This window comes from Bufo bufo, chromosome 1 (assembly GCF_905171765.1).
Source record: "Bufo bufo chromosome 1, aBufBuf1.1, whole genome shotgun sequence".
NCBI classification, from domain to species: domain Eukaryota; kingdom Metazoa; phylum Chordata; class Amphibia; order Anura; family Bufonidae; genus Bufo; species Bufo bufo.
In genome coordinates, this window is record NC_053389.1 from 615148396 (window position 1) to 615270291 (window position 121896).

Genomic DNA, 121896 nt, shown 5'->3' on the forward strand with positions numbered 1-121896 from the left:
GCTCCCGTTGCCGATGGGTCGGTTGTCGCTCCTGGGCCCGCTCCTACTGCCGCTCCGGTTGTTGCGCCAGAGTCTACCCCGACACCTGTTGTTGCACCTGCGGTGTTTCGGGGTATGACCGGTTCTGCCCCTCTTCCACAGCGCTTTGGGGGAGAGCCAACTCAGTGCCGAGGTTTCCTTAACCAGGTGGGCATTTATTTTGAGTTGCTGCCACATGCCTTTCCTACTGAGAGATCAAAGGTGGGCTTCTTGATCTCGCTGCTCTCGGACAAGGCCTTGGCCTGGGCCAGCCCCTTATGGGAGAACAACAATCCGGTGGTTGCCGAGTTTTCCGGTTTTGTTGCTTCTCTTCGGAAGGTATTCGATGTGCCGGCTCGTGCTGCCTCTGCTGCGAAGCTCCTTATGTCCATCAGACAGGGTTCACGATCCGTAGCTGAATACGCCATTGAGTTTCGTACCCTGGCAGCAGAGGTGGGCTGGAATAATGAGGCTCTGGTCGCTGCTTTCTCTCATGGTCTCTCGGATGCCTTGAAGGATGAGGTTGCAGCTAAGGACCTACCAGTGGAGCTCGAGTCTCTTATTTCTTTCCTGATTTTGATTGACACCAGACTCAGGGAGAGACCTTCCTTTAAGGAGAGCCTGCGGAGGTTTTCTAACAGATTGGCGCCTACGTTTGCTGTCCCACCCGTGCCTCCCTCTCCTCCCACGCCTCCTGGGGATGACTTGTCTGGGGGTGAACCCATGCAGCTGGGGTTTGCTCGCCTGTCCGAGGGGGAGAGGGTACTCCGGAGACGCGAGGGCCGATGCATGTACTGTGGTCTCGGTGGGCATTTTCGGTTGGCATGTCCGAACCGTCCGGGAAACGCTCGCACCTGAGATCCTGTCGGGGGCAGATCTTGGGTGGAGTCTCCTCGTCCCCGGTTTCCCGTGTTGACAAACCACTGATCACTGTTGTCCTCTCCTGGGTCGGGGGCTCGGTGACGACCCAGGCGTTGGTGGACTCTGGTGCTGGTGGTTTGTTCATTGATAAGGTGTTCGCTGCCGCCAATTCCATTCCTCTGCAGGCTCGAGGTTCCCCACTGGCTCTTGAGGCGATAGACGGCAGACCCCTTCTGCCGCCACACGTGACTCATGAGACCCTTCCAGTGGGGATAGCCATTGGTGCCGTTCACAGAGAGTCGGTCTGCCTCCAGGTTATTTCGTCTCCACACTACTCGGTGGTCTTGGGGTACCCCTGGCTCCGGAAGCATAATCCGACTTTCGATTGGAGATCGGCCGAGATCCTCTCGTGGTCACCGCAGTGTGGGGCTAGTTGCATCCATGGGTCTGTCAAGTTGCTGTGTACTTCCTCGGACTCTCTGTTGCCTCCTGAATACGAGGAGTACCGGGATGTATTCAATAAGGTGCGCGCGGTTGCCCTACCTCCGCACCGCCCATACGATTGTACAATAGAGTTACAATCTGGTGCCGTTCCTCCTCGTGGCAAGGTCTATCCACTGTCGGTAGCGGAGAATGAGGCCATGGAGGAGTACGTGAGGGAGGCGCTTTCACGCGGACACATTCGCAAATCCTCGTCCCCGGCAGGGGCTGGATTTTTCTTTGTGAAAAAGAAGGGCGGTGAGTTGAGGCCTTGCATCGATTACAGGGGTCTCAATCACATCACGATCAAGAACGCTTACCCGATACCCTTGATTTCCGAGCTGTTCGATCACCTTAAAGGGGCCACGGTCTTTACCAAACTCGACCTGAGGGCGGCATATAACCTGGTAAGGATCAAGGCGGGCGATGAGTGGAAGACCGCGTTTAACACCAGGACCGGTCATTATGAATCCTTGGTTATGCCCTTTGGGTTGTGCAATGCGCCCGCAGTCTTTCAGGAATTCATCAACGATGTTTTCCGTGACCTGTTGCAGCAGTGTGTGGTGGTCTATTTGGATGACATCTTGGTATATTCTGAATCCATGGAGGCCCACATTCTGGATGTCAGACGAGTGTTGCAACGGTTACGAGAGAACAAGCTGTTCGGTAAGCTTGAGAAATGCGAATTTCACCGATCCCAGGTAACCTTCTTAGGTTACATCATTTCCGCTGAGGGGTTCTCCATGGATCCTGAGAAGGTTTCGGCTGTCTTACAGTGGCCCCAGCCCAGTGGTCTTCGTTCCCTGCAGCGCTTTTTGGGCTTCGCCAATTATTATCGGAAGTTCATCAGGGACTTTTCCATGCTAGCCAAGCCTCTCACGGATCTGACCAGGAAGGGCAGTAATTCCTAGGTCTGGCCGCTCGAGGCCATCCGAGCTTTTGAGGCTCTAAAGTCCGCCTTTGTGTCGGCTCCGATTCTGTCGCATCCCAACCCTGGGTTGCCCTTTGTCCTCGAGGTGGACGCGTCTGAGACGGGAGTAGGCGCCCTTCTGTCTCAGCGTAGAACACCAGAGGGTCCTCTGCTTCCTTGTGGGTTTTACTCCCGGAAACTGTCTTCCGCGGAGTGCAACTATCAGATTGGTGACAGGGAGTTATTGGCCATCGTGCAGGCCCTTAAAGAATGGAGGCACTTGCTCGAGGGTTCGGTGGTTCCGGTCCTCATCCTGACGGACCACAAGAATCTGACCTACCTTTCTGAGGCCAAGAGATTGACACCACGTCAGGCCAGATGGGCCCTGTTCTTGTCACGTTTTAATTACGTGGTCTCCTACCTACCCGGTTCCAAGAACATCAGGGCGGATGCCTTATCACGGCAGTACTCCGAGCTGTCCAGGGAGGAGTCGATTCCGACTTCGGTCATACCTCCGAATCAGATCTTGGCCGCCATTCGCACCAGCCTGACCTCTCCCCTGGGTGAGCAGATTTTGGCGGCTCAATCTGGTGCTCCCTCTGGGAGACCCAACGGCAGATGTTTTGTGCCTGAGGAGTTGCGCACTCGGTTGTTGCGAACCTACCATAACTCCAAGACCGCGGGGCATCCTGGAAAGAATCAGCTGTCCTGGGCTGTTTCACGTCTGTTCTGGTGGCCTTCCCTACGTTCCGACATCGCCGCATATGTAGCGGCATGCTCCGTTTGTGCCCAGAGTAAGTCCCCTCGGCACCTTCCGTTGGGCCTTCTGCAACCCATAGCCACCGGGGAGCGCCCATGGTCACACCTGGGGATGGATTTCATTGTGGACCTCCCTGCATCCCGAGGCCATACGGTCATTCTCATGATTGTGGATCGGTTTTCCAAAATGTGCCACTGTGTTCCTCTCAAGAAGTTACCCTCTGCACAAGAGTTGGCCACGATTTTTGCCAGGGAGGTCTTCCGGTTGCACGGTTTGCCCAAGGAGATATTGTCGGATCGGGGGAGTCAGTTTGTGTCCAGGTTCTGGCGCGCCTTTTGCTCCCAGTTGGGGATTCATCTCTCCTTCTCCTCGGCCTACCACCCTCAGTCCAATGGGGCCGCAGAACGATCCAATCAGGCCTTGGAGCAATTCCTTCGTTGCTATGTCTCCGATCACCAAGACAATTGGGTTGACCTCCTGCCTTGGGCTGAGTTTGCCAGGAACACGGCGGTGAACTCTTCCTCTGGGACGTCTCCCTTCATGGCCAATTATGGGTTCCAACCTGCCGTGTTACCGGAGGTATTCTCTCCCCAGGATATTCTGGCTGTGGAGGATCACCTTTCCGTCCTACGTGCTTCTTGGGTACTCATCCAGAAGTCCCTTGAGGTCTCTGCGCAGCGCCAGAGACTCCAGGCTGATCGCAGACGAGCGCCTGCTCCTTCCTACCAGGTCGGAGACAGTGTATGGTTGTCCACCCGCAACCTCAACCTTCGAGTGCCCACTCCCAAGCTGGCGCCTCGCTTTGTTGGTCCCTTCCGAGTGCTTCGCAGGGTAAACCCGGTAGCCTATGCCCTTGCGCTTCCTCCTGGCATGCGGATCTCCAACGTGTTTCATGTCTCCCTGTTGAAGCCACTGGTGTGTAATCGTTTCACTTCCTCGGTTCCTCGGCCTCGTCCGGTCCAAGTGGGTAATCGTGAGGAGTATGAGGTGAGCAATATCCTGGACTCACGCCTGGTCCGCGGTCGGGTGCAGTTTTTGGTCCATTGGCGTGGTTATGGTCCAGAGGAGCGTTCCTGGGTTCCCTCCGCAGATGTCCATGCTCCTGCCTTGCTCCGAGCCTTCCACGCACGCTTCCCTCAGAAACCGTTCTTTACTCCGCGGAGGAGGGGCCCTTGAGGGGGAGGTACTGTCATGGTCTTACCTTCTTGCTGTTCTCCTTCGTTTGACATGTGCTGGCGGCCATCTTGGTTTCTGGGTTTCTTGTAGCCTCCCACCCTGCGGCTCCTCCTTCCCACTGGGAGGAGCTGGATGCCTAGCTCATATATATAGGAGGTCTGTGGCTTCAGTTCCTTGCTTGGTCCTCCTGTGTTCACATGCTTCTAGTCTGCTGCTGCTTCTGGTTCCTGATCCTGGTTTCGTCCGACTACCCTGCTGGTTCCTGATCCTGGCTTCGTCTGACTACCCTGCTGGTTCCTGATCCTGGCTTCGTCTGACTACCCTTCTGGTTCCTGACCTCTGGCTTCGCTAAGACTCTGCTTCGGTTTCGCCATCCGTTTGGACTTTTGCTTTACAGCTTTATTTTCAATAAAGCCTTCTTATTTTCACTTATCTCTTGTTGTACGTCTGGTTCATGGTTCCGTGACAGTTATTCAGAGCAAATTCAGCCAACGGAAGGAATTTGACCCATAATTGCTGGTCATCAGCAACATACAACCTCAGGAATTGTTCCACAGACTGATTAAGGCGTTCAGTCTGCCCATTACTCTCAGGATGGTAGGCGGAAGAAAAAGACAACGAAATTTTACATCTTTGACAGAAGGCCCTCCAGAATTTGGACACAAACTGCACACCCCTGTTCGAAACAATATTTTCCGGGATACCATGCAATCGAACAATTTCTTTCACAAAAATAGACGCCAGGGTTTTGGCATTCGGGAGTTTAGACAGGGGAATGAAATGGACCATCTTGCTAAACCTATCCACCACTACCCACACTACAGTCTTACCCTCCGCCAGCGGTAAGTCAGTTATAAAGTCCATCGAGATATGGGACCAGGGTCTACTGGGAATGGGTAGGGGTCGTAGGTTACCAGCAGGGCGAGTCCTAGGTGTCTTGGACCTGGCACAAACCTCACAGGCTGACACATAGGACTTGACATCCCTAGTTAGAGTGGGCCACCAATAAGATCTAGAAACCAGATCTTTAGTGCCCTCAACACCCAGATGTCCACAAAAGGCAGAATCGTGACACTCACCCAACAGCTGGAGACGAAATTGTACGGGAACAAACAACTTATCTGTTGGGGTGGATACCGGTGCCAGATGTTGTTCCGACCTAATGCGAGCCGAGATATCCTGGGTAAGAGCTGCTAAGAAGATTTTTGCTGGTAGGATGGATTCAGGTGGTACCTCAGTAGGTTGAAAAGCCTGGAAGCTCCGAGATAATGCGTCCGCCTTCACATTTTTACTTCCTGGCCTGAACGTGATGGAAAAATCAAAACAAGTAAAAAACAGAGCCCATCTGGCTTGACGGGGATTCAACCTCTTAGCAGACTCGAGAAACATAAGGTTTTTATGGTCAGTGACAACAGTTACACAATGCCTTGCCCCCTCCAGAAAATGCCTCCACTCCTCAAATGCCCATTTAATGGCCAGCAGCTCCCTATTCCCTATGTCGTAGTTTCTCTCCGTGGGAGAGAATTTCCTGGAGAAGAAGGCACATGGTCTCAGATTAGTGAGGCTGGCAGGACCTTGTGAAAGGACTGCTCCTGAGCCGTCCTCGGACGCATCCACCTCCACAATAAAAGGTCTCTCCTGATCAGGCTGGATCAGAATGGGAGCGCTACTGAATGCCTTTTTTAATTTTTCAAATGAAGAAATGGCCTCAGTAGACCAATTCTCCAAATCCGCCCCTTTCTTAGTAAGGTCGGTCAACGGTTTAGCAATTACGGAAAAATTCATAATAAATTTACGATAGTAATTGGCAAAACCTAAGAACCGTTGTAAGGCCTTTAAGGATGAAGGTCTTACCCATTCCTTAATTGCTAGTACCTTACCAGGATCCATCTTGAAGGCGTGAGGAGTCAGAACATGCCCTAGAAACAGAATCTCCTGCACACCATAGACACATTTCTCTTGTTTAGCGGATAGCTGATTCTCCCTCAACACCTCTAATACTTGTCTAACATGAGACACATGGGGTTATGTAGTCGGAGCCAAGGCAACCCTAGTACCACCTCAGCAGGTAGGTTCTCCAGGACTAGAAGCGAACATCTCTCTGAGTGGCACACACCCACGGTTAGAGAAATCTCCGAGGTACATAAGCTCACCGTACCACCAATAAGAGGAGTAGCATCAATAGCCATGACATGGATAGGAGTTGGTAAGGCAAACATAGGAATACCCAATCTAACAGCATACTCAGAGTCAATAAAGCTAGCCGCTGAGCCAGAATCAATAAAGGCCTTACCCGGCCATTTATCTACTCCCAGAGAAATCGTAATGGGTACCGAAAGCTTACATTTAGAAAATTCAGGGTGTACCTGGTCTTTAGGTTGCCTTGCCTTAGGAGACTTGACAGAGAAGACCTTCTTAGGACACTGGTTGATCCAATGGTCAGAATCTCCACAGTAAAAGCATTCTCCACGTCTGCGGCGAAGATTCCCTCGGGTCATGCCAACCTGCATGGGTTCCTCGGTGGAGACCTCAGCATTGTCTCTGGGATAGGCCTCTGGCTGGACCACCATCTGGGAAGAGAACTGTTGTTCCTGTCGTCTCTCTCTAACCCGTCGGTCAAGTCGGTCAACAAGGGTCATCATCTCCTCTAAGGTCTCTGGAAGTTGATAACTGACCAGAAGATCCTTTAATTTATCAGACAGACCTGACCTGAACTGACTCTTCAGGGCTGGTTCGTTCCATCCTGAGGGGACACACCACCTTCTGAATTGGGTGCAATAATCCTCCGCTGGTAAATTGCCCTGAACCAGTGCCTTTAGAGCCGTCTCGGCTACTAGAGCCCTGTCTGGTTCATCATAGAGGGTACCTAGGGCCTAAAAGAACCCCTCCACAGAATATAAACAACTGGCGCCAGCAGGTAAAGAGAACGCCCAGTCCTGGGGATCACCCTGTAATCGGGAAATGATAATGCCCACGCGTTGACTCTCGGGGCCAGAGGACACGGGGCGCAAACGGAAGTAAAGTTTGCAACTCTCCTTAAAAGAGAGAAACTTCTTCCGGTCTCCAGTAAAGGTTTCTGGGAGCTTAATCTGGGGCTCAAAATGTGGACTGGAGGCCTGAGGAGTGGAAGAGCCTTGCCCTAACTCAAAAGAGCTGAGTTTTTCCCCTAACTCCTGCACCATCTGCGTCAGATTAGAGACATAGTCAGTCAGGGTCACCAGAGGATTCATAATACAGTGGTTATTGGGCCTGTTAATCTGTAACGGTCGCGTACACACACACACACAGGGGGGAGGGAAGTGACCACTGCGCTCCACCCTTACCCCTGGCCCTGCCTACTTGCCTCGCGAGTCCTATGACAGGGGACAACTGGACGGCAATCCCTAACTTGGAGTAAGTGCAGGGATGACAGACAGACAAACAACAGGACGTGAACGGACCGAGTCAATACCAGGAAAGCTGCAAAGTACAAATGGAGCAAGCAGAGAATTGTCAGGAGAAGCCGGGGTCATAAATACCAGGAGAGCAGAGAAGTACAAGAGGAGTCCTAAGAGAGTAGTCAGGTGGGAGCCGAGGTCACAATACCAGGACGGATGCGCAGTACAGGAGGATCAGGCAAAAGGATGGTCAAGGAACAGGATCAGGTAAGTATTCAGCAGTCCAACAAATAGCCAGGAACCTAGAAATTAACAGGCAACCTGTAGCCAGCAGGCTGCCTGTATTTATAGTGGGGAGTGAGGGTCATGTGACGTGGCCAGCGTCACATGACCGACAGACCAACCAGTCGAGCACCGAGTGATCAGCTCGGCGCTCAAGGCAGACTTAGGAGCAACGAGCCACCCAGCTAGTAAAGCTGCCCTGGGAATGAGGTCAAACACAGAACCTCATTCCAAAAGCTAAGCAACAGTTCTGCGGGCAATGGAGGACCGAGTGCACCTTCGGAACCCCGTGACAGCCAGTAGTTATGGTTATGGTCAGTGCTCCTACATCAGAGTAATAGGAGAAGAAAAGATACACTGTGCCCTGGTTATGGGGAAGGCCAGAGTTGCACCTACCAGTATTCAGACAATACCAAGACTTGAACTGACAGAAGCTGTAGATTTAGCATCAGTAAGAAATTTTCAGAGAGAATAATTCGAATTGAAAATAGATATATATTTTTGGACAGACTCACAAGTTGTCCTAGAATACATAAACAATGAAGCTCGAAGATTCCATATCTTTGTCGCCAACAGAGTTGAGAAAATTCGGGAAATAACAAATCCTGGACATTGGCATCACATTGACACAAAGCATAACCCAGCAGATCATGCTTCAAGAGGCCTGAATATAACAGAATTGAAAAATTCTAATTGGTTCACAGATCCAGATTTCCTTTGGGAAAAGGAAATCACGCCCAGTAAAGGTTACACAGAATTGTCTATGGGTGATCCAAAAGTAAAAGTTGTACAAACATTGAGCACTGCTGCCAAGTGTCAAGATGACATACTTGAAAGACTATCCACATGTTCAAAATGGAAGCTCATAAATGTAGTAGCTCGAATTCAACGTTTGGCAAAGGGAATCATAAAGAAGGAATTGTTAAATGTAGAAGAAAGAATGAAAGCTGAAGAAACAGTCATAAGACTCATTCAACAGAGATTCTACAGTGAAGAGTTTAAGAGACTTAGTCAAGAACCTAAAAGGCTTCCAAACAACCACCCACTGTATAAGCTTAAAGGGGTTGTCCGGGTTCAAAGCTGAACCCGGACATTCCCCTATTTTCACCCAGGCAGCCCCCCTGACTTGAGCGTCGGAGCAGTTCATGCTCCAATGCTCTCCTTTGCCCTGTGCTAAATCCTGCAGGGCAAAGGCATTTTTATAAACATAGAAACATGGCTAGGGCAGCGCTAAAACCCGCCCATCAGATTCGGTGATTTCATCGAACACACTGCCAGGCGGAAGCCTCCGCCCGGCAATGTGTTATGAAAAACAAAAGAGCCCGTGCCCTGCGCGATCTAGCGCAGGGCAAGGGAGCGCATCAGAGCATGAGATGCTCCGATGCTAGCCTCAGGGGGGCTGCCTGGGTGAAAATAATGGTATGTCCGGGTTCCGCTCTGAACCCGGACAACCCCTTTAATCTTGTTCTGCAGGATGGTATACTGAAGGTGGGAGGGAGACTGGAAAAAGCATTGTTACCTAGCAGAGTGAAGCATCCAGCAATTCTACCCAAAAGTTTTACCTTCACAAGATTGATTATTGATCACTACCACAACAAATCCTTGCATCAAGGAAGAAGCTTTACCCAAAGCTGTTTGAGAGAAGATGGTTATTGGATAGTGAAAGGAAGCAAAGTTATAGCAAAGTATATAAGTAAATGTGTAGTCTGCAGAAAGGCACATAGACCTACCGAAGAACAAAGAATGGCAGATTTACATGTCTGAGCTCCAGAGCAATTCACCTGGAAATGTTAGAGGATATGTCAACTGACGCATTCATCAACGCTTTGAGATGTTTCATAGCAAATAGAGGTACTGTCAGAGAGCTTAGAGCTGACCAAGGATCTAATTTTGTCGGAGCAAAGAATGAATTAAAGAAAGCTCTAAAAGAGATCGATAAAGAAAAAGTAACTGAGTATATGTTAGAGAAACAGTGTGATTTTCATATGAATGCTCCATATGCAAGCCATACAGAAGGAGTTTGGGAAAGACAAATCAGAACTGTAAGAAATGTGTTAAGTTCAGTGTTGAAAAAGAACGCCGGAAGAATAGATGATGCTTCACTTAGGACCCTGTTCTATGAAGTAATGTCTATTGTTAATAGTCGTCCACTTATAGTTGATAACATCAACAACCCAACAAGTTTGGACCCTTTAACTCCCAACCATCTACTTCACCTTAAGTCTGACTACATACATCCACCACCTGGCAAGTTTACCAAAGAGGATCTATATGCCAGATGGCAAAGAGTTCAATATCTAACAGAACAGTTTTGGAATAGATGTAGGAAAGAGTACTTAGCCAATCTTATGTTAAGAAGTAAATGGCAAACACCCAGAAGAAATGTCCAAGTTGGTGACATAGTGTTAGTGAAAGAAGAAGATTTACCTAGAAGTCAATGGAAAGTGGCCAAAGTTCTAGAAGTTCAAAAAGATGAAGACAAACTAGTAAGAAGAGTGTTGTTACAAACAGGAGACTCAAAACTTTACAAAAAAGGGAAACGTCTCACTACTCCACTCAAGTTGGAACGTCCTATACAGAAGTTAGTTGTTCTACTTGAGAGTGATAAAAGAAACTTGGAAGTTGAGAACCTGATGGAAAATTCCTCAAATTCATGTTCAAGTTCTACCACTAAGAACATAGAATTATAGGTAATTTTGGTGGGTGTGTAGCTGGCCAGCTAAGACCTGTCCTAGGTCGCTAATATAGCTTGTGTGTTTATACATCTAGACCTGCCAATAACCTTAATACAGTTACTATGTTTGTGTGTTAAAGACAGTTATTTACAGTGAGTTCATGTTTGGATGTCATATAACTGTTATATATTATGTTCACAGAAGCAGAAAAGATCATATGCCTTTAAGATTCATTATATAATGTAAGGTAAGCTCAATGACACAGCAGAAATAACCGAAAGCATAGAGTTAAACTGTTGTTGCTGGGCAGGAGTCTTGACGAATCACAGCCAGCCTCACACACAGCCTGTGTGGGAAATTCCCCTGGCAGGATGCGCTAGGATCATTATACCAGAGGAGAGGAGCTGAATAGAAGTAGAGAGGCCAAAATAGGTATTTAAAACAGTTATATAATGTTCCTACTGTTAATACAGTGATTAGAACTGTATACTGAACTAGTTATATATGTGTTTACTTACAGTTCCACCAATTGTAAACTACAAATACCATACAAACAATTGCAATTATTCAAATTCCATATTACAATCCAAATTGCATACAACCATACCAGATCATGCTCAACCAATCTGCAAATAGTTACTGCTAACTGTATACTGCAAATTGCGATCAAATTCAGCAAGTAGAACTATTAGTTAGACCTCAGATATACCTCTCAGAGAGACCATAAAGTGCTTAAATAACTTAAAGTGAGAGTACAGATATTCAAGAGAGAAATATATCCACCATTTTATGTTGAATGACAAGATTGAACAGTTGAACCAACATCTTATGCATACCGCCATTTTGTGGTATATTTTCAACACGTGTTTTGTACATGGACTATCTCCTGCAGAGGCGGCAGTGTTATATATGAAGAAAAGTTGAAGTTAATAAAGAAGTTATTTCAAGCATTTGGTGTGCTCTTTAAACCTACCGTTTCCATAGAACGGCGCTAGAGGAATTACAGAGTAATAGACAGTCTGGTTTGACTAAAAGGTCAGAGATATCAAAATTCTTCTAATGCCACAGCGCAAAAGGCACTTCATAGTGCTGCGCCTGCCTAACTCAGCATTGAGACCAACATCGATCCGGGTCAAGTATCTAAAACCTTTTGCTGTGAAACAGCCTCATATCATCGGGCTTTCTCCACCGAACTTGACAGTTCTTTTAATTTCCCCTTTCCCTTGTTTCTTCCAGAACCATTTGCACCCATCAGAGCCCAGTCAATTTACTTTTATCTCAAGGCTCCAAATCACCAGATTCCAATCTTCTACTGTCCACTGGTGCACTTTTTTGAAAACTTAAGCTGACGCTTCTTATGACTATATTGAAGTCAAGGCTTCTTTACCTCTTTTCGGGCCACCATTCCAGACTTGTGTAATGCATGTCGCACGGTGCTTGCATAGACATCTGTGATCTCACTTTTACAAAGCATATGAGCCACCTCCACCCCTGTGTTTGTCATGACAGAACTGATAGACATTGTGACATTGTGATGAGCCAACTTGTTGGCTTTGGGATGGATGGACGGACTTTATTTCATCTTCTTCCAACTATTATAGCACTCACATGAGAGATACTGCTATCGATGAGCTGGATAATGCTGTTTCTCTTTTCTTGGGAAATCTTCTTCATGACTGCTTCTGGATATGAACCAGTAACTTTTCACTTGGGAATTATCCTAATAACACATGGAGTTATTAGGGAATGTGAGAACAGGTTGTTATTTGTAATACACAAGTAGAAAAAGATTGTTCCACCACCAGAAGCAAAAAAGTAAGAATACAGTTACATGACAACAATATGCATAACTAATCATATACTAAATAGCTGCAAGTCCAATTTATGTATGAGATAGCCATGGTGAGATATGGAGTCTGAAAGTCAAAAGTTCGAAACATTGTTACCCTTTTGCTTGTCAGTGTACTATTGCTTCAGCAGAGTCCAGGCTGCCATGGTAATGATCAGAGCCCAGCAATTTCACTGGAGGGGCTTCATTAGAAAGGCAGAGGGAGCCCCATCCCTCTAACTTGCCTCACAGGTGCCACAATTGGTGTTGATGGTGGCACCTGATGGGTGTGTTCGGCGGGATCTCAATTACCCATCATTGTGGTCGGGTGCAATCAGCACCCGCCATGTATGGAGCCAATGCAACATCCGGACATGCGGCTAGGGTCCTTTCAAGATGTGATAAATGTAATTTTTTCGTGACTCCAGTTGCATTTCAGCAACGAGGGACTAAGTCCCTCTATGTAGAAGGTGATGGTGGAACCCAGGTGTAGAAATGCCAGAGTGGTATGAGGGTGGCCTAAGATGTCCCCTTTGGTGCGGCTGTGCACTTGTCACGGTGCTCCTACCTGTATATCCGGGAACCCCCAGGCATTGCTGGATGAAGCAGAGCAAATAGGGTGAATAGGTGGTGTAGAGAATGATTAAAGAAATTGAGTCCAGACTTTGTACGAAGTTCAACTGCAGATTTACTTTGAATAAACGTTTCCTCAAACGGTTTACAGACTTGGTCTTGGTTTCTAGCAAGCTTTAGCATGAAAATGGCAGGCCAACCCTCTCGGCCCTGCTATGCTGACAGGATTAAATAGGAACTTTTCCTTTTTGCTGCAACTTCTCTCTTTGTTTGACTCTATGGCAAGGCACAGGGCAACTTCTTCCTGGCTAATGAGACTTCTAGAAGTGGTCTCTCTGCTCCAGCAGAACTCAAGGTGTTCTGGCTGATGTGGGCAACACATGTCCAGGAGGGACGCAGCACTGAACACCTGATTCCTTAGCAGGGGGTCAGCTAGAACAACCAACTTGAACTAATTGGACCCCACCCTTCCTGCAGGACATGGGACTTGCCCACTCCTCCACAGGGGGGGGAGGGGTTAGAATGGACTTGAAGGTTCCATTCTATTCTACATACTGCTCTGCCATATTCGCTGCCACCTGCTGGGGAACCAGGCACATTACATTTGAACATAAACAGATGCATAACAGGAAATGCACAATATATGGGACCTATAAATGTATAAAATGACATTGAGATTGCATACCCAGATAGAGGCATGGCGTAGGTGCGGTAATGCCACTCGGGTCATTACACCAACTCACTGCAGCAGCCCGCTCCATAAAAGCCCTCAATAATTGTGACATACCAGTACGTGACTTTGGTTGAAGGGGTTAAAGAGCTTTGTATCAACATCCTGTAAAAAAAATTATTTAGGAAGGTAGCTGTAATTCTTAAATTTATTTAAAGTTTATTGCTCCTATTTTCCGTTCTGGGCTGTGGTCACATTATCATGTCCATGCAGCTCTTTCTCATTTCCTGTGATGTCATGTCCACGGGCTTGTCACAGCAGCAACAGTGGCAGTGATAGGGGAGTGTCCATGTAACCAGCTGGTGGGACAGTGGCAGTGATAAGGGAGTGTTCATGTAACCAGCTGGTGGGACAGGGGCAGTGATAGGGAAATGTCTATGTAATTTGCTGGGCATTGTTAGGCGGTGCAGGAGCTGTGGCAGAGAAAGGAGAAGTGCATCATGGGTTTGGTCGGGTATGGCAACCGGAAGTGCTACATACAGGATGTCAACCAGGTTGATTTGTTTACATGGGAAATGGGCCAGGAGAGTCCAAACTGAAAAAAATGCATGGGAAGATGTACATGAGGTAAGCAACTACATGAGCATATCTGGTAAACTATAGTAATCCCAAAAATACCCTTTACTACTAGGCTCAGGCAGATAAATGAAGGTTATTGAGTACATGGATAATATTAGTGCTACTGCTAATCCCACAAAACTCTAATAATAATATTTTGTGTCTCAAAAAAATCGCATCTTCACATAAAGAAGAGAACCAAATATTAAATAGAGGTCAATCAGCTTGTTTTTTTTTATAACTGTCCTTGTACACAAGAAGGAATGTATGTAGGAGATTAAATGTTCAAGGTGAATCTTCTGAGATAACGCTTCTTTGAGATCCATTTTGGCATCATGGACACTACTGCTGTGTAAATGTGGTTTAAGTGTAAATTACATAGTAACAATAAATAAGATGGGGAAGACTTAAGTTTATTTTTCATTTTTTACTTTTTGCACTAATATCAGTATCACATAAGCACACATTGTTAGTGATATTAACTGTGCATGCAAAACAGGAACTTCACACAGAGCTGGCTGCTCAACTGAGAAACCTGTGGCTTTGAGGCTTTAAAGAGACCCTTCAGACTTCCCCTTACTACGGTTTATTCCCCACAGTATATATATGACAATTACCTGATAATAACCTTTTTTTCTCTAGCAGGTTTAGTAATCCGTACTTTATAATCATTCTGTCTATTCTGTAAAGGAAACCAGCTCTCCATGCACTGATGTCTTGGGGAGCCTCTGATGGGCTTGTGTTTATACACAGTAGCCAATCTGAGGAGGAAGAGCTGCCTTAACCAATGATAAGACAGGAGGAGTGCCTCAGACTACCTCAGCGTCCTGTAGTTAGGGGCGTAACTACCATAGTGGCAGACCATGCGACTGCTATGGGGCCCAGGGCAAGAGGGGGTCCAGTCTTAGTTGGGATCATCTCCTCTTCTACTGGAGGTGAAAACTTGGTCTGGACTCTACCCTCTAAAGGAACAACTTTTAGCAAATGAGGCAGTGGGAAAAAATGGCTTAAGGGTCATTGAAAAGGGTTTAGGCAGAAACCCTTCTGTCCTGTGTGGGGGGCCTGGTTTGATCCTTGCTATGGGGCCCTTACTTCTCTATGTACGCCACTGCCTGTAGCCAAACTGTAGTCATAGATCACAGCATTGCCGTAATGGACCTAAGCTAAAAAGCTGTCAATCAGCAATATCTGAAAAAAAAAAAAATCAGATATTCATCCCCTTTGTAAACTGGGGACCACCTACACATTAGATGGTTAGTGAGTTTGGCTGACATTCATCTAATGTGTATGGGCACCTTTAGGATACGTCTATATGTGGAGTGTATGTTGTAGACTGTCTGCGGATGAATTGTGAGCAGAAAATGCACAGTTTTCACAGTAGCAGCAAAGTAGATAAGATTTTAGCAAATCTCATCCCCATGCCATGGAAAATTTCCACAACAAAAGCCGTGAGTAACTCAGAAATTTTTAATTCACAACATGTCAATTTCTGTCTTACCTTATTTTTATATGCTGCAGTATGTAGACACCTACACATTATACCTACTGGAGCTTTGGCATTTAAAACAGCCTCCACTCTTCTGCAATGGCTTTTTAGAAGATTTTGGAGTGTGTCTGTGAGAATTGTTGACAATTCACCCAGAAGAACATTTGCGAGAGGGTCTGGCTTGCAATCTCCATTCTAGTTCTTCTCAAAGGTGTTGGATGGGGTTGAGGTCAGGGCTCTGTGAGGGCCGGTCAAATTCTTCCATACCACATTTATCCAACAATGCCTTTATGGACCATTCTTTGTGCATTGGGGCACAGACATGCTGGAACAGAAAAGTGCCTTCCCCAAACTGTTGCTACAAAGTTGGAAGCATATCATTGTCCAGAATTTCTTGGTATGCTGAAGCATTAAGATTTCCCTCCACTGGAACTAAGGAACCTAGGCCAGAGATGGGCGAATTGAGGCTCTACAGCTGTTGTAAAACTACGAATCCCATCATGCCCTGCTGTAGGCTGATAGCTGTAGGCAGACTGGGCATACTGGGAGTTGTAGTTTTACAACAGCTGGAGAGCCACAGTTTGCCCATCCCTAACGTAGGCCAACCCCTGAAAAAAAAAAACTCCATTATGTCTTCTTCACCAAAGTATACAGTTGGCACAATGATACCTGCAGGTAATGTTCTGCCGGCATTCACCAAACCCAGACTCATCCACCACACTGACAGATAGAGAAGTGTGATTCATCACTCCAGAGAACAGGTTCTCACTGCTCCAGAGTCCATTGGTGACATGCTTTACATCACACCATCTGATGCTTGGCATTGTGCTTGGTGACATAAGACTTATATGCAGCTGTTTGGCCATGAAGCATAGTTTGGAACTTGGCAGTTATTGAGTCAGCAGAGCGCTGGTGAGTTTTATGTACCATGCACCTCAGCACTCTGTGACCCCACTCTGTAACTTTACATGGTCTGTGGTTTCTAAACACTCCCACTTTTCAACAATACCACTCACAGCTGATGGTGGCATACCAAGGGAAGAAATTTCATGAACTGATTTGTTACCCTGGTGGCATCCTATTACGGGGCCACACTGTAATTCAGTGAGCGCTTCAGAATGACCCATTCTGTCACAAATATTTGTAAGGGCAGACTGCATGATGATAGGCTGGATTTTATACACCTGTGGCAATGGGACTGAATGAAACACGTGAATTTAATTCAATGTGTGTCCCAATACTTTTATCCATATAGTGTATGTGATTCACATGAGTATGTGGAGTAACTGCAGTTGCCATGACATTCATAAAGCTGGGAGAATGTAAAGTGTGGGGAAAAACTGAACTTGTAATGTGAATAAGAGCATTGTCAATAAAGCTAAATATAGTTGCTGTATAGTTCCATCTGGATTATGAATGATTTTTCCATTGCTAGGTCTCATGAATAATTCAAGTTCCTTTTTATATAGTCTGATAGTTCAGTAACATTTAAAAATGTCCAGCTTTTCAATAAATAGAAATTTTATTAAAGGGTAAATGTAAGGGTAAGAACAGAGGGTCTGCATGTCACACACGGCAAAAACCCCAACCACATGCTGTAGCAAAAACCTGCACAATTTTGGAGGTACAACATAGGTATTACTTTCTAATGGCCCCTTTACACTGGCCAAGCATTGGCCTGATAATATCTAATAAGCGTTCGTAGGAATGTTCGTTCGTGATTATCTGGTGATGTAAAGTTGTCACCGATCACCCAATAAACGAGTGAAATGTACATTTATCGGGTAATAGGATCATTAGTGCAGACACCTAAATCGTATTTGCTGGCAGCAGATCATGCCGTCTAAACAGCCTCTGATGCCAGTATATGGGAATGAGCGATGGCATTAGCAATCTCTCCTCCCCTTACTGTGGAGGGGATTGCTGCATGTAAATACAGCGGTCTCCTTCACTGACGAGCAAGTGATTGTCAGGAATGAGCGATTCCTTGCTGACAATCATCTGCTATATCTGTCAGTGTAAAGGGGCCTAAGCCACGAGCCACCACATGTGGGCAGGGTTAGTGTGTGGCATCTGGACCATCTACATACATACACAGCTGATTAGTGTACTGTAAATCTTAATTAATGTCAGTGTAACTAAAAATGGTCTTTTTTTTTTTCCAGAAATAGCTCCACTTTTATTTGAGTGGTGCCCGGTATAGTATCTCCTGTTTAAGAAAGGGTCTGGGCTGTGCTATCAGACAAAAGTGGCGTTAATTCTGGAAACAAACAGGCCTTTCTTCTTATCATTGGCATGCCTTTAAGGCAGAAAGTCAGTCTTAGAAGTATCACATGAGTAACAGACGTAGAGCAGTTGCTGGTACCAAACTGTTCCCATTCACACATTTCATTCTTTTTCTTCTGAAGTCGGCTTTTTGTTGCTTTGTTTTAATTGATGTTGTAGATGTAGTCAAGGACACAGCTTGGATTATTGCTGATAGCATGTTTCTTCTGCTATAAGCACAACATACCGATATGTGAACAATCAGTAAAATGAGACAATCATAATTAACAGGAAAAAGCTAGAGCTTGCCTAGAAAGGGCCTGTGTGCATTGAAATATTGATTTGATTTCATTGACAGTTCAGTTTTAGCTTGTCCAAAGAATACAATATGAGCATCAAGCTGAAAGTGAATCCTAAACTTTGTGAATAGATGAATCAGTGCATCCTAATGGCTGACCAAATCAGCAAAACTTGGTTCAGGTAAAAGAAGTTGCGCAGCACCATCTAAAATTATGTACATGGCCATAGGCTGCTTACCAGCAGCTTGGTGTACTACACATGTACAGGAATTGGTACTTTAACCTGTCTTTGAACCAGTAAATATGGTGATTTATGATTCCCAGAGAGACTATAGGTTTGTCTGAACAAGGCAAAACCTTTTCACAATGATTGCTCCAGATCCGTCTTCTGAAATTCTTACAAATGAATAGTTATGGACAATGGAAGTTGTGGTTATCTCTACATTTCATACAATGCAGCATTACATGGTTCGTGTTACAATAAATTGTCCATGAGGGTTAGGAAATGATAACTAGAAATTAGGGATGAGCGAATTTCATATTTTGAAATTCGTTTTCGGCTCGTGTTGTGGTATTTACTGAATTGCATTATGGATTCCGTTACCACGGACCATAACGCAATTCCATGACGGAATGAATAACGGAATGCCTCTAAAGGCATAATAAAAGTCTATGGCCTACATAACGTATCCGTCCTGTTTCCATTATGCAGGTAACAGAATCCATAACGCAATTCAGTAAATACCACGAGCCGAAAACGGATTTCAAAATATGAAATTCACTTATCCCTACTAGAAATGAATGATAAAAGTAAACACAAAAAACATTGGCCCAGATTTACTATTGACTGTGCTGCTGGATTTTGTATTACATATTGGCACAATTTGGCACAAAAAGGTGCATCTAGTATTTTTCAGCCCCCGAGTGTCCTTGTCCACACAGTCTACACACCCAAGATACATAACTCAGTGCCACCCGTACAAATGTACCAATAAAAACACTGTCCCACCCAGCAGTCAAAGGGATAACACAGCAGAGCGCTCATGCTGCAAAGGCCCCCTTATGCGGCTTGATGGAGCAGACGATTGTCGGTAAGGAAGCGTTACTTCCTGACAATCGCCTGCTCATCAGTAGAAGTGACAGCTGCTATTACATGCAGCGATCTCCTCCACAGTATGTGGAGGAGAGATCGCTAATGTTATCACCCGTCCCCATACAGAACCATTGTTTGTGGTCAGCAGAGGCTGTTTAGACAGCATGATCTGCTGCTCACAAACGATAATTTAGGCGACCACGCCAACTCTCACTTGTTCATCGGGTAAACCGCAGCATCTTTAAACAGGCCAATTATGGTTAACAAGTGTTTGTACGAATGCCCATTAGCTATAATCTGCCCAAATATCGTGCTGTGTAAAGGGGCCTTAATGAAGGGTATCTTTTTAGCGTACAAGGGCAAACGTGTTTTAAAGTTTTCTACAAAGATAAAGCTTTTATTAGGACTGTAGAGGCATCACTAGTGGTAGCCTACCAGGTCTCCATCCAAAGTCCCAATGTTCCAAGGCAGTAGTTCAAACAACAACATTGTTACACCACAGTATTATACCACAGCCTCAGATCTGTAAGCTAAATATGGATGCCGCCTACAATATGCCTGGCTGATGTCAGTCTCCTTGGATTCTGATTCTTCCTGTACATATAGGAAGAAAATAATATAATTACAGTAGTCATGCATGAATCAGGTTTCTACATTACTAAAAATGTTGCAATCTTAACCACTGTTTGTGGATATAACCTTTGCTCTTCTCAGTTGTGGTCTCCTATTTTTTTCAGTTGAATTTCTGAGCTGGTGGCAATCTTGGCGTCAATTCTAAAGGGTAAGTTCATGCTACGGTCAGGCATTAGGTTCGGCTGGCCTCTTGATTGTGTATTTATACCTCAGCTATATGCCTATACAGTTACAACTGTACTACTGTACTGTGTGATAAACACACTGTTTTACTAAAAACTTTTTGGAATTTCCTGGATTTTTGCATTGATTACTAATAAAACGTGGTTACAAACAAATAAACCCTAAATTAACTAATTTCATACAAAGAGCGATACCATTCACGTCTGTTCTTGAGCAGACCGAATAAAAATCCACAGTGCATCAACAATGCAGGCCGACTAAACAGTGCAGTCCTCATTGAATTAATGGAGGCCTGTAAGACTGTGCGGTACTAGCCTGGAGGGCTCAGACGACCGCCCATGCTCAGATGACACCCTTATGCACAGATGACCGCCCATGCTCAGATGACACCCCATGCACAGATGACACCCTCATGTTCAGATGACCGCCCTATGCTCAGATGACAGCCCATGCTCAGATGACCGCCTTATGCTCAGATGACCGCCCATGCTCAGATGATACCCCATGCACAGATGACACCCTTATACACAGATGACATCCTTATACACAGATGACCACCCATGCTCAGATGACCACCCATGCATAGATGACACCCTTATGCACAGATGACCACCCATGCTCAGATGACCGCCTTATGCTCAGATGACCGCCTTATGCTCAGATGACCGCCTTATTATCAGATGACCGCCCCATGCTCAGATGACCGCCTTATTATCAGATGACGCCCCATGCTCAGATGACCGCCTTATTATCAGATGACGCCCCATGCTCAGATGACACCCCATGCTCAGATGACACCCCATGCTCAGATGACACCCCATGCTCAGATGACCGCCCTATGCTCAGATGACACCCCATGCTCAGATGACACCCCATGCTCAGATGACCGCCCTATGCTTAGATGACCGCCTTATTATCAGATGATGCCCCATGCTCAGATGACACCCCATGCTCAGATGACACCCCATGCTCAGATGACACCCCATGCTCAGGTGACCGCCCCATGCTCAGATGACCGCCTTATTATCAGATGACTGCCCCATGCTCAGATGATGCCCCATGCTCAGATGACACCCCATGCTCAGATGGCGCCCCATGCTCAGATACTCAGAGGTGATTTGACATAGGGGAGATGTGAGCATGGGGTGTCTGATTTTTAGTGTCTTATGTGAGCACTGGGAGGCTTATTTTGTGGGTCTGATGAGGATTTGGGGGTCTTATCTGAGCTCATAAAAATAAAACTGTGTAGGAGGCTTATCTTACCTCTGCTGCCGCTGCTCTGAAGACTGTGGCGACCTCTCCACAGTGACCTGACATGCACAGCGTCAGGTCAGAGCGCGGGCCTGCATGTATTAAGGGGGGGTGCACTGCGACACCAATGACAACCTTTAATACAGATACAGGAGGCAGGTGTCGGCAGAATCACATTGCCGACACCTGGCCTCTATGCTGCGTTCCCCAGCACTTAACCCCTAAGGTGCGGGCTATATAATTCTGAAGCCAGAACCCGCCTCCTGTATTTGAATAAATGAGTGAGTTAACTTCATTGGTGGCAGTGGAAACAGCCCCTCCCCTCCTCTTCCCCTCTGCATTCTCATTGATGGCAGCGGCAGCAGCACAGGGGGAGGAGGGGACTGCTTTCTTCTTCCTTCTCCCCTGTGCTGCTAATATTTTGAAACCTGTAACATCCCTGGCTAGCCGCATATGTAGAGGAGACCGCGCTACTTTGAGAGCCGCAAGTGAAGGTCCGAGGAGCCGCATGCGGCTCGCGAGCCGCGGGTTGGCCACCCCTGCTCTAGTGAATAAGCCCCTTTTTATCATTTCTGCTAAACACACTGCTTTCTGATGGCGTACTGTAGATCTCACTTGCAGACACACTCTAGTGAATAAGCCCCTTTTTATAATGTCTGCTAAACACACTGCTTTCTGATGGCGTACTGTAGATCTCACTTGCAGACACACTCTAGTGAATAAGCCCCTTTTTATAATGTCTGCTAAACACACTGCTTTCTGATGGCGTACTGTAGATCTCACTAATATCAAATCTTTCTGTCTTTTAAAAACTTTTGGGTACTTAAAAAAGCGATTTTCCAGCCCTGCACTATCTGTCCCTTCCTGAAGACGCCTGTCTCTGATACTGCTGAATTTAACCCCTGGTAAAAATTTTAAAAAAATGGTGCTGCACTGCTGTCAAACACACACTGAAGTCCTTAAGAGGACTGTTTGGTTTTTCAATAGTTTTTTTGGAGTTAAATCTGTGAATTTCCAGCAAAACGCTATCTGTCCCTCCCTACTGTCTGCTCTTCCTGATGCTGAATGATCTGAGCGCGGGACATCGGCTCCTATATAAACTGGTTTCACGTGTTCTGGCCAGCCAATCAGTGTAAGGCTAATAGCTAAAATGGCTATGGATTTACACTGAAGGGAATTACTTACCTGAACGTTGATTGGCTGCTTAGGAGGTGCCAAACATGCGAGGAGGATACTCGAGCAATGTGACGAGCACACATAGTATTCGGCTGAGTACCGCCACATGCCGAGCATAGTGATGCTCGAGCCGAACCGGTACTTGGCCGAGCATGCTCACTCCTCACTAGTTAGAAGATCTGAGAGGCTTGGGGCACGTGGGGTTAACTGACAGTCTCTTGATTCTCAGTGTTGATGTTTGGTAATGAGCACACCTCTTGTCAGGTGCTGCTTGTGTTCATTACGGCATCCCCTATTTAGTTTGGTCTCACACCTCATACCATGCGGTTGATATTTCCTGCTGGTGTTGGTTGAGCTGGGGTGTTGTTCCTTTGGATCTCCTGCTCCTCTATTCTACTTAAGCTAAGTGCATTTTTTTCGGCATTTTGTTGTTCGCTTGTGTCTGTTGTATTCTAGGCCTCATGGAGACGCTGGTTCCTTCATCGGGGAAGGAACCAGTAGTCTCTTTTCCTGTCACCACTCCTAGGGTCTCCAGGGCCTAGGTTCCGGTATATGAGTTTTTCCCGCCTTCAGGGTCTACTCATATTAGCAGCAGGCAGGAAGAGGTCTAGGGATTTATAGGAGGTCACCATCCCTCTCCCTTAGCTTTGAGGCCTAGAATCCTGTCTATTTTCTTCTGTGTGTTATCTTGTGTTTTCCCCTCCCCATTACTCGTGACAAGGGATGAGCCATGGATGTTTGGATTTGCCGGGTTTGGCCGAACTTCGGGTCAAAGTTCGGGTTCAGGACCCGAACTTGACCCGAACTCGAACCCGAACCCCATTAAAGTCAATGGGGACCTGAACTTTAGTGCACTAAAATGTCTGTAAAATAGTCATAGTAAGGGCTACAGGGCTGCAAAAGGAAGCAAAATGTGGGTAAGAGCAGGACAATTGCCCTGCAAACAAATGGGGATAGGGAAATTACTTAAAATTACATAGAATATTAAAAAAAAAACGACGGTGGAGGAGGAGGAGGAGGTAGCCAACACTGTTTTTGTTGTTATTTTTTTCCCCTTTATTTATTAATTTTTTTATAAATTTGGGAAGACCCCAAAACATTGGGAAATAAGAAAAGAGAATGCAAAGAGAAAATGCGCTGGAGTCTAACAATGGCTGGGTGTGGCCGATATAGTTGTTTATTCAGCACAAGGTAAAGACAATTCCTGTGGGATCCACGCCTGGTTCTGTCACAACAGGTGGGTAAGCAGGGAAACAACCAAACACAGGGAAACAGAACAAATGACTAGGCCCAAAAGCTAGGGAGAAAAGGGTCACCTCCTAGCGATCCCTAAAAGCTTTCTCTAGACTGCTGTGCCCATTTGCATACCCTTAGGGTGGATATGCACATGAACTCGTGCCTAAATCTGAACACCCTGGGCAATCCCTAAGCAGCAGGGAAAAGGGAAGAGGCAACCTTCTTCTTCCAAACATGAAGAATCAAGTGTCTCCCTAGAGGCCTAGATAACACACACAAAGGGAAAGGAAGGAGAGGACTTATCTTAAACAGACTATCACCACAAATCCAGAGCTCCTAGAAAAGAACTATAACCCGCACAGGCCACTGGGGGAAGGAGGGATAAATAGCCTCACTAATGATGAAACCCAGTACACCTGAGGGAAGGTTGATCCAGCTCAAATCCAAATCAAAACAAACCAAGAAGTCAGACATGTGCAGCCAGTCTGACTGATCTCCGCACATTCACAGGGCAAGGCGTGACAGGTTCATTCGTGACAGCAGCTGGCTGTGGACAGGCAGCTGCGCTTGTCTCTATGATCACCCCCCACTGCCGTGCGAAACACATGTTCGGACAATACACTGGCCACAGGGCAGGCCAGCACGTCCATGACGTAAAGGGCAAGCTCAGGCCATGTGCCCAATTTGGAGACCCAGAAGTTGAAGGGGGCAGACCCATCAGTCAGTACATGTAGGCGTGTGCACACGTACTGTTCCACCATGTTGCTGAAATGCTGCCTCCTGCTAAGACATTCCGTATCAGCTGGAGGTGCTGGTTGTTGTGGTGTGCTGACAAAATTTTTCCACATTTCGGCCATGCTAACCCTTCCTTCTGAGGTGCTGGCGGTGGCCCAGCTGCGTTGGCGACTTCGCCTTGTGCTTCCACTGAGCCCCCACTGTCAGGTGGGAATGTCATCAGCAGTGCGTCTACCAGCATGCGCTTGTACTCACGCATCTTCCGATCATGGTCCAGTGACGGAATTAAGGATGGCACGTTGTCCTTGTAGCGGGGATCCAGCAGGGTGGCCACCCAGCAATCAGCACTGGTTAGAATGTGGGCAAATTAGCGGTCATTGCGCAGGCACTGCAGCATGTAGTCGCTCACGTATGCCAGGCTGCCCAGAGGCAACGACAAGCTGTCCTCTGTATCCCCCTCTGTATGCTCCAGTGATGCCTATGAGCTGCTTTGGGTGCCATACTGCTGTGAACATGGTTCCTCCTCATCATCCTCCTCATTCTACAGAACTGTGTCCTCGCTGGACAGTTGTATTGTCACGAGGGTGTCAAGAACCACGCCTGACTCCGTTATACCCGGGGTCAGGAAGTCGCAGCGGTTGGCTGCGCGCTCTATGTAAGATAGGGCTGTTTCCTTATGGTAGCTTTCTGGGTTTGCTTTGCAACCCTTTTTGGCTCACTCAGGGATCCGTAGCTCCTTCTCCTCAGCTGTTCCTTGTCCAGCACTCCCAACCTCCTTATATTCCCCTCTCACACTTCTCTGGTTGCCAGATATAGAGCTTCCTGCCTGGACATCTATTCTGACCCTCTGGAGCTGTGTTGCTGCGTTCTCTGGTTGTTGGTCCAGAACGCTACCCTCCGGATCCCTGTTGGACCTTTGTGGTCTGCTGTGGTCGCCCAACTGGGTGTATGTGTTTGTCTGTATTGTCTGTCCTCTCCCTGGTGTTTCCCTCTTAGTGTCAGTGGTGCGGACTAGCGATCTCACCGGCCCGTTCACTATCTAGGGCTCATTTTAGGGAAAGCCAGGGTTTAGGCACGTGATCGCCGCACGGGTGAGGAACCCGTCTAGGGACGTCAGGGCAGTCAGGTGCCAGCTGCAAGGTGAGTCAGGGGTCACCACCTTTCCCTCTCCCTTAGGCAGGGCTTTCCCTTTTCCCTCCCTGTGCGTGACGCCGGTCATTACATTATATCTGGCCCTTATTTTGTGTAGGTAAAAAAAAAAATAATATTTTTTTTTTTACCTACTTAGAATCCAGTATGGATCAAATTGCTGCTCTGTCCAAACAATTTCATGGCCTGTCTTTGGAGGTGGCAGGATTGAAGGCGTCGGTCCTCCAGCAACAGCAGCAATTACAACTGACCGCAAGCCCAGCGGTTGCTACTGGTAACCAGGTTGTTGCGGAACCCAAGGTCCCTCTCCCTGACAGATTTTCTGGGGGAAGGGACAAGTTTTTGACATTCCGTGAGGCCTGTAAATTATATTTTAAACTGCGCCCTTACTCCTCTGGTAATGAAGAACAGTGGGTGGGGGTTGTTATTTCCCTGCTGCAGGGGGACCCGCAGTCCTGGGCGTTCTCTTTACCTACTGATTCCCAGGCTCTTCGGTCAGTGGATGAGTTTTTCGGGGCCTTGGGTCTCATATATGACGACCCTGACCGAGTCGCACTGGCTGAATCAAGATTACGGAGACTCCTACAAGGAGAGCGGCCGGTAGAGGAGTATTGCTCTGACTTCCGTAGGTGGGCTACGGATACCCAATGGAACGACCCGGCTCTCAGGAGTCAGTTCTGCTCTGGGTTATCCGAAAGGGTTAAGGATGCGCTTGTATTATATGAGACCCCCTTTTCCCTTGATGCGGTTATGTCCCTTTCTATCCGAATAGATAGACGCCTTAGGAACAGGTTAAAAAAAAACGGAGCAATTGGTAACCCCTCCCAAGCAGCAGTTAGTCTGTACGGACTTAGACGAGCCTATGCAGCTAGGAGGAACTACTCGTCAGGTCCGTCCTCCTGAGGCTCGCCAGGCAATTTTAGATTGGGATCTTCCTGAGAACCTCAAAGCACTGCAACGGTTTTTGGGCTTCACAAATTTCTATAGGAAATTCATTAAAAATTATTCACTTATTGTAAAACCCCTTACTGACATGACTAGGAAGGGGACTGATTTTTCTAAATGGTCTGACGCTGCTAAAGGTGCTTTTTCCTCTCTAAAAGAGAGGTTTACCTCGGCACCTGTACTAGTCCAACCTGATGTCTCTCAGCCTTTTATTGTTGAAGTCGATGCGTCAGAGGTGGGAGTGGGGGCGGTGCTGTCTCAGGGTCCGTCTCCTGGCAAATGGCGTCCTTGTGCTTTCTTTTCTAAAAAACTATCTGCAGCAGAAAAGAACTACGATATTGGCAATAGGGAACTAATAGCTATTAAACTAGCGTTTGAAGAATGGCGTCACTTTTTAGAGGGGGCAGTCCACCCCGTCACTGTGATTACGGACCACAAAAATCTTCTGTACCTCGAATCAGCTAAGCGTCTCACCCCTAGACAAGCTAGGTGGTCGCTATTTTTTACCAGGTTTAACTTTGTGATTACCTATCGTCCTGGGGCAAAGAATACCAAGGCTGATGCACTATCTCGTTGTTTCCCTGGAGGGGGTAATGTGAGTGATCCGGTGCCCATTCTTCAAAGAGGAGTGGTTGTTTCTGCGGTACACTCTGTTCTGGAGGGGAAGGTGTTAGAGGCCCAGGGGGACGCCCCGGTCTCTTGCCCCTCAGAGAAATTGTTTGTACCGTTGAACCTGCGTTTCGAATTATTAAAGGAACATCATAATTCAGCACTTGCTGGGCACCCGGGTAGTAAAGCAACCTTGGAGCTATTGTCTCGTCGTTTTTGGTGGCCAAGGTTGCGTCAGGATGTATTGTCTTCTTGTTCTACCTGTGCGCGCGCAAAAGTTTCACATACACGTCCTGCAGGGTCTCTATTACCACTCGTCATTCCCAATAGACCATGGACACATCTGTCAATGGATTTTATCACTGACTTACCTTTGTCTGCGGGTAAAACAGTTATTTTGGTAGTAGTGGACAGGTTTAGCAAAATGATACACTTCATTGCGTTACCCGCACTACCTAATGCTAAGACTCTTGCTCAGGTATTCGTCAGTGAAATCGTGAAGCTTCACGGGGTCCCCTCCGATGTTATTTCGGATTGGGGTACCCAGTTTATTTCTAAATTTTGGAAAGCTTTTTGTTCCCGTTTGGGGGTACACTTGTCCTTTTCCTCAGCTTTCCATCCTCAGTCGAATGGACAGACTGAGCGTACCAACCAAAACCTGGAGACATATCTAAGATGTTTTGTGTCTGAAAACCAAGAGTTGTGGTCATCATATTTACCGTTAGCTGAGTTTGCCATAAATAATCGTCGTCAGGAATCCACTGGCAAGTCACCATTTCTTGGTGCATATGGTTTTCATCCCCAATTCTGTACTTTCAAAGAGGGGGGGTCTTCTGGGGTTCCCGAAGAGGAACGGTTTTCGTCATCTCTTTCATCGGTATGGCAGAAGGTGCAAGCTAACTTGAAAAATATGGGAGGTAAATACAAATGCATGGCTGATAAGAGACGGTCGCCAGGTCCGGACCTAGGAGTGAATGACTATGTGTGGTTGTCTACTAGGAATATTAAATTGAAGGTTCCCTCTTGGAAACTGGGTCCTAGGTTTATTGGTCCTTTTCGCCTGGAGTTACCTCAGACTTTTAAAATCCATAATGTCTTTCATAAGTCGTTACTCAAAAAAGATGTTCCACCTCTAGAACCGTCACCGCTGCCACCCCCTCCTGTTGTTGTGGATGGTAATCTAGAATTTCAGATATCCAAAATTGTTAATTCTCGTCGGGTCCGCCGCTCTCTTCAATATTTGGTGCATTGGAGAGGTTACGGTCCCGAGGAAAGAATGTGGATTCCTGCGTCTGAGGTAAACGCCGACAGGCTAGTTCGGGTTTTTCATGCCTCTCATCCTGAGAGACCTGGTCCTGAGTGTCCGGAGGCCGCTCGTAGAGAGGGGGGTACTGTCACGAGGGTGTCAAGAACCACGCCTGACTCCGTTATACCCGGGGTCAGGAAGTCGCAGCGGTTGGCTGCGCGCTCTATGTAAGATAGGGCTGTTTCCTTATGGTAGCTTTCTGGGTTTGCTTTGCAACCCTTTTTGGCTCACTCAGGGATCCGTAGCTCCTTCTCCTCAGCTGTTCCTTATCCAGCACTCCCAACCTCCTTATATTCCCCTCTCACACTTCTCTGGTTGCCAGATATAGAGCTTCCTGCCTGGACATCTATTCTGACCCTCTGGAGCTGTGTTGCTGCGTTCTCTGGTTGTTGGTCCAGAACGCTACCCTCCGGATCCCTGTTGGACCTTTGTGGTCTGCTGTGGTCGCCCAACTGGGTGTATGTGTTTGTCTGTATTGTCTGTCCTCTCCCTGGTGTTTCCCTCTTAGTGTCAGTGGTGCGGACTAGCGATCCCACTGGCCCGTTCACTATCTAGGGCTCATTTTAGGGAAAGCCAGGGTTTAGGCACGTGATCGCCGCATGGGTGAGGAACCCGTCTAGGGACGTCAGGGCAGTCAGGTGCCAGCCGCAAGGTGAGTCAGGGGTCACCACCTTTCCCTCTCCCTTGGGCAGGGCTTTCCCTTTTCCCTCCCTGTGCGTGACGCCGGTCATTACATGTATACCTGACCTATGTTGGTGCAGGAACCCACTCTCTGACCCACTTGTGAATGACTGGCCTGATAACCGTGGAAATGATCCCTCTTCCTCCTCCTCTTCCTCCTCCTCTTCCTCCTGTGCCACATCCTCTTCCATCACCGCCCAAAGCGTTTTTCAAGGAGACATAGAAGTGGGATAGTAACGCGGAGGATGGCATCATCGGCACTGGCCATGTTGGTGGAGTACTCGAAACAGCGCAACACGGCACACAAGTCCCGCATGGAGGCCTACTCGTTGGTGGTGAAGTGGTGCTATTCTGCAGAGCGACTCACCCGTGCGTGCTGCAGCTGAAACTCCACTATCGCCTGCTGCTGCTCGCACAGTCTCTCCAGGATGTGCAAGGTGGAGTTCTACCTTGTGGGTACGTCACATATGAGGCGGTGAGCGGGAAGGCCAAAGTTACGCTGCAGCGCAGACAGGCGAGCAGCAGCAGGGTGAGAACACCAAAAGTGCGCAGAGACGGCCCACACTTTCTGCAGCAGCTCTGATATATCGGGGTAATTTTTCAGGAACCTCTGCACCATCAAATTCAGCACATGCGCCAAGTAATGTGCGTCAACCGGCTAGGCCCAGAGCTGCTACGAGATTTCGCCCATTATCGCACACCACCAGGTAATTTCCCTGTCACATATGCAGTGCAGGTGTACCTCACTCTGCAAGGTAATTCCGATACTTTCTTTCCTTCCTCAGTATCCCTTGGTATTGAGGATTTATCTTTCTTTGGACGTTCTTCATGTAGTGGTGTAGGATGGCGTCCTTTGCTAATGCTGCATGTGGCCTTTTTCTTACACTCTTTAGTAACATGGCCTTTTCTTAGAAAACCGAAACACAGTTGATTCTCAAGTACAAACCTTTTCTTTTCACCTGGGGACTTCTCCTTCAATTGTTGGCACTTGTGTATGGAGTGGTTCTCTCCACAGAACATATAGTTGAAGGTAGTCTGAAGATTTGTCGGTTCTGTCTCTCTACTGATCCCAGTAGTGACTTTGAACTTGCTCTCGTAGGTATCTGGACCTTTAGCTGCTGTGTTAGTTGCAAAGCTAGTTACTCTTGCACGTCTTATCTCTTTTGCAGGCCTTTCTTCTAAGGATTTTAAGAAGTAACATGATGTTACTGGATTACATGCTATCCGTGCTTCTTTATTGATGAACTCAGAGAACTCTTTAAAACTTGGGAAGTTCTTGCCTAGTACTTCTAGACCTTGAACATGTAGGATGGCATTGCTGCATGCTGCATGAGTCTGAAGTGTTCTTTAGGACCTATTTTAGGGCAGTTATTCAATTTCTCTCTAAAAGCTCTTTGTACTAAGAAAGGGTGACCATATTTAGCATTTAATTTTTCCCAAGCTTGCTTGTAGGCTTCTTCGTCTTTTCTATAGAAGTTACCTTCAAGAACTTTCTTTGCTTCCCCACCAACATATCTCTGAAGGTAGAATATCTTGTCGACTGGACTGAAGCAATGAAGCTCAATGATCATTTCAAAACTTGCCTTCCACTCTATGAACTTCAGTACGTCTCACAAAAATACAGTAGGTTCCGGAACGGGAAGTCTCGTTAGGACTGTTCTTTGTGGTCTTGCTGGGACAATGGTTGTAAAATTCTTCTGAGCATTGCCGTGGCATCTAGGAATAGAATCATCCAGTTCTATTTTGTCACTTATTTCGGAATTAGGTCCCTTTCTTCTTCTTTTCCGGTAGAGATAGAGGGTAAATCCACACACCTTTTTCCTAACACTGGACTAGGCCTCTCTTTGTTTTTCTGAGCAGAGATGGAAGGATAATAACTTATTTCCTCACTAAGTGCTGGAGATTTCTTTCCATTCTCCTGGGAGTATGTAGGAAAGTAGTCTTGAACTAGGAGGCGGAATTCAAAGTGGAGTAGGAGGTTGAGATGGCAGTGGATGTGGCGGTATAGGTGGAAGCGACGGTGGAGGAGGAGGAAGTAGCCAACACTGTTTTTGTTGTTATTTTTTTTTTCCTTTATTTATTAATTTTTTTTATAAATTTGGGAAGACCCCAAAACATTGGGAAATGAGAAAAGAGAATGCAAAGAGAAAATGTGCTGGAGTCTAACAATGGCTGGGTGCGGCTGATATAGTTGTTTATTCAGCACAAAGTAAAGACAATTCCTGTGGGATCCATGCCTGGTTCTGTCACAACAGATGGGTAAGCAGGGAAACAACCAAACATAGGGAAAACCAACAGAACAAATGACTAGGCCCAAAAGCTAGGGAGAAAAGGGTCACCTCCTAGCAATCCCTAAAAGCTTTCCCTAGACTGCTGTGTGTAACGGTCACGTACACACACACACACAGGGGGGAGGATAGTGACCACTGCGCTCCACCCTCAACCCTGGCCCTGCCTACTTGCCTCACGAGTCCTGATGACAGGGGACAACTGGACAGCAGTCCCTAACTTAGGATACGTGCGGGAAGGACAGACAAGACAAATAAAGGATAGTGAACGGACCAGGTCAAAACCAAGAGAACAACGCAGTACAGAGGGATAAGCAAAGAATGGTCAGGAGAAGCCAGGGTCATAAATACCAGGAGAGTCGAGAAGTACCAAAGGAGTCCGCAAAGAATAGTCAGGTGGAAGCCGAGGTCAAAATACCAGGAGGGATGCGCAGTACAGGAGGAGCGGGCAAAGGATCGTCAGGGAACAGGATCAGGTAAGTAAACAGGTATCCAACAAACGCCAGGAACCTAAATTAACAGGCAACCTGTGGCCAGCAGGCTGCCTGTATTTATAGTGGGGAGTGAGGGTCATGTGACGTGGCCAGCGTCACATGACCAACAGACCGACCAGTCGAGCACCGAGTTATTAGCTCGGCGCTCAAGGCAGACCTAGGAGTAGGGAGCCTCCCAGCTAGCAAAGCCGCCCTGGGAACGAGGTCAAACACAGATACTCGCTTCCGAAGGTAAGCAGCAGGTCTGCGGCTGATGGGAGACCGAGTGCGCCTTTGGCACCCTGTTACAGTACCCCCCCCTTTTACGAGGGGCCACCGGACCCAAGACTTCAGGCGATAGCCTTTCAGGGTGTTCTAAATGAAATTTTCGAACAAGTCTAGAAGCATGAACCTCCCTGGCAGGTACCCAAGATCTCTCTTCAGGTCCATACCCCTTCCAGTGAATCAGGTACTGCAAGTGCAATGAGCAGGATACTGGGTCAGTGGGGATGCTATGCAGTGGGTCAATTTATATGTGTATAAGTTTGTGACGCCAGTTGCAGCTTGCGCAGGTACTGTAGCAGGGCCCTTTAAGATGGTATAGGCTCACGTACCAGGTGAGGAATGCCAGAGGGGGGTATTGTCTCTGTATAGCAGATATGGTAGTGTCAACGGTGTCTCCTACCTGTGGTACAGCTGGACTCCTGTATCACGGCTCACATGCAACAAAATGAGTGTGGTTATTAGGAGTAACTGAGGAATGATGGGATTCCACACAGATAATAGGGTCCAACTTGTCTTTACTTGGTGGTATGATATGCAGCTTTGATCCATACAAGTTACAGCTTTAGTCTAGGGTCCCAGCAGGTTTTGGCAATATGTGGCAGGAATTTATATGTATTCTGCATCTGATCATACGCCTATTAGAATCTGGTAGGTATCTATCTTCTGCTCTGTCTTTAGTCTGCTTAGTTTGGGCCTGACTAGCTGAAGAGGTATTTAGCTTCTCTTTGTCTTAGGATCTTTACTTACAGGACTGCTTGCAGGGTATGATGGTTTCTTCCTGGAGATCTGATAGTTCTGTGAAGAGCTGCTTTCTTGGTCTACCAGCTGAGGTAAGGGACTCAGGCTGGGAAGGTTGACCTTGGGCCTCAGCCGAGGCTTGGATCCTAGGTTGGGGTCCCTGTTTCTGGGAGCTCCTACTAACACAGCCTACCCCAGCAGGGGGTGGCTCACACTCACTAGAACTTTCTTTCCTCCCCCTGAAGTAGGATGTGGGAACATTCCACTCCTCCTCAGAAAGGGGGGAGCTAGCCTGGAATAGTCTATTCCAGTCTAGGTCTATTAACTAACCATGGTCTGCTTACATATTGCTGCCACCTGCTGGTGTACGTGGAATTTACAGCAAATACATATTAAACAGTCATAGAAATACATATGTTGGTAATGCACAGTTATATTACACTAGCTGACAATACATTCACACTTAACATTATTGTAGCAGGGTGACAAGAGTTTAGTGACATACTCTGGGATGTTACACAAGGAATTACGCACCTTCCTGACATCCACTATTTTAGACACCACATACTCGACAGCATCATTAACAAGAACTGGCAGAGGTGAGGCTTTCGATGGTACTACTGGTTCAAAATATTTTTTAAGTAGAGATTTATGGAACACATTATGAATGTGGAATGACTCGGGCAGCTCCAACCTAAATGATACCGGGTTAATCACCTCCGTGATCTTATATGGTCCAATAAAACGAGGAGCAAACTTTTTAGAATCTACCTTAAGAGAGAGATTCTTGGAGGACAACCATACCTTATCCCCAACCTGAAAATTCACCCCCCTTGAACGTCTCCGATCGGCCTTGAGTTTCTGAGAACTTTGAGCCTTTTCTAAGTTCGATTGAACCCGGGCCCAAACTGTACACAGTTCAGAGGAGAGCCTATCCGCCTCAGGGTTAGAGGAGGAGACGGATGACCCAGAATGAAAACGGGGATGGAAACCATGGTTACAAAAGAAAGGTGAAACCCCAGCAGAAGAATTTACACGGTTATTCAAAGCAAATTCAGCCAATGGAAGAAATTTAACCCATAATTGCTGGTCATCAGCAACATACAACCTCAAGAATTGTTCCACAGACTGATTAAGGCGTTCAGTCTGCCCATTACTCTCAGGGTGGTAGGCAGAGGAAAAAGACAATGAAATTTGACATTTTTGACAGAAGGCCCTCCAGAATTTGGACACAAACTGCACACCCCTGTCAGAAACAATATTTTCCGGGATACCATGCAATCGAACAATTTCTTTCACAAAAATAGACGCCAGGGTTTTGGCATTCGGGAGTTTAGACAGGGAATGAAATGGACCATCTTGCTAAACCTATCGACCACTACCCAAACCACAGTCTTATCCTCCGCCGGCGGTAGGTCAGTTATAAAGTCCATCGAGATATGGGACCAGGGTCTACTGGGAATGGGTAGGGGTCGTAGGTTACCAGCAGGGCGAGTCCTAGGTGTCTTGGACCTGGCACAAACCTCACAGGCTGACATGTAGGACTTGACATCCCTAGTTAGAGTGGGCCACCAATAAGATCTAGAAACCAGATCCTTAGTGCCCTCAACACCCGGATGTCCACAAAAGGTAGAATCGTAACACTCACCCAACAGCTGGAGACAAAATTGTACGGGAACAAACAACTTATCTGTTGGGGTGGATACCGGTGCCAGATGTTGTTCAGACCTAATGCGAGCCGAGATATCCTGGGTTAGAGCTGCTATGAAGATTTTTACTGGCAGGATGGATTCAGGTGGTACCTCAGTAGGTTGAAAAGCATGGAAGCTCAGAGATAATGCCTTCACATTTTTACTTCCCGGCCTGAACGTAATGGAAAAATCAAAAAGAGTAAAAAAAAACAGAGCCCATCTGGCTTGACAGGGATTCAACCTCTTAGCAGACTCGAGAAACATGGTCAGTGACAACAGTTACACAATGCCTTGCCCCCTCCAGAAAATGCCTTCACTCCTCAAATGCCCATTTAATGGCCAGCAGCTCCCTATTCCCTATGTCGTAGTTTCTCTCAGTGGGAGAAAATTTCCTGGAGAAGAAGGCACACTGTCTCAGGTTAGTGAGGCTAGCAGGACCTTGTGAAAGGACTGCTCCTGTGCCGTCCTCGGACGCATCCACCTCCACAATAAAAGGTCTCTCCTGATCAGGCTGGATCAGAATGGGAGCGCTACTGAATGCCTTTTTTAATTTTTCAAATGAAGAAATGGCCTCAGTAGACCAATTCTCCAAATCCGCCCCTTTCTTAGTAAGGTCGGTCAACGATTTAGCAATTACAGAAAAATTCATAATAAATTTACGATAGTAATTGGCAAAACCTAAGAACCGTTGCAAGGCCTCTAAGGGTGAAGGTCTTACCCATTCCTTAATTGCTAGTACCTTACCAGGATCCATCTTGAAGGCGTGAGGAGTCAGAACATGCCCTAGAAACAGAATCTCCTGTACACCAAAGACACATTTCTCTTGCTTAGCGGATAGCTGATTCTCCCTCAACACTTCTAATACTTGTTTAACATGAGACACATGGGATTCGAAGTCAGGAGAGAATATCAAAATGTCGTCAAGATAGACAATAACAAATTTACCTAAGAACTCCCTAAGAATGTCATTCATAAAGTTTTGGAACACAGCTGGGGCATTGCTGAGTCCAAAAGGCATCACCTGATATTCAAAGTGTCCTGCCGGAGTATTGAACGCCGTCTTCCATTCATCTCCCTCCTTGATTCGGATTAGATTGTATGCCCCTTTCAGGTCAATCTTGGAAAACCAGGTTGCCCCCAGAACCTGGTTAAATAAATCCGGAATCAATGGGAGGGAGTATCTATTCTGGACAGTGATTTTATTTAATCTCCGGTAATCGATACATGGCCTAAGACCACCATCTTTTTTCTTAGCAAAGAAAAACCCCGCCCCCATAGGAGAGACAGAAGGTCTAATATGCCCTTTACCAAGGCTCTCCTTAATATAATCTTCTATGGCCTTGCATTCGGGCTTAGAAAGATTATAAATTCGCCCCTTAGGAAACTTGGCCCCCTCTACTAGCTCTATAGTACAATCATAAGGTCTATGGGGGGGTAGAAACTCCGAAGTTGGTGATGAGAATACATTAGAATATTCCCTAACAACAGTGGGTAAAGTATCAGACTTTACTGAGACCCTAGCCTGTACCACGGACAAGCACGAGTCACACTTGGGCCCTCATCTCACCAACTCACCCTTGGACCAATCTATAGTGGGGTTATATAGTCGGAGCCAAAGCAACCCTAGTACCACCTCAACCGGTAGGTTCTCCAGGACTAAAAGGGAACATCTCTCTGAGTGGCACACACCCACGGTTAGAGAAATCTCTGAGGTACATAAGCTCACCGTACCACCAATAAGAGGAGTAGCATCAATAGCCATGACATGGATAGGACTGGTAAAGCAAACATTGGAATACCCAATCTTACAGCGTACTCAGAGTCAATAAAGCTGGCCGCTGAGCCAGAATCAATAAAGGCCTTACCCGGCCATTTATCTACCCACAGAGAAATCGTAATGGATACCAAAAGCTTACATTTAGAAAAATCAGGGTGTACTTGGTCTTTAGGTTGCCTTGCCTTAGGAGACTTGACAGAGAGGACCTTCTTAGGACACTGGTTGATCCAATGGTCAGGATCTCCACAGTAAAAGCATTCTCCACGTCTGCGGCGAAGATTCCCTCGGGTCATGCCAACCTGCATGGGTTCCTCGATGGAGACTTCAGCATTGTCTCTGGGACAGGCCTCTGGCTGGACCACCATATGGGAAGAGAACTGTCGTTCCTGTCGTCTCTATCTAACCCGTCGGACAACAAGGGTCATCATCTCCTCTAAGGTCTCTGGAAGTTGATAACTGACCAGAAGATCCTTTAAATTATCAGACAGACCTGACCTGAACTGACTCTTCAGGGCTGGTTCGTTCCATCCTGAGGGGACACATCACCTTCTGAATTGGGTGCAATAATCCTTTGCAGGTACAGTAGATTGCCCTGAACCAGTTCCTTTAGAGCCATCTCGGCTACCAGAGCCCTGTCTGGTTCAAGATAGAGGGTACCCAAGGCCTGAAAGAACCCCTCCACAGAAGTTAAACAACTGGCACCAGCAGGTAAAGAGAACGCCCAGTCCTGGGGATCACCCCTCTAGTCGAGAAATGATAATGCCCACGCGTTGACTCTCGGGGCCAGAGGACACGGGGCACAAACGGAAGTAAAGTCTGCAACTCTCCTTAAAAGAGAGAAACTTCTTCCGGTCTCCAGAAAAGGGTTCTGGGAGCTAATCTGGGGCTCAAAATGCGGACTGGAGGCCTGAGGAGTGGAAGAACCTTGCCCTAACTCAAAAGAACTGAGTTTTTCCCGTAGCTCCTGCACCATCTGCGTCAGATTAGAGAAATAGTCAGTCAGGGTCACCAGAGGATTCATTATACAGTGGTTATTGGGCCTGTTAATCTGTAACGGTCACGTACACACACACAGGGGGGAGGATAGTGACCACTGCGCTCCACCCTCACCCCTGGCCCTGCCTACTTGCCTCACGAGTCCTGATGACAGGGGACAACTGGACGGCAGTCCCTAACTTAGGATACGTGTGGGAAGGACAGACAAGACAAATAACGGATAGTGAACGGACCGGGTCAAAACCAAGAGAATAATGCAGTACAGAGGGATAAGCAAAGAATGGTCAGGAGAAGCCGGGGTCATAAATACCAGGAGAGTCGAGAAGTACCAAAGGAGTACGCAAAGAATAGTCAGGTGGAAGCCGAGGTCAAAATACCAGGAGGGATGCGCAGTACAGGAGGAGCAGGCAAAGGATCGTCAGGGAACAGGATCGGGTAAGTATACAGGTATTCAACAAACGCCAGGAACCTAAATTAACAGGCAACCTGTGGCCAGCAGGCTGCCTGTATTTATAGTGGGAAGTGAGGGTCATGTGACGTGGCCAGCGTCACATGACTGACAGACCGACCAGTCGAGCACCGAGTGATCAGCTCGGCGCTCAAGGCAGACCTAGGAGCAGGGAGCCTCCCAGCTAGCAAAGCCGCCCTGGGAATGAGGTCAAACACAGATTTTCGCTCCCAAAGCTAAGCAGCAGGTCTGCGGCTGATGGGAGACCAAGTGCGCCTTTGGCACCCTGTTACACTGTGACCATGTGCATACCCTTAGGGTGGATATGCACATGCCCTCGTGCCTAAATCTGAACACCCTGGGCGTACTGGCTAGGGGATGGCCACACTGCTTTTGTACCCTGCTCCCTCTTTTGCTGTGCGGCTGTGACCACCACCTCTTTGTCCGAACTGCACACGTCACTTGCATGACCTTGATTCCATGTGGGGTCTAGGACATCATTATCCTCCACATCATCTTCCACCCACTCTTAACCCCTATCCTCCTTGCCGGTCTGCACACTGCAGAAAGCCGCAGCAGTTGGCATCTGTGTTTCGTCATCATCAGAGATGTGCTGCGGTGGTCCTCCCTTGTCCACAACCTGAAACATAAGTGGTTGGGCATAAGTGCACTCAATCTCTTCTACTTCTGGGGCAGGGCTAGGTGGATGGCCCATGGAAACCCTGCCAGTAGAGTCATCAAAAAGCATAAGAGACTGCTGCATGACTTGGGGCTCAGACTGCTTGCCTGATTTGCAAGGGGTTGAGGTGAAAGACAGATGACCATGGGCTGCAGGTGCCAACTCTGCGCTTTCAGCAGGGGTCCGGGTGGGAGACAATGTGAAGGAACTGGAGGCACTGTCAGCCACCCAATCTACTACCGCCTCTGTAACGGAACGCCTAGCACCCCGACCGGGTACCTCCGTTGATAGTTGCTCCTAGTGCTTTCCGAGGACTCCAAGCACTCCACTTGACACCGTACGCACTGCAGACCCCACGAACCGCCGAAGCTTGGTTGAGGTCTCACAGTCTCCTACCCACCCTGGACCTACGACAAGGCTCCAGGCTCCAGTGGGTGAACCTCTCCTAAATCCAGAGACAGGAACCAGGAACAAGCTCTTACAAGAGCTAGTAGTTATAGCCAGGGGAGTATAGCAAATCTCCCAGCGTATAGCAATCCCCCGTGTCGATCAGTTACCCAAACATCAGCCTCAACATGATAAAGGGTAAAACAGGAACTGACTTTATTTTAACACACAAGCATTTTATACACATCTTCCAACAAAGTTACCACCCCAGGGTTTTGTAAAAACAGCCAATAACCATGTACAATACGCTCAGACACTCCCACACAAAATCCTCCCCCCTGTCCGTGATAGAATTACCTCACACTGGGTTGATGCAATCATCACAGGCAGACGAATACACAATATCCTCTGCCCTGGAGACACCCGAGGAGCAATTCAATTATCTCTCAGGACAAAGGGGAATGGCCAATACACACGTGGGGACAATGGAACAGACATCACTTACTCAAACATACAATGTCCCACCCTTTACAATACACATAGACATTTAACACATTCCCAGACAGCTCAAGTCTGAGTGCATATTATTAGGTGAATGGCACTCAGACAACATGAATACAATAAAATGAGCTAACTGGGTACCCTCACATAACATACAATACTATTACACAGACAGATGGTTCTGTCACACATCTCAAAACCCCACATGTCCCCATATGGCTTGGATCTGAGCGCTCAGATGCCACAAACACAGTCAAATCGCCATGGGGTTTAAGTTTTGCATGGGCTGATGAGAGGGCCCATAATCCTGGGGCAAGAGGCTGGTAGCCAGGCCCCTCCAAAACCCAGTGGCGAGGTTGGTTTTGCCACATATCTCCCCCTCCCAGAGAAGACTAACCAGATACCTGACCTCACGGTCAATACCTGAGTTAGTCTGGCAGTCCACCCACAACCCAATACTGGACCTGTTGAATTTTGGGGTCTGGCTCTGTTCTAAATGTCCCCAGCAGTTGAGGGGGCATCTGCTACTCCTTGCTTCCTTGTTGCTCTCTAGCTTGGAGCTGTAGGTACTTGGTGGGCAGAGGCCGACTGCGCTCTGCCCCGATGCCAGCTCTTCTGCTGGGGTAGCCTGTGGAAAGTCAGCCTCTGGAGAAGAGGATAGAGGAGGGCAGAGGCCAACTGCGCTCTGCCCAGATGTCAGCTCTTCTGCTGGGGTACCCTGTGGGATGTCTGGCTCTGGAGAAAAGGATAGGGGAGGGCAGAGGCCAACTGCGCTCTGCCCAGATGCCAGCTCTTCCGCTGGAGTAGCCTGTGGGATGTCCGGCTGTGGAGAAGAGGATAGGGGAGGGCAGAGGCTGACTGCTCTCTGCCCAGATGCCAGCTCTTCTACTGGGATGTGGTCAGGGAATCCTATCCCCAGGAGCTTGTTGTAGATCGGCTGTGGAGAGGAGGAATCGCTTACCTCCTCCTCCTGGCCTTCCTGCAGGGTTGGTGGGGGATCTGAACCGGCCGTCCAGCATCCCGGTAGGCCTGGTGCAGAGACCGCGGTCCCATCTGCACCATCGGAGTTAGGGGTGCTGTCCCCCTGTGGTTGGGGAGAGAGATCGGTTGTCTCTTCTCTCTTTACAACACACTGCCGCTGGGGAATGGAGACGATGCTCTCCTCTCCCTGCAAAACATACTGCCGCTGGGGAGCAGGACCAACTGTCCCTACTCCCTGAAACTCCGGCTGCCGTTGGGGATCTGGGCCGACTGCCCAGCATCCCTGTAGTACTCCAAAACCCAGTGGCGAGGTTGGTTTCGCCACAGCCTCTATTTGTTCTGGGCTCACCATTCGTACACCGGTATTCGGGTCTACAAAATAACACTGAACGTTCTGTTGCCTGAGGAAGATGTTTCATTTGGGCGTGTAGCTGGCACAGATCGACCACGTCCTCTCCCTGCAACAGGAGCTCCACCAACACCAGAAGCACAATGACCAGAGCCACGTCCCTTATTTGATGCTCTCCTCATTCTTTGAGGTCACCCACCGAACTAACAGACGAATTAACTATATTAATTTCCCTGTCACGTATGCAGTGCAGGTGTACCTCACACAAAAAATGGGTATATGTCCCTTACCGATGTTACAGATGGATTAACTATATTAATTTCCCTGTCACGGATCCAGTGCAGGTGTACCTCACACAAAAAATGGGTATATGTCCCCCACCGAACTAACAGACGGATTAACTATATTAATTTCCCTGTCAAGGATGCATTGCAGGTGTACCTCACACAAACAATTGGTATATTTCACCCACCGAACTAACAGACAGATTAACTATATTAATTTCCCTGTCACATATGCAGTGCAGGTGTACATCACACAAAAAATCAGGTATATGTCACCCACAGATCTAACAGATGGATTACCTAAATTAATTTCCCTGTCACGGATGCAGTGCAGGTGTACCTCACACAAAAAATGGGCATATGTCACCCACAGATTTAACAGATGGATTAACTATATTAATTTCCCTGTCACAGATGCAGTGCAGGTGTACCTCACACAAAAAATCGATATATGTCCCCCACTGAACTAACAGACAGATTAACTATATTAATTTTCCTGTCATGAATTCAGTGCAGGTGTACCGCACACAAAAAATCGGTATATGTCCTCCACTGAACTAACATACAGATTAACTATATTAATTTCCCTGTTACATATGCAGTGCAGGTGTACCTCACACCAAAACTGTGAATATGTCACCCACTGAACTAACAGACAGATTAACTATATTAATTTCCCTATCATGTATGCAGTGCAGGTGTACCGCACACAAAAAATCGGTATATGTCCCCCACTGAACTAACAGACGGATTAACTATATTAATTTCCCTGTCAAGGATGCAGTGCAGGTGTACCTCACACAAATAATTGGTATATGTCACCCACCGAATTAACAGACGGATTACTCTATTTGTTTCCCTGTCACGGATGCAGTGCAGGTGTACCTCACACAATCAATTGCTATATGTCACCCACCGAACTAACAGACAGATTAACTATATTAATTTCCCTGTCATGGATGCAGTGCAGGTGTACCGCACACAAACATATGGTATATGTCACCCTCCGATGTAACATACAAATTAACTATATTAATTTCCCTATCATGTATGCAGTGCAGGTGTACCTCACACAAAAAATTGGTATATGTCCCCTACTGAACTAACAGACGGATTAACTATATTAATTTCCCTGTCACGGATGCAGAGCAGGTGTACCGCACACAAACAATTGATATATGTCACCCACAGATGTAACAGACAAATTCACTATATTAATTTCCCTATCACATATGCCGTACAGGTGTACCTCACACAAAAAATGGGTATATGTCCCCAACCGAACTAACAGACGGATTAACTATATTAATTTCCCTGTCAAGGATGCAGTGCAAGTGTACCTCACACAAATAATTGGTATATGTCACCCACCGAATTAACAGACGAATTAACTATATTAGTTTCCCTATCACATATGCCGTGCAGGTGTACCTCACACAAAAAATGGGTATGTGTCCCCAACCGAACTAACAGACGGATTAACTATATTAATTTCCCTGTCATGGATGCAGTGCAGGTGTACCTCACACAAAAAATGGGTATATGTCACACACCGCTGTAACAGACGAATTAACTATATTAGTTTCCCCATCACGTTTGCAGTGCAGGTGTACCTCACACAAAAATTGGGTATATGTCACGCACCGAACTAACAGACGGATTAACTATATTAATTTCCCTGTGTCTCAGGGCGTCGGCCTCGCGCTCCTTCCCTTCGATGCCGCCGGCGCCCTGCGATAACTTAGGGCATGTGCTGCGTCCTCGTCTCCAGGGCAACTGGGGCGGGGAGGACCCGGCCGTGCACGCTCCCCTAGCGCAGTCAGTGTCCTCCACTCCCGAAGTTTCAACGAAAAGTCTGAGCACCAAACTGGGCACTCGCCGCTCAGCAGGATGCAGGGGGATGAGTCATGTGATGCTGGCCATGTCACATGACTCCCTCTCTCCCCTATTTAACAGGCATCCTGCTGGCCACAGGTTGCCTGAGATTAAGGTCCTATACCCAGTGAATACTCCGTTGCATTTCTCTTTGTATTTGAACTTTGGCTTGTTACCGGACTTTGTATTTGCTTGCTCCTTTTGTACCTTTGTATCTCCTGGTTTTTGAATTCTGCTTGACTTTGACTTTCCTCGCTTGCTCCCTGTGTCCTATTTGCTTCTCCTGGTTTTGACTTTTGGTTAGTACATTGACACCGCTCCTGCTTGTTCCCAGGTACCGCTGTGATATCCTGGTATTGACCTTGCTTGTTTGATCTCCCTGTTATTGTCTGTTTGTCTGTCCCTCCGCACTTACGCAGGTTAGGGATCGCCGCCCAGTTGCTCCGTTACCTATGACGGGTAGTGCAAGTAGCCAGGGACAGAGGAGTGGGTGGAGTCAGGGATGAACGCATCCCTACCCCCTCGTGATACCCTGTCACGGATGCAGTGCAGGTGTACCTCACACAAAAAATGGGTATATGTCACCCACCGAACTAACAGACAGATTAACTATTATATTTTTGTGTCAGGGGTACAAAAATGGTGCATTGCATCCACAAAAAAATTGCTATAGGTCACCCACAGAAGAATTAACAGCCAGATTAATTATTACATTTCTGTGTCAGGGGTGCAAAGCTGGTGTATTGCACCCACAAAAAAAAATCGCTATAGGTTACTCACAGAATAAATAGCCAGATGAGATTCCTAACACTTTCCCTCACTTCAGCTGCCTGCTTTCTGTCCCTGCAATACAGAGCTGATGGGCAGTGCTACACGTGAGCCATATTTTATAGAGGCTGGTCACATGATGCACCAGCCAATCACAGCCATGCCATTATAAGGCATAGCTGTGATGGCTTCTAAGTGCCCACAGCTTAAAAGCTTGTTGATTGGCTGCCCTGCAGCCTTTCAACTAGCTTTATTAAATGCCCGAACACCGAACTCAAACCTGAACTTTTCCGGAAAAGTTCGGATCCGGGTATCCGAACTTGCAAAGTTCGGTACAGACCCATACTTTGCAGTTCAAGTACACTCAACACTAGTTACCATGAAGCGAGTGTAGCTGGCCAGCTAAGACCTGTCCTAGGTTGCTAATATAGCTTATATGTTTATACAGCTAGACCTGCCAATAACCTTAATACAGTTCCTATGTTTGTGTGTTAAAGACAAAAGCAGAGTTATTTACAGTGACTTCATGTTTGGATGTCATAAAACTGTTATATATTGTGTTCACAGAAGCAGACAAGATAATATGCCTTTAAGATTCATTATATAATGTAAGGTAAGCTCAATGACACAGCAGAAACAACAGAAAGCATAGAGTTAAACTGTTGTTGCTGGGCAGGAGTGTTTACCAATCCTAACTAGCCTCACATAGCCCAGGGGTTTTGATCAATTACAGCCAGCCTCACACACAGCAGGTTGCATACAACCATACCAGATCATACTCAACCAATATGCAAATAGTTACTGCTAACTGCATACTGCAAATTGCAACCAAATTCAGCAAGTGAACTATTAGTTAGACCTCAGATATACCTCTCAGAGAGATCATAAAGTGCTTAAATAACTTAAAGTCAGAGTACAGATACTCAAGAGAGAGATATATCCACCATTTTATCTTGAATGACAAGATTGAACAGTTGAACCAACATCTTATGCATACCGCCATTTTGTGATACTTTATTCAACACGTGTTTTGTACATGGACTATCTGCTGCGGAGGCAGCAGTGTTATATGAAGAAAAGTTTAGGTTAATAAAGAAGTTATTTCAAGCATTTGGTGTGCTCTTTAAACCTACTGTTTCCATAGAATGGCGCTAGAGGAATTACAGAGTAATAGACAGTCTGGTTAGACTAAAAGTCAGAGATATCAAAATTCTTCTAATGCCACAGCGTAAAAGACTTCATAGTGCTGTGCCTGCCACAGCGAGAGGAAATTCGGCTTCAGTGCAAATCAAATTTTTCCTGAAATTCGGATCGAATTCCACTTCATCAACTTCGATACGCTCATCTCTAGCCATAGACATTAAAGATAATAAAAGGAAAGGGCTTTTACTGTTAGACTATGCTGCTGCGGAGGCGGCAGTGTTATATGAAGAAAAGTTGAAGTTAATAAAGAAGTTATTTCAAGCAATTGGTGTGTGCTCTTTAAACCTACTGTTTCCATAGAACGGCGCTAGAGGAATTACAGAGTAATAGACAGTCTGGTTAGTCAAAAAGTCAGAGATATTAAAAAATTCTACGCTAAGGTGATTGCGACCCGCTTGACGAATGTTCTCCCAACGTTAATTGACGCTGATCAAGTTGGATTTGTCAAGGACCGGCAGACGGTAGATGGTACACGCAGATTCTTGAATATTATGTCAGTGGTGGCTGAAGGTCGAGCGCCTTCTCTGCTCCTATCATTGGACGCTGAGAAGGCGTTCGACCGGATCCACTGGGGCTATCTTGAGGCAGTGTTGGGCAAATTTGGTTTTCCCCCAAGGCTTCTGTCTTCAATTTTAGTGTTATACTCTAAACCCTCGGCCAGAGTACAGTATATTCCTCAGGAGCCCTCTCCACACCTTTTATGATCACTAATGGCACTAGGCAGGGGTGTCCCCTTTCTCCCCTCCTATTTGCTCTGCTGATGGAACCTCTAGCTCATCGACTCAGGCTGTCCCCAAATGTTAAGGGTATCACTATTGGCAAAACAGAGCATAAAATAGTTCTTTTTGCGGACGACGTCATTATTTCAGTTATAGACCCCTTATCCTCCTTAGTAGCTGTTTCAGATATCATCGATCAATTTAGGCGGGTGAGCTACTATAAAATTAACTCTCACAAATCGCTTATGTTAGGAATGTGGCTCTCGTCAGATACTAAAGGTGCCATTTCAGCTGAGTTCCCGTTCAAATGGGCCGAAGGTAGTATTCCTTACTTAGGTATCACCCTCAAGTTCCCCCTTAGTAACCTCCAGTCAGTTAACTCTAATGCTATCATCACTCAAATTAAAAATGACATTTTGGCTTATTCGCAATACCCTCTCTCTTGGGTGGGCCGAATTGCAGCAACCAAAATGTTCCTTTTGCCTAAGATTCTGTACTTATTTAGGAACCTGCCTGTCATTGTGCCACGCAGATATATTGCCTCGCTTCAAGCCCTTATATTGCAATTTATATGGAAAAAGAAGAGGGCAAGAGTGGCGGCAGATATCCTATACAGGCCTGTTAAGCTGGGGGGGCTGGGATGTCCGTGCCTTTTTACCTATTACCAAGCTACTGTGCTCGACCAACTCAAAAGCTGGTGGATTAATGACACCGTGAAAAAATGGGTACATATGGAATCTAGCTTAACTCGTGCACCCTCATTGCAGCATTTACTTTGGCAAGGAATACTCTCCAAAACACCTCCTCGATCTCCATCGGTCACTATCCAGGCTGGAATGTCTTTGTGGACCAAATGACCCCTTATACCGAAAATTCTTCCATTCAGGATTATAGATGCTCCGTTGTCAGCTTTCAGTGCTTGCTTGCCGGATTGTGGTCCAACATATTGTCACTTGTGGATGCTGTAATTGGGGTGGCACTCCCATTCTCCCCGGAAATAGCTTTGCTCTCCTTGGGGCTGGAATGTTTAAGTATAGCAGACCTAACTGTTGCTTTTCATATACTAACGGTAACGAGAGTTGCAATAGCTAAGAGGTGGAAGAGCAGGGAACTCCCAGCCATACTAGAAATTATTGCTAAAGTCCACTATAATTATGGCATGGAACTACTGATTGCGAAAAAACTATGCCGGTTGTCTTGTGTCAGCATCAGGAGGCAAAAATGGGCATCTTACATATCCAGAAACTATCTTTCTTTACCGGATCTGCAATTGTAGGAGTTAGATATTTCATTTCTACTAATTGATGTTAAATGTGGTGCAGTTTTAATTACTGTTTGTTGGCCGTCTCTTCACGGCCTTGTTTCTTCTTATATAAATGTAAATTCCTCATCCAATGTCTTCTATTTTATGAGTCTGTACTGTGATGCGCAAATTATATTGTATTTCATTGTACTGTGACACTATGGAAGATGTTGTATGCTCTGATTTTCTAATAAAAAATTTGTGAGTAAAAGTCAGAGATATTAAAATTCTTCTAATGCCACAGCGCAATAGGCACTTCACATTGCTGCGCCTGCCACAGTGGAACTATTACCCTCAGAGGGCGAAGTGATAGTGCTCCTCAACTTGCACAGTAAAGAGCGCATTAGAGCAACGGAGCGCCAGCATATACTGCTGCGCAGCAACTGTTCCCTGAGTGAGCAAGCAAAGATACCTCAGTGGAGCTACCATAGAGGCCATAGAATGTGTGCATTAGTCAAACTGCAGCCGACTCTTAAAGTGGCAGAACAGCAAAGGCAAAATAGTCAGAGAAAGAGCACCAACCCTCCTGTGATCCCTAGAGAGAGAAAGAGACGCTTGGTGGGAGGCCAAAGTCCAGAGCTAGAGTGTACGCACTGCTATCTACGGAGAGACCATGTACTGCAGCCAGCTAGTTTCTCACCACTAGGCCCAAAGCCTGCAATCAGCATATCCAAACCAGCGCATCGCAAGCATCGCAAGTCTGCACAGAGCATCACAAGTCTGCACAGAGCATCGCAAGTCTGCACAGAGCATCTCATCATATCAAGAAAAGACACATCTCCTTTAAGACTGACATTTGTTCCTGCTCTTCAGAATAAGGTCAGAGCTTTCATTTTATTACTTATCATTGCATACAGGCTTTGGCATAAAGAGACATTTTTATTGTTCAGAAATAAGAAACTTTAAAGTAAAAACAAAGGACAGTTTGTAGTATATGGACTCTAAAGTATTTAAAGTGAAAGTCATTTATTGCCTGCATTTATCGCTGTTGCATTTAAAGTGAAAGTCATTTATTTCTGCATTTGTCAATATTGCATTTAAAGTGAAAGGCATTTTATTATTATTTTTGATTGTTATAGCATTTAAAGTAAAATGTCTGAGCCTAGTATTACCATGCCACTGTTAGAGGATACAAAGATAGATAGGGTAGAAGTTGAAGAGCAAGGAAACCTATCTGAGGTAGAAGAGACTGATGCAGCATTAGTCTTGCCTCAAACAAATATAGCCCAAACAGATGAATTAAGACGTTCATCACGTGCCAGAAAACTGACCCCAAAGATGCTGGAAGATTTGGAGCAAGAAGCAGCATTAAAAGAAAAAAAGTTTGCCAGAATGTATGATAAGTGGAAATTATACATTAAAGACATTTGTAAAAAGCTAAAGCAAAAAATTATAAAAGGGAACTTGAGTGACATGGTAGAGACGGTAGAAGAATCTGAAACAGAGCTTATGGCAGCATATGTCAACCTGCGGTCGTTTAAGACACATTCCCAGGATATTGTAAGGCACATGGACACATGTTCTGCGGTCACTAAAGATTTGGTAAAGCTCATGAGAGAACTTTCATCTGCAGCTAATTATGATGAAGTTAAAGTAAAAAGTAGAATGAATGAGCATTTTATGAGAGACTATGCTAAGGGGAACCACAATCTCAAGTGTGACTTCCTTAGCTAGCAGAAGTGCCATCCATATATCAGAGTCCTCAAATACTTCAGCCAAAAGAAAGGAATTAGCCGAACAACTTGCTGTCAAGAGAGCAGAAATTGAAATTGAAGCTGCCATCGAGGCACAGCGCTGTCAAATGAAAGCACAGCGCCATCAAATGGAAGCTGAATTGAAAAGTCTGGAAAGGCAAAAAGAAGTTAAGATTATAGAAGCCAGACTCAGAGTACACATAGAGGATATGAATCAGAGTAGTCATAGCTTCAAATCTATACTAAGTGAAGAAGCAGACTCCTACTTTCCTACATACTCCCAGGAGAATGGAAGGAAATCTCCAGCACTTAGTGAGGAAATAAGTTCCATCTCTGCTCAGAAAAACAAAGAGAGGCCTAGTCCAGTGTTAGGAAAAAGGTGTGTGGATTTACCCTCTATCTCTACGGGAAAAGAAGAAGAAAGGGACCTAATTCCAAAATAAGTGAGAAAATAGAACTGGATGATTCTATTCCTAGATGCCACGTCAATGCTCAGAAGAATGTTACAACCATTGTCCCAGCAAGACCACAAAGAACAGTCCTAACGAGACTTCCCGCTCCGGAACCTACTGTATTTTTGTGAGACGTACTGAAGTTCATAGAGTGGAAGGCAAGTTTTGAAATGATCATTGAGCTTCATTGCTTCAGTCCAGTCGACAAGATATTCTACCTTGAGAGATATGTTGGTGGGGAAGCAAAGAAAGTTCTTGAAGGTAACTTCTATAGAAAAGACGAAGAAGCCTACAAGCAAGCTTGGGAAAAATTAAATGCTCAATATGGTCACCCTTTCTTAGTACAAAGAGCTTTTAGAGAGAAATTGAATAACTGCCCTAAAATAGGTCCTAAAGAACACTTCAGACTCCAAAAGTATGGTGACTTCCTGCAAGCATGCAGCAATGCCATCCCACATGTTCAAGGTCTAGAAGTACTGAACGACTATCTAGAAAACCACAGGATGCTAGCCAAGCTACCTGAAGAAGTGGCTTCTAGATGAAATCGCCATGTGACTGAATAGTTAGATCTAGGCAAGAGCTTCCCAAGTTTTAAAGAGTTCTCTGAGTTCATCAATAAAGAAGCACGGATAGCATGTAATCCAGTAACATCATGTTACGTCTTAAAATCCTTAGAAGAAAGGCCTGAAAAATAGATAAGACGTGCAAGAGCAACTAGCTTTGCAACCAACACAGCAGCTAAAGGTCCAGATACCTACGAGAGCAAGTTCAAAGTCACTACTGGGATCAGTAGAGAGACAGAACCGACAAATCTTCAGACTACCTTCAAGTGTATGTTCTGTGGAGAGAACCACTCCATACACAAGTGAAGGAGAAGTCCCCAGATGAAAAGAAAAGGTTTGTACTTGAGAATCAACTGTGTTTTGGTTTTCTAAGAAAAGGCCATGTTCCTAAAGAGTGTAAGAAAAAGGCCACATGCAGCATTAGCAAAGGACGCCATCCTACACCACTACATGAAGAACGTCCAAAGAAAGATAAATCCTCAATACCTAGGGATACTGAGGAAGGAAAGAAAGTATCGGAATTACCTTGCAGAGTGAGGGAAGGAGAAAGCAACGGCACATGAATGGTTGTACCAATTTTTATTTCAAATCCTAAAAGGAGGAACAAGAAGGTATATGCATATGCGCTACTGGATGCCCAGAGTGACGTCACCTTCATTGATCAAGAAATCTGCAAGAAATTACAAGTGGCTACAGAACCAGTGAAGTTCAAACTCACCATGATGACGGGAAGAGACACATTAGTGAACAGTCAAAGGGTCAAAGGACTGAGAGTTAGAGGACTTCATTCAAAGTTCACATTAGATCTACCGCCAGCTTATACAAAAGACGATATAACTCTAGAACGAGATCGCATACCTACCTGTGAAACAGCATATAAATGGGAGTACCTATCTGTCATATCTCATGAAATGTCCCCACTGAAGGAGTTTGGTGTTGGACTGTTGATAGGCTACGATTGTCCCGAAGCCTTGGTACCATGAAAGGTAATCACAGGAGGAAAGGGTGAACTCTACGCTGTTCAAACTTATCTAGGATGGGGTGTTGTTGGAGGAAAACAGCAGATCGCAAACTCAAGACAGGTGACAGGATTGTGTCATCGAATATCTGTCCAAGAGTTACCAACTGTAAGTCCAGCAAAAGTAATGAAGATCCTTGAATCTGACTTTGCAGATATAAGTTCTAAAGAAAAGAGTGTATCCCAAGAAGACATAAAGTTCATACACACTCTAGAAGAAAGTATTCAGCAGAATCAACAAGGTCATCTTGAAATGCCCTTACCCTTTAGAGAGCAACCTCGTCTACCAAATAACAGAAATCTTGCCCTAGCAAGATTGAAATGATTGAAGAAAAGGATGGAAAGAGATCCCAAACTCAAGAATGATTATTTGAAATTCATGGAAGGCACCCTTGAAGAAGGACATGCAGAGAAAGTTAATAATCAGCCTAAAGAAAGAGAAGTGTAGTACATACCACTCAAAGAAACCAGATAAGATTAGAGTAGTATTTGATTGCTCAGCAAAGTACAATGGTGTTGCACTGAATGATCATCTACTAAAAGGACCAGATCTTACAAACACTCTGCCTGGAGTACTCTGTAGATTCAGAAATTATCCCATAGCAGTCATGTGTGACGTTGAAAAGATGTTCCACCAGTTTCATGTGAAGAATGAAGATAGAGACTTCCTGAGGTTCCTATGGTGGGAGGACGGAGATACAGATTCAGAGCCAGCAGAATATAGAATGAAAGTACACTTGTTTGGAGCAGCATCGTCTCCAGGTTGCGCCAATTATGGTATGAAGTACATGGCCAATCAGAATGAAAAGGAATGCCCAACAGCAGCAAATTTTCTGAAGAAAAACTTTTATGTAGATGATGGTCTCATAAGTCTAGAGTCCACAAAATCTGCAATCAAACTAGTGAAAGAAAGCCAAGAGTTATGCGCAAGAGAAAACATGCGCCTTCATAAATTCATCTCAAACAACAGAGAGGTACTGGAATCCATCAGTGACTCTGAACGTGCAGCAACAATGAAGAATGTAGATCTCAATTATGATCATCTTCCAGTTCAGAACGTACTTGGATTGGGATGGAATGTAGAGAATGACAAGTTCTTCTTTGAAGTATCTATTGAAGATAAAGTTGCAACTAGACGTACCATTCTTTCCGCAGTGGCTTCTATATATGATTCATTAGGATTCTTGGCCCCAGTGATCCTCAAAGCAAGAGAAATACTGCAAGAATTATGCAGGCAGAAGTTAGGATGGGATAAACCCATACCTGAAAATTTGAGGCCAAGGTGGGAGAGTTGGATAAGAGACTTGCAAAACTTGAGAGAAGTTCGGATACCCAGATATTTTGTACCTCATGATTTCGGAAAGTACAAGAAAATAGAACTTCATCATTTATCAGATACTAGTAGTTATGGTTATGGTCAGTGCTCCTACATCAGAGTAATAGGAGAAGAAAAGATACACTGTGCCCTGGTTATGGGGAAGGCCAGAGTTGCACCTACCTGTATTCAGACAATACCAAGACTTGAACTGACAGCAGCCGTAGTTTCAGCATCAGTAATCAAGCTTCTGAGTGAAGAATTCGAATTTAAAATAGATGAAGAATATTTTTGGACAGACTCACAAGTTGTCCTAGGATACATAAAGAACGAAACTCGAAGATTCCATATCTTTGTGGCCAACAGAGTTGAGAAAATTCAGGAAATAACAAATCTAGAACATTGGCATCACATAGACACAAAGCATAACCCAGCAAATCATGCTTCAAGAGGCCTGAATGTAACAGAATTAAAAAATTTAAATTGGTTCACAGGCCCAGAGTTCCTTTGGGAAAAGGAAATCACGGCCAGTAAAGGTTACACAGAATTGTACAAACATTGTGCACTGCTGCCAAGTGTCAAGATGACATACTTGAAAGACTAGCCAGATGTTCAAAATGGAATATGGTCATAAATGTAGTAGCTCGAATTCAACGTTTGGCAAAGAGAATCAGAAAGAAGGAATTGTTGAATGCAGAAGAAAGAATGAAAGCTTAAGAAACAGCCATAAGACTCATTCAAAAGAGATTCTACAGTGAAGAGTTGATGAGACTTAGTCAAGAACCTAAAAGGCTTCTAAACAACTACCCAATGTACAAGCTTAATCTTGTTCTGCAGGATGGTATATTGAAGGTGGAAGGGAGACTGGAAAATGCATCGTTACCTAGCAGAGTGAAGCATCCAGAAATTCTACCCAAAAATTCTACCTTCATAGGATTGATTGTTCATCACTACCACAACAAATCCTTGCATCAAGGAAGAAGCTTTACCCACAGCTGTTTGAGAGAAGGTGGTTACTGGATAGTGAAAGGAAGCAAAGTTATAGCAAAGTATATAAGTAAATGTGTAGTCTGCAGAAAGGCATGTAGACCTACTGAAGAACAAAGAATGGCAGATTTACCGGCAGATCGTGTAAAACCATTACCACCATTTCTTTATATCGGAATGGATTGTTTTGGCCCATTCATTACCAAACAGAACCGCAAGGAGTACAAGAGATATGGACTAATATTTACATGTCTGAGCTCCAGAGCAATTCACCTGGAAATGTTAGAGGATATGTCAACTGACGCATTCATCAATGCCTTGAGATGTTTCATAGCCATTAGAGGTACTGTCAGAGAGCTTAGATCTGACCAAGGATCTAATTTTGTCGGAGCAAAGAGTGAATTGAGCAAAGCTCGAAAAAAGATTGATAAAGAAAAAGTAACTGAATATTTGTTAGAGAAACAGTGTGATTTTCCCATGAATGCTCTACATGCAAGCCATACAGAGGAGTTTGGGAAAGACAAATCAGAACTGTAAGAAATGTGTTAAGTTCAGGGTTGAAAAAGAACGACGGAAGAATAGATTATGCTTCACTTAGGACCCTGTTCTACGAAGTAATGTCTATTGTTAACAGTCGTCCACTTACAGTTGATAACATCAACGATCCAATAAGTTTGGACCCTTTTACTCCCAACCATCTACTTCACCTTAAGTCTGATTACATACAGCCACCACCTGGCAAGTTCACCAAAGAGGATTTATATGCTAAAACGAGATGGCGAAGAGTTCAATATCTAGCAGAACAGTTTTGGAATAGATGGAGGAAAGAGTACTTAGCCAATCTTATGATAAGAAGTAAACGGCAAACACCCAGAAGAATGTCCAAGTTGGTAACATAGTGTTAGTGAAATAAGAAGATTTACCTAGAAGTCAATGGAAAGTGGCCAAAATTCTAGAAGTTCAAAAGGATGAAGACAAACTAGTAAGAAGAGTGTTGTTACAAATAGGAGACTCAAAACTTGACAAAAAAGGAAAACATCTCACTACTCCACTCAAGTTGGAACGTCCTATACATCAGTTAGTTGTTCTACTTGAGAGTGATAAAAGACACTTGAAAGTTGAGAACATGATGGAAAATTCCTCAAATTCATGTTTAAGTCCTACTACTGAGAACATAGAATTATAGGTAATTTTGGTGGGAGTGTAGCTGGCCATCTAAGACCTGTCCTAGGTTGATATATGTTTATACAGCTAGACCTGCCAATAACCTTCATACAGTTCCTTTTCTTTACAATTTTCTTTTTATTAAAGTTTAAACAATAAACCGGTACATATATATTGAATATACCAGAACACATTGTGGTAACAAGGTTATACAGATCAGAATACAATGTGAGAACATATAAGATATATGTAATTAACAGTTCGAGAGATAAACTAGTGGTTCCCTAGGGATTTGGAGACCATAAGCCTGTGTTTATTCTATTGTTTAACCTTAATACAGTTCCTATGTTTGTGTGTTAAAGATAAAAGCAGAGTTATTTACAGTGACTTCATGTTTGGAGGTCATAAAACTGTTATATATTGTGTTCACAGAAGCAGACAAGATAATATGCCTTTAAGATTCATTATATAATGTTAGGTAAGCTCAATGACACAGCAGAAACAACAGAAAGCATAGAGTTAAACTGTTGTTGCTGGGAGTGTTTACCAATCCTAGCTAGCCTCACATAGCCCAGGAGTTTTGACCAATTACAGCCAGCCTCACACACAGCTTGTGTGGGAAATTCCCCAAGCAGTAGCTGCTGGAATTATTATTCACCAGAGAGAGAAGCTGAGCAAACATTCACTCCACTAAGAGCTGTGTTTTATGGAAGCAGAGAGGCCAAAAGAGGTATTTAAAACAGTTATATAATGTTCATATTTGTTAATATAGTGATTAGAACTGTATACTGAACCAGTTATATGTGTGTTTACTTACAGTTCCAATAAATTCTAAATATCATACAATTGCAAACTACAAAGTTCACAATCCAAATTAAAATTCCATATTGCAATCCAAATTGCATACAACCATACCAGATCATACTCAACCAATCTGCAAATAGTTACTGCTAACTGCATACTGCAAATTGTGACCAAATTCAGTAAGTAAACTATTAGTTAGACCTCAGATATACCTCTCAGCGAGATCATAAAGTGCTTAAATAACTTAAAGTGAGAGGTCAGATACTCAAGAGAGAGATATATCCACCATTTTATCTTGAATGACAAGATTGAACAGTTGAACCAACATCTTATGCATACCGCCATTTTGTGATACTTTATTCAACACGTGTTTTGTACATGGACTATCTGCTGCGGAGGCGGCAGTGTTATATGAAGAAAAGTTTAGGTTAATAAAGAAGTTATTTCAAGCATTTGGTGTGCTCTTTAAACCTACTGTTTCCATAGAACGGCGCTAGAGGAATTACAGAGTAATAGACAGTCTGGTTAGACTAAAAGTCAGAGATATCAAAATTCTTCTAATGCCACAGCGAGAGGAAATTCGGCTTCAGTGCAAATCAAATTTTTCCTGAAATTCGGACCGAATTCCACTTCATCAACTTCGATACGCTCATCTCTAGCCATAGACATTAAAGATGATAAAAGGAAAGGGCTTTTACTGTTAGACTATGCTGGCTCAGAAGTATATAACATACACTCACCTAAAGAATTATTAGGAACACCATACTAATACGGTGTTGGACCCCCTTTTGCCTTCAGAACTGCCTTAATTCTACGTGGCATTGATTCAACAAGGTGCTGATAGCATTCTTTAGAAATGTTGGCCCATATTGATAGGATAGCATCTTGCAGTTGATGAAGATTTGAGGGATGCACATCCAGGGCACAAAGCTCCCGTTCCACCACATCCCAAAGATGCTCTATTGGGTTGAGATCTGGTGACTGTGGGGGCCATTTTAGTACAGTGAACTCATTGTCATGGTCATGAAACCAATTTGAAATGATTTGAGCTTTGTTACATGGTGCATTATCCTGCTGGAAGTAGCCATCAGAGAATGGATACATGTTCTCATTCTGTTTACGCCAAATTCGGACTCTACCATTTGAATGTCTCAACAGAAATCGAGACTCATCAGACCAGGCAACATTTTTCCAGTCTTCAACAGTCCAATTTTGGTGAGCTCGTGCAAATTGTAGCCTCTTTTTTTCCTATTTGTAGTGGAGATGAGTGGTACCCGGTGGGGTCTTCTGCTGTTGTAGCCCATCCGCCTCAAGGTTGTGCGTGTTGTGGCTTCACAAATGCTTTGCTGCATACCTCGGTTGTAACGAGTGGTTATTTCAGTCAACGTTGCTCTTCTATCAGCTTGAATCAGTCGGCCCATTCTCCTCTGACCTCTAGCATCCACAAAGCATTTTTGCCCACAGGACTGCCGCATACTGGATGTTTTTCCCTTTTCACACCATTCTTTGTAAACCCTAGAAATGGTTGTGCGTGAAAATCCCAGTAACTGAGCAGATTGTGAAATACTCAGACCGGCCCGTCTGGCACCAACAACCATGCCACGGTCAAAATTGCTTAAATCACCTTTCTTTCCCATTCTGACACTCAGTTTGGAGTTCAGGAGATTGTCTTGACCAGGACCACACCCCTAAATGCATTGAAGCAACTGCCATGTGATTGGTTGACTAGATAATTGCATTAATGAGAAATAGAACAGGTGTTCCTAATAATTCTTTAGGTGAGTGTATATAGCACACTGCCTCGGGATAAGACAAGGGTTCGTTTGAAGGAGAAAATGAAAAATATATAGTATAATGCCGCCTGATTATACCAGACAATACATTCCCAAATCTTATGTGTGTGTACACATTTATAAGGTGGGGGCACTCACTTGGGTGAGGGGCTATAGACTAGACAGGATTAATCAAGCATTGGTAATGAATAACAGATGTTGGCCAAGAAGAACACGAAGCAAGCATGCATTATCCATGCATGGAGATGTCCAATGGGGTTGTAGAGAGAGTTTAACCTATCCAATGAGAATAAGACAAGTATGTAAAGTTTAGGATGGTTATGTGTAAAAGATGAGTGTGGGCCTCTCCACCTTTGAGCGTTTTCATTTGTGCGATTGAAGCTGTTAATGCTCCCGGCTAGCCGCAATAAACCTTATTCTTCCTGAAGAATGCGTTTTCTGAGTTGTTTTCCACAACATTTCTTGGTGACCCTAACGTGACCCAACAGTTTCATGAAGACAATCCAAATGCCATATTAGAGCATAAAGACATCCGACATTTTGGTAGATCTGGATTTTCTGTAATGCCCATTTACTTGAGTGACTGTCATGTGCTGCTGCATTTTCCCTGACATTTCTCCACTAATTGAGTGACACTTTTCTACATGGATGAAGGATTTAATAGAATTGCGCTCAACTACTGTACATGCTGCTTAGCAGCATTATCAGGAAACGTGCTGTTGCTAGAAAAAAGAAGACACTTATACAACTCCGCCCGAGGATAGACAAAGCCCTTTTCCCCAACCTTATGCAAAACCATATAAGGAATATGTAAAAAATAAAATAATGACATGTACTAGTGACAGTTCTCTTGTGTGTAATTTGTAATAGCTTTGCATATTACTCTACAGAGGAAAAAAGTTGTGAAATGCCTTCCAACTGACTTAAAAAAACAATCAGCTAGTTCAGGGATGTCAAACTTTTGGCCCTCTAGCTGTTGCAAAACTACAACTTTCATCAGATAGCCTACAGCTATCAAGGCATGCTGGGAGTTGTAGTTTTGCAACAACTGGAGGGACACAAGTTTGACATCCCTGAGCTAGTTCATCAGACAGCTCACTGGGCTGCTGTGGACTGTGACAAAAGTGTATGTATAATCCCTGCTACATATATACAGTCAGTACAAGGGGAAAACAAGTCATCACTGGGATTCACTGCCCTAAAGGGGGTTTCCAGTTTGCCTCAAGATCCTTTAAAATAATAATTTATGAAAGTGGCTGTAACTTTTTAATGTATTTCTTTTACCTTTATTGCTCCTATCTTCCATTCTGGGCTGTGGTCACATGACCATATCCATGTCCATGCAGGTCTTTCTTATTTCCTGTGATGTTATGTCCATGGGTGAGACAGTGATAGGGGAGTGTCTATGTAACCTGCTGGGTGGGAGGGGCTATAAACTCTCTGGGTGTTTTTAGGAGCGGTGCTGGAGCTGTGGCAAAGAAAGGAGATAAGTGCATCATGGGTTTGGTTGCATACACAGCAGGACATGCTACATACAGGATGACAACAAACTAGAGTGAAGTGATTGTATGATGAAAACGGGTTAGGAGAGTCCAAATTGAAAAACAAAAACTGGGAAAGATGTACATGTGGTAAGCAGCTGGAAAAGCCCTTTAACAAAGCTGTAATTCTCTGACATGCTGATGTTCTCTATATGGTAGAATTTAATCCTGGAGAACCTCTTTAAATATTCCAGGGTGGCCAGCCATAGGCTGAGGAAGATCAAGGAGCCGGAGACGGTGTGCACACCCTATGGGCAGTGAGAGGCATTTTGCCAGCAAGAAGCAGGCCTTAACCTGTGTGGAGAAAGAACAGCATTACTCCGGGCCTGGGAAGCTGGCACAGAGAGAGAGGGTCGCTGGGGAAGCTGGACCACCAGAACAGTGGAGCCGGTGAGCAACATGGTCATGCTCACTGGGAGGAATGAAGTGGTGGTGGGTATAGACAGCGTCCATAACACTAAGCGTCTTCCCCAGTGAAGGAAACTCTAGCTATGGCTCTGACGTCTGTTTGTTACTGCTTAGAAACCATGAAGAATTGACCTCTCAAAGCTTCCACTAAAAGAATGTTACTGACCTGGCTTAAAAACTTGTTGATGTACAATTATAACAAAAAAGGAAAGGGGAACAATAGATGTTTTGTGCTATCCCAGGGTGAACAGATCATGTGTCATGGTGCTGACAGTGATCACATCAACGTTTTTAGAGCATATATTGTTCAGCAGTTCCCTTTTCCTTCCTTTACTAAAACTATATAGTTATAATATTTTACAGAAAAAACTATTTGGATGCTAAAACAGCTGCCTATACCATATTCAGATGTAAATATATACATTTTGACTGATCACATACACTGACGAGCAAAAGAGTAACAATGTTTAGAACATACCTCACCTTCCACTACAGCTTCAAATGTGAGACTACCATCATTTTATGGACAATCATCTTGGTTATCTCATACATAAATTGTACTTCCAACTATTAAAGGGAACCTGTCATCAACTTTATGCTGACCTCACTGTGGGCAGCATAAAATTGTGACAGAAATGCTGATTTCAGCGGTGTGTCACTCATGAGCTAAAAGTAAGTGGTTGCTGAGAAGATATATATATATATATATATATATATATATGATCAGCGGGGGTCCCACACCCAGCACCTCTACTGTTTATATATATATATATTTTTTTTTTTGACCTGCTCACTGAGAAGGCCGCACATGCTCAGTTTCATACTTCAACTGCCTCCTGAGCTGTGATAGGGAGAGAGCTGAGACACGCCCCCTTAGCTGTGATAGGGAGAGCTGAGACACACCCCCTTAGCTGTGATAGGGAGAGCTGAGAGCTGAGCTGCAGCAGAAAAGACACTCCCCTTGAGCTGCTAGCTTAATATAAATCTAACAGAATGAATGGGGAAATTTCTGCATCCAGGTGAGGTACAGGGCTGGTTCTAGCTTTGTTAAAAAAAGGGATTGTCATGTACTATATAATATCTGATTTTTAATTTTTACAGTAGTTATGAGATAACCCCTTTATCTTCTTAGTTATAAATGAGAAATAAATCAACAATGTAGAGCACAGTGCACACATGTACTTTAAAGAAAATTGATTATTTATTAAAAACTGTAGACAGAAAATAAAGAAATCCAGCTTCTAAAAAATGTGTCACTTTATTCCAACGTTAAAATCTCCACATATAGGAAAAAACTTACAGGTTCTACGCGTTTCGTACCAAAAAAAAAATGAATGGTCCTTACTCATGACAACTATACACTGGAATGCCAGTCCATATAAAGCAATGTCCCCCCAACCAAAAAACAGGAGGAGGTCACATGGTCTACATGGGCTGGAGGCAATTAAGAAGAAATTAACTGCAGCCACCACCACATACTTAACTCTATATGTGCAAACACAAAAAAAAATAAAAAATATATATATTAAACATCCAATGATAAACTAAACAGAGTGGAAGGATTAGTACTGCACGATCAGGTCATATTTTCTATTTAAGCCTGAGGGGGAACACGTTCTTAGTTCATGCATCCAATAAGTCTCACGACTAAGCAGTTTTTTCTTATAATCACCCCCCCTACTGGGCATGATGACTCTCTCTATTCCTTGGGCTATTAAGCTCAATACATTTCCTTGATGAACAACTGCAAAATGCAATGTAGCTGCCGACACATTCCATGTTTTATAATGCAGTATGTCAGATATATGTCTGCGGATTCTTGTCTTAATGGAATTAATAGTGCAACCCACATATTGTAATCTGCAGGTAGTACAAGTGATCAAGTACACAGCATGATCCGTATTACAATTGAGATAGGTTTTAATGCTGTATATTTATCACTTACCGTGGAAGAAAAAGATTTACTGATCTGCATATGTTCGTAACTGCCTTTATGCCTCAACCATGATGGTTTAGTGGTTGCGTGAGGCAAATGGTGGCCACACCTGTCATGGCTGAGGGTGGGGAAAACCCTCAGCCGTGCGGTATCAGCAGATGGAGTCGCTGCAAGGCCAGGACAGAGAATTAGGGAGCTGTTCACCTCCTACACATCCCTAAATCTGACCCTGTCTCCTATCCGTATGAGCCAACCCTGAAGGTTGTTGATTGTGGCCTGTGGAATGTTGGTCCACTTCTCTTCAATAGCTGTGCGAAGTTGCAGAATATTGGCAGGAACTGGAACACGCTGTCGTATATGCCGATCCAGAGCATCCCAAACATGCTCAATGGGTGACATGTCCGGTGAGTATGCTGGCCATGCAAGAACTGGGATGTTTTCAGCTTCCAGGAATTGTGTACAGATCCTTGCAATATGGGGCCGTGCATTATCATGCTGCAACATGAAGTGATGGTCGTGGATGAATGGCACAACAATGGGCCTCAGGATCTCGTCACTGTATCTCTGTGCATTCAAAATGCCATCAATAAAATGCACCTGTGTTCGTTGTCCATAACATACGCCTGCCCATACTATAACCCCACCGCCACCATGGGCCACTCGATCCACAACGTTGAAGTCAGCAAACCGCTTACCCACACGACACCACACACGCTATCTGCCATCTGCCCTGAACAGTGAAAACCGGGACTTATTCGTGAACAAAACGCCTCTCCAACATGCCAGACGCTATCGAATGTGAGCATTTGCCCACTCAAGTCGGTTACGATGACAAACTGCAGTCAGGTCCAGAACCTGATGAGGACGACGAGCATGCAGATGAGCTTCCCTGAGATGGTTTCTGGCAGTTTGTGCAGAAATTCTTTGGTTATGCAAATCGATTGTTGTTGCAGCTGTCCGGGGGGTTGGTCTCAGACAATCATGGAGGTGAACATGCTGGATGGTCCTGGGCTGGTGTGGTTACACGTGGCCTGCGGTTGTGAGGCCGGTTGGATGTACTGCCAAATTCTCTGAAACGCCTTTGGAGACGGCTCATGGTAGAGAAATAAACATTCATTGCACGGGCAACAGCTCTGGTAGACATTCCTGCAGTCAGCATGCCAATTGCATGCTCCCTCAAACGTTGAGACATCTGTGGCACTGCACATTTCAGAGTGGCCTTTTATTGTGGGTAGTCTAAGGCACACCTGTGCAATATTCATGCTGTCTAATCAGCACCTTGATATGCCACACCTGTGAGGTGGGATGGATTATCTCAGCAAAGGAGAAGTGCTCAGTAACACAGATTTAGAAAGATTTGAGAGTAATGGGTCTTTTGTGTATGTAGAAAATGTTTCAGATCTTTGAGTTCTGCTCATGCAAAAAGGGAGCAAAACCGAAAGTGTTGCGTTTATATTTTTGCTCAGGGTATGTAAAATCCATATGCTACTTTATAGTAGCTATGGCTCTGTAGAACAGGATCTCAGTGACCCTGGCTATATGCGCATGGCTCTGGCTTTTCCATTATGTCTTAGGCTACATGCACACGACCGTGCCGTTTTTTGCGGTCCGCAAACCGCGGATCCGCAAAAAACGGAAGCCGCCTGTGTGCCTTCCACAATTTGCGGAACGGAACGGGGGGCCCATTGTAGAAATGCCTATTCTTGTCCGCAAAACGGACAAGAATAGGACATGCTATATTTTTTTTGCGGGGCCACGGAACGGTGCAACGGATGCGGACAGCACACGGAGTGCTGTCCGCATCTTTTGCGGCCCCATTGAAGTAAATGGTCCGCATCTGAGCCGCAAAAACGGCGGCTCGGATGCGGACCAAAACAACGGTTGTGTGCATGAGGCCTTATTCATATATTATTTTCCAGTATTATAGTCCAAGTATATAGTGAGGCAGATTTATTAACACTGCTTAAATTTAGACAGCTTAGAACAAGACTAGAAGATCCACATTTCTCACAGACCATGTCTCATGCTACTTGACACATCTTGGGACACTTTGTCTACCCTTATGACACCTCTTTTGTACCAAAATGTTGGTGCAACATGGCAAATTTTAAGGCTATGCATGTACATTAGTTTTTGGGATCAAATTGAGCCAGAATTCTGCCACATTTAGCTTCTACAATTTGCACCAATGTGTACATGTAAACCGTGCAATCTTATCTAGTCTATAATATACATACAAATATGCACATAACCTACACTATATTGTTAAGATTAGCAAGCAAGCAGAAGTTTTTTTAATGAAAACTATAAATAAACAGTTGGAAAATACATTGTATTCCCAATACAATGTAGCCATTGTAATGGGAATACAACACCCATTGTTTCCATTGATGCCTGCATTCAGAGAATTGGATAATAACAGTCCACAAAACAAGTAAAATGTATCTAGCGATGTCACTTCTCATTTTATTTCAGCTTTATTTATAAAGGAAAGAAACAATATATCTAAAACAGTGCAAATAATAAAAATATAATACTAAAACTACACATTTTACTTTCTGTACACACTAGCTCTGTTAAAACACCTCTTGTGCAAAAACTAGGACTGCTTTTTTTTTTATGTTGGACCTTGTGTTTTGGGACATTTTGATGAAATGAGATCATAGCAAAGTAAGGGATAACCTCTTTAAATGGGTTCTTTGGTCTAGAAAACCTAGTTTCATATATTCTTCTGGGATGCCTGGTCCCTCTGAGAATCGCCCTGGGATGAATATTACAAAAGGCATCAACATTTCATCTATTTATTATCAGCTAGTTTAAATAGAAAATCTGCTTTTCAAAAATGTAAAACTCCAAATGCATCTAAACACTGAATAAACACATTATTGCTTTATCTAATACTGATTTTGTTCTTTACAGATACTAAAGCTAAATTGAGGGTGTCATTGTGGTTTTCTGTCAGCAGGATGCAAAGGTTACACCGTTAGGTCACATGACTGAGATAAACCACTGTCTACTTCCAAAGTATTTAGCAAACAACCATATCTATGAATGGACAAAAAAAAACTTATATGGATTTTCTTTTGTATAGATGCTAAATAGGGATGAGTGAATCGACTTCGGATGAAATATCCGAAGTCGATTCGCATGAAACTTTGTTCTAATATTGTACGGAGCAGGAGCTCCATACACTATTAGAATATATTGGCTCAGATGAGCCAAAGTTATTGCTTCGCGAAGTCTCACGAGACTTTGGGTAATAACTTCATAAATTAATTTGTACTGTAAAAAAACAATTTCCTGAACTCGGGTTCAGTTCCAAGTGGTACCTTGGAACCGAACCCGAGTTTGGGAAATGTTTTTTTATAGTATAAATTAATTTATGAAGTTATTGCGCGGTCTCACGAGACTTCGCGAAGCAATAACTTCGGCTCATCTGAGCCTATACATTCTAATACTGTACAGAGCACCTGCTCCATACAGTATTAGGAAGAAGTTTTATGCGAATCGACTTTGGATGTTTCATCCGAGGTTGATTCACTCATCCCTAATGCTAAAGCTAAATTCATACTGCCATTGTGGTTTCCTGTGAGCAGGGAACAATGTATTTTGGGAACCTAGCTAACGGATGCAAAGGTTACGCCATTAGGTCACATGACTGAGATAAACCACTTTTTGCTTCCAGAGTATTTGCAAACAACCATATCTATGAATGGACGAAAAACTTGGAATCATTCAAAGTCAGTGCAAAAATACTGAAGCAAGGTTTACTCCTAAGTGTTAACAGCGGAGATGTATTGTAAGCCTTCTTTAGTCAAATCATACATTTTTAGTCCTATTTTTATAATCTCTGCCTCAGTGACACCTCTCCATTAATTAAGCTTAATCAATTTTACAAAAAAAAACATAAATTTTGCTAAACTTTGGTCTCCTTGAGAAAGATATATCTATTAAAATACTTTACTTTTATATGCATTTTTATACTGTTATCACATACCATAAAAAAGCAGAAGACAGATTTTCAAAAAATAACCTATCACTGATTTACTTATCCACTAATCTGTTTCTACTGAGTGTAACAGATTACCCATGTATTATAAGTGTAGCAAAAACCTATCTACGAGAAAATACACAATAAATACTATTTAAATCAAGTTTGTATTATAGAAATATTTATTTAAAAAAATGAGTTATAACTTTACTAGAGCATTCACAATAGGCTAATTTGTACTGCTTTCTATAGCAAATTTGCAAGCTTTGCAGTATAGACCAGGACAGAGTGATGAGAGTCATCTCATTATAGGAAGGGACATTTAAATGACAGCTGTGTTGAAGGTTTAGATAAGGTAAGATAGTAACACTAAACAAACAGATATGGCTAAGTATGCTTTTATGTATGTCACTTCCTTATCTCTTGGGGATAGGCAGTGTTTAATCATTTCCTGGATACTGTATTAGTCTATGAGATTGCTCAGTCATTTAACTCCTATTCATTTCAGCTGCTATTAAAGGGAATGTGTCATCAGAAAATTACCTATTATTCAAATCACGTTTTTACGTTAAAGACATTTTTTTAATTTTTTTTTAGTGATTTTTGTTTTAACTTTCCAAATCACTATGTTTAAAAAAATATATCTAAAATCATTTAGTTTTTACACTGGTCACTAGGCCTAATAATATGTTGAGACTTCTTTTTTTTGTTCAGGTAACTTTTCAGTAACCATCTCATTATCATCACAGGCAGAATTACAATGACAGATATCACCTTTGTATAGAAAACATATACTCCACAATTCACAATAGGTGAACCCAGCTTATCTATTCCCTTCTGACAGTTGCACAGGTCGCAGAGTTTTCCTAGGAAAATCTCCCATAGAAGTCAGTGAGGTCCCTTTCTGCCGATTGTGTCTGTGGCCCATGTGGCTGCTCTTGAAGAGCAGCAAGTGTTGACATGTTTAGGCCTAGTGGCTAGTGTAAAAAACTGCATGATTTCAGGATTACTGTTAAAATATAGGTGATGACATGCAAAATAAAATATATATATATCACTAAATATTAAAAAAAATATGTTTAACATTAAAACTTAATTAAAAATTTTCTGATGACACATTCCCTTTAAGCATACACACCCTGCCATATATACATTACGGAAAAAAAAGAACAAACACATTTCTTTTCAAGCAGCTGAACTAATAAAATAAATGAAAATAAATACATGACAATCTCTTTAACATAAAAAAAACACTGAAGGCACTTAAAGGACATCTGTCCGCAGATTTGTACACAATAAACTGGCTGTCCTGCCACATGTACGCTTGGCAGCTGACAGCTGCTCTTTTAATATATGCAAATGAGCCTCTTAGAGCAACTGGGGCTTTGTCGTTACACCTAGAGGCTCAGATCTCTCTGCAACTGCCATGTCCTCTGCACTTTGATTGACAGAGCAAGGCAGTGAAAATATCATCACACCTGTGCCTTTGAATCAAAGTGCAGATGATGCAGTAATTGCAAAGAAAGTGGATCCTCTAGGTGTAACGGCAATGCCCCTGTTGCTCCTAGAGGCTCATTTGCATATATTAAAACTTTATTTTTCTCAGCAATGCGGACACATATGAATACGCGACCAACACAGATGTCTTCAGCTGCCAAGTGCACATGTAACAGGTCAGCCAGTTTCATAGGTACAAAACTGCTGACAGATGCTCTTTAATGGTAATAGTAAAATCACAGTTACATTATTCACTTGCCTGTTAATGGCTTCACAGCAAAGATAAAAAGTGCAAAAATGACCAATACAGAAGTAGCCATTGGGAAAGGTCCTGCCATTTACAAAATTTTAGTGGCGACACTGCTTGGGTTGAGATTGCATAGATAGATCAGCCAACATTATTCCATCCATTATTAGAGTATTGTTATCCTTATGGCTGTATTCTAATTCTGTGCTCCATAAAACACATAAATAAAAAGTCTCTGTACATTTTCACCAGTGAACTGAAAGGTAATTCATACTTTGAGTAAAATCAGCAGCTTAAAGGGAGTCTGTCACATACTTTGAGCATTTTAGACGGCTCATATCCGGTTATAGACCAGATAGTACCTGTATTGTGTCTGTCCCACATAGAGATCATGAAAAAACGACTTTATAAAATTATGCTAAGTGCATAGGGGCGGCGTTATGGCCGTAAGTGCCCAGACCCCTCGCTGATGTGCCCAGATAACTGCTCCCCTTTCAGTCTTATGGCCCGCCCTGCCCCCTACTTCCTCATCCTCCTCTGGCTCGGAGATCACGTGCGTCCTAGGGTGGGCCAGAAGACTGAAAGGGGAGCGGTTATCTGGGCACATCGGCAACGAGCCTGGGCACCTGCAAGAGCTAATTAGCATAACTGTTATTTCATGATCTCTATGTGGGAAAGACACAATACAGGTACTATTTTAATGGTGGGCAACTGTTCTATAACGCGATATGAGCGGTCTAAAACACTCAAAGTAGGTGACAGGCTCCCTTTAAGGAATTATGGCTGTCATTGGCACTACAGTGGCCAGTCTTCCTTCCATAATCCAAAGCATACTCATAGATTAACCCCTTTACCGACATTCACCGTACATGTACAGCGGATGTCGGGTCTAAAAGCTGGTCTTTACACAGCACACGCCGGGGGCTAATGATCGGGGGAAGTCATTTGTTCCTTGTGATAGATTTGATCATTATGAATGATCCAAGACTACCACAACAGAAGTTCCCATGCAGGCCTGGAGGTGGCACGCAGTGCCACTCCCATAGGCTGCAATGGTAATTCATTCACTTCCCAAGAGGACCTAAAATATGTGTAAAAAAAAAGGGGAAAAGAATGTTAATAAAATATAAAAATTGAAATCACTCCCTTTTCCCATAATAGAAGTATAAATAAATGAACAATAAAAAAGAAAGATGATTTGCACTAATGTACCCCAAAAATGATTGTGCTACTAAAATAAAAAGATGTATCCCAGTGAACACCGTAATGGAAAAAAAAAATCAAAATGGCCAATTTGCTATTTTTACTTTGCTTCACCTCCCCCCAATAAATGAAGAAAAAGGCATGCACACTCCAAAATAGTATCACTGAAAACTACATATCGCCCCTCAAATCTTGAGCTCTCACACAGCTCCATAGCTATAAATATAAAATAGTATGAGGGTCAGAACACGGTGATGCAATAAAAAATTTATTTTTTCTAAAGTCTATTTTTTTTTCAGTATTAAAATTCAGGAAATACTATATAAATTTGGTAACATCATACTGACCCAGAGAATGAATGGAACTGGTCAGTTTTACCACATAAGGAATGCCGTAAAAACAAAACCCACTAAACTGTGGCAGAATTGCGATTTTTTTTTCCAATTACACCTCATTTGGAAATTTTTTTCATCTTCCTAATATGAAGGTAAAATGGTGCCAATAGAAAGTACAACTTGCCCCACATTAAACAAGACATCATACAGCTATGTGAACGGAAAAATAAAAAGGTTATGGCTCTGGAAAGGCAGGGAGTGAAAAATGAAAATGCAAAAATGCAAAATCATCATGTCAGGAAGGGGTTTTCCGATATTCTGATATTAATGACTTATTCTTGGAATAGGTAATCAATATCTGATTGGAGGGGGTCCGATACCTGGGATCCCCTCCGATCAGCTGCTTGAAGAGACAGAAGCGCTCCAGTAAGCGCCACGGCCTCTTCGTAGGCCAGTGACATCATGTTCATCGATCACGTGGCCTACAAGCAGCTCGGTACCATTCAGGTGATTGGCACTGAGCTGCAATACAAAGCACAGCTGCTATCCAATAGAAAGCACTATGCTTGGTAAGCTGCGAGGAGGCCATGGCGCTCACCAAAGCGCCGTAGCCTCCTCAAACAGCTGATCGGTGTAAGGTGCTGAGAACCAGCCCCCGCCAAACTAATATTGGTGACCTATCCTGAGGAGAGGTCATCAATATAAGAATCTCACAAAGAAAAAGTTGAATTAACTTTCTATAAAAACTGACCAACTAAAAAAAAGTGTAAGGAAATTAACCCTTTCACGCCCAGCGCTGTACATGTACGGCGCTGTGCGGTTGTTTAAAAATGGCGCCCGCTCCTGCCCGCTGCGGGCGCCATAGCCGCGGGTGGCCGCCTGCTTCTTTTAGCAGACACCCGCGGCTCATCTCCGCAACCGGCAGTAATGCTGATCGCGGACATTTAACCCCTCAGATGCTGTGGTCAATCGTGACCACGGCATCTGAGCGCGCTGAAACCGAAAGTGCGCACTTTCGGTTGTGCTCCGGCTCCCCCGTGTTGCGATAGGAGGAGCCGGAGCATGTATTCAGCAGCCCGTGTTTTTATGAATGACACAAGGCTGCTGCATAGTATTTCCTATGGAGCCCTTGCCTGTAATAGGGCTCCATAGGAAAGTAGTGAAATCATAATAGACTTCAATGCAAGTGCATTGTAGTCTATGATAATAGCAATCAGATGATTGCATGTTATAGTTCCCTGAGGGAACTATAAAAAAGTGTAAAAAAAATAAGTTTTAAAAAATAAATAAATGAAAAAAAACATAAAAATTCAAATCACCCCCCTTTTCCCAAAATAAAAATAAACTAAAAAAAAATAATACACATCATGGGTGTCGCAATGTGCGAAAACACCCATAGTATAAAAATATAAAAATATTTTCCCCAGACGGCAAACAGCGAAAAGGAAAAAAGCGGCCAAATGGCCGATTCACCGATTTGGTCGCTTCATTTTCTACAAAGAATTAAATTAAAAGTGATCAAAAAGTCATACACACCCCAGAATGGTATCAATGAAAAGATCAGATTGCCCCGCAAAAAAATAAGCCCCCCATTACAGTGCCGTACAAATAATTACAAAAAAGTTATAGGAGTCAAAATATGGCGACAAAAATTTGTAATTTTAATTTTTTTATCACAATTTTTTATCACTATTAAAGGTAACTAGTCCGTTTTTTCGTACATCGAACGTCTTAATTAAAAAACCTGTAAAACTGTGGTGGAATCGCTTTTTTTTTTGCAATTTAACCCCATTTGGAATTTTTTTCCAGCTTCCCACTACATCATATGCAATATTAAATGGTTGCATTTGTACAGAAAAACCGCAGCACTCTCCAGCCTTGAATTTCCAAAGGTTTATTCACCAGCAAAAGTGCACTTTTGCTGGTGAATAAACCTTTGGAAATTCAAAGCTGGAGAGTGCTGCGGTTTTCTGTACAAAGGCATCTATAACTGGGGGAGTTCAGGACTGACTCCTAACACGGCTGGCACCACCACATCAAGGGACGGTATTTATCGTTTTTTTCGCTGTGCTGCTACACTTTGTTGTTTTTTACAATATTAAATGGTGGCGTTGGAAAGTACAACTTGTCCCGCAAAAAACTAAACCCTCATATGGCTATGTGAACAGACAAATAAAAAAGTTATGGCTCTGTGAAGGCAGGGAGCGCAAAACGAAAACTCAAAAAAACAAAACAAAAACAAAACACCTTCGGTCCTGAAAGGGTTAAACTGAACATGGAAGTCAGTGATTACACTCCAGTGCTGCAGGATTTGTTGGATCTATATAAGCAACTGTCTGCTACAGAGACATACTAATTGAGTAAAATAATAATAAATATGATATATTTTCTGTTGAATTAAAGATCGTTTTACCTTGCCGACACTTTATATATGACCCCTTGTGTATGTAAAAGAATCCACATAGCCCATATGTTGTCCTACGCTGTGTAAGAACATAGCTATAAGTTGGAAACTCAAATACTCAATTAGGCTGGCTCACAGTATCTTTGAATACATATGCATTTATTAGTATGTATGCGACCCAGCTCTCTGAATATTTTTTTTGTCTGCTGCAGAGAAATTACGCCGATATTTTTTGTTTTGGGCCCGTGTGAGTTGAATCTCGAGCACGGCCAAACAAGATCGGGACGGACCAGACTTTTCCGTTACATCCACGGAAGTTTGTTATACTCACAGAACTCTGCTATACCGGCTACGTCCTGCATCACTGCGGCTTGCAGTGTGCCACACCAATACGAATCGCCGCACCCGTGCCCTTGGCTGGTCACGTGGGACGCCACAGTGACTCACAGTTTGCTCATCGGGAAGCGAGGCAGGAACAAGCGCTGCTTGAGCACGGAATTTCGAACATACAAAAATTTCATCGTACAAGGGCATAATCCTCTGAACCAGGAGGGTTCCAACTACCGGTAACGATATCTCTGAGTTACATGACATTAATAGAACCAGCCTGATTCAAGTAACTGGCTGTACGTTATAAATACCAGAAGTGTTATATATACCATGGGAATTATTGGTATACAAGACAAGTTTGGAGAGCAAAGAGGTCATTTTAATTGGAGTACTTCAGTTTTATCTTGATATATGTGTGAGCTCCGCATTTTTGTATGTTAATGAGAATATGGTTATGCATCAAAGTGTTTTTAATTTGACTGTTTTATTGGTTTAATAAATGCATATGTATGCAAAGATACTGTGAGCCAGCCTAATTGAGTATTTGATTTTAACTTTTTGGTCAGCTTGTATCTGACAGGCTGGGCTCCAGTAGAATGCTGGTGTAGCTTCTCTGTAAGTTTACTTATCAGTTGGAAACTGTCAATCAGCGATGACCTACAGTAAGTTCAAAATAACTAGCAAAGCAGCTAGATGTATCACATTAACAACAGTAACTGAATAGGCAATACCAGAAGCCAGATACACTGAATCTGGGTGGCGATGTTAAATTCCTCAAATTTATAGCTTAATACTGCACGTTCTGTGTCCAATTCCTTCACTATACATTTGTATTCCCCAGGGTAGGCGACTTTATTGATGATCAGTTCACAGATGTCACGACTGGAGTTACATTTTTCCATTTCCGTGTCACCGTTTTTCCAGGTGTAACTGGCATGCTTAGACATGGTTGGACATGTCAAAAAATACTGTGTTTCATATGCCTGCGTCTCTGTGGATAGAGGCCGATTTCCTTTTAGGTACATTATTGATGACTCTAAGAAAAATAAAAAATAGCAGATCTGGATTTAATTAACTCATTTAAATATAAAACTAGAAGTAAATTAACAATCTTGTATGAAAAAAACATAAAATACATTTCAGCAGTGTGGCAATGTGAATAGTGATGAGTGCAGTAAAGTCCCGGGGAAGCATGAAAAAGGGGTTTTTGCACCAGGAGTGTGTCACCAAGGGGCCTGGCCTTGGTGGAGTAAAGGCCCTAGATATAGGTGGCCACTAAGCTAGCTGGTGGACACCAAGTTACTTAGCTTAGCTGGCTCCAGCTAGTCCAGGGCGGTCTTTTACTGGGAACAGGCAATGTGTTGGGTGGGTGCCTGTTCCCCATGCTCCAGTCCAGAATTTTGGAATATGCCCATGTCCAGGGATGGTATTTAATCCTGTTGCTGGACTTGGGTGTGGCTCTCAGTTTGGGGGAGGAGAGTGTGTTTTCCAGAAACAGAGGCCTGTTGAGGCTCTGTGTGTGTGGTCTCAGCCGGGCTAGGCTGAGGGACCACGAGGCTAAGTGACAGCCTGGAATTTGGGCAACGCAGTGATGCCTGTGGCACAAGGGCCACAAGGCCAGAGTCGGGAGGACTGCTGGAGCACAATCCCCCAAAAGGACTTGCATTTGCTACGGCCTGGAGGCTGCTGGACTATTGGGCTGAGAAAGCCGCATGTTATGACCGTGTGTGAACAGTCCTTTAGGTGAGTCAGGTTATTATATGTTTAGTTAGAGCCCAGCCGGGCAGGTGTTTATTTTGTATCATTTATGTTTGGTTTGCTGGACCTGAAACTTGGTGTCTGGCGACGATACTTGTGTGAATGACCCCCGGAGAAGAGCTAACCCCCCACAGCAGATACAGACCCTCTACACTTCTAAAGGGTTTGTGCACCTCCCAGCTCCTTTGCACAATGGCCTCAGCGGCTCTCTGGGTGTAAACTTCCTGTTTGACACTGCTGCAGCCAGTTTACATCCAGACCAGTGGAGGCCGTGGAGTGAAGGTGCAGGGGCCAGGGCCAAGAAACAGGGGAGTATGCTTTTTTTCACAGGTCTAATCAGGAAAAGGGGTTTTCCACCTCCCCCCCTCCCCAAACATGTAAAACCCCTTTAAAGCTTTGGAATTTATCTGGCTGGTTGCCTAAAAGAGAACCTCTGAGGCTCAAGCTGTGTTGTCTCTGTGTTGACTCAGAGGTAGCTTTCATTGTATTTTTATTACTGTGCTATTATTATTAGGCTAAACATAGAAGGATCCAAAAGAAGATTACATTCTCTGACAGATTTTTGTAAGACATCTTGTTTTCAACTTGTTTTGCAACCACCCAACACTACAAACTAGAAAACTGCGATCACCATATTACACCTGTCTAATAACAGGTCTTAGAGGCTATGGACACCTTTGGAGCCATATTTTTTAACTACTGATGTATGTGTACTTTGGGCTAAAAATGCTGCAATAGGGTTTTATTAACATTTTTACACTAGTTCTGCGACTTCTGTGTTTCACAGTAAATAGCAGCTGAAGAAAGCTATTGTGTGATAAATCCATCAGACTTTCAGTCTGACCACATGTTCACCAGCCCCCTCAATGACCTCTCATGAACATTCTTCTGTGCTGATTTATGCTTTTCTATTGTTCCTGTAACATTTGTGCATATATCCAATATATGTATGGATATACTCACCCTTTTCCTGGTTGCATATAGCATTCTGTTTCAGGTTCTGAAGTAACATGGTGCTGTTAAGAGAGAATGAACATGTTAAATGTAGAAAGTTAAACTTCGGCTTAGATTAGCCATAAAGGAAGCTATTTTTTGCAGTATAATGATAGACCAGTTTTTTTTTTTACCACGTTCTAGTTAATCCCACATCACTAGGTATGTGCAGTGTTCCTTTTCAGTTTTAATTGACCATTTGTAGCACAGACTTAGCTGCTCTGAGGAATCATGCCTAATGCTAGCCATAGAGGTAAAGACTAGATTTTGAGTGAGTGCATTCACATGTTGCAGTCATATAGCAGCAAGCATTATATCACATGATGTGTGAATATGCCTTATCCAAAGTATGTTGTGATTGTTATTTCTACCCAAAACAATTGGTTCTGGATGAAAAAAATCTGCTCCACTGGAAGGAACATTTATCGTTTCTACTTTAGAATTTTCATGGCCATTAAAGGGTTTTCCAGAACCTAAATATTGATGACCTTTCCTTAGGATAGGTTGTCAATATCAGATTGGTGGGAGTAAAGGTACCACGGTAGCCTCTTCTTTAGACCTTTGATGTCACTTACAGTCGGGTCCATAAATATTGGGACATCGACACAATTCTAACATTTTTGGCTCTATACACCACCATGATGGATTTGAAATGAAACAAACAAGATGTGCTTTAACTGCAGACTGTCAGCTTTAATTTGAGGGTATTTACATCCAAATCAGGTGAACGGTGTAGGAATTACAACAGTTTGCATATGTGCCTCCCACTTGTTAAGGGACCAAAAGTAATGGGACAATTGGCTTCTCAGCTGTTCCATGGCCAGGTATGTGTTATTCCCTCATTATCCCAATTACAATGAGCAGATAAAAGGTCCAGAGTTAATTTCAAGTGTGCTATTTGCATTTGGAATCTGTTGCTGTCAACTCTCAAGATGAGATCCAAAGAGCTGTCACTATCAGTGAAGCAAGCCATCATTAGGCTGAAAAAACAAAACAAACCCATCAGAGAGATAGCAAAAACATTAGGCGTGGCCAAAACAACTGTTTGGAACATTCTTAAAAAGCAGGAACACAGCGGTGAGCTCAGCAACACCAAAAGACCCGGAAGACCACGGAAAACAACTGTGGTGGATGACCGAATAATTCTTTCCCTGGTGAAGAAAACACCCTTTACAACAGTTGGCCAGATCAAGAACACTCTCCAGGAGGTAGGTGTTTGTGTGTCAAAGTCAACAATCAAAAGAAGACTTTACCAGAGTGAATACAGAGGGTTCACCAAAAGATGTAAACCATTGGTGAGCCTCAAAAACAGGAAGGCCAGATTAGAGTTTGCCAAATGACATCTATAAAAGCCTTCACAGTTCTGGAACAACATCCTATGGACAGATGAGACCAAGATCAACTTGTACAAGAGTGATGGGAAGAGAAGAGTATGGAGAAGGAAAGGAACTGCTCATGATCCTAAGCATACCACCTCATCATTGAAGCATGGTGGTGGTAGTGTCATGACGTGGGCATGTATGGCTGCCAATGGAACTGGTTCTCTTGTATTTATTGATGATGTGACTGCTGACAAAAGCAGCAGGATGAATTCTGTAGTGTTTCGGGCAATATTATCTGCTCATATTCAACCAAATGCTTCAGAACTCATTGGACGGCGCTTCACAGTGCAGATAGACAATGACCCAAATCATACTGCAAAAGCAACCTGTCACCACCAGCTCTGTGAGAAGATCTGGCAGAAGTTCTTCTCTACCTGTTGTATGATGTTATTTGTTTTGGTTTCACTTTCTCATCTCCTTTCCTTCTCCCAGCTGTCACCTATTTGCACTGATTGTCTCCCTTTATATTCCCTCCCATACTGCCTCACTTTGCGGTTTATACTTATTACTGGATTGTGTTCACTGCTGGAGGCTGCTTCTCCTGATTCCTCAGATAAGTCTGTTTCCTTTATTTGTGTTTCCTTTCTGGCTTGATTGTAGGTTACCCTGACTCCGTCCGTATTAAGTGCAGGGAGCCGGTGGTCGTGTCCCCTCACTATTATAGGGTTTTCAGGTGTCACACAGTGTAAGGCACGAGGGCATGCAATCGTCTACCATAAAGACCTTTGCATGGGCATAGCAGTCAGGGAGAGCTCTAGGGGTTTTATAGGGCTCACCCATATGCTCCTTAGTTTGGGATCAAGCCAGTCGGATGTTTATTTATAAGTTCCAGCTTTCTGCAACACCATCCGTGACACAACCAAAGAGTTTTTTAAGGGAAAGAAGTGGAATGTTATGCAATGGCCAAGTCAATCACCTGACCTGAATCCGATTGGGCATGCATTTCACTTGCTGAAGACAAAACTGAAGGGAAAATGCCCCAAGAACAAGCAGGAACTGAAGATAGTTGCAGTGAAGGCATGGCAGAGCATCACCAGGGATGAAACCCAGCGTCTGGTGAGGTCTATGTGTTCCAGACTTCAGGCTGTAATTGACTGCAAAGGATTTGCAACCAAGTATTAAAAAGTGAAAGTTTGATTTATGATTATTATTCTGCCCCATTACTTTTGGTCCCTTAACAAGTGGGAGGCACATATGCAAACTGTTGTAATTCCTACACCGTTCACCTGATTTGGATGTAAATACCCTCAAATTAAAGCTGAAAGTCCAGTTAAAGCACATCTTGTTCGTTTCATTTCAAACCCATTGTGGTGGTGTATAGAGCCAAAAATGTTAGAATTGTGTCAATGTCCCAATATTTATGGACCTGACTGTATATCAGTCACATGGCCTTTCTGCAGTGCATTCCAATGTATGGTGCTATGCGTGATATACATGATAAAAGTGCCATGGCCCCTTTAAAGAGTAAATGGGGGGTACCAAAAGTTGGACCCCCAAGGATATCATGTTGAAGACCTATCGTGAGGATAGGTCAACAATAGATAAGCTCTTTCACTAGTAAAAGGTACAATCATGCGAGTAGCTTATTATCATCATTTTGGGCAATGCAAATGCCCAATGTTTCACAAAATATGAATGAGAGAAAAGTTTGTATTGTATGAAATATCTTTTCGCTTATGTCTACTTTCAATTAAAACAAAAAAGTAATTCTAGTCAAAAAACCTTAAAGGGCATCTGTCAGCAGATTTGTACCTATGACCCTGGCTGACCTGTTACATGTGCACTGGGCAGCTGAAGACATCTGTTTTGGTCCCATGTTCATATGTGTCTGCATTGCTGAGAAAAATGAGGTTGTAATATAGAGCCTCTAGAAACAACGGGGGCGTCGCCATTACACCTACAGGATCTCCTTGCAACTGCTGTGCCCTCTGCACTTTAATTGATGTTTACACTACCTGGCCCTGTCAATCTAAGTGGAGAGGATGCCCCCCCCCCCCCCCCCCGCGTTGCTCCTAGAGGCTTATTTGCATTTATTAAAACATTATTTTTCTTAGCAATACGTGCACATATGAAGTTGGGACCAACACAGATGCCTTCAGCTGCCAAGTGCACATGCAGCAGGTCAGCCAGTTTCATAGGTACAAATCTGCTGATAGATTCCATTTAAATAAGTGACGAGAATCGGCATGACGACATTTTGAGGAAGTAATAAAATAAAATAGTTTTTGCGGAAACACTCTAAAAAAGTAACAAGCTGAACTTATAAACGTCAGAAAATCTTATGTCTGATCTTATCTTCTGCGAAAGCAGGGAAGTGGTTATGGGGGAGGCAAGAGGTGGTACACACACCTAGGACCTGGTGCCCAAGAGTGACAATTTCTGTTAACCGTTTCATCCTCTACATATTTCCACAGTCTGGGAGCTTGCTATGAAACTACTCCATGGAACTACTACTATGGAATCTAATTTACAACCCATATGGACACCTTAGCCCCTGCCCTTGTAAACCTGGCATCTGTTAGATAGTGAAGAAACATCTGAACAGACTAAACAGTGGCCTCATTCATGTTCAATTCATAGGGCTGAAGAAAAGGCTTGATGCAAAATGAATGAGTGTTTGGTAGGGTTAATTGTATGACATACCTGTTATGCTTTAGGACTGAGTCACATTTTCCATCAATCCAACCACAGAAGGGGTCTCTTGCCTGAATACAGTCCGTGCAGCATGTGTTATAGGCCGAACAGTCATCAAGTGATAGTCTGGAAATTTCTCGAGTAGTTCCCATATACAACATGTGCTACACAAAAATCACAAAGATGTGAGTAACCCAGCAAACATTTAACTAACCACGCATCCTCCCAGTGTGAATGTATCACACATCCCACCAGACTAAATGAATCACTGTTAAATGATATTTCACGGAGACGATAAACCCACTACTGCTGACATATCTATAGACAACAAAGCAGATGAAACTACAGAATCCAGCAATGTGATGCTTCATTATGAAACATAAGCCATAGTCATATTCTAAATTAAATTTAGATCGATACAGTAAGTCAGGCTTGGGTAATAAACTAATGTAACTGTATGACATGGGCTACCTATACTCCACTAGGACCCAGTCATTACAGTATTGTATGATACGCATCAGTTGATATCATTTTAATGTGACTCACATAAATCCTACTAACACAAAATTCTTCATTCCTGTAACATCCCTGACTAAAGTCTCAATTTTACATTGCAGTCCTTATAGTTGGGGATCTCAAATCTCTAGCTGATCCAACTAGGTCAGCTTGTACCAAAGTAACTGTTGGCCAGGCAGCATGTCGTACAGTGTCGCTGTTTGAGGGGTAACCCTCTGCCACAGCCTGTCTTGACTATACACCCTTGTAGGGGTTCACTTGTCACTTTAGAGGGAACCACGTTGTGCCTCCATGGTTCCTCATTGGCCACTATATAACTACCTTTAACTTACTCCAATCTTCCCACGCCCACAAGCCTGCCATTGTCCCAGCTGCCGTATGTCCTGACGACAACTGTGACTACATCTTCAGGATGCAGATACAGTTGAATATAATAATAGAGTAGGAAGCCATCAGCTACCTGCTGACAATGGTTCAGCGCAGCAGGCATGATACAGTGATTTAATCACACCTGCTATGTCTAGCAACAGACAGCCCAGACAGGAGACAGAGCAGACTTTGGAATAGGAACATGGAGAAGGTGAGCATCCAATTTGGAAGTACTAAAGATGTATTATTCTGTGGGGGCACTCATGGACGCATCATACTGTGTGGGGACCACTTAAATGAGTATCATACTATGTGGGGTACGTATCGAGCATCATAATATGTAGGACCACTTAAGGTGGCATCACACTGTGTAAGGAACATCATACTGTGTGAGGGCACTTATTGGGCCATAACACTATGTCAAGGGTGCCAAAGGGGCATCATACTGTGTGGGGGGATTACACTTTGTCAGAGATACTAAAGGGACATCATACTGCCTGAGAGGCATTAAGTGGCATCAAAACTGTTTGACATTCTTGGGGCATTAAGGGGAAATCCTTAGTGAGTAGGGGGCACAAATGGCTGCTATTACTGTGTGAGGACACAAAAGGGACTGAGCGCCATTGGGTGTGCATGGATAGAGATTGGGTGGGGTAGAGGTGTGGCTTAATGTACAAAAAATTGAGTTGTCCCTCTTTCCGTTTTTTTAAACATTGGGTGCTATGCAGCAGTTCTAAAGATCAAAGTAAAAGGGGGAAAAAATAACTATAAGTGTGAGGGAAACAAAGAATAAAGTCACACACAAAATAGTCAGTGAGGGTTGCACCTTACATGCTGCACTTCTCACCTCCTTTGGATCCAATTCCATGAACTGTAGTCTTCCTTTTTGTTTAAAGGGGATCACTTTAAGAATATTTAAAGCCCCATCTTCCAGCTCTACAACCTTGTGTACAGTTCCATCATCTTTAACAATAAGATTGAAAGGTTATGTTAACTATTTTATTTGTAACTTGAATACCTTTTGGATGTTAAAGTGTACTCTTAATATCAAATGGCCAATGACAACAAAATGAGTGCGGGAAGCTTTAGGCAGGAGACAAGTCACTTCACACTATCCCTTGACACCAAATAACATGGTACCATATAAACAGAGCAGCTACGGTCACATTCCATCCAATCAACTGTGTTATACTGTGGTCACATGACCCCATCTTCCATTACCTCATTTTGTGTAATATTGGACAGCACATAACTGGGGTAGCACTGTTCCTATATGGTTGTGTTATATACCAGGGCAGGGGGTGAGAAATGAAGTGGCACAATATATTTTAAGGATACATTTTGAATTCTGAAACATTCTGTAGCTTGAGGTTAAATATATCCCCTTTAAAGGGTAACTGTCATTTTTTTTTATTTGCTAGTTTATTAGAGCTAGGCATGTGTGTATGGCAAGTGAGGGAAAGCAGTTTTGGCCTCAGAGAACTGGCAGAGGAGTCATCATATTGTAAATGTTTAAACAGCCTAAAACTAAGGGAAAAACTCAAGGAAAACAGCGGTATGTGAAGAAACTAAAGATTGCTTTATGCATAATGCTGCTGCAGCAGTAACATATGCTAAAATTTATTTTTTGATGAACACATGACAGTTACCCTTTAAATTAAAGTGGATGCAAGGGATTAGAAAAATAAGGCTGCTGTCTTGCAAAAACAATGCCACACCTTTTGTGTGAGGTAAGGTAGCACATTCCCATTCTTTTCAATGTCTAATCCTGGACAAACCCTTTAGGAATGATGTCCCTGGAATGAAAACAGTGTGCACTCTAATGTAATTGGTCTACTTTGCTTTAACCATCCAGGTAAAGTGGCCATTTGGGCAACATAACAGTAAAGATAACCTCTGTCTGTCAGTTTCTCTTTGGCCAACAGCTATCCTGAGAGTTTTTCAACCTTGAGAGCTCTTTCTACTGCACCACCCAAACATCTCAGCAGACAGCTGAAGCTGCAACTGCACCCCAGAACTCTAGTGCCTGCTGGTAATTGCTTTGATTTAAGAGCACTGATAATTATTATTGACAATCTTCTTTAAAGGTCATGATGTAGGTGAATCTAAAATAATTCTGTTTCACTGGATGTGACTCATGGATTTAAAACTGAATCTGAGTTGGGTGCATTTACCTGTGGCTAATATGATAACACTGTAGGTTTCCTGGTTCACTGTGGTTATCACATCCACTACTATTTTTCTGTAGTTTTCAAGATTTTGGAAAACAGTCCTATTTGCTGATGGCCACAACCAGTCTGTTAGTTCTGGATAGCTGGATGCCTCTTCTGAGGTCTCCTCAGGGGTGAAAGTTTTAAGGCACTGGATTTGGAGGGTACAATAAGATTATGATGAACACTAAAACTCAAAGTAGACCGATAAAGATAGCAAAACAGGCATAAAAAAGTAGAGCAAAGAGGTAACTGCTGTATATAATCTTACATCACAACTAGAATTATGCATTCATCAAAACTTATAATTTATGGGAATAGATGTCTTATTCATGGTCATAAGAGCATGTTCATTGGGACTTCCACTGTACAGTATAACTAACAAACATCAAGAATTTGTGTGACCAGTTCTTCTTTGCTATTGCCCTCGTATAAATAAATGTGGATATAAAAGGAGAACACCTTGTAGGTCTACAATATACGGTTACATTTGATAGAACCTGATGAACTTGCTCTCTCTTTACACTTTTTACAGTCCAATATGTATTTTGAGGATAACAGCAATGAAGTATTACCGTTCCTGGTCGAATCCTTAGGTCTTTTTGAGAGGAACCCAACAAGCTTGAAGTTTTGAAAAGATGTTCAATATGCTCAACCTCATAAGAGCACACCGCACTGTGATTCCTAAAGCAATGTGAAAAGCATAGTCAAGCATGGCATGTCACAGAAGAAAATAAAACAGCATTGTCTTTTTCCTAAGCCACACTGGAAAGTGGCTGGTTGGTTGCTGGGGACATGTTTGAGATTTTGAGTTGAGTGGTTTCCTGTTCTCTGTGTATAATGTATCCTTAAATGGTTATTCCATTCACATAAAATGATGAGATATTGCTAGGATTTGTCATCACTTTCTAATCAATTGAGGACTGGTGAAAAACTCAAAGATCCTGAGAATGAAAGGGCTTTAGTGCTGTGGCCCCTTCAAAGTTTTTCCTCGTATTTTAATTTTCTATTGTGACAGTGAAGTTTGCATAAGGTCTCAGAAGTGTAATATTTCCAATAGTATACAGAGAAGATATACGACAGAAGTGTAGTCCATAATGTATGTAGCTTACTTCATGATGCTTTAGTCTGTCCCCAATTTTTATCTAAAGTGCCGCTGTGGATGCTGGAAATGGAGAGCTTCTCAGAACTAGTATTGGAGACCAAACGTAAATATTAACGCTGGAAAGGGCATCATTTCCAGCATCCTCGCAGCATTTAGATTAAAGGGACACTGACAGGCCCGATAAACATATTTAGTTATTCCTATGCATTCATAGGTCTATTAAAGTGTATTGCAATCACATAAGAGTGCCCCCTGTCCGCATTTTAAACCATGTAAAAACAACTTTATAATCATCTGTCAATCAGCTTCCTTTATGCCCAAGGGGCGGTTTTTCACATCTCTTTATGCCCAAGGGGCGTCTTTACTCCTACCTTTGTGCCCAGCTGCGCCTCAACTGTCGCTTCCTAGCGCTGCCCAGCTCATTATTATTCACTGGCTGGGCGGCTTTTACATTCCCCGATCCTCCCGAGCCGGCGCAGGCGCAGCAGGAGACGCTGGCATTGAATAAGGGACGCAGGCGCACTACGAGTGAGGGTGCCGGGCAAGTTATCCGGCGCACGCGCAGAAGGTACAAGTGAGTTCAATGCAGCAGGAGACCCTGCCCAGCCAGTGAATAATAATGAGCTGGGCGGCGCTAGGAAGCGACAGTTGAGGCGCGGCTGGGCACAAAGGTAGGAGTAAAAACGCCCCTTGGGCATAAAGAGATGTGAAAAACCGCCCCTTGGGCATAAAGGAAGCTGATTGACAGATGATTATAAAGTTGTTTTTACATGGTTTAAAATGCCGACAGGGGGTACTCTTATGTGATTGTAATACACTTTAACCACTTAAGGACCACAGGTTTATACCCCCCTAAAGACCAGGCCCTTTTTTACAAATCGGCACTCCACAACTTTAGCGGTTTATTGCTCGGTCATGCAACTCACCACCCAAATGAATTTTACCTTTTTTTCTTCTCACTAATAGAGCTTTCATTTGGTGGTATTTCATTGCTGCTGACATTTTTACTTTTTTTGTTATTAATCGAAATTTAACAATTTTTTTGCAAAAAAATGACATTTTTCACTTTCAGTTGTAAAATTTTGCAAAAAAAACGACATCCATATATAAATTTTGCTCTAAATTTATTGTTCTACATGTCTTTGATAAAAAAAAAATGTTTGGGTGAAAAAAAAATGGTTTGGGTAAAAGTTATAGCGTTTACAAACTATGGTACAAAAATGTGAATTTCTGCTTTTTGAAGCAGCTCTGACTTTCTGAGCACCTGTCATGTTTCCTGAGGTTCTACAATGCCCAGACAGTACAAACACCCCACAAATGACCCCATTTCGGAAAGTAGACACCCTAAGGTATTCGCTGATGGGCATAGTGAGTTCATAGAACTTTTTATTTTTTGTCACTAGTTAGCGGAAAATTATTATTATTATTATTTTATTTTTTTTCTTACAAAGTCTCATATTCCACTAACTTGTGACAAAAAATAAAAGCTTCCATAAACTCACTATGTCCATCAGCGAATACCTTGGGATGTCTTCTTTCCAAAATGGGGTCACTTGTGGGGTAGTTATACTGCCCTGGCATTCTAGGGGCCCAAATGTGTGGTAAGGAGTTTGAAATCAAATTCTGTTAAAAATGACTAGTGAAATCCGAAAGGTGCTCTTTGGAATATGGGCCCCTTTGCCCACATAGGCTGCAAAAAAGTGTCACACATTGGGTATCTCCGTATTCAGGAGAAGTTGGGGAATGTGTTTTGGGGTGTCATTGTACATATACCCATGCTGGGTGAGAGAAATATCTTGGCAAAAGACAACTTTGTATAAAAAAATGGTAAAAGTTGTCTTTTGCCAAGATATTTCTCTCACCCAGCATGGGAATATGTAAAATGACACCCCAAAACACATTCCCCAACTTCTCCTGAATACGGAGATACCACATGTGTGACACTTTTTTGCAGCCTAGGTGGGCAAAGGGGCCCATATTCCAAAGAGCACCTTTCGGATTTCACTGGTCATTTTTTACAGAATTTGATTTCAAACTCCTTACCACACATTTGTGCCCCTAGAATGCCAGGGCAGTATAACTACCCCACAAGTGACCCCATTTTGGAAAGAAGACACCCCAAGGTATTCGCTGATGGGCATAGTGAGTTCATGGAAGTTTTTATTTTTTGTCACAAGTTAGTAGAATATAAGACTTTGTAAGAAAAAAAAAAAAAATCATAATTTTCCACTAACTTGTGACAAAAAATATAAAATTCTAGGAACTCGCCATGCCCCTCATGGAATACCTTGGGGTGTCTCCTTTCCAAAATTGGGTCACTTGTGGGGTAGTTATACTGCCCTGGCATTTTCCAGGGGCCCTAATGTGTGGTAAGTAGGTAAATGACCTGTGAAATCCGAAAGGTGCTCTTTGGAATATGGGCCCCTTTGCCCACCTAGGCTGCAAAAAAGTGTCACACATGTGGTATCGCCGTATTCAGGAGAAGTTGGGGAATGTGTTTTGGGGTGTCATTTTACATATACCCATGCTGGGTGAGAGAAATATCTTGGCAAAAGACAACTTTTCCCATTTTTTTATACAAAGTTGGCATTTGACCAAGATATTTCTCTCACCCAGCATGGGTATATGTAAAATGACAACCCAAAACACATTCCCCAACTTCTCCTGAGTACGGCGATACCAGATGTGTGACACTTTTTTTGCAGCCTAGATGCGTAAAGGTGCCCAAATTCCTTTTAGGAGGGCATTTTTAGACATTTGGATACCAGACTTCTTCTCACGCTTTGGGGCCCCTAGAATGCCAGGGCAGTATAAATACCCCACATGTGACCCCATTTTGGAAAGAAGACACCCCAAGGTATTCAATGAGGGGCATTGCGAGTTCATAGAATTTTTTTTTTTTTTGGCACAAGTTAGCGGAAATTGATATTTTTTATTTTTTTCTCACAAAGTCTCCCTTTCCGCTAACTTGGGACAAAAATTTCAATCTTTCATGGACTCAATATGCCCCTCACGGAATACCTGGGGGTGTCTTCTTTCCGAAATGGGGTCACATGTGGGGTATTTATACTGCCCTGGCATTCTAGGGGCCCTAAAGCGTGAGAAGAAGTCTGGAATATAAATGTCTAAAAAATTTTACGCATTTGGATTCCGTGAGGGGTATGGTGAGTTCATGTGAGATTTAATTTTTTGACACAAGTTAGTGGAATATGAGACTTTGTAAGAAAAAAATAATAATTTCCGCTAACTTGGGCCAAAAAAATGTCTGAATGGAGCCTTACAGAGGGGTGATCAATGACAGGGGGGTGATCAATGACAGGGGGGTGATCAGGGAGTCTATATGGGGTGATCACCCCCCTGTCATTGATCACCCCCCTATAAGGCTCCATTCAGATGTCCGTATGTGTTTTGCGGATCCGATCCATGTATCCGTGGATCCGTAAAAATCATACGGACATCTGAATGCAGCCTGACAGGGGGGGGTGATCAATGACAGGGGCGGTGATCAATGACAGGGGGGTGATCAGGGAGTCTATATGGGGTGATCACCCCCCCCCCCTGGAAGGCTCCAGGGAGACGCCTGTATGTGTTTTGCGGATCCAATCCATCTATCAGTGGATCCGTAAAAATCATGCGGACGTCTGAATGGAGCTTTACAGGGGTGTGATCAATGACAGGGGGGTGATGAGGGAGTCTATATGGGGTGATCACCACAGTCATTGATCACGCCCCTGTAAGGCTCCATTCAGACGTCCGTATGCGTTTTGCGGATCCGATCCATCTATCAGTGGATCCGTAAAAATCATGCGGACGTCTGAATGGAGCTTTACAGGGGGGTGATCAATGACAGGGGGGTAATCAATGACAGGGGGGTGATCAGGGAGTCTATATGGGGTGATCACCACAGTCATTGATCACGCCCCTGTAAGGCTCCATTCAGATGTCCGTGTGCGTTTTGCGGATTCGATCCATCTATCAGTGGATCCGTAAAAATCATGCGGACGTCTGAATGGAGCTTTACAGGGGTGTGATCAATGACAGGGGGGTGATGAGGGAGTCTATATGGGGTGATCAACACAGTCATTGATCACGCCCCTGTAAGGCTCCATTCAGACGTCCGTGTGCGTTTTGCGGATCCGATCCATCTATCAGTGGATCCGTAAAAATCATGCGGACGTCTGAATGGAGCTTTACAGGGGTGTGATCAATGACAGGGGGGTAATCAATGACAGGGGGGTGATCAGGGAGTCTATATGGGGTGATCACCACAGTCATTGATCACGCCCCTTTAAGGCTCCATTCAGACGTCCGTGTGCATTTTGCGGATCCGATCCATCTATCAGTGGATCCGTAAAAATCATGCGGACGTCTGAATGGAGCTTTACAGGGGTGTGATCAATGACAGGGGGGTGATGAGGGAGTCTATATGGGGTGATCACCACAGTCATTGATCATGCCCCTGTAAGGCTCCATTCAGACGTCCGTATGCGTTTTGCGGATCCGATCCATCTATCAGTGGATCCGTAAAAATCATGCGGACGTCTAAATGGAGCTTTACAGGGGGGTGATCAATGACAGGGGGGTAATCAATGACAGGGGGGTGATCAGGGAGTCTATATGGGGTGATCACCACAGTCATTGATCACGCCCCTGTAAGGCTCCATTCAGACGTCCGTGTGCGTTTTGCGGATCCGATCCATCTATCAGTGGATCCGTAAAAATCATGCGGACGTCTGAATGGAGCTTTACAGGGGTGTGATCAATGACAGGGGGGTGATGAGGGAGTCTATATGGGGTGATCAACACAGTCATTGATCACGCCCCTGTAAGGCTCCATTCAGACGTCCGTGTGCTTTTTTGCGGATCCGATCCATCTATCAGTGGATCCATAAAAATCATGCGGACGTCTGAATGGAGCTTTACAGGGGTGTGATCAATGACAGGGGGGTAATCAATGACAGGGGGGTGATCAGGGAGTCTATATGGGGTGATCACCACAGTCATTGATCACGCCCCTGTAAGGCTCCATTCAGACGTCCGTGTGCGTTTTGCGGATCCGATCCATCTATCAGTGGATCCGTAAAAATCATGCGGACGTCTGAATGGAGCTTTACAGGGGTGTGATCAATGACAGGGGGGTGATGAGGGAGTCTATATGGGGTGATCAACACAGTCATTGATCACGCCCCTGTAAGGCTCCATTCAGACGTCCGTGTGCGTTTTGCGGATCCGATCCATCTATCAGTGGATCCGTAAAAATCATGCGGACATCTGAATGGAGCTTTACAGGGGGGTGATCAATGACAGGGGGGTAATCAATGACAGGGGGGTGATCAGGGAGTCTATATGGGGTGATCAGGGGCTAATAAGGGGTTAATAAGTGACGGGGGGGGGTTTAGTGTAGTGTAGTGGTGCTTGGTGCTACTTTACTGAGCTACCTGTGTCCTCTGGTGGTCGATCCAAACAAAGGGGACCACCAGAGGACCAGGTAGCAGGTATATTAGACCCTGTTATCATAACAGCGTCTAATATACCTGTTAGGGGTTAAAAAAATCCCATCTCCAGCCTGCCAGCGAACGATCGCCGCTGGCAGGCTGGAGATCAACTCTCTTACCTTCCGTTCCTGTGAGCGCGCACGCCTGTGTGCGCGCGTTCACAGGAAATCTCGGCTCACGCGAGATGACGCCAATCTGCGTTAGTGTGACCTGGGAGCGCCGCAGAAATGACGCCTTTCGGCGTTAGTGTGACGGTAAGTGGTTAATAGACCTATGACTGCATAGGAATAACTAAATATGTTTATCGGGCCTGTCAGTGTCCCTTTAAGGTCTAGGACAGATCGTCATGAAGTAAGCTACATTCATCAAGGACTACACTTCTGTCATACATCTCCTCCACCTAATATTGGAAATAATAAACTTCTTAAACCTTATAAACTTCCTTGCATTTTTCTGTAGAGTGCTGTGAATTACCGATAACTTGGCAGCATAGTTGAGTGAATGACAGGGGAGCAAGAGTGTTAGATGGATATTGCAGTAGTCCGTGTGTAGTGGTGGACTAGGAGTTTATAATGGCCCTGGAAAAAAAAAAACTAAAAGACCCCGTGTTGTAGGCGGGTCTAAGTTGGCAGAAGGCGGGGCAACACAGGTAGGCGGGGTTAGCAATACCGTAGTGTAAAATACCATCCCATCATAACCATATACCACAGTGCAGCACAATATACTGCTCCAAAAGCTGTCCCTCTGTGGTGGCCACCAATAGCTGCCATTTTCTGTTCTCTTCCTCCTGTTGTCTCTGATTAAGATATGGAGCAGGGGACTTAACAGATGACACATGGGCCACAGCAGTTGAATTCAGGAGGGCATATGTGGTCACTGGATGAGTACATGATTACCTGATTCTCACAGGGTTAATTACTGCTGAGAGCTCTTATGTACACGGCCAGCAGCAATGAGGAGGGTGACCCCCAAGGCACCACCGGGAAATTTCCCTGTAAGGTCTATGGCCAATCCGCCCCTGTCTGTGTGGGAGATGGTGAGGGCATCTATAAGCGTTTTTACTGGAACTTTAAGGAGGGACAGGTTTGAGAAATGTTTTGCATCAGAAGTGGCAGGAGTTGGTAAGGGTTTGGATGTATTGTCTGAAAGATAGGGCAGAATCAAATGCTGTTGTCAGGTATCTCACCATGCATTTTTGAAAAGTCCATAAATCACATTCTTTGATTTTCTTTGCACAAAGTAGATGTCTTGTAGGTGTGGATAATATTGCCCAGTTAATTGGTTTCCACATATCATACGTGATTTCAGTGCCGTACTAAATACGTTGCGGGTATTGGGTTTTGCTGATCCGCTCTCTTCCTGAGGAAGCAAAATTTGGATAAAAATGTTATTATTGTGCCTTTATCAAAAATGAAAGTGGAATAAGAAGTGAAAAATAGTAAACCACAAATGATAACACTGGCTCGAGGCACACTGTAAAAGAAAATAGGAAGCATGTAAAGAAACAATGAAGAAAACAGTAGAAATACCATACTTCCCAAAAGGGCAGTATACCTCCATGTGGAATGCTTAAAAGGGTTGTCCCATTAAGGCTATCCACAGGATTGGGGGTAAGTGTCTGGCAGGGGTTTGACTGCTGTGACCCCACCTATCACAAAAATGAGGACCTGTGATGTACCATTTGAATGGAGTGGCTGCCAGTATGCGTTCTGGAGCTCCATTCAGCTCTATGGAGATGCCAGAAATGACCAAACGCTTGTACTCAGTTACCTCCGGCAGTCCCATCGAATTGAATGGAGCGGTGGACACTTAAGTGTGTCTGCTGTTCCATACACACCGGGAGCATGGCCCTCCTTTCTCATGATCAGTGAGGGCCCCACCAATCGGACCTCTACCAAAAAGACACTTATCACTTATTTTGTGAAGAGGGTATACATTGCTTTAAAGGGGCTGTCCCATGAAAAATATTCTACAGTTTTCAAACTAGCACCTGAATACTTTTGTAAATGTATGTTATTCAATAAAATGTATCTGTATAGCGCCACCTGCTGTTTTTTTTTTCTTACTTCTTTGGCTCACTGAGAAGGCCGCACATACTCAGTTTCATCCTTCAAATGCCTCCTGAGTTGTGATAGGGAGAGCTGAGACACGCCTCCTGAGCTGTGATAGAGCATGGACACGCCCCCTTAGCTGCAGCAGAAAAGACACTGCCTCACCTCTCATAACACAAATTCAGATTTTAAACCACTCATGCTCCACAGCTTATCTTGAATCGGCTGTGCTGTTCTATATTGTAATCCGTCCAGTAGTTTTGCAGAAAAATTACTTTTATAATTATGCAAATTAACCCTGAAGGTGCCCAGAGGGGCGTTATGTTCCCCTTTGTGTGCCCAGTAACGCCCCTCTTACAGTGCCCAAAACGCCTTACTCCAGAATCCCTAACCGCCCACAGCGTCTCATCCCTCTCCTCCCCCTCCCTGACGGCCGAGCGAAGTCTCGCGCAGACGCAGTACCCACTGAGGGCTGCGCCAGTGCGATTTGCTGGAGACTGAGGGCAGGAGCTTCATCATCGTCACTGGGCATGCGCCGAGCCCAGTGACGTCCGATGCTCGCTCTTCCGTCAGTCTCCAGCAAATCGCACTGGCGCAGCCCTCAGTGGGTACTGCGTCTGCGCGAGACTTTGCTCGGCCGTCAGGGAGGGAGAGGAGAGGGATGAGACGCTGTGGGCGGTTAGGGATTCTGGAGGAAGGCGTTTTGGGCACTGTAAGAGGGGCGTTACTGGGCACACAAAGGGGAACATAACACCCCTCTGGGCACCTTCAGGGTTAATTTGCATAATAATAAAAGTCATTTTTTTTTGCAAAACTACTGGACGGATTACAATATAGAACAGCACAGCCGATTCAAGGTAAGCTGTGGAGCATGACTGGTTTAAATCCGAATTTGGGTTATGAGAGGTGACAGAATCCCTTTAAGCTTTCAGCTTGATATACATCTACTAGAGCAATGAATGTGGAGATCTCTGGATCCATGTGAGGTACAGGGCTGGTTCTAGCTTTCTTAGAAAGATATTGTCATGTACTATATGATGTCTGATTTTCATTTTTTACATAAGTCATGGGATAACCCCTTTAATGAGACAAACCATTTAAAGGGAATTTATCACATTACTCATTTTTTATGTAGGATATAAATAATGGGGCAAATGTAAACGTAGCTGTTCCGGATGCTGTTGGATCATGTAACCCGCAGTCTGACCACTGGACTACAGTGTCTGCTGTGTCAGCAGGAAGTAAGATGCAAGTCTAGAGACTCATATTACAGCTCTAATAGACTTGCAGAGAAAGACTTATTTCTGGCTGACACAGCAAACTGTGCAGAAGAAATCATCAGAAATTATCTAGCAGTGCTGGGAATGTAGTTATTTTATGCAAGAAAGTAAGGGGTTACTGTACACTTTAGTACCTTCTCTTTTACGCAGGTTCTAAATGGGCTCCCGATAAAAAAAAAATATACCAAAAGTATTCTGATATTCACAGAGCCCACTGTGCATGGGACTTGGTGTCATGAACCAGCGGGTGTGAACCCACTGTGCCACGTCTCTTACCTCCCCTAAGGGAGTTGTCTAAGTGAACCCCTCGATTCTTCACAGTACCCCTGGCGGTGGGGATAGACTTTCCCGAGGGGAACACCAGGTCGATACCCCTTGAGGAGGGTAGGAACACGAGGCAGCTGGTTCAAGTACAAGTGTAGTCAGGCAGGCGGAGTCGTTACCAGGAACAACAGTGCAGGACTGAAGGATGAGGCAGAGGAGTAGTCAGACAGGCAAAAGGTCAGGGCAGGCGGCACAAGTACAGGTCAGGCAATACAGGTCGGCAACCGGAGAGTCAAGGCAAGCAGGCAGGGATCAGACGGTTAGCAGAATCCAGAAACGAAGTACAAGTCAGGAACACACGTGAGTATCAGGATCTTTAGCAAAACACAAGGACCTTGACACTAAGGCATCTGGGAAGGGGGCTGAGACACTTAAATATGCGCATGAGGGCTAGGATTGGTCAGCAACGTCACATGACCTAACCCATAAAACGCAGGAAGTGACGCGCGCCAGCCCTTAAGGAAGTGCTGCAAAAAAACAGCGGCAAGCATGCTGTGGCCAGGGCTGAGATTAAACTGTAGAGCGGATCCTCAGAACCACAGCACCTACACAAACAGAGCCCAGAGCTGCAGCGGTGAATGGGAAGCTCTGGTCACAGATCACCGCTGAGCATGACGCCCGGGACCACGGTGGGAAGCAGGGGAACAGCGGCGCACAGCAGCCGCTGTTATATTTAGTTAACTGACTCACCTTACAAAGCTGAGCCACCATAGCCAGTCTCTTCTCTACTGTTCTGGTTTCATCATTATCCTCAGTGAAGAAGAGAAGAATCTTATTTTGTATTTTTTCTTCTTTCTCCACAACTAGAGACTTCACAAACTCTGGATCTAATATAAAGCACACAGCATAATAATGCATATTGAATGTAAATGTGAATTTTACCACTGCCCCTCTTTTTCACATTATCCAAGTACCATAACATACTGAATAATACACATGTATATAAAAAACGTATGTAGAATATACTGAATGGTAGAAAATTCAATGTTGAAATATTCGATAGAATATTCGATACCACTCAATAATGTCGATAAATTCAATAATATATATCACACCAAAAAACCTCAAGTATATGCTGTTATTTGGGAAAGAGGGGGTATTATCTTCTAGCGCTCTATCCCAATTTGGGAAACTGGATGTCACTGAAAATTTTCTTCTGTATGGCCATACAGTATTATCGGAGGCTTTTCAATGCAGGTATATCACTTGTTTCACCAAGAAACAAGTGATGTACCTGCATTGAAAAGCCTCCGATAATACTGTATGGCCATACAGAAGAAAATTTCTACAGTAAAGGATTAACTATTCTTATCGTCGAAAGCTGCACCAAAGGAAATTGCGGAACAGAGTGGCAACTCCCGCGATCTTTGGAACTCCCGCGAAATTTAAACCAGCTTGCTGTATGGAGCGACTGAATAAGCCGGTAAATATTTAAAGCTCCATTGAAGCAATAGGGAGACAGCAGACGCAAGACGGTAAGCCAAACATCGATTTAAAGTTTTCTTCAATTCAAAGCTCATATCGACCTTAAAAGGATATGCTATAAGAGACTTTTCACATTATCAGGATTCCTGTGGACACTTTATGAACATATTGCGCTCCCAGTGAATACAACTACAACATTTTCAGTGACATTCAGTTTCCCAAATTAGGATAGAGCTCTAGAAGATAATACCCCCTCTTCCCAAATAACAGCATATACTTGAAGTTTTTTGGTGTGATATATATTATTGAATTTATCGACATTATTGAGTGGTATCGAATATTCTATCGAATATTTCAACATTGAACTTTCTACCATTCAATTTATCGAATATTTCTATCGAATATATTTTTATTGAATATAGTATCGATCATATCTACCACAATATATGTGACTGTAATGTTGTATATAATGGCTACATTGTTCTTATAAATTTTATTACTTGTATTTTATGGGGATTTAATAAATATTTTCTGCACATGTCAATCTGGTTACCAAGTGTATGAGTGCTCGCTCATTTTCCTATTACTACATTTGCCTTTTAAGAGAGGGTGGGGTGATTCCCTCTATATGAGCTTGCAGCACCATACCTTAACTACTTGCTAGTGAGCCACCACAACCTACCACTATTTTTTGTATGTAGAATATACATGTAGTACATTTCAAGGGGGAATCCACTCATAAAGGATCTTCTGTCAAGTCACAAGTGTCAGAAGACCATGAAGGTATCCTTTATCTGCAGCCCCCTAGTTCAGGAATTCAGTAATGGTCTGAACAAAGGGACTTCACTAATGTGACACTTTTCTAACTGGATTTCCCCTGCAAAGATCAAATCAACCAAATAAAACTTTGATACATGAATGAACACAGAAAGAGAACCGAAAGTTAACAGTACGGTGGGGCAAGTACCAGGAACTTTTTGGTTCATATTAGGCTCTTGTCACACTATGTAAGCACTCTGCATCCAAGGCTTGCATCAGAATTATTTCCCAACAGAAACCTTTGGCGAATACATTTAAAAAATGCCATCCAATACCCATAGGTAACCTTAGGTAAATACCTTTTTATAATCTGTAAAAAAAACACAGTATCCCCTAACTACAGGGTGGGCCATTTATATGGATACACCTTAATAAAATGGGAATGGTTGGTGATATTAACTTCCTGTTTGTGGCACATTAGTATATGTGAGGGGGGAAACTTTTCAAGATGGGTGGTGACCATGGCGGCCATTTTGAATCCAACTTTTGTTTTTTCAATAGGAAGAGGGTCATTTGACACATCAAACTTATTGGGAATTTCACAAGAAAAACAATGGTGTGCTTGGTTTTAACGTAACTTTATTCTTTCATGAGTTATTTACAAGTTTCTGACCACTTACAAAATGTGTTTAATGTGCTGCCCATTGTGTTGGATTGTCAATGCAACCCTTTTCTCCCACTCTTCACACACTGATAGCAACACCGCAGGAGAAATGCTAGCACAGGCTTCCAGTATCCGTAGTTTCAGGTGCTGCACATCTCGTATCATCTGAAGGCAATCGTCTATGCTGTGAAGATACGAGATGTGCAGCACCTGAAACTACGGATACTGGAAGCCTGTGCTAGCATTTCTCCTGCAGTGTTGCTATCAGTGTGTGAAGAGTGGGAGAAGAGAGTTGCATTGACAATCCAACACAATGGGCAGCACATTGAACACATTTTATAAGTGGTCAGAAACTTGTAAATAACTCATGAAAGAATAAAGTTGCGTTAAAACCAAGCACATCATTGTTTTTCTTGTGAAATTCCCAATAAGTTTCATGTGTCACATGACCCTCTTCCTATTGAAAAAACAAAAGTTGGATTCAAAATGGCCGACTTCAAAATGGCCGCCATGGTCACCACCCATCTTGAAAAGTTTCCCCCCTCACATATACTAATGTGCCATAAACAGGAAGTTAATATCACCAACCATTCCAATTTTATTAAGGTGTATCCATATAAATGGCCCACCCTGTATACTGAGCAAAAGAGGGCAAAAGATCACTCTTTTGGACTCTGTTGGTATAATGGGGGCTTTATAGGCTTTTTCCTAGCTTATATGTTAAATGTAAGCTGCAATGTGAATTTTTTTTTATTGTGAAGCCTGAATTTTACGAACAGATAATTAGCAACAAAATGCAAGAAGTAAATGGAATACATTACAGCCGTCCTCATCCACATAATAAGTATACACATAGTGCTGGTCTGTATTTTATTCATCACTTACATCTGAAAAATTTATCTCCTGTGTACAGTAATGGTTTTTCACCATGGATTTTGCGAAATAAGACTTTCTTCATACTCCCTCCATTGTTGGTTATTCGGGGCAATGTAGAGTATACCTGGTTTCCTGAAAGAATACATATTTGCAGATATAAATATATCTGTACAGAAATAGATAGATAGATAGATAGATAGATAGATATCTGCTCGTTTCCATGATTTTGACCACCCTGCAATCCAGCAGTGGTGGTCGAGCTTGCACATTATAGAAAAAAGTGTCAGTCTCTCTGGTGGCCGGGACCATGGAAATGCACATAGGCTGGCGGTTTTTCCTATAGTGTGCAAGCACAGCCACCGCTGCTGGATTACAGGGTGGCCATAACCCCTGGATATGAGTAGTGTATAATATGATGTAAAAATGAATCCAGCCAGCAAAGGAGACAATATGGACAATCACAATACATTAGTAAGTGCCTTGTATTTACTTTCTCTACATGGTAAATGCCATTTGCTGAAGTGAGACAAGCCCTTTAAGTTGACAAACATGGTACCAGATGAAAGTTTGGCCTGAAACATGACACGGTGGTTTGGTATGGAAATAAAATCTGTCAACAATGTAATGATTTAATTACTCACACTGTTCTTATTTGCACACTGAACCAGCCTAATACATTAAATTGTGTACATCGATTGTCTTTAAAAACCGCAGACCCTCCCAAGTTATATCGATCCTCAGGTCCAACAGTCAGTACCCCCACCCATCAGCAGTTTCGTACAACCTCAGCACCAGAAAGTATACAGTGAAGGGAGCAGAAACAGGAGGTTCCATACACTGTCTAGTTTCTTGGCCAGCATATCTTATCATAGCTGCCATGAATGGGAGCAGAGCTGCAGTACCCATCACTACACAGTGTAAAGAGCTGTCTGCTTCCAGCTCTGTACAATGTATAGTTTCCAGCACTGGCGGCCGCTGAAAGAAATCTGATCGGTGGAGTGCCAGGTGTCAGACGCCCACCAATCTGATATTGATGACCTATCCTGAGGATAATGCCAACATCTTCATGGCGGAGGTGGAGGACAGACTGGTTTATCGTTCAGCGCATTTTGGGGGAGTCCTGTGCTGGTGGGGCTACATCATGAAATTTTTATGATTTGGAGCGGTACCATGGAAGCGTTAGATGAGTTCCATCAGCATCTGAACGGTGGGATCCCGGGATTACAATTTTCGGTGACATCTTCTCAAAAGGAGTTAAAATTTCTAGACGTTAGGGTATATGTAGAGGAGGGTAGATTGAAGACAGACCTCTTTCAGAAACCAACGGCTAGAAATCATTTGTTAAGATATGACAGTAAACATCCCCGGCATATGCTTGATTCGCTCCCTTGGAGCCAGATGTTACGGGTAAGGAGGGTGGTATCAGAGGATTACACATTTGAAGTGAGAACTAAAGAGATGGGTGAGAAATTTGCTGAAAGAGGCTATCCGAGAAAATGATTGCAGAGTACCAGAGTTAAGGTGGGTTTGGTATACAGGGAGACCACATTTCATTCCACATCCGCTGTTAAGATTGGTGAACGCATTCCCTTTGTTTCTACATTTGGTACACATAGTGGGGCTATATCTAACATTCTCAGGAAAGAGTGGCACATACTACAGAGAGGTTTACCTTCAAGACGCGAGTTCAATGTTCCTCCATTAATGTCATATAAAAGAAGTGCCAGTTTAGGTGATAGACCGGCGAAATGTGATGTGGGTGAAATACGTGGGCATGGACAGCGGTATCTAGCACCTAGGAAATTGGGCAACTTTCCATACCGAGATTGCTGCAACTGTGGTAACCTTATTAAGGGTGATAACTTTGCCCATCCTTATAGTGGGAAGACTTATAAAATCAAACAGTATTATACCTGCAGATCGAGAGATGTTATTTATATGCTACAGTGTCCGTGCAGCTTGATATATGTGGGAGAGACCACGATGGAGATTAGGGAACGTATTAATAAACATAAGAGCACGATCAGAAAACAGACAATGGACAAGCCAGTAGCTAAACACTTTGTGGAATGTGGTCACTGTGTCAACCAGCTCAGGTTCAGGGTGATCGACTTGGTAGGTGCACTTAGAAGAGGTGGGGACAGAGGACGTATCCTCAGGAAAAAAGAGTTACAGTGGATTTTCACGCTGAACTCTATGCAGCCCAATGGACTCAACATTGAGTTCAATGTGAATAACATTGGATAGGTTCAGTGCATTAAGTGGATATAATACCGATCTGTGTTGTATATCTGATTCAGTATAGGTGGATGCATTTGTTTTTAATGATTTTTTATTGTTTATATGGATATATTTATGTCACAATAGTAATTTGGTATATTTTACATTTCTTTACAGTATTTTATTGAAGCATCTCAGTCTGTCTCCGGATATCGGGACTCCAGTTGCGGTCTCCAGATGCGGTAGGAGTGGATATTAGGGCCTCTTTGGCCTATAAAACTGTGCCTTTTTGGCCCTAGTTCAGTGTGGTTCATATTCCATTAGTGTATACCGGGGGTGGGCGGGCTGTGGCTCTCCGGCTGCTATAGAGCTGCAGCTCCCGGCATGACCAGTCTGCTTACAGCTGTTTGCTTGCGGCGGGGCATGCTGGGATTTGTGGTGTTGCGGTGGCTGGCGATCCGCAGTTTGTAGATCACTGATTTATATAATCTGCAATAACTTATGTATCCTCCACTAGTGTTGGAATATGGTAATAGCAGGCACTGTACTGTGCTTAAATAGTTAGGGCAGCGGATCGTTATGGTATTTATGCGCATACATTTTTACCCCTGGTTACATGGGGATATGGTTGTGTATATAAATATCCGCTAGTTATATCAAGACTTAATGTATACGCCCAGATTCTACATATATCCCTTACATATTTAAGTATGGATGAATAGGTGGAGACTAGGGGAAGATTGTGCGATCAGGTGAGGTTCACATGACCATCATATGACTAGGGTGACGGTCATGTGACTGGCGCGCTCCGTCAGTGTTACTACTATGGGTAGTAACACTGACATGCACAATGCGCCTCTGAAGACGAGCGATATGAGTCCTGCTGACCATGATGAACGGACAATACTGTGGTGCACTGTTTAAGGTGAGCACATGTCATGCACCTGCAGGTGGATATATTTTAGTTTGATTATAAGACACCATTCATTGGGTGTAATGTTAGTTGTAAAAGGCTGCTATATATTGTATTGGTTCCCCCGTCTTGTGGGTGGAGCTGCATGCACTTTAAAAGGGTTGACATTATCACTCTGTATTAGGCTTGACAAAGGCTGGGATACAGCCGAAACATTGCTGCTTAATTTTATGGCACACTTTCTGTAAAGTCCGTCCAATAAAGGATTCACTGGAGATGCTGCTTCTCTTCATTTGCTATCCTGAGGATAAGTCATCCATATCTGTAGCCCAGACCACCGCATTAAATTTCTGGGTGTGCCCCGGCTCTTTTCCATTAGGATCTTCATTAGGTTTTGTTAAAAAATTTACAGTGTATGGCGTATATTTGTTGGAAGACAACACTGACTTTGTAACAAGGGCATTCAAATCAGCCATATACGTACAAAAAAACAAAGAAGAGATTGTATAAAGTAAGAGATTGAATAAATGGTAAAATGCCATTAGTCACCTGAAATTAAAATGTTATAATTGGCCACTGGGGTGCGAGGAGCCATTTGTTCAGCCCATGGATATTTAAGCCTCTGAAATTTTTCACCATCCTGAAATACAAGATCAATTTACAATATTTTCAGGGTTCATCTCTTCAGAATTAATGTATAAAAATCTAAATAAAGAGGTGAAATCTCAATGAACATTTGTTGGCCAATTGTCAAATCCCATAAATGTACTCCCAGACCTCCCAGATGCTACTTCACTAGAGAACATTAGGGCTATAGAATGGATCCGCACATTTTCAAACACAAACATTATTTTTAATACTGATAATGGCCAGTTTTCTCAATGACTAGGCATAATACACAAATACCCATAGATGCACATACCCAGGCACTTGATAAACACAGTGTCCTCAAATAAAAGTGCATTAAAAGGGGTTGTCCTACAAAAAGTATTCCTATGCAATGAACAGGATGAAGTGTCATTACAATGTACATGCAATAAAAATATTGTTAATTTTTTATGTACATTAAATTTCCTCTCTGGTAGGAAACATAAAAAAAACATAGGCATGATTCTCTCCAAAAATAAAATCCTTGTGTCTTGGATGCTTGATATGAATGGTGAAATACTTTTAATTTGACGGCTGATGAAAACAATGTCTGTCTGTCAGGAGGAATTACTGTGGGTGTACACTGTTATGTGGATACATATTCTGAATGCATGTTTTCAAAAGCCTGACTTCCAAGAACCATGACACTTTTATTTTTTTGTTCACATAGGCTTTTATTTTTGTGGGACGAGTTGTATTTTCTAATGGCACCCAAGCTGGAAAACAAATTCTACTTTTTTACATTTTACTTTTTTCAAAAATTTTTAGCCCACCAGGAGATATTTAAATATGCGCAATTAGATCTCTTATATCATACACTGCATTGGTTTACCATTGCAGTTTGTGGTAAAATTTCTGTTTTCCTTTAAGTCCTTCCACAAGCAGGAGATAATAGTATCTTAACTATGGCAGTCTTCCGAAGGCCCCAAATTGCAATACTGCCATAGCAACCAAACAGTTCCCATGATCTTATCTTATGGGGGCACTGAGTCACCGGGAAAATCCCACTACCTTTAAATGACATATAAAATGCCATGGTTACAACTGACCATACCATTAGAGGGGTGAAAAGTCTATGATCAGAGTTGTCTGCAAACACAGAGACTGCCAGTGGATGTCTGCTGTATAAAACAGTAGGCACCCACCAGCTATGGCACCAGCTCAGCTGCTGAGTGGGCGTCATATATAAACACCTGACATCCCTTGTATATGTATAGCTGATGTTGGGAAGGGGTTAATCTGCGGTCACTCTTGGTTCATGGATGTAGGGTGCAGTAGCCATTAAAAATAAATGCTGTTGTATGCTGTTGTGTATATTAATCTACTGTAGTACAGAGCCATTGAGACATTACTGAAAAAACCCTATGGCACCATCAAGCTTGTATTTTACTGCTTATATGTCATAGAAAACTACAGGTGTTACGTACCATGGCCCAGCAGCCAGGATCGTCCGCATTGGTACCACAGACAGTAAGCTTTCCTGATAGTTGTCCCACAAATGTTACATCATTTGTGCACTGCAAGGAAGAGAAAATTAGTTTAACAATTTGGGAAGTGTGAGGCAAATAAAACTGACCAGTAATTGTTCTTAAAGGGACATTCAATACTTTAGGACAATGAAAGAATGACAACTTGTAAAAGGTTAGGTACAAAATGTGAGGTTCAGTTAATGGAACTGTATCACCTCTATTTGATTTTACAAATGAACACCAGATACTGAAACATATTATTTTATTCTAACCTAGCAGTATGTTCTTATTATATACGTTTTTACTACTTTTTTGTACATGATTATAGGGGCATCCATCTTGTTTGAGCTTCTGCTCTGAGCTGTGAACAGCAGTTGAGATTTTTTTTTACTGCAGCCACATGCGCTAAAAATGAAAGCTCGGTCAGAAAATGCCCATGAACTTGACTATGGGTCAGTGTTGTGGGCATGCACATGTAACCTGTGTGAGGAAGTCACAGAGTTGTCCCCATCATATATTGTCAGTTGTCTGATCCTGTGTAATCTGCCTCCAGCTTTATTATAGAAGTGTTACCTTTTATCGTCATCTTGCCTCTATTGATAATAGGAAAACTGCTTAGAAGTTATCTCTGTGTATTATGGGGTGTTAGCCTATTGTGAGGCTCAATGACCAGTGTGCACTTTTCAGGGGGGGGGGAATAAAAAATATAAAATATATATATATATATATATATATATATACAGTACAGACCAAAAGTTTGGACACACCTTCTCATTCAAAGAGTTTTCTTTATTTTCATGACTATGAAAATTGTAGATTCACACTGAAGGCTTTAAAACTATGAATTAACACATGTGGAATTATATACATGAAGCTACCTCTTGAAGCTCATCAAGAGAATGCCAAGAGTGTGCAAAGCAGTAATCAAAGCAAAAGGTGGCTACTTTGAAGAACCTAGAATATGACATATTTTCAGTTGTTTCACACTTGTTTGTTATGTATATAATTCCACATGTGTTAATTCATAGTTTTGATGCCTTCATAGTCATGAAAATAAAGAAAACTCTTTAAATGAGAAGGTGAGTCCAAACTTTTGGTCTGTACTGTATATATATATATATATATATATATATATGTGTATATATATATATATATAGTGTTTTTCACCTGATAAGACCTAGGTTTTAGAGCAGGAAAATAAGAAAAAAATATTTTTCATCAGACCTCAGTGTCCCAATCAGACCCCCAATGTTAATCAAACCCCCAATCAGACATCAGTTCAGATCACAGCCCCAATGTGAATAAGAATCCACATTCAGACCCCAATGTGAATATGACCCCCAAGCAGACCTCAGATCAGTGTCCCAGTGTGAATGATCCCTCCAAGCAGACCTCACATCAGAGCCCCAAAGTGAATGATCCCCCAAGCAGACCTCAGATCAGATCCCCAAGCTCAGAGCAGACATTAAAAAACAATTAACTTACCTCTACAGCTCTGGACACCGCCGCCACTCCAGACTTTCATGAACTTTTTGCACAGCAGAGCATGAGGGGGCGGATAAAAAGGGTGTCTTATAGGGCAAAAAATATGGCATACACACACATATATATATATATATATTCTCTATAGCCCAGAGATAGACCTGCGCCTAATTATATCTTCAATTTGTTGCATTTTGGGGAAAAATGGCACTGTACACTGTAGATCCATGTTTTGGGATATAATGAGTATGTAGTGTATCTTAGTGAAGACTTCTAACTTACCTTCTCTTGACAGTATTCTGAATCAGCTTCCATCTAGGAAAATAATAGAGATGAATAAGCCTTTAGTTCAATGTATACATATATCCCATGCATCTAGTGTTGTTTACCAGTAAGAAGAGATGTATACCGTGTAATTCTTTATCCTCTCAAAGTTAAAATGATACAAAATCTGTTCTCCTCCAATGTACAAAGAATGATTTTCTGATAGGTAGAAGACAGCATTTGCCTCCTCTTTGGGTAGAGAAAAAGACCATTTACCTGTTGGAGAAAAGGAACACTATTAAAGGGGCTGTACCATGAAAAATATTCTACATTTTTCAAATCAGCACTTGTATCTGAATAATTTTATAACTGCATGTAATTAAAAATGTAATATAGCTACTGTGTTATCCACTGAAATGTATCCATATAGCGCCAACTGCTGCTTGCTCTTTTTCTAAATTCTCTGTCCAGCTCACTTAGGTTGACATACATGCTCAGGTCCATCCTTTAACTGCCACCAGCTGCAACAGTAGGGACAGTCCCCCTGAGAAAGTGCACAGTCCCTGAGAATGTACATGTCCCTAGGACCGCATTCGAACCTAGGACTGCAGCAGCGTTTGAATCCAACCAAGGATAGCATCTGCATGGAGTTTGTATGTTCTCCCCGTGTTTGCATGGGTTTCCTCCGGGTACTCCGGTTTCCTCCACACTCCAAAGACATACTGATAGGGACCTTAGATTGTGAGTCTCATTGGGGACAGTTGGATGATAATGTCTGTTAAGCGCTGCGGAATATTGTAGCGCTATATAAGTGCATAAAATAAATAATAAATAAATGTCCCCTGAGCTGTCAGTTTGAAATAAATCTAGCAGAGCAGTTGGAGCAATGAATGGGCAGATGTGCAGACCCATGTGAGGTACAGGGCTGGTTCTAAGTTGGTTAGAAAGAGATTGTCATGTACTGTATGATATTCTGATTTTCATTTCTTACATTAATCATGGGATATCTCCTTTAAGAAACAGTAAATGGACTGAACTGCGATGATATTGGTTAGCGGGCATACGGATGATTAACAAATGCCCCAAGCTGCATCCCTAGGGCATATTGTCCTGAGATCACAGAGTCATATATGTGTATAATACATGTATTATATCCTTGAAAAAGGACTTTACAGAAGAAACTAGTTCCATGATATACAAGTAATTTATTCTATTTACTGAACATGATTATGGGGGCTGCCATCTGAGCTGCATTTAGAGATATAAGATAAGATTTTTTTAAAGAAAGACAGTATTTATTTAATTTTATGCCATCACATTCGCTTTAAGTTCTCATAATGCTTTGTCCTTACATTCTCGAAATGTTGTGTTAGGACATTCTCATAATGCTTTGCTAACACATTGTTGTAATTTTGTGTTGGTACATTCAAAAAATGTTGCACTAGGTTTATGAAACGCTTCCTGAATAAGGAGATAAACAGGTTAGTTCCCCTTGAAAAGAAACATCATGTTACATCTTCATGGTGGACCAATAGGTCTTCTTGTTTAGCAATTGTCCTAGGAAGCTTAGTAGCAAGTTTTCTATTTCACAGTCTAATCTCATAGAGTTGTATACCCCAAGATGGCTACATCAAAGGATGTTTACCATAATGACCAAAAATAATTCCTAAGCAAATGATACCGTTCCAAGTTTTGGTAGCACCTGGCTTACCTTAAATAGGCAGCTGGGCTCAGCAGAGATGTCTTTGTTTTTGGGATCTAAAACTGTGTGCTGTGAGCCGCACACTGGGGAAACAGGCCCCTAAAGCCTGCTGTGGACTACTGGAGGCAGAACTGCCAGCAAGGTGACTTGTGTTATATGAACTTTCCATTATGTGGAATTAACACCAAGACGGCAAAGTTATGTGCTGTTTTGTGCAATTGCCTCAAGTGTGAAGAAACACTGACGTTTTGAGTTAAAGGAAACCTGTCACCTGAAATTTGGCAATAGAGCTGAGGACATCACCGCTAGCACGTCCGCAATATCCAGTCTTCATAGCTCTCTGTGTTTTTATTGGGTAAAAAAAATTATTTGATAGATATGCAAATTAACCTGAGATGAGTCCTGTCCCTGAGATGAGTCCAGCGTGAAGGAGCCCAGCACCGCCTCGCATCATCTGAATCTCCTTCTTGCTCCCCGACATCACAAAGCTAGAGTGCCGTAATCTCACAATGCGCGAGCTAGCGTATGCGTAGTTCGTTCCCTGAGGATGATGCCAGCACAGGGAAGGAACACTATGCCGACATTGAGCTCACGCATCGCGAGATTACGGCGCTCTAGCTTTGTGACGTCGGGGAGCAAGAAGGAGATTCGGAGGATGCAGGGCGGTGCTGGGCTCCTTCACGCTGGACTCATCTCAGGGACAGGACTCATCTCAGGTTAATTTGCATATCTATCAAATCGTATTTTTTACCCAATAAAATCACAGAGAGCTATGGGGACTGGATATTGCGGACGTGCTAGCGGCGATCTAGCAGCCCATGTCCTCAGCTCTATTGCCAAATTCCAGGTGACAGGTTCCCTTTAAGAACTTGTATTTTGCCTCTGTACTGTGCCCGCTTACCCTATATGCCAGAGAGAAACCCCACACCGCCTAACAATGCCAAGGTGGCCTCAGTCAGGCAAGTCCTATTCTAAACCTACCTATGCCGTACGGGATCTACACTTAGGAGAGAGGACCCTGCACATATAGTGTGCTGCTCCTATTCACCTCTATTCGCATCAAGCAATATATATGTACCACCTAATCAAGGTTGGGGCAAAAGTGCACAAGAATGCAACTCCTAGGATAAAATAGAAGCGCATTCATACTTGAAGGTGCCACTCCCTCAAGTGTATACTACAAACTAAGCAAAAATCACAGAGAAAAAAAATAAAACAAAGATAAAAACATCCTGCACGATATGACAAAAAATATGCGGATGTCCATGGCTACATTCATGAAAAAAATCACAGAAAACAACACAAAATAATGCACTAACACAACAGATGACCACCTTGGCGCTGGTAGGCGGGCACAAATGTATTTTGGTCAATATATATTGGCTGAGAGTCTCGGATTTTATCATATCATAGTGAGGGCTTAGTCCAGTGCTGGCGAACCTATGGCACAGGTGCCAGAGGCGGCACTTAGAGCCCTCTCTGTGGTCACCCGCACCATGGAAAAAGTCTATGGTGTACCAATATGCCCTGGACTTTTCCTGCCATTCATCAGCGCAGGGCGCACTATGTACAGCACAGGCAGTGCACTGAATGTAGACGGCTATTATAGCTAAATGATAAAGTACATTGGACTGTAGTTTTCAGGGTAAATTGCCGTGTTGGCACTTTGCAATAAATAAATGGGTTTTGGGTTGCAGTTTGGGCACTCGTTCTGTAAAAGGCTCGCCATCCCTGTCTTAGTCCATATATAATGTTTGCATCTGTTGTGTTAGTGCATTATTTTCTCTGTGATTTTTATATAAAAACATCACCCTGTCTGAGTGACCCTGGAGTCTGTGACTGAATAACCAGCTTTGTACACAAGGAGGGTGGATATTTCACCTAAGGCTTCTTTCACACTCGCATTTGGTGGGGATCCATCATGGATCTGCACAGACGTATCCGTTCAGATGATACAAACGTCTGCATCCTTTCGTATTATCTTTAACATAGCCAAGACGGATCCGTTTTGAACACCATTGAAAATCAATGGAGGACGGATCTGTTTTCTATTGTGCCAGATTGTGTCAGAGAAAACGGATTCATCCCCATTGACTTACATATTGTGTCAGAACGGATCAGTTTGGCTCAGTTTCGTCAGACGGACATCAAAACGCTCCAAGCAGTGTTTTGGTGTCCGCCTCCAAAGCGGAATGGAGACGGAACAGAAACAAACTGATTTATTCTGAGCGGATCCTTTTCCATTCAGAATGCATTAGGGCAAAACTGATCCGTTTTGGACCGCTTGTGAGAGCCCATGACGGATCTCACAAACGGAAAAGTGAAAACACCAGAGTGAAAGTAGCCTAAAAGATAAAAAAGGAACCCAATGTCATAGCAATCTGTCTGTAGTAGCAAGCACTAGTACACTACATGGGCAATTATTTAATCTACAAAGCAGGAACCTATAATAATGTGCCACTGTACCATATTTTAGTTACCTGGTTGATCAAATGCAAAATCTCTAAAAAGGCTCCTACCTACCATATGCCATTTACAATGGTGATATCCCCCTATTTGGCAGAAGGGTCACCAAGTGTGACTGCAGCCTCTACACCTCCTGTGTCCCTACCCAGAAAGCTAAAAAGAGAATAATATAAAGCATCCGGCTTTGTGAACCAGGTGTTGTGTAGTTTGAAGTCCACATGTGATGCGTTGTATGAGAGGATATCCTGTTGCAGGGAGTATATAGTCTATTAAAAGGAAGTATTTATTTGAATAGTGAGGTAGCGTAATCTTATATGGATAAATCATTAATCAACATGCTCCATTTCCGTCCTCATCACATCCTCATTCCTGCTACGATTGCATCTTAATAGCTTAATCATGAGGAAATGAGTCCACCTGATCTACTGTAAATGTTTCTGGTAGGTCTCCGAACTGGATATATGGGAGATAAATTTGGTCATTTATCAAAGTGGTGTAAAGTAGAACTGGCTTAGTTGCCCATAGCAACCAATCAGATTCCACCTTTCATTTTTGATAGCTCCTTTGGAAAAAAGCCAGATCTACTTTACACCAGTTTGATAAAAGTATTTATAGGGGCAGACACTTTTCTTGACCCATCAGTAATCCGACTGAACAATAGAGTCATGTGTAAGTGCGCATGCTGGGAGTCGTAGTTAGACTGCTGATCCCTGTGTTAGGAAGCACTCCTGATGTATCAATCAAATAGAAGGGAAAAATTAAATGTTAACACAGTCTATGAGACTTTCGATCTCCTTGGTTGAACTTTCTGTTTACCAATAATATAGATCCAAGACTGTAATTTTTTTAAAGAAACTACATGGTTGCCAAGGAGCTAACTTTAGGTGATTGTAAAACATAAGGAATCTTAAAAGACATACTATTATAACAGCATAAGATGGGGAAAATGAGAGTCCAGCATGGTGGCTTCTAACACGCCCAATTACTAAGGAAAAGAAATTTACTGTGGGTCACACGATTATAAAAGGATACTTTGAAAGTATTGGTAAATGATTGGTTGGCATACATATGAATGGAGTTTTCCAGGCTCCTGATATTGATGACCTATTGTTAGGATGGGTCATTAATATCCAATGAGTGGGGGTAGAACACCCTGCACCCCCAACGATCACCTGCTACCTGCAGCCTCCGGGACTGGAACATACAGATCAGGAAGCATAGCGCCGTTCAAAGTGTAGTGGCTGTGCTGGGTTACTACAGCTCATCTGCCACTGAATTGAATGGGAGTTAACCTGCAGAAACATGGCATGAACACTACACTTTGAATAAAGCTCTGTTTCCTGTGTTTCCATTCACAGTGCCAGTTCTACCGCTGGAAGCTGAAGGGAAACGTTGATCAAGGGGGTGTGGGGTGTCAGGTCCTCAACGATCACATATTTATGACCTATCCTTATAAAGGGTACTATGTAGCCGAAATGTTGCTGTTTGTAGACTTTGTGTACTGTTCTATGCACCACGTGTGAATCAAGCCTTTTGGATTGGAAATGCTGCCATCGCTTTCTGTGTGAACTCTGTCCTGAGGATAGGTCATCAATATCACAAACCTGTAATTGGCTTTTGCACAAACATATAAATGACACAAAGGTTAGAAAACTTACTACAGAGTATATGCTCTAGGCATGTAACTAAAGCTGCTCGTACCGCAGTGGGAAATCAGCTATTGAATTCACTAATTTCCAGTTGCTTATACCGACATGTTCCACAGAGATTATCATCACTCACATCAGTCCATATCCCTTATCTACATTCACACACATACAGAATAGGCCAGTTTCATAGGAAGCTAATCAGTATGTTTCTAGGGTGTGGGAGAAAACTAGTAAAAACGTACACAAACACAGAAAGAAAATACAAACTCCATACAGTTCTGGTCCTTGTTCGAATTCAAACCCTGGACCCAGGTGCTGCAAGGCAACAATGCTAACCCTGACCCACCATACTGCCCAACAGGCAACAGTGCCACTGACCCACCATACTGGCCAACAGGCAAAAGTGCCACTGATCCACCATACTGCCCAACAGGCAACAGTGCCACTGATCCACCATACTGGCCAACAGGCAACAGTACCACTGACCTAACATACTGCCCAACAGGTAACAGTGCCACTGACCCACCATAATGCCCAACAGGCAACAGTGCCACTGACCTACCATACTGCCCAACAGGTAACAGTGCCACTGATGCACCATACTGCCCAACAGGTAACAGTGCCACTAACCCACCATACTACCCAATAGGCAACAGTGCCACTGACGTACCATACTACCCAACAGGCAACAGTGCCACTGACCCACCATACTACCCAACAGGCAATAGTGCCACTGACCTACCATACTGCCCAATAGGCAATAGTACCACTTACCCACCATACTGCCTAACAGGCAACAGGGCCACTGACCTATCATACTGCCCAACAGGTAACAGTGCCACTGACCTACCATACTGCCCAACAGGTAGCAGTGCCACTGATGTACCATATTGCCCAACAGGCAACAGTGCCACTGACCCACCATACTACCCAACAGGCAACAGTGCCACTGACCCACCATACAACCCAACAGGCAACAGTTCCACTAACCCACCACACTGCCCAACAGGCAACAGTGCCACTGACCTATCATACTGCCCAACAGGTAACGGTGCCACTGACCTACCATACTGCCCAACAGATAACAGTGCCACTGACCCACCACACTGCCCAACAGGCAACAGTGCCATTGACCTACCATACTGCTCAACAGGCAACAGTGCCACTGACCCACCATACTACCCAACAGGCAACAGTGCAACTGACCCACCATACTACCCAACAGGCAACAGTGCAACTGACCTACCATACTGCCCAACAGGCAACAGTGCCACTGACCCACCATACTGACCAACAGATAACAGTTCCACTAACCCACCACACTGCCCAACAGGCAACAGTGCCACTGACCTACCATACTGCCCAACAGGTAACAGTGCCACTGACCTACCATACTGCCCAACAGATAACAGTGCCACTGACCCACCATACTACCCAACAGGTAACAGTGCCACTGACCCAACATACTACCCAACAGGCAAGAGTGCCACTGATCCACCATAATGTCCGAGAGGCAACAGAGCTAAACACTGACATACTGTGCTGAAAGTAGATCCTTTCAGAGGACATGACTTACTATCATTGATCAAGTCACCTTTATATCAACAGCATTTCCCACACTGTCTGCCAATGACTCCACTGCCAAAATACATCTGTCACGGTCACTCCCAGGCTAGGTGTTAGAAGGTCGGAGAGGCTGTCTGCACGTGATCTGACAGCCTCTTTTAATTTCATTTTGTTGTTGATGGTAATGACCACACCTCTAGTCAGGTGCAGCATAGTGGTCATTACTATTTAGGTCTGGCTACTCCCTTCACTCCTTGCGGTGTATAGCTTCATTTGCAAGTGGAAGAGCTGGTGTGTGCTGTCTACTCTGGTGTTCCTGCTCTTTCTTCTACTTCAGGAGTTAAGTGTCTCATTCCTTTGAATTTGTTTTGTGTTGTTTCCCCTGCCTTCTGGTATCTGGTCTGAGTCAAGACCCCTGTTCCTTTAGCTTGAGGAACGGGTCGTCTTTGGACCCTATCACTACCTCAGGGCATTACAGGGTAGTCAGGCTTTAGGTTCCAGTGAATGAACGGTCCTACCACTGAAGTCCGTTCATTCGGTTAAGGCCCCATGCACACGACCGTTTTTTTTATAGCACAGACCTGTCACTTACCAGTAGGAGGAGCGCCCGGCCGGTCACAGACATCGCAGGTAAGTATAATGCTTCTAAAATTGCTAAGTAACCATGGCAGCCAGGACTGCAGTAGCATCTTGGCTGCCATGGTAACCGATCGGAGCCCCAGCTATTAAACTGGGACTCCGATCGGAACTCTCCGCTGCCACCAATGATGGGGGAAGGTGATTTTAATTAGGCTAGTTTCACACTAGCGTTCAGGTGTCCGCTCGTGAGCTCCGTTTGAAGGAGCTCACGAGCGGTCCTGAACGCAGCCGCCCGGCCGCAATGCATTCTCAATGGAGGCGGATCCACTGAGAATGCATCCGCCTGCCAGCGCTCAGCCTCCGCTCCGCTCAGTGAGCGGACACCTGAACGCTGCTTGCAGCGTTCGGGTGTCCGCCTGGCCGTGCGGAGGCGAGCGGATCCGTCCAGACTTACAATGTAAGTCAATGGGGACGGATCCGCTTGAAGATAACACCATATGGCTCAATCTTCAAGCGGATCCGTTCCCCATTGACTTACAATGTAAAGTCTGAACGGATCCGCTCAGGCTACTTTCACACTTAGAAAATTTTCTACGTTTTAATGCAGACGGATCCGTTCTGAACGGATGCAAACGTCTGCATTATCGGAGCGGATCCGTCTGATGAAACATCAGACGGATCCGCCTTGAACGCTAGTGTGAAAGTAGCCTTAGGGGGGGAGAGGGGAGGCTGCACTGGCCACCAATGATGGGAGAAGGTGATTTTAATTAGGCTAGTTTCACACTAGCGTTCAGGTGTCCGCTCGTGAGCTCCGTTTGAAGGAGCTCACGAGCGGTCCTGAACGCAGCCGCCCGGCCGCAATGCATTCTCAATGGAGGCGGATCCACTGAGAATGCATCCGCCTGCCAGCGCTCAGCCTCCGCTCCGCTCAGTGAGCGGACACCTGAACGCTGCTTGCAGCGTTCGGGTGTCCGCCTGGCCGTGCGGAGGCGAGCGGATCCGTCCAGACTTACAATGTAAGTCAATGGGGACGGATCCGCTTGAAGATAACACCATATGGCTCAATCTTCAAGCGGATCCGTTCCCCATTGACTTTCAATGTAAAGTCTGAACGGATCCGCTCAGGCTACTTTCACACTTAGAAAATTTTCTAAGTTTTAATGCAGACGGATCCGTTCTGAACGGATGCAAACGTCTGCATTATCGGAGCGGATCCGTCTGATGAAACATCAGACGGATCCGCCTTGAACGCTAGTGTGAAAGTAGCCTTAGGGGGGGAGAGGGGAGGCTGCACTGGCCACCAATGATGGGGGAAGGTGATTTTAATTAGGGGGGGCGGAGAGGGGAGGCCGCACTGGCCACCAATGATGGGGGGGGTGATTTTAATTAGGGAGGGGAGGCCGCACTGGACACCAATGATGGGGGGGGTGACTTTAATTAGGGGGGGAGAGTCAATGGGTCCGCAGAAAATCACGGAAAACGGAACAACGGACACGGATGCACACAACGGTCATGTGCATGAGGCCTAACAGTCAGGGCTAGAGTTAGGATTCATTAGGTGGTGACCTTTTCCTCTCCCTAGCTTCTAGGCCAGATTACCCCCCCCCCTTGTGTTTAGTGTGGTGTTCCCTCCCACACCTCGTCGTGACAACATCATATAAGGCGTGATTTTTCTGGTACCCAGTTGTACTAAAAGGTGAACTTACCTATGCTTTTATATACAATGAAAAAAAAAATTATAACAAGGTATACCATCCAAATCTATGTACAGGGCACCCTTTTGGCTTTCATCTGTCCACCAGTTGTTAACAGACATGCATGTGCATATATTGACAGCATTGTCTGACATAGATACCAACAGTTTGAGTCCAAACATGAAGTTTCATGCCCACCGCAGCGACATTTTGATTGTATTGACATTACATGCTACAGTTATTATAGCCATTTTGTTTGTACCAGTGCATTAATGGATCCAATCCCTGCAATGGTCAGACAACTACAGGGGTTGTCTTTGGAGGCAGCTGACCTCCATAATACCGTCGCACAGATCCAGAGACCTCTGGCAGCTGGTTCCGACTGTCATGCCTGCCCTGAACCTAAGGTTTTCCGGGGGCAGTGATAATTTCACCCTGTTTAGGGAGTCATGTAAGTTATATTTTAAGCTGCGTCCTCGCTCTTCTGGCGATGAGAGTCAAAGAGTGGGTATCATCATGTTGCTGCTTAAAAGAGATGCCCAGGCTTGGGCCTTTTCTTTGCCGACTGGATCACAATCCCTCCGGTGGGTGGACGAGTTTTTCAGAGCTCTGGGTTTGATTTGCGACGACCCGGATCGGATTTCCCTAGCCAAGACTAACTTGTGTGGCTTGCGGCAGGAAAAGCGGTCTGTGGAGATCTATTGCTCTGAATTTAGGAGATGGGCTACGGATACAGAGTGGAATGATCCAGCTCTGCGTAGTCCATTCTGTCAGGAATTACCTGAGAGGTTGAAAGACGCGTTGGCCTTTCACGAGAATCCTGAGTCTTTGGAAGCAGCCATGTCACTTGCTGTATGTATAGATAGACGTCTGAGAGAGAGATCAAAAGTCCCTCATTCTCAGGAGGTACTATCATATGAGATGGCGGCTCCCTCTGACACTTTGGGTGGTGGGACTCTCGAGTTTACGCCTTGTGATGAGCCTATGCAGCTAGGGGGAGCTACTCCTGGGATTGCTGGTAAGAGCTTTGGTTATATGAAGGGGGTCTGTTTTTGTTGTGGAAAGAAGGGACATTTTGTGAATAGTTGTCCGTTCTTGCAGCGTCAAGGTAAAAACAAGAAAAAGACATTTAATCCCCAAGTTACTATTGGTGGTGTGGGTGGGGAGCAAGAAAACTTACTCTTGTGTTTGGTTTAGCTCTTATTCCCGGAGCTAAACTGCCCAAATCTCGGCTGTATAATCTTTCGGTACCCGAAAGAAAGGTTATGCGAGAATATATATCCGAGAGTTTGGCGAAGGGACATATCAGACCACCCAAATCCCCTGTCGCTGCTGGCTTTTTCTTTGTAAAAAAGAAGGATGGTACCCTGAGGCCATGTCTGGACTTCCGTGAGCTCAACCTTATTACCGTCTGTGATCCTAACCCTCTTCCTTTAATCCTGGATTTGTTTAATCAGATTGTCGGTGCCAAGGTGTTCTCTAATTTGGATCTGAGGGGGGCTTAACATCTGGTAAGGATCAATGAGGGGGATGATTGGAAGAATGCATTTAATACCCCTGAGGGCCATTTTGAGAATCTGGTCATGCCATTTGGGTTAACCAATGCTCCAGTGGTTTTTCAACACTTTATCAATGACATCTTTCATCATCTGGTGGGGAGGTTTGTTGTTATATATCTGGATGACATATTAATTTATTCTCCCGATATGGAGACTCATCAGGATCATGTGTGACAGGTGTTACAGATCCTAAGAGAGAAAAAGTTATATGCTAAGATAGAAAAGTGTGTATTTGCAGTTCAGGAAGTGCAATTCCTGGGTTACCTGCTCTCATCCTCAGGTTTTCGTATGGATCCCGAGAAAGTCTGTGCCGTGTTGGACTGGGATCAACCCGAAAATCTGAAGGCGCTTATGCGGTTTTTGGGGTTTACCAACTACTACCGTAAATTCATCCTGAACTATTCGACTGTTGTTAAACCTTTAACAGACATGACTAGGAAGGGTGCTGATTTCTCTGTTTGATCTGATGCGGCATTACAAGCCTTTTCATCTGTGAAGGAGTGTTTCACTTCTGCCCCTATTCTGGTGCAACCGGATGTGTCACAGCCGTTCATTGTGGAAGTTGACGCATCCGAGGTTGGGGTAGGAGCGGTCTTGTCGCAGGGTCCTTCACCCAGTAAATGGTGCCCATGTGCATTTTTCTCTAAGAAACTCTAGACTGCTGAAAGAAATATTGACGTGGGTAATAGGGAATTGCTGGCCATTAAGTTGGCTTTTGAAGAATGGCATCATTGGTTGGAAGGAGCAATCCATCCTATTTCTGTGCTTACTGATCACAAAAATCTTGCTCACTTGGAGTTGGCTAAACGACTGAACCCAAGACAGGACAGATGGACTTTGTTTTTTACCAGATTTAATTTCATTGTCACCTATCGCCCTGTGGTTAAGAATGTCAAGGCTGTTGCTTTGTTGCATAGCTTTCCTGGGGGAGGTGATTCGGAAGATCCTGGTCCTATATTGTCCGAAGGGGTAGTTATAACCGCCCTATATCCCGACATGGAGGCAGAGGTGTTGGAGGCTCAGGGAGATGCACCGGATTCTTGCCCTCCGGGGAAGTTGTTTGTTCCATCTGAATTACATCACAAGGTGTTCAAGGAACATCACTGTACTGTTCTCGCAGGACACCCTGGGAGCAGATCCACTGTTGATCTCATATCTCATACATTCTGGAGGCTTAAGTGTGTTGAGGACTATGTGTCAGCCTGTAGTACTTGTGCACGTGCTAAGGTGACACATACTCAGCCTTCCGGGTCTTTGCTTCCGCTACCCATCCAGTCCAGACCATGGACGCATTTATCCATGGATTTTATCACAGATTTCCCTAATTCTTCAGGGAAAACTGTGATTCTGGTTGTTGATGATCGATTTAGTAAGATGGCGCACTTTATAGCATTACCAGGTCTTCCCAATGCTAAAACTCTTGCACAGGTGTTTCCCTCTGATGTGGTGTCTGATAGAGGGACTCAGTTTGTTTTCAAATTCTGGAAGGCGTTCTGTACTCGTATGGGGGTACAATTGTCCTTCTCTTCGGCCTTTCATCCTCAGTCGAACGGACAGACCGAATGCATGAATCAGAATCTGGAGACTTATTTGAGATGTTTTGTTTCCGAGAACCAGGAGGAGTGGTCTTCGTTCTTGGCTTTGGCCCTGTAGCCTTTCTTCTTGAGCTTCCTCAAGCTTTGAAGATTCATAATGTGTTTCATAGGTAGTTGTTGAAGAGATATGTTGAACCTGTTGTGCCGTCCTCCTTGCCCCCCACTCTTGTCATGGTGGACGGTAATTTGGAATTTGAAATTGTCAAGATAATTGACTCCCAAGTTCTCTGTAGATCCCTCCAGTATCTCGTGCACTGGATGGGGTTACGGACCTGAGGAGAGGATATGGGTCCCAGCGACTGACATTAATGCTAATCGTCTGGTGAGGGCCTATCACAGAGCTCATCCTGAGAAAATTGATCCTGGGTGTCCGGAAGCCATCCGTAGAAGGGGGGGTACTGTCACAGTCACTCCCAGGCTAGGTGTTAGAAGGTCGGAGAGGCTGTCTGCACGTGATCGGACAGCCTCTTTTAATTTGACTTTGTTGTTGATGGTAATGACCACACCTCTAGTCAGGTGCAGCATAAGTCTGGCTACTCCCTTCACTCCTTGAGGTGTATAGCTTAATTTGCAAGTGGAAGAGCTGGTGTGTGTTGTCTCCTCTGGTGTTCCTGCTCTTTCTTCTACATCAGGAGTTAAGTGTCTCATTCCTTTGAATTTGTTTTGTGTTGTTTCCCCTGCCTTCTGGTATCTAATCTGAGCCAAGACCCCTGTTCCTTCAGCTTAAGGAATGGGTCGTCTTTGGACCCTATCACTACCTCAAGGCATTACAGGGTAGTCAGGCTTTAGGTTCCAGTTAACGAACGGTCCTACCACTGAGGTCCGTTCATTCGATTAGCCGTCAGGGCTAGGGTTAGGATTCATAAGGTGGTGACCATTTCCTCTCCCTAGCTTCTAGGCCAGATACCTCCCCCCCACCTCTTGTGTTTGGTGTGGCGTTCCCTCCCACACCTCGTCGTGACAACATCATATAAGGCGTGATTTTTCTGGTACCCAGTTGTATCAAAAGGTGAACTTACCTATGCTTTTATATACAATGGGAAAAAAAATTATAACAAGGTATACCATCCAAATCTATGTACAGGGCACCCTTTTGGCTTTCATTTGATCACCAGTTGCTAACAGACATGCATGTGCATATATTGACAGCATTGTCTGACATAGATGCCAACGGTTTGAGCCCAAACATGAAGTTTCATGCCCACCGCAGCGACATTTTGATTGTATTGACATTACATGCTACAGTTATTACCGTCATTTCATCACGTTTACATGTATACATAGAAACATAGAAACATAGAATGTGTCGGCAGATAAGAACCATTTGGCCCATCTAGTCTGCCCAATATACTGAATACTATGGATAGCCCCCGGCCCTTATCTTATATGAAGGATGGCCTTATGCCTATCCCATGCATGCTTAAACCCCTTCACTGTATTTGCAGCTACCACTTCTGCAGGAAGGCTATTCCATGCATCCACTACTCTCTCAGTAAAGTAATACTTCCTTATATTACTTTTAAACCTTTGCCCCTCTAATTTAAAACTGTGTCCTCTTGTGGTAGTTTTTCTTCTTTTAAATATGCTCTCCTCCTTTACCGAGTTGATTCCCTTTATGTATTTAAAAGTTTCTATCATATCCCCTCTGTCTCTTCTTTCTTCCAAGCTATACATATTAAGGTCCTTTAACCTTTCCTGGTAAGTTTTATCCTGCAATCCATGTACTAGTTTAGTAGCTCTTCTCTGAACTCTCTCTAGAGTATCTATATCCTTCTGGAGATATGGCCTCCAGTACTGCGCACAATACTCCAAGTGAGGTCTCACCAGTGTTCTGTACAGCGGCATAAGCACTTCACTCTTTCTACTGCTTATACCTCTCCCTATACATCCAAGCATTCTGCTGGCATTTCGTGCTGCTCTATTACATTGTCTTCCCACCTTTAAGTCTTCTGAAATAATTACTCCTAAATCCCTTTCCTCAGATACTGAGGTCAGGACTGTGTCAAATATTCTATATTCTGCCCTTGGGTTTTTACGCCCCAGGTGCATTATCTTGCACTTATCCACATTAAATTTCAGTTTCCAGAGTTCTGACCATTCTTCTAGTTTTCCTAAAGGACTAGAAGACAGTGATGCTAGAACACAACAAAGTTCTGTATGTATATATAATTTCTTTTTACATTTTTGCCTTTTTTTTATATTTCTGGCTGCAGTGATGTAGGAGAAATATAGTGCACTACTATGTAATAAGATCATATTGAGTCCACCACAGTTGAAACCATTTTTTTCCCCTGACTCATAAAGGAGGGTCCTAATCACCTCCCTCCTATTAGAACCATATGCCCGTATAGAAAGCGATTCTTTAAATGCGACAAACCCTGTATGAACCATCCAGCTGCCATTTTTTGCATGCTTTCTTTGTGGCTGACAGTTTTATAATGTGCAATGCAACGTTCAAACAGCATACTGAAAAATAAACAGAGTATTCCAAAGCTTCAAATGCAAATTTCCCAAATTTTTGCCAACAGAAATTGATATTAAGCTCACAAATGCAAAAAAAAAAGCCTTCAAATTTATGCATCGAGATATACTTGTACAGCACATGGTATTATCATATTTTGGGAAATTAAAGAGAATGAAATATGCAAATATGTGTTATGTAGATATTACTTACATTACCTCACTCATTTTCCAATGAAACATTATGGAAGTTTGTAAGTTCCACAAAATATAACCATTACCCCATAATGAAAAATAGTAAAAAATCCCAGTAACGCGGAACTGAAACTTTTAAGAGGCACATTTTTTGTTTCAGGTACCACATACAGTGGAGGGGTGAACTTACTAGTACACATGGGCTTCATGACAGACAACAAATTAACAGTATTCAGCCAGCAATTCAGATAGGGTCACAAACATATGTTGTGTTAATCCCATACAAGATTACTATATCACAGCCATCTGGTCGCTATGCCTTTCGTAGCAGGTACGGCGCACAGTACATTCAGGATAATCCTTTTAAAGATGCCACTGTACCAGCACAGCAGTGCCTGCTATTACATTTTCTAAACTACAGAGCTACAGATTAATGTAATTGACTAAAAACATGAAGCATTCTGTATCATTTGCGTCATTTTATCTGATATAGCTGTCACATTATTGTATCCTGCCCTGTAGTGTATTTCCAGGGACTGTGACAGCCCCTGGGTCACAGATGGGATCTGCAGGCAGTGTGATGTATAGGTTGCACTCACCTTTCACAGGATGGGTCAATCTTGGATCCATCCTCATGTTTGCCAGGCTTATAGGAATCAAAAGAGAGACATTCAGAAGTATGTGTCTGTACAGCTTCATGTTGAAGAGCTGAATGGATGAACAAGGAAGATTAGCCTGACTGTCATTTCGGTTAAAACTCCCTCTAGTGTTCATTGCAGAACAAGAGAAAAAAGGAAGAGAGAGAGGACAGTGCCTCATGTGTGGTATTGCTAACAATATTATTATATATGCTTAAAAGATTCGATTACCAGATGCTGTTGTGAGGTAGTCACAACAGCTGTATAGGCTCCTGCTGGTGTATATCCTGACCAGCAAACGGGGTCTTGGCTGAAGCCTGGGTTCTTGCCTGTGCCCAAAAAAAATGTACGGGTGCCGGAGTAGAAGTCGGGCGTGGATAAGATAAAAACAGATGAACCTCTTATGCGGGCGCTGCCAAGGATACCATTCAAATAAGGCGTATAGTTTAAATGGCTTTTATTTGTCTACGCATTTCAGGGGTGAATAACCCCCTTCATCAGGACATTAAAAAGCATTTTTTAATGTCCTGATGAAGGGGGTTATTCACCCCTGAAACACGTAGACAAATAAAAGCCATTTAAACTATACGCTTCATTTGAATGGTATCCTTGGCAGCGCCCGCAGAAGAGGTTCATCTGTTTTTATCTTATCCACGTCCGTCTAGTGTTCATTGAATATACAGTATACTGTATATGATGATAATGTTTAACCATGTTGGCATCACTATATGAGGGCTTGTGTTTTGCAGCACAAGTTCCACCATTTTTGGGGTACATATAATTTATTAAATATGTTTTATAATTTTGCCATTGCTTTTTTTTTGTTTTGCTTTTAAGGTATTCACTGTGCAGCATAAGTGATAAGTTAACTATATTCTTTTCGCTGATAGGCGGGCATAGATGTGTTTTGATCAAAATATATTGGCTGAGAGTCTCAGATTTTATCATACCAGAATGAGGGCTTAGTCCATATATAGTGTTTGCATCTATTGTGTTAGTGCATTATTTTCCGTGATTTATTCTTTATAAATGTTGCCATGTGTAACACCCCATAGTTGTGTTACTACACACCTCTACCCCGCTACTATCTCCTAGGAGCCTTTATACTGTCATCAGATATGATTTTGCTCATGTCTTCCAGAAATGTGCATATAAAACTATGTTAAATGCAATTGTTCATGTAATTAGCCTGGTTACCAGTAGATGGCAGCAACTCATTGGTTTATTCCGGCTTAGCTCCCCCTCTGTGGAGAGGTGGGCTGGACCCACACCCTGCAGTATGGGTGGAGAAGGAAGTTAGTGAGAGAGTGCCAGTCACCCCTGCTAGGGGAAGGCTGTGTGATAGTGTCCAGGAGAACCCCTTCTTAGGGAGGACAGCAAGGACATAGTCTCGGCTGAGACATGTCCATGCATATCCAGGCTAGAGCACCATCAGCTCTGCTGGATGAAGGGAGCAGAAACTACAGACCAACTGCAGAGTTCCAGGAAGAAAGCATTCCCTGAGAATACATCTGTGAGAGAAGTCCAGTTCCTAGGAGAAGCCTATTCCTCCTCAGCTGCCGGACGTCAAGGCGATCTCTGTAAGACGGGTCCTAACACTAAATTTTACCTGTTATGCGCCATAATGGCCACCATAAAGTTCAGGAAGTGTTGGAATCACATGCATACCGTGGAAGCTCCCACAGGCACCCCTCAACTGCCTTCCAGAACCCCTTCAGCCAGAGATTCTGCCTGTCTCTGCACCGGCAAGGGATCCCGGCTTGCAAGAAGTAACAACAACATTCTCCAGGCTGACTGCTCAGCCAACCTCAAAAGATACCACTAGAGGGCAGTGGCGCACAACAACAGCCGCTAGGCTTATTTATCAGAGGCAGGAGCGTCCTCTTATGAGCTTCATCAGCTCTAGTATTGAAGAGGAGGTGGAGGTCCTTATTTAAAGGACCCCAACACTCAATGTTTCCTTCTTTTCAATAAAAGAGAACTTATGGGAGCTACAGTGTGGACTGGTCCTGAATACTGAAGGACTGTTGGCCAGTTTATTTTGTCCAGTTGCCATTTGATGCAGCCTCAGGTGGATGGCCACATTTGTTAGGACTCCCCCCACTTCAGCAACTGTCTACATCCCAGTTTGCGCCAAAGTTTGTGCATTGTTTTTCCTTTGTCCCCCCCTTCTCAGGTTATTTGAGAGCCTCATGGGACTATGGTTCTCATCATGCTGCTATTTTATGTGCTTCTACCTACTGTTTTATATCGTTCCGTGGATTACAAATATACCTCCTATTGGATTACAAATTTGCACGCATGGATTACAATTAACTCTATTGTTTCCCGTGGGTTACATGTAACTTTTGTTTATTTTCAGAGGATTCCAACTTTAACCACCTCCGGACCGCTGTACGCAGATTCGCGTTCCGGAGGTGGCAGCGCTGCGCACAATCACGCATATACGCGTCATCTCGCGAGACGCGAGATTTCGCTCAAAGCCGGCCCGCGCATGCGCATCGCGGGCCGGCAAAATTCAAAGAAGAAGTTCGTCACCAGCCTGCCAGCAACGATCATTGGCTGGCAGGCTGGCGATTTTCAAAAAATCCAATCAAAAGTCATATAATAGATCATATTAGTAAATATGATCTGTTATATGGCTTCTCTGCTTCTCTGCTGGTCCTTTTCGTCGGTTGGATCCAGCAGAGAAGCAGACTGAACTGTGAGTACACCAAACACTTCACTGTAGCCCCTGATCACCCCCCTGCACCCCAATTAACCCTTTGATCACCCCTTTGATCGCCCCTGTCAATCACTAGTGAAAGGAAAAAAAGTGATCAGTGTAAACTGTCACTTTTTTTTTTCCACTGGTATTGGCTGTTAGGTTTTAGGGATAGTTTAGGCCCCTTGGTTAGGTAGTTAGCGTCAGTTAGCGCCCACCCCACCGCACCGCAGTCACTTTTATTCGCTGAATAGCGTATCGCTAATCAGCATTTGTACTTTTATAGTATCTGTAAGTGATCAAAACTGATCACGGTCAGATCTATAATAGTATTAGTGTCACTTTAGTTCGCCCTCCACCCAAAACGCAGTGTTTGCCCGATCAGGCCTGATCGGTCGCCCACACGTGCGTTCACCCACGCCCGCCCCACCGCAGTGACAAAAAATATATATTTTTTGATCACTGCACATTCATTTTACACGCACTGCGGCGATAAATAAATCAGTTTTGATATTTTTTATCAACCGCAGCGGCCTCCGGTACTTCGCTAGCCTCCCCTTTGTAAGACAGGCTTGCTTTTTTTCTTGGGTAGTCTCAGGGAATACCCCTAAATTTAGTAGTCCAAAATGTCAAACAGGGGGTATTCTTCTGAAGAGGCCTACAGGATTCTGACCCAGTCGGATGAGGAGTGGGAACCCTCATCTGATGAATCTAGCGGGTCAGAATATGAACCTGTGGAAAGCAGTGGCTTTCTGACCCAAAGTTCGGACGAGGAGGTGGAGGTCCCTGGCAGCACCAGGCGTACCCGGCCCCGTGTCGCTAGACCACAGGTTATGCAGGATCCGCTTCAAGAGCAGCAGAGTGGGGCTGTCGCTGCCGGATCACGTGGTGAGGCATACACCAGCAGCGCAGCCCTCCCTGGACCTAGTACCAGCACTGCCGTACAACATGGTGACGTGGCGAGCACCAGAAGGGCAGTTAAAGCTGGTACGGTGGCACGTGCACTAGTTACCCCGTCGCAGCCACCGCACAGACAGGCCCGTAGAGCCCCTAGAATCCCTGAGGTGCTGGCAAACCCTGATTGGCAGTCACCAACTTCAGCCGCACCTGTAGTTCCCCCTTTCACCGCCCAGTCTGGAGTTCGGGTTGAGACGGCTCAAATCGGTTCGGCCCTGGGATTTTTTGAGCTGTTCTTGACTGCGGAGCTCTTGGACTTAGTCGTGGCAGAGACCAACCAGTATGCCACACAATTTATATCCGCCAACCCGGGAAGCTTTTATGCCCAGCCTTTCCGGTGGAAACCAGTCCAAGTTTCCGAACTTAAAATTTTTTTGGGCCTTCTCCTCAACATGGGCCTGACAAAAAAGCATGAATTGCGGTCATATTGGTCAACGCACCCGATTCATCACATGCCCATGTTCTCTGCTGCTATGTCCAGGGCACGATTTGAGGCCATCCTCCGTTTCCTGCATTTTAGCGACAACACCACCTCCCGTCCCAGAGGCCACCCAGCTTTTGACCGGCTCCACAAAATTTGGCCCCTCATAGAC

The 121896-nt window shown here is 44.0% G+C and overlaps 1 protein-coding gene across 1 annotated transcript; it reads right to left on the bottom strand.

The window, feature by feature from the left end:
- Window positions 1-71133: 71133 nt before the first annotated feature.
- On the bottom strand, window positions 71134-117709 carry SEMA7A (semaphorin 7A (John Milton Hagen blood group)). Its single transcript, XM_040413709.1, has 14 exons — window positions 117604-117709; window positions 101685-101815; window positions 101558-101590; window positions 99752-99841; window positions 98226-98316; window positions 94553-94675; window positions 91510-91646; window positions 88351-88523; window positions 81140-81248; window positions 80529-80715; window positions 79202-79317; window positions 77479-77633; window positions 73424-73476; window positions 71134-71738 (listed from the first exon to the last, which is right to left on the bottom strand). The coding sequence occupies exons 1-14, from the start codon at window positions 117701-117703 to the stop codon at window positions 71401-71403; spliced, it is 1836 nt and encodes a 611-aa protein (XP_040269643.1). The 5' UTR covers window positions 117704-117709; the 3' UTR covers window positions 71134-71400.
- Window positions 117710-121896: the final 4187 nt, after the last annotated feature.

Coding starts and splice junctions, on each gene's coding strand:
- SEMA7A (XM_040413709.1), bottom strand. CDS start 117,703: ATGAAGCTGTACAGACACATACTTCTGAATGTCTCTCTTTTGATTCCT. Junction 101,816..117,603: donor ATTGACCCATCCTGTGAAAG/GTGAGTGCAACC, acceptor TTTCTCCAACAG/GTAAATGGTCTTTTTCTCTA. Junction 71,739..73,423: donor TATATGCAACCAGGAAAAGG/GTGAGTATATCC, acceptor TATTTTTCTTAG/AGTCATCAATAATGTACCTA.